Genomic DNA, 143,174 nt, shown 5'->3' with positions numbered 1-143,174 from the left:
GGGAAAAATGATGAAAACACTCACTGTTTTCTCTTCCAGTAACACCAGACTCCAACACAGCATAAGATGATGATAAGCTCCAAAGAAAGCAGGCCTGCCATTAACCCTAGCCAGGAGCGTGTTCCCTTACAGATACCCCTTCCAGCACCGTTCTGGGAATCAGGAACATGTGCTGTGGTTCCAGCTGCACCTGTGGAAGCAATGGGGAGCGTCAGCCCGTGCTGTGCTGGGTTGCTGAGCTGGCAGCACGTTGGATGCGGGCAGGACGTTCTCCGTTTCCCCCAGAGCTGGGGCCTGCAGGCACCTTGCCGCCCCTTGGCACAGGCTGTGCCACCCAACAAAGCCCAGCAGGCCGGGAGGAGAGCCCGGGGGCAGCGCAGCTGCTTGGGCAGTGGCTGCTTGGAGGGACACGGGCCAAAGCCATCCCTGAGCAGCCACTGCCAGCCCTGGCCCTCCCTGCCCCGTGACAGCTCCCCCAGCGCCAGGGCACAGAGTCAGGCCCTGTCAGGACCCAGTGCAGCCCCTGCCCAGTCGGGAGCCGAGGCTGCCTCTGGCCCTGGGCTCGTGCCAGGCCTCCTGCTTGGGACTGCTCCTGTGCCTTGGGCCTCTGGGCACTCAGGGCCAGCTCCGGAGCAGCTGCAGCAGGAGGGACGTTGGTGCACGAGTCCCCTTTCCCTGGGGCTGTGAACGAGCTCCAGAGGCCTCAAGGCGTCTGGAGGTGCCTCCAGCTTTGGATGCTGCCAGGCCATGCAAGGGCAGGCCCTGGGGGAAGAGCTGCTGCCACACAACCCTGTCTAGGGCTCAGCCTGGCAAAGCAAATACCTTCTGTGTCTGTGCCCGTATCTGGCATCTGCTCCTTTCCTGCGGCAGGGGCTGCCAATTGGCCCCTGCTTCCTTCAGGATATGCCTCCTTCTGTACAGATATTTGGTCCATCCCTTGATAAATGGAAATGGACAGCTGAATCAAATGGAAGTGTTCCTGATTTGGGTGCTGGCATCTTCAGGATGTCATGCTTGCCAAATATGGGGAAAGGATTCAGAAATTGTATGGGCTTTTGGGGCAGGGCCATGGCTCTCCCTGTTCCAAACAGCCACCAGGCCTGAGCCGCAGGAGCAGTGAGGGGATCGCGCAGTGCGAGGGCACACACGTGCATGGCTCTGTCCTGGCAACTGCAGCGATGCCCCCCTGGCCAAGCTTTGGGCTCGGAGCTGGCAGCTCTCCCAGGGGAGAGGCCTTGACCTACCCTCACCATCTCCCAGAGGCTCAGTCCTGGATGTGGGTTGGGAAGCCAGATCACCTTCACCAACAGGTTCAGCTGCAAAGAAAGGCAGGACAGAACAGCACCCGTGGCACTGTAGGAGATCCTCAGGCTGCAGGCAAGGCTCAGCGCCGGGGCACAGCCCTGGGCCCGGCCCCTTCCCTCTCTGCTCTTCTCTGTTGCTGCACAGAGCACACAGAGGGACACAGTGGCATTGCACATGGGAGGAGGATGGACAGCTAAATGCTCCTTCCTGCCTCTGACAGTGATCCTGTGGGATCCCTCAGGGCTCCAGAATGGAGCATGGCAATGTTTCCCTGAATCCATCAAGGTTGAGATGGTCTGAAGGGAAAGGGCAGATCTATGAGCTCTTGCCACCTGGTCTCTGCAAATGTTGTCAGGAAAGGTACATTGAGAACTTGCCTCCAGCCTTTCCTAAGAGATTCACGCCATACTCCAGCAGGGCTTGCAGATAATCCATGTCCTGATCCCAATCTAGAGATTAGCGGAAATAAGATTCATTTCCATTGTGTGTTGGAATCCCTGTCTGCCTCAGGGAACTGGGCACAGCAAGGGGTCAGGTAAGTCCCTAGGATCCAGATGTGAATGGACAATGCCAAAGCTGCACAGGGGCCTTGGGAGCTCTGGGGTGACTCCTGGCCACTCTCCACCCTCTCTGCAGACCCTGTGTAACATCCCTGGTATGGTAGCTGGACAACCAAGGCCCCTTTTGGTTCTGTCAGCTTCACAAAGGAAACCCTCCTTTGATCCCTGGGGAGAACTGCAGCCGGCGGTGTTGCAAACTCCCTCCCTCCTCTCCTCCCTACCTCCCCTCCTTCTGCTGGGACACCTGCCCTATACCAAGAGCACAGAGCCACGCCCGGTCAGGACCCAGTGGAGCCTTGCTCTCCCCCTCTGCCCTTTCCCCACCATGGGCACCCCGTGCAGCCGCTCCCAGGTTTCGGGACGTGTCTCCCACGGAGGGAGCCCAGCAGGACAGCTCAGTACCCGAGTGCCCTGAGCCTGGCTGAGCCTGCTCGGGACAATTCCTCTGGCTGTGCCCGTCTTGTCTGGGCTGTGCCCGCAGTGCCAAGCAGCAGAGAGGGCAGCTCAAGCCTCAGCAGGGCCTCAGGCCCAGAGGAATAGCAATTACCTCCTGTGGCTGTGCCTGGCATTGCCTCCCTTCCTGCAGGAGAGGCTGCCAATGAGTCACTGTTTCCTCTGGGAAATGCCGCCTTCTGCACAGCCTCTCCATCCACTTCTGGAGAAAGAAAGAAGCACTCCTGATATGGTGGGGCTGTTCCTCACTGGGAAGATGGCATCTTCAGCAGCCAGTTCTTGTGAAACATATGTTTAAGTATCAGGAAACGATACAAAATGTCTGGAGAGGCCAGGGCCCACTTTCATCAAAACACTCGCCCTTACTGATCAGCCTAGAAATGGAAAATCACAGGGGATCTCATGCTCTTGGTGCGTTTTGGGCTGCCTGTCAGCTGATGCCCAATGCCTTCCTGCAGAGGCTGGGGAGAAGCTGCAGCTTGGCCAGGCTGGCAAACAGCCCTGCAGGGCGTGGAAGCAGCAGCGGGGCAGCGAGGCTGCCATGGATCCCTTCCTGCTGTGCCGCGCACGGCGTGTCCAGATGTGCAGCCAAAGCCCCCGGCTGCAGAACCCCAGGACACGGCTGAGGGAAATGCACCCACCTCGTCCTGCCTGAAGCATTTCCTTCAGCATTTGCTGCATGACTTTGAGTGTCTCATGGGCTTTCTTGTCTCCTGTAGCTTTGTTATTTCCCCTTGGAGGACCTAGGAGCAACACGATTCCATTTCCCGGGAGTGGATGCCACAAGAGCAAGGCTCAGCCTGTGGGGTCAGCACGGACACATTACTCACCCCTGCGACGGGAGCTGGGCTTGTGTGCAGGAACCAGCAAAGGAGCTGCAGAAGTCCTCCCTGCAGACACACCTGCAACTCAACAGCCACAGAAGCTTCTGTCATCTCTGCTCAGCTGCACGGGCACCACTGAGCCGCAGGAGCGGTGAGGGGATCGCGCAGGGCGAGGGCACACACATGCATGGCTCTGTCCTGGCACCTACAGCGATGCCTGGATATTGGCACTGGTAGGAAAGGCACAAGGCAAACTTGCCTCTAGCATGCTCCAAGAGTTTCAAGCCATCATCCAGCAGGGCATCCAGAAAATGCAATTTGCGATCCCAGTCTGGAAGGCAGCACAGATCAGACCCATTTCCATGGTGTGCTGGAGTCCCCCTTTTGCCTCTAGGAAATGGGCACTGCAAGGGGGTTGGTGAGGGCCAGGGCAGCCAGATATGCATGGACATGGCCATAGCTGCAGTTGGGTCTGGGGAGCTCTGGGCTGGCTCCTGGTCCATCCCCATTCTCTTTGCAGGCCCTGTGCAACATCCCTGGAGAGGTGCCTGGAGCAGCGCAGGTTGCATTGGGGCTCTCTCACAGCCAAAGCTGAAACTCCTTCTAAAGCCCTGGTGCAAAAATGCAGCAGGCAGTGCCACAATTATCCCTGCCTCCGTCCTGCCCTCCCTTACTCCCTTCCTGACTCCCTCTCTCTCTTTATTCCTCTTTCCTTTGAAATTGCTCCCGCAACAGAAGCAGACATAGCCAGGCCCTGTCAGGACCCAGTGGAGCCTTGCTCTCCCCCTCTGCCCTTTCCCCACCATGGACACCCCGTGCAGCCGCTCCCAGGTTTCGGGACGTGTCTCCCACGGAGGGAGCCCAGCAGGACAGCTCAGTACCCGAGTGCCCTGAGCCTGCTCAGGACAATTCCTCTGGGCTGTGCCCGTCTTGTCCGGGCTGTGCCCGCAGTGCCAAGCAGCAGAGAGGGCAGCTGAAGCCTCAGCAGGGCTCAGGCCCAGAGGCACAGCAATTACCTCCTGTGGCTGTGCCTGGCATCGCCTCCCTTTCAGCAGAAGAGGCTGCCAATGAGCCCCTGCTACCACTGGGAAATGCTTCCTTCTCTGAAGCTTCTCCATCCATTTCTGCAGAAAGGCAAAGGGACAGGTGGATCAGGTAGGGCTGTTCCCCACTGGAAAGGTGGAATCCTCAGGAGGTAATTCTTGACAAAAACACAAACTTGCTGGGTAGGCCAGGGCCTACTTTCATCAAAACAGCTGCCTATACCGATCAGCCTAGATTACACTGGGAAATTGCAGGCGATCTCAGGGTGTGCATGGCCCATGGTGCTGTTCGGGCTCCCTGCCAGCTGATGCCCAGTGCTTTCCTGCAGAGGCTGGGGAGAAGCTGCAGCCAGGCCAGGCTGGCAGACAGCCCTGCAGGGCGTGGAAGCAGCAGCGGGGCAGCGAGGCTGCCATGGATCCCTTCCTGCTGTGCCGGACACGGCGTGTCCCGATGTGCAGAAAAAGCCCCCGGCTGCTGAGCCCCAGGACAAGGCTGAGGGAAATGCACCCACCACGGCGTCTCTCCAGATCACTCAGCATCTTGTCCATCTGTTTGGATGTCTCCAATGACTTACGGTCTCCTCTAAGTTTGTTGTTCATTCTTAGGGGACCTTAAGAGAGATGTTTCAATTTTCCATGAGTGGGTGCCGCAAAAGCAGGGCTCAGCCTGTGGGGTCAGCAGGGACACACTACTCACCCCTATGATGGGAGCTGGGCTTGTGTGCAGTAACAAGCAAGGAAGCTGGAGAAGTCCTCCCTGCAGACACATCTGTAACTCAACAGCCACAGAAGCTTCTGCCATCTCTGCTCAGCTGCACGGGCACCACTGAGCTGCAGGAGCAGTGAGGGGATCGCGCAGGGCGAGGGCACACACGTGCATGGCTCTGTCCTGGCACCTGCAGCGATGCCCCCCTGGCCGAGCTTTGGGCTCTGAGCTGGCAGCTCTCCCAGGGGAAAGGCCTTAACCTACCCTCACCATCTCCCAGAGGCTCAGTTGTGGAGTTGGGTTGGGAAGTCAGGTCACCTTCACCAATAGGCTCAGCTGCAAAGAAAGGCAGGACAGAACAGCTCCCGTGGCACTGTAGGAGATCCTCAGGCTGCAGAAAAGGCTCAGCCCCGGGGCACAGCCCTGGGCCCGGCCCATTCCCTCTCTGCTCTTCTCTGTTGCTGCACAGAGCACATGGAAGGACACAGTGCCATTGCACATGGGAGGAGGATGGACAGCTAAATGCTCCTTCCTCCCCCTGACAGTGATCCTGTGGCATCACTCAGGCCTCCAGAAAGGAATAGGGCAATGTTTTCAGAATTCTTCACTGCTGACTGATCGAAAATGGCAGATGAGTGAGCTCTTGCCACATGGAAACCTAGGGTTATTCTCCCAATAGAAAGGAAATTGAGAACTTGCCTCCAGTATTATCCAAGTTCTTTAAAGTGTCATTCACCAGAAGTTGCAAATAACTGATGTCACGATCCAGATCTAGAGGGAAGCAGAGATCAGAACCGTATGCAAGGTGTGCTGCGATCTCCTTCTACCTTGGGGTACTGGCTACTACGTGTGGGTCAGGTAAGACCATGGAAGCCAGATGTGAATGTACTGGAGCCTGGGAAGCTCTGGGCAGGCTCCTGGTCACTTTCCTCCCTCTTTCCTTATTCTGTGTAAGATCCCTGGAGAGGAATCAGGGGCTGCCCAGGGCCCATGGGGGCTCTCTACCTTTCCCAGAGGAAACCCTCCCTAAAGGCCTGGGGAAAACCATCCCCAGCGCTTCCCGGGGAGCAGGGAGCGCTGTCCCGGGAAAGGGGAGCCAGGCTGCCGGCTCACCTGCTCCCCACGCTTGCAGCGGAGCAGCCTGGGCAGCCCTGGCAGGCAGGGCCACGGCCAGGAGGAGCAGGAGGAAGAGGCGCAGAGCAAGGGCCATGCTGCCTTGCCCTCTGCCAGTCCCGCAGCTCTTGCTGCCACCGCTGTCTTGACACCGCTGTCCCAATGTCAGCACCACTGCTGCCACTGCCGCTGCTGCTGCCGCAACAGTTGTGGTCAAGCACTGACTGCTCGCTCCTTGTGCTGCTGTGCAACCACCGGGTCTGGGACATCTGTGACCTCAGAGCCTGCTGTGACCTCAGCCTGCTGTGACCCCTGAGCCTGCTGTGACCTCAGCCTGCTGTGACCCCTGAGCCTGCTGTGACCTCATGGCCTCAGCTGTACCCCCAGAGTGTGCCCCCATCTGTAGAAATTGACTGCCCTTATGGTAATTCTTTCAGTTCTTCAAAGAGCCATTGCTCAGCAAAGCCTTCAGGAACACAGGGTCTTGCTTGGTTGGTGGCAGCATCTGCACAGCAACAAGATGGTAAAGCAGCTGCCACAGGGACATCGGGCATGGGCATGGAGGTGGGAAATGTCTGGCAGGTGTGTCCCAGACTGAGGTATTTGGGTGTTTTTTCGGCAGAAGGGCAGCTGTTGAAAGAAGAGGTCGCTGAGGCCCCAGGTTCAGCTGGGATACTGTCCTGGGGAGACTTGATGATGTTTGTATCCCCATGTGTCAGTTTAGCCTCGAAATAAGTCCTGCACCTGTAGGACTGGTTCCAAGAGTGAAGGGGGGAGTGGCGGGGGAGGTGAGAAGAAGCAATGAGTTTGTTACGAGGAACTGCACTTGCTCCCCTGCATCCTTCTCCTGCGCTATGCGGTCTGCGGCAAGGACAGACAGAGGGACAGAGCTCTCCTTTGATTTTTAATTAGTTTCTAGCTAACTGAGGCAGAGAATTTCTCTGGACTGTCTTTTTTCATTTTTTGTGGAACTGTTTGAACCTGCTCTGGACTGAAAACCCAGAAGAGCACCAGCAGCTCACACCTGTGGCCCACTGGACTGGGCCAGGGTTGCAGCATTTCGAATGCAGGAGGGACTGATAACAGAATGAGTTAGCAGAGCTACAGCCCACTTTCTGAGTGTGCCACCTCTTCTAAGCGGCAAGAGGTGTTATTGTTCAGTATTGTTCCTTTTTTATTCTGCTGGTAAATGCTTAGCCTGTTAAATAAAGAATTCTTTTTCCACTTTCCTCCAAAACAATCATCTTCCCATACTAGCTGGGGGAGGGGCAGCCTGAATGTGTTTTCTACAGAAACCATTTGGAGGTTATGTCCCAAATTTGCCCTAAACCAAGATCAAAACACAGACCCTCCTGCACAGCAGGAGATTACCATTGTGCTCAAAGGTTGCCTCTGAAGGCTGAGAGGTGAACTTGTCAGAAATCCCGGAAAATACCAGGGTAAAAGTTTTACGTTAGTTTTTGTGGCTATGTAGAAATCTGCAGTGGGAAAAGAGCCTCTCCTGTATGCTGCGTGTCTTGGCTCGTCTTAGCTCTTCCCAGAGTATAGATGACCAATTAAATACAATTCTATATTTAATTCAAGAAGTGTAAAAATGTTCTAAGTTTTCCTGAATTCTAAATTTACTTTGAAAAATCCTAAATGTCAATGGAAAGAGGGAAGAAAATTTTGGGGATTTCTTTCTAAAAAAACAATAAAAACAAAATAAATTCTAAATATTTCAAAAACTTTCTAGAGTTCTGAAAATGAAAAACAAGTCCAAAACATGGTGTCTCGGGAGACACATGCCCAGCTGCTGCCTGCCCAGCTCTGGCTGTGCCCAGACACAAAGATCAGTGTGTGACAACACCAGGGCTGGTGCTACCACCCAGAGACCAGAGCTGAAGCCCGGAGGTGTTGCTCAAGCCCTTCCCTGGCAGGAGGGGCCCACCTTCGGTCCTGGCCAGACACCAGGGCCAGCACGTTTAGGGACAGAGGCTCCTGTTTTGGGTGGTGGCCGAAGGTCCACGGCAACAAGCTGATAATGCAGCACTGGCAGGGATGTTGGGCACTGCCTTGGGGATGGCTGATGACAGGTACAGGTCTCTCCAACCAAAGATTTTGGCCAGTATTGTGAATCTGCAGAGGCGCTCCTGTGGAGAGAGGAGGTGGCTGAGGCCCCAGCTGCCAATGGCACACAGGGAGCCTCCTGCACAGCAGGGCCCAGAGCTGGCAAGGTTCCCCAGCATGGCTGGAGCTGCTGGCACAGCTTGGCCCAGCTGCACAGCTGTCCCTCAAGGGCCCGGTGAGCAGGGCACGGCTCTGGGCAGGCTCCCTGGCCAGGAGCGGGCCCCAGAGTGCCTCTGCCTTTCAAGGGCAATCTTGACCCTGCTCTTTCTCCTCACCACTGTTCTTTTCCTCTGCCCTGTAGCCCCGGGTGCCTCCTGTGCCCATGTCCACGGCCATGGCTGTAAATTCCTTGGGCTGCAGTACAGGGCCAGGGCATAGCAAGGCTCTTGTTGTGCCTGTGGCGCTGCCCGACAGGCCCAGCCGAGCCCAGGGCTGTGGCCCTTCCCCGCCTGGGCCAGGGCTGGCCCGACAGGGGCACGGCAGCTCCAGAGGCCCTGCCCGGCCCCCAAGGATGGGCTCCGCCTGCCCGCCGGGCCCGCAGGCTGGGCCCGAGGCTTTGCAGGAAGCTTCCTGCTGACTTTGCACAGTGTCAGTGTCGACCGAGAGTGGCCTTTGCTGCGCTGAGAAGACTGAAAAACCCCGCTGCACACCTCATGAGGGGCTCCTGCAAGCCACTCCATAGAGATCATCATTAATCCCTTGTGCCTCATGAGGGAGCTCTGCACCCTGCAGCAGGGACCCACAAATATCCCTGTGTTCCTCACAAGGAATCCGTGCACATCAATGCAAAGACCCCAAGACGACCTTGTGTGCCTCACAAAAGAACCCAGCCTCCTGCCCACCTTAGCAAGGACTCAGCTCCTCCCCAGGCCTTGATAACAGGCACTAAACTGCCACGGTCATCACAGGAAGTCAAGCCCCTGCCAGCATTACAGATGTCTCCAGTCCCCTGTGCACCATAGAAAAGATCCCAAATCCCCATAGAAGCTCATGAGGAACCCCAGCCACATGCACCACTTCCAAAGGACCCAAAGCCCTGCAAGTCTTACAGCAAAACCCAATACGCACAAGACCAGCCCCTCCAGCTCGTGTGCCTCATGATGGACCCCGGTCATCTGCCAGGCTTACAGAGGTCCCCCCATCATCTGCATGCCAGAGAAAAGCCAGGCTTGACATTAACTCTAGCCTGCAGCATGTTCCCTGACAGAAACCAATTCCCTTCTGAGAATGGGGAACGCGTGTGGTGGGTCCGGCTGCACCTGTGGAAGCAATGGGGAGCGTCAGCTCGTGCTGTGCTGCACTGCTGAGGTGGCAGCACGGTGGATGTGGGCAGGACGTTCTCCGTTTCCCCCAGAGCTGGGGCCTGCAGGCACCTTGCTGTCCCTTGGCACAGGCTGTGCCACCCAACAAAGCCCAGCAGGCCAGGAGGAGAGCCCGGGGACAGCAGGAAGCTGAGAGAAGGCCCTGCTCTAGAACTGAGTGGGGTACCACCAGGATCAAACAAAGATGGTAATTGAAGAGATTCCCACTGTGCTCAAAGTTTGTCTGAGAAGACTAAGACGTGAGCTTGTCAAAAATCCCAGGAAGTATCTGGGAAAAGCTTTTATGTATGTTGGTTGTGACTAGGTACAAAGCTCCTGTGGGAGCACGCTGGCTGGCTGAGGAGGTGTTCCAGATTGGAAGGCAATATGTATTCTATTACCATCTGTATGGCAGCTGTCTTTTGTCAAGTGGGCAGTTTGCCTTATCTTTCTTTCTCAGTGATCACAATCACTCCTCCCTTGGGAGGGGACATCTGCTGATAATAGGCTATTGAATGTCACTGCACAACTGATAAGAACTATAACATCCCATGGTGAGATGCTCTGCCCAGAGGGAGGAGCCAAGCATTGCTACCCACATAGAATCTGGAGCTCCTGGAATAACTGCACGGCTTCTCCACTGGATTTCCCAGAGGAACAGCAGCTGCCTCTTTCTTCCATGGGATCTTCAGAGGATAGACTGAAATAAACAGGGCCAGGAGACTTCTTCTCCTTTTTAATGCCTTTATTAAAAGTGATCAGCTCAGGATTGGGTGGCTCGACGGGTCTGCAGCATCCCGTCGTCTCCCAGGGCAACTCAGAGGAGGAGGATATGCGCAGCTTTGTCCACCAGGGGCAGAGGCTTGGAATCAGGTCCTCGTGGGAGCCTTTAGGGCGTGGTGATCCTTTCCAGTTGTTGCCCCTCCCACCCACTCGGCCTGGTCTCACCGCCTGGGTCAACTCCCATGGTCAGGGCGAGAGGCTCCAAAGTTGTTCCGCATCTCTGCAGGCTCAGCACTCAGCTCCTCACGTCCAGACATCACTCCAGTCTCTCAACTCTTATTTGGCTCATTGTTTTAGGGGTTTCTCCGTGGATTTGGAGTTGGGGGTCCCACAAAGCATTCTGGTCTTGGGAGTCACTTTGCATAATCCCCCCCCACCTTCTCCGGTGTCTTCCCTATTGAGAGAAAGGTAGAATTTAGCCTCGGGCAAGGCTCTGCTAATAGAAAAGGAGCAATTAGCCACAACGACCCGTGATTACAATAACAAAACACGCAGAACTTGGGCAGGGCCAGTGATCTGGCTGCCTCTTTGTAACTTTTTCTCACAAAAAAGTATTAACTGAATTTTTGTTCATAACATAGACTACACCCTTCTCTACAGGACCCCCTTGCTCCAACAGAACCACACCTGACACTCCAGGAGGACTGCAGCCAAATTTCCAATTGGACTGCTACCAACACCCTGACCCACAGGGTTTCAGGTTGTGTTTTGACTCTTGATGCCGAATTTTGCCCCAAAAGGCGAGAATAACTGCTTAAGAGACTCAGCTTAAGTCAAGCAGGAGGTATTTTATTGCGATGCGTCGGAGAAATCACAAAATGGATTTCTGAGTTTCCCGTAACAAAGGCAGGCCTTTTATACAGTTTTTTGATATAAGATTACATCAGATCACATAGATAATCATATCTTTGCATGAATATTCATATGGGGTGTGGTGTAGGCGGAGCGTGGGTGGGGACACCTCTTTTGAGGATCATCTTGGTGGTCGTTCCGGTTGCCTTCATCATGGGCTGGGGTCTCCTGATGAGTCTTCCTCCTTAAACTTTTGAACTTCTTTCCTAATTTGGTCAATTCCCGGTGTACTTGGCTTGGTCCCTATGGCTTGGCAAAGCTCTTAGGGTCAGTTTGACATTGTTGGCTCTGAACATGCTTAGCCCATCAGTTCCCCTACACCTATCTCTCTTTCCTGTCATTGTGTTTCATACTTTAGCTGATTTATTGCTTTATGTGTTTCCTAATGCTATGCTTTCTTCAACTGCCTCACATTCTATATTTTAACTCATTATTTCTTGAAGGCTATCTGTTTTGGGGCTTCATTCCCCCCTTTTTCTTATAATTTTACGAATTCTTTCGTTAAATTCTAATCCTATAGGGCGCTGACACGCTCGTACCATAGCCCAAGTTCCAAACTCTTTAGCCATTCCTCGATTTTTAGCTTTTTTTCTTCCTTCAACTTGTGGACTCCTTTTCGAATGTCCCTAATCTTGCTGTGAATCAAAACAGAATGATCAGAGGAACTCATGCAACACATTTCCATGCAACACATTTTTTCGAACTCCTCACAATCATGGCCTTGCGCTAAAGCGAAAGTCTATAGCTGCTCTATTCTGTAATACGGCATGATTAACACTTTGTACACCTGTAATTTAATAAGCCTAAAACTTCTGTCGTTTTATTTGGCCCATCTTTGGCCCAACATCCCAATTGTTTAGCTCACTAGCAATAATACAACTGCAGCAATGAAATGCATCTTGTGTAGCTTTCACTTCTTTTCTCTCTTTTTTTCTTTTGAGTTTTGCTGTTCCCCACTTTCCTACCCTCAGTCTCTGAAGGTTCTCGATGCACTGATCCAATGCTTGGTCAGGATCCCCCTCAAAGGGCCCTACCACAGATGTTTGGGTCAGTGGGACTTGTTGTCTACACCGGGCAGCCACAATGTGAGAATTTCTCCTTATTTCTAGTCCCTTTAGTTCGTGGTTCAAACGCCACCTCACAAAAGCAGTAATTATTTGTTCTGCACTCTCATACAAATTAAGTCCCTCTCTTCCTGGCAAACCTGTAAATTTACTTAACGCTCTAATCCAGCTATGTTCTCTTGCCCATTGGCCACGACACCTCCAACACCAAATTTGCCACACAAGTGCCTGATCATACCAGTAAGTATACCCACACCCAGCACACTTTAGAGCAACCCAAGCACAGCAAAACAAATTACTACAAGCACAACAGGTTGTACTATTCAGTGGTTTGGATTCATCAAATTGCGTGGTAAGAACCCAGTTTATCCAATCCTGTGGTGGGTTCGTTAGGGCTCTGGCAGCTGGTTCACTATATTGCGCGAGACGCTGGAGGTCCTGCTGTACATTAAAGAAAAGCTTTCTCAGCAGTCGTCGTCCTTCATCTCCAGCTGTTATTCTACCCCACCACCCAACATCCCAGATACGTAAGGCTTCACCCATTTAGCAGGTATCCAGAGAGTCCCTCGAGAACTCAATGATCAGAGTTGTAAAGGTTTGAGGTGGAGTCAGAATTATGATGTCTGCTTCTCTTATTTGTTCTCCGGAGCTTTCTTGACCCGTGAGAGTGGATCCACGTGGGTCGCTCCTTGATCCGAACCGCAGTGAAGGTAGTCAGCAGCACTTGGAAAGGTTCCTCCCACTTTTCTTGTAGGGGTTCTCCTAAAAGATTCTTAACATACCCAATCACCGGGATTAAACGGATGTAATTTGCAATCAGGTTGTTTGGGCTGGTGCTCTATCTTCACAATAGCATTTTTATCAAACTGTTTCCCCACCGTAATTACATAATCGTAAATGTATTGAATACCGATTTGGTCTATGGCGTCTCCATTTACAACTTGCATAGCATAAGGTCTACCATACAAAATTTCAAATGGGCTTAACTTTTCTTTTGATCTTGGTTTGACTCTCAGCCTCAGCAGAGCAAAATTTTGGCAGTTTGCTGTTTGATAAGATGATTCATCTTTTCCACTTGCCCACTGGCCTGTGGACGGTAAGGCGTGTGTAATTGCCATTTGATTTGTAATGCTTTACTTATTGCTTTCACTACTTTTGCACAGAAATGTGTACCCCTATCCGAAGAAATGCTCTTCGGTATCTCAAACCGTGGAATAATTTCATTCAGCAGTATTTTAGTTACCTCTCTTTCCTTATTTGTCCTACAAGGGAATGCTTCAGGCCACCCAGAAAATGTATCAGTTAATACCAACAAATACCGAAACCCCCCTTTTCTTGGGAGTTCAGAAAAATCAATTTGCCATACTTCACCTGGGAATTTACCTCGATTTATGACTCCTTGGTGTACCTTGGTTCCCGTATTCGGGTTGTTTTTCAGACATCGCTCGCACTGGGACGTAACGTGTTTTATAGTAGTAAATAATTTTGGTCCTGCTATCTTGGTTTGCAAATATTGGTAAAGCGGATCTAGACCCCAGTGGGCCTCCTCATGTTCTGCTTTTACAAACTGCCACATCACATTTCCTGGTACTACTAACTGTCCCGTTTCCAATTGACCCCAACCATTTTCTAATATTTTGCCCTTATTTCTTTGAATCCATCTATGATCTGATTCCTGGTAATCTGGCTGGATATTGGTATTCAGCTCTCCTGGTATTAGGGCCACTATTTCCACTTCTCTAGTTCTTGTGGCAGCCAATTTAGCTTCTGTATCTGCCTTCCTGTTCCCTATTTCTGGAATAGTGTTACCTTTCAGATGTCCCTTACAATGCATTATGGCCACTTGTGCTGGGAGTTGGATGCCTCTAGCAATTGCAGAACCTCCTCTGCATGTTTGACTGTTTTTCCTTGTGTAGTCAACAGTCCTCTTTCTTTCCAGATGGCCCCATGAGCATGTACAATGGAAAAGGCATATTTAGAGTCTGTCCATATATTAATTTGCATGTTTTCCGCCAATTCCAAGGCTCGAGTCAGAGCTATCAGCTCTGCCTTTTGAGCTGAAGTCCCTGCAGGCAAGGGGTTCGACTCAATTACTCTTTCTGTAGTAGTGACTGCATAGCCAGCCATTCTTTCTCGCTGCTGCCATCCGAGAACCAGTTGTCCGCATCTTCGAGCGGCTCTTCTTTGAGATCTGGGCGACTGGAGTAGACGGCTTCAATTGTTTCCAGGCAGTCGTGTTTGATGGGTTCTGCTGGGGCTCTCCCTTCTAACGAGTATACTGGTACATCTATGGCCGACACCAACCTGTCATCCCCAGAAAGGCGCACAGATCTCTCACTGTCTCTGGTTTAGACATCTGGCAGATGGCCTCTTTCCTAGCTGTTCCCAGGGATCGCTGTCCTCTGGAGACTTCGTATCCCAGGTACACCACTTCTTTTGCACCAGCTGTGCTTTCTGTTGAGAGACTCGATATCCACTTAAACCAAGGAAATTTAACAAGGAAATAGTCCATTCAATGCATTCTTCCTCTGTCACTGTTGCTATTAGGAGTTCGTCTACGTACTGCAGAAGGGTGCCATCTCCCAGCGGCCTTTCCCACTGTTCTAAGGCAAAAATCTTTTGACTCTCGGGAGCTAAGGGAAGGCAGAAGAATGCATCTTTCAAATCTAATATGGTGAACCAGGCCAAGTTGTCCTTCAGTCTAGTTAAAAGCGTGTATGGATGTAATGTCTTGGTTATTTCGTTTACTGCTCTCAGATCCTGAACTAGTCTCTAAGCTCCATTAGGTTTCTTTACTGGCAGGATTGGTGTATTAAAATCCGATTCGCATTCTATCAATAACCCCAGTTTCAAAAATCTTTTGATTATGGGCTCAATCCCCTTCCTTTCTTCTATCCTCAGAGGGTATTGTTTTCTTACTACCGGTCTTGCCCCAATTTTAAGTTCAACAACAATTGGTGCTGCTTGTTTTGATTTCAGGGGGAATTGTGAAAGGGGCTAGCAGCGGGCCTGTTAGCTAAAGGAGTGAGAAGTAAGAAGAAGAAGAAGAAGCTGATAAGGAGCTTTCTCCAAGGCCTTGGCAGCTTTCTCAGAAGCCTTGGCACCCAGCCCAGAAGCTCTGGCAGCCTGCTAGGTAACTCCCATGGCATCCGAACTTTCTTCACCAAGTTCCCCATCAGAGCCCCCTTCTACCTCAGCCCCCCCCCGCCGTCATATCAGCCCCGACTCTTCGTCTGCATCTTGCTCCGTTTCTCTCTCTATTCTCCATTATTTTAAAGCCTCAAAGAGCGAGTTCTAGGTTACTGCTAAATCAGCAGCTGTTTTATCTCCCGCTCGAGCAGTAGCTCAGACTAATGGGTGAGTCTCGCTCAGGATTCGCTCGAAATTGTGATTTTCAGGTTAAGGTTCCACACAACTGATTGTTAGGCTTAGAGCTGTAATCAGTTGTTCTTCATTTACTTGAAATTCCAATTTGTCCTTGTTGAACTTTATTATGGCTCCCAAGTTCTCCAATAGGTTTCTTCTCAATAAGGGCTTTGGCGAATTTAGTAAATATAAGAACTGATGAATTCCCATTTGTTTCCCAATATTGTATTTAATGGGTTTCAAAAAGTAAGGCTTTTCTGGTTGGCCTGTTGCTCCCACAAATTGTACAAATTCATCACTTTTAGGTACCAATTCCTGATTTAAAACCGAAAAAGTTGCTCCCGCATTAATCAAAAGTACTGTTTGAACTGTGCTTTAACCCACTGAGTTAATTGATCTACTATAATTAACAAATATTTCCACCGACCTACTTTAAGCAAGTCTTCAAAATCAACCCGGATCTTTTGAAATAGCCGCTAGGCTGTTTTGCATCCTCCAGAGGGAGGGCTTTTAAACACCTTCTTATTTACCTTTTAACAGGTGAGACACCCCTGGGTAATTTGCTTTCTAATTTCAAATATCCTCATACACCCAAAGAAATTTTAAAAAGTGATCACAAAAGGCTCTTGTTTCCCAGTATGTCCGTCTATACAAGTTATCTAAGATCTAATGTGCTACTGGTTTTGGCATCATAATTCTATCATCAGGAAAAACTCACTTTTCCTCCTTAAATGTTGCTCCTAATTTCCTTATAGCTGCCAATTCTACTAGCGGAAGGGAAAGAGTCTCCTGCTGAATTTCTATTTTTTTTTTTTTGTACGGTCATGATTTCAGTATCTCCCTTTCTTAAGGTCGCTCTTTTTGCTTCTTTACCAGCCAAATTATTTCTCTGACTCTAATATCCCTCCCCCTCTGGTGTTCCTTTATATGAACTATCGCTATATTTTTTTTCTTTTTTTTTTTTTTTTTTTTTTTTTTTCCGAAATTGTCAATCCCCCATATATTAACCCCTGGGAGAGATGACGGACGCTACAGACCCGTCGGGCCGCCCAATCCTGAGCTGATCACTTTTAATAAAGGCATTAAAAAGGAGAAGAAGTCTCACGGCCCTGTTTATTTCAGAACTGCTATTTCCTGCTCCCATATTTTTGCCTGAGAGCCACTTAACTTAAAATTTATACTAATTTGGTGGGGTGGAGAGGGTTTACATTCTCCATTTCAGGGGAGGGTCCGGCCTTCCTTAGTAGACTCTGGGCTTTCTAAACCGAGACAGGGTGTCTTAGTTCTTCCTAGAGTAACGATTACCACTGAAATGCAATTTTATTTTTTATTGTATAAGTGGAAAAAATTTCAAGAATGTACAACTACTTCCAAAAATTCAGATGTATTGTGTGAAAAGGGTGGAAACATCTGGGGATTTCTCTTTACAAAAAATATTCCTAAATATTTCAAACAATGAAAAGTGAAGGCAAAATGGGGTCACTTTTTCTGGATTCTAATTCTACTTGTAAAAATCCTTAACTAATATAGAAATGGGGAAGTAATATTTTTGCATGTCTCTCTTCAGAAAATATATTTTGAAATATTTTGAAAAATTTCTAATTTATAAAAATGAAAAACTAAGACAAAATGGGGTTGCTTTTTCTCAGGAGCCCCATGCTGCTGCCTGCCCCTGGGCTCCCCCAGCCCTCGGGACCCCGCCGCTGGTCACAGCAGCCCCTGCCTGGCTCCTGCCTGCCCACACCGTGGGCATCCACGCCTGCTCCTGGACGTAGAGCTCAGCCAGGGCTGCTGCCGGCTGGGCTTTGCTGCTGCTGCCACCCGGACACTGGTGCTAGCAGCAGCAAAGCCTTCTTTATTGCAAAAGAAGAGCTGAATTTGGAAGCTCTAACTCAATATTGAGTTAAGCACTTCTACATCCTTTCTTGGGGCTTTCACCTTTGGACCTGGAGGTAGGAAGACTAAAAGCCCTGTAACGGATAGCCCTGTTCACTAAACCCCGATATAGAAAACCCTATGATTGTGATTAAGAAATACATGGTCAGCCTGGTCAGCCCCGTATGACTGTGATTAAGAGAGACATGGTCAACCATATGATTAAGAAATACATAACCGCATAACCTAAAAATAATATATATATCAAGTTACTAATGTTTGCTAAATTCAACCATGTATTGCGCAAATACTAACCATGCGAAAGGCTAAGGTTTTAGGAACTAAGAAGAGCTAGCCGAGAAATAGAAACTAGCCAAACATCACCCCATATAAGGAAGGCAAGAACTCCGAGGTCAAGAGTACAGGCCTGAGGAAGACTTCAAGCCTTCATCCAACAACCACCAGAGGGAAGAAGACGACCCCCTAGCAACAACTGGAGCATGCGCCAAGAGATGACCATGCCTACGGAAATGGACTATTATAAAAAGGGGACTTGTGAGACACTGGGTGCGGCAGTTGGTGGAGCGGAGACTCCCCTGTCGCCCAGCGCTGCTTTGCTTATTACCTATGTTTGTATTAATTAATAAATTCAAATTGGGCAACTTAACTCATTGCGGAGTTCCATTTATAACAATTTGGTGCCGTGACTCGGATGGTCATAGGTGAGGGAGCGACGGTGTTTGGGAGGCGCCCCACCCCATTTTCCGGTGGCCCAACATCCGACCTTCCTACCATACGTCCACTGATGAACCTAAAACTTTAGGTAATAAGCAAAGGGAGACACCGGTGAACCCCTTAATCTTCTGTGCACAGGGTCCGGACGAAGACGCAGGACACGTAAGTTTGGGTCCCGGAGTGCAAACGCACTCCGGAAAAAACGAGATCTGTCCGGTAAAAGGATGGACAAAAGAATGCTCCAGATGAGCCCGTGGAGGGTGGGATCCAGGAGTGCGAGCGAGTGAAGTGTGCATGAGAGGGGAACCGACTGTCGGATTCCCCAAGTGAGTGTGGACCCTCAGTAGTGCGGTTCCCATTAGTCCGCGAGGACGTGGGCCATGAACAAGGGGAAGCGAGTGGTGATTTGTGTGAAAAAGGCACTCCAAAGGATGGGACAGGGAGAGTAAGCCCCCTGCACAGGTTAGGCTTCCCCCTATTCCAAGAGATAGCCCCCTGGGATACTTGCTTAGTAACTGAAAACATTACCCAGGAATTGAGAATAAAGATAGGGCTAAAATGATTCACTATTGTGTTGAAGTTTGGGGAGAAAAGAAAAATTTTTAAAAGTGTATATTGGCCCATCAGAAAAAATCCCTTTAGTCAAGAAGAAAGTGATTAGCAATAGGGGTCAAGCAACCAGATACATTGGTGTTTAAATTGGCGGAACAAAAGAAACAGGAGAAGAAGATGAGGGACTCTGCTGAGGAGGACCCCCTAATATCTCTACCCCCCTCAGGCTCCCCCTCTCCCACTAGACCCAGATTCACAGCTTAGGCAGGCACTGCTGCGGATGCATTCTATAGCATAGGCATGGGAAGGATTTTATATTAGACAAAAGTTGAAGAAAGTAGACGAAGGTTGGAGAAGGGTAGATAATTGGCAAGATGGAGGATAAATTGCTGCGGGAGCTACAGCGCATGTTCGTATGGAGAGATAAGGGTGCCCAGAAGCAACAACTTAAAGGATGGTAGCAACCGTAAGGGAGATAAACAAGGAGTTAAGAAGGAATGAGTTTGGAAAGCGAAGACAGGGGAATAGTCAGGACACTGGGATGAAAGGGAATGGTCAGGACACTGAGACGAAGGAGCCTAAAGCCTGCTTTCACTGCGGAAGGAAGGGACATTTCAAACGAGTGTGTAGGGTCAGGATCCGGGATGAGAAAACTTCTCAGGAGAATCAGAGAGGGCGGGAGCTAATAAAGACGACCGAATTACACCCAGAAGAGGCCTTGATGATAAAGCTAAGAGTAGGTCCTCAGAGCGAAAAACTTGCATTTTTGATAAATACAGGAGTTTCTCAGTCGTCAGTGGCAAAATTACCCCAGGGATGTGAGATAAGTAGTGAGCGAGTTTCAATAATCGGAATTATGGGAGAGGCTTTCCCTGTTCCTGTAATAAAAGGAGTGCAAATTGAAACAGATAACAAATTTGAAGTAAATGATTTGTTGTTAATGCCAGAGGCCGGGAATATGTTAGGCAAAGATCTAATAATAGCCTTAAAATTACAGATAACACCCTGTGAAGGAAAACTTAAAATTCATTCTTTAACTGAAGAAGATAATCTAGAAATTAATGACACAGGTGGGCATTCAGGTGAAGTGGGAAAAGTTTAGGATAGAGGAGTCTGGCCCCCTTAGTCCCTCCTGGTCAGCACAAGCCTGTGAATTTTATATATTACTCTGTGCATTATTAATACTAAAAAGGCAAGAAGGGACTACTTATACAGACTCCAAATATGCTTTTAGTGTAGTACATACTTTTAGAAAAACTTGGAAGGGGACTTATAAACATTCAAAAAAAAAAAAAAGGATTAATACACGGGAGATTGATAATTCAGATACTTGAAGCTTTAAAAGGCTCCAAGAAAATAGCAGTAGCTCATGTAAAAGAGCACCAGAGAGGGAGGGATATTAGAGTTAGAGAAATCATTTGGCTGATAAAGAAGCAAAAAGAGCGACCTTAATTGGCGGCTATAAGGAAGTTAAGAGCAACATTTAAGGAGGGAAAGTGAGTTTTTCCTGATGGCAGGATTATGATGCCAAAAACCAGTGGCACATTAGATTTTAGATAACTTGTATAGACAGACACACTGGGAAACAAGGGCTTTTTGTGATCACTTTTTAAAATATTATGGGAATATAGGGATATTTGGAATTAGAAAATAAATTACCCAGGGGTGTCTTACCTGTTAAAAGGTAAATAAGAAAGTGTTAAGAAGCCCTCCCTTTGGAGGATGCAAAAAGCCTACTAGCTATTTGAAAAGATCCAGGTTGATATTATAGAATTGTTTAAAAAAGTAAACCGGTAAAAATATTTGTTAGTAATAATAGATCAATTAACTCAGTGAGTTAGAAGCCTTTCCAGCAGCTTGAGCTACAGTTCAAATAGTAGCTAAAATATTGTTAAAACACGATTTATTTTAACCCTGATTTATTAAGAGGGAACTAAGCACCCTGGAGTGGCTGTGACTTTCCAAATCGATGGAAACAGCCTAAAATGATCAAAAATTTCCTCCAGGGTCCCCCACCAGCAGCTGACTATAAAATTGCAATTCCAGAAACTGGAATTGATAACACCTGACACTTGTTGTTAAAACTCATGGCAGAGAATAACTAAGGGAGAAGAGAGAGACAATTGATTCACTTGCCTTGCTATGATTATGTATTTAGCCAGCTAATTATAGAACATATTGCTAAGATTTTTGGGGATACCTTTGAGATTGGGAGACAGGACCCTTCCGGCAGCAATTGAACTAATGGGGAACTTAGAGCAATTGATTCCTGCTATATTGGCAATAGCACAAATAAAATAAGGAGCAACTCATAGTAATAACATTAATAAAATTCAGGAGAGCCCTATGGGAAAAGGGAATGATTGCTCAAAGACCTCCTTTGGATCTTGCATTACATCAGGTAGAGCGTGGAGATTGTGTCCTAGTCCGCAGCTGGAAGGAGAGCCCCCTCACACCAAAGTGGGAGGGACCCTACCAAGCTTTACTAACAACGGACACTGCAATTAGAACCATAGAAAAAGGCTGGATCCATGCCAGCCAAATAAAAGGACCAATAGAACCACCCCAACCAGTGGGCCAAAACACAAAGAACTCTGAGTGGGAAGTGAGTGAAATACCAGGAGACCTCAAGGGCTAAGATGGATAGCACAGAGGAACCTCAGAAAAAAGTCTTTAAAGCACGAAAAACCATGAGAGTAAGTGATCGGCAACAACTTAAAGCTGTTTATAAGGTTAAAGAGGAGCTGTTAAGGATAACTGAAGTGAAACTGGTAAATGGAAAACATGAGAATGGAGACTCTGATATAAATTCCCCTTTAAGCAATACAGATTGTACAGAAGTCAAGAAAGACGATCCCTGTGATGAGAAGGAGGAATACCTGTAACAAATTCAAAAGTAATAAGTGACCTTGGGTGTATGTATGAATGTTGGGATTGGGTATATCGGACTTTTCTGTTGATAGATAGGAAGTCGGGAAAAATAATCGAAGAGGGGAAGGATCACCGAACTCAAAAATAAGGGTTCTATGTAATGCTCAAGGGTGTTGGGAAATTGTAATCCATTTGTCTGTATTGTTTGCATAATATGTAACGAAAGGTGGTGGACCCATTGTCACAGCGGCTATCCCCCTAGGGGAGCATGTTATAATTGTTATTATACACAGCAAAAATTAACTGAACAGACATTGGCACTTCGAGTAATATCTGAGACACTTAAAGTGGGCTCTAAAAATTGGTAGGGCATTTATGTTAAGGGAATAAACCCCCAGTATTATTGTTACCACTCAAACGAACCAACACCATTCGTAACGAGAATTGTTGCAGGGGTTTGCCAGAGGTGGATCCCTGATCTGAGCTGTCTAGCTCCTCAGGTGAAAGACACTAAGTGGTCTAGATACCTCCAACGAACTAGGAGAAAGGGGCACAAACCTCCTCCTGAAGACTACCCTTGCTGCCGAGAAGATGGATCACCCCATAGCTCGCAGCAACCGAGTTGATGGGCGAGGCAGAGGGGGAGAGGGCCCTAGAATAAGACCTGAACAAACTTGGGACCACTCTAAGCAAAAGCAACAATATCGGAAACGACAAAATTTGGAACAAGGAAATTATGGCAGCCGCTATGACAATTGGAAAAACTACCTTAGGATTTTTAGAATACTTTTAATAATGCTAATAATCGAGAACTGTAAATCTCAAACACACGAGCCCTTTAAATGGTCATTAATTATGTGGGAAGATCAGGTTGTGATCAGTAACATCACACTAACGGGACCCCCTTCATTTAAAGTAAACCTGACGCAATTAATCACCTCCTGGGGAACTAAGCTCCCAAGTGTCGGTTCCTACATTGGTTTTTACATGTGTCCAGCCTCTAACCCTAGAAAAGCCTATTGAAATTACCCAGGGTATAATTATTGCAGATATTGGGGCTGTGAAACAATAGCTCAGGGATTCACCCCAGGGGGAGGACCTGACAGATTTTTACAGGTTGGGAGAGGCCCTCCAGGGTGTACCCCTCCACAATATGCATATGACAGATCGCTTTTGGGAGGAGATACTCAGGATTGTGCAAGTTTATATATATATGAATGTCACTCAGCCAGATGACCCAGGCTGGCTAATAGGAAAAACCTGGGGAATCCAACTATGGCAACCAGGGAGAGATTAAGGAGGGATGATACTCATTAAAAAGGAAATTGTTCCCCATGACCCCGAACCTGTTGGATCCAACCATGTGATAGTAAACCCAGATAATAGCTTAAGAGGACCCAACCATGTGATGGGTAATAGCTTAAGAGGGGTGAAGAATAAAATAGAAAATAACAAGACGCAGGTAGAACAGGTAGAAGCGACTTCGGCTGATGAGGGAAGTGACATACTTTGGAAGATCTTACAAACCACCTTTGAGGTACTGAACAGTACCCATCCCAACTTAACAAAGGAATGTTGGTTATGCTACAGTGCCAAGCCTCCTTTCTATGAAGCCATAAGGAAGTGGTTAATTCCGGTAGCTAATACCAAATGGGTATGTGTATGTAATACCCTAGGCGTGACCCCTGCATCTCTATAACAGCCTTTAATGAGAATTTTGCATACAGGTAGTAATGGTTCCCTGGATTATCTGTCATCCCAGGGAATACGTATACTCCCAAAGCCATATTTCGAAACACCAGTTGCAAAAACGGGAACCCTTTACAGCCCTCATGGTTGCGGCATTACTAACCATCGGGGGAGCTGGGATAGGAAAAGGCACAGCGGCCCTTGTACATCAACAACAGGGGTTTAAGGCCTCAAGAGCCGCTATAGATGAGGATCTTAAGAAAATTGACAAATCTATCAATAAAAATTGGTAAACTCGCTCTGGTCACTTTCGGAAGTGGTTTTACAAAATCGAAGGGGATTAGACTTACTGTTTTTACAACAAGGTGGCCTTTGTGTAGCCCTTTGGGAGGAATGCTGCACATATGTAGATACTACTGGAATAGCAGTAGACACTATGGCCGAATTATGCAAACAAATAGAAAAAAGAGAGAGAGAGAAAATCCCAACAAAATTAGGTATGAATCTTTATTCAACTATTTTCCATGGCTTACCACCTTGTTGTCCACCATTGCCGGACCGGTGATCTTGCTATTGCTAGGGTCGACCTTTGGGCCATGTATATTCAATAAAATAGCTAACTTAGTGAACTCCCGATCTGAAAAGGCCCATTTGATGATGATGAAACAGAGTATGAATCTCTAGGTGCCGTAGAAGTAGAGGACTATTTGGACTTAAGTAGGAAAGAACTTCAAAGGTTTAGTGAACAGAATGATAAATAGAAAAGGGGGGGATTGTAACGGATAGCCCTGTTCACTAAACCCCGATATAGAAAACCCTATGACTGTGATTAAGAAATACATGGTCAGCCTGGTCAGCCCCGTATGACTGTGATTAAGAGAGACATGGTCAACCATATGATTAAGAAATACATAACCGCATAACCTAAAAATAATATATATATCAAGTTACTAATGTTTGCTAAATTCAACCATGTATTGCGCAAATACTAACCATGCGAAAGGCTAAGGTTTTAGGAACTAAGAAGAGCTAGCCGAGAAATAGAAACTAGCCAAACATCACCCCATATAAGGAAGGCCATAACTCCGAGGTCAAGAGTACAGGCCTGAGGAAGACTTCAAGCCTTCATCCAACGACCACCAGAGGGAAAAAGACGACCCCCTAGCAACAACTGGAGCATGTGCCAAGAGATGACCATGCCTACGGAAATGGACTATTATAAAAAGCGGACTTGTGAGACACTGGGTGCGGCAGTTGGTGGAGCAGAGACTCCCCTGTTGCCCAGCGCTGCTTTGCTTATTACCTATGCTTGTATTAATTAATAAATTCAAATTGGACAACTTAACTCATTGCGGAGTTCCATTTATAACAAGCCCCACAGAGCTTTGTTTTCATTGAGATGAAAATGAAAACAGGTCAGAATCAGAGCTGCTATTGCTCTTCCAGCAGAGGAGGTCTCGGGGCCAGCCAGCAGCTTTCAGTGTTTCTTCAAGGTGCTGCCTGTGAAGAGAGGAGGTGGCTGAGGCCCCAGCTGCCAGGGGCACACAGGGACCCTCCTGTACAGCAGGGCCCAGAGCTGGCAAGGCTCCCCAACACGGCTGGAGCTCCTGGCACAGCTTGGCCCAGCTGCACAGCTGCCCCTCAAGGCCCCGGCGAGCAGGGCACGGCTCTGGGCAGGCTCCCTGGCCAGGAGCGGGCCCCAGAGCGCCTCTGCCTTTCAAGGCCAATCTCGTCCCTGCTCTTTCTCCTCCACACCGTGCTTTGCCTCTGCCCTGTGCCCCTGGGGCTCCTCTCGGCCAGGCAGCCTCAGTGGGAGCCAGCACTGGCTGCAGCCGCAGCAGGCCCCCCAGGACAAGGCCCAGCAATGAGGAGGCCAATGAAAGCTCTGGGCAGCAGCAGAACCCTCAGCAGAGTTCCTTGGACAGCCATGGACTGGCCACAACTCCACTGCAACCTCTCTGGGAAGGTTTCCCTGACTATGAGCACCCTTCAAAGGAAGCTGATTGTGGTAAAGCTCTGCAAAGCACTCACCTTTTTTTCTTCCAGCAATACCAGATTGCTGTACAGCATATCATAAGGCCAAGTGCCGCACCAAACACAATGGCCATCACCTTATTCAAACAAGGTGTTCCCCAGCAGAAAACTCTTCTCCTGCCTTTCCAGATGTTGTCAACACTTGTTGCAGAGCTGGCTGCATCTGTGGGAGCAATGGGGAGCGTGAGCCCATGCTGTCCTGCACTGCTGAGCTGGCAGCACAGTGGATGCGGCCAGGATGTTTTCGCTCCCTGTTTTCCCCCAAGCTGGGGCCTGCAGGCACCTTGCTGCCCCTTGGCCCAGGAGTGCTCAGTACCCGAACCCCTGAGCCTGCATGCCAAAATTCCTCTGTGCTGTGCCCTTCTGCCCCAGGCAATACTTGTCAAAAACATGGAAAAGGACAAGGAAAATGCCCAGGGTATTGGAGCAGCTCCAGGGCCCTACACCCTGCAAACAGCTGCCTCTCTGCATCTACCCAGACACCGAAATTGCAGGGGATCGCAGGCCTGTGGTGCAGTTTGGTCTGCCTGTCAGCTGATGCCCAATGCCTTCCTGCAGAGGCTAGGGAGAAGCTGCAGCCAGGCCAGGCTGGCAAACAGCCCTGCAGGGCATGGAAGCAGCAGCGGGGCAGCGAGGCTGCCATGGATCCCTTCCCACTGTGCCGGGCACGGCGTGTCCAGATGTGCAGCCAAAGCCCCCGGCTGCTGAGCCCCAGGACAAGGCTGAGGGAAATGCACCCACCACGGCGTCTGTCCAGATCACTCAATATCTTGTCCATGTATTTGGATGCCTCCAGAGACTTACTGTCTCCTCTAGGCTTGTTGTTCCTTCTCGTGGGACCTTAAGAGAAAAATTTCCATTTCCCATGAATGGATGCAACAAAAGCAGGGCTCAGCCTGTGGGGTCAGCAGGGACACACCACTCACCCCTGTGTTTGGGCTTGTGTGCAACATCCACCAAAGGACCTTGGAATGTCCTCCCTGCAGACACCCCTGTAACTCAACGGCCACAGAAGCTTCTGCCATCTCTGCTCAGCTGCACGGGCACCACTGAGCCGCAGGAGCGGTGAGGGGACCGTGCAGGGCGAGGGCACACACGTGCATGGCTCTGTCCTGGCACCTGCAGCGATGCCCCCCTGGCCGAGCTTTGGGCTCTGAGCTGGCAGCTCTCCCAGGGGAAAGGCCCTGACCTACCTTCATCATTTTCCATAAGACCAGTAATGGGTATGGTTTGGGAAGACAGATGATCTTCGTCAAAAATATCATCTTCGTGAAAAATATCATCCTTGTCATCAGGTTCATCTGCAAAAACAGGACAGAACAACTCCTGTGACACTGCTGAACATACTCCTTCAGGCCCGAGTGGCAGTGAGGGCACCTGGGTGATTGGTGCCCTCCAAGGCACACCCTCAGCTCTGCCTTCCACTCAGGAGCAGGGCCAGGGGCACCTCGTGCCTGCAGTGGCCCCACACTGGGATGGAAGGAGCTCCTTGCGAGGCAGTCAGGGCAGAAAGGACTCCCTGGAGCTGCCAGCATCTCCAAACACAGCCCCAGGCAGGGCCAGGTCTTGGCAGTGGCAGCAGGAGCAGCTCAGGCTCCCTGGGGCTGGCAAAGGAGCTGAGAAAGGCTCAGCCCCATGGAACAGCCCTGTGCCCAGCCCCTTCCCTCTCTGCTCTTCTCTGTGGCTGCACAGAGCGCACAGAAGGACACACTGGCATTGCACACAGGAGGAGGATGGACAGCTAAATGCTCAGAAAGGCTCAGGCCAGAGGCACAGATACTACCTCCTCTGACTGTGCCTGGCATTGCCTCTCTTCCTGCAGCAAAGGCTGTCAATGAGCCACTGCTTCTGCTGGAAAATGCTTCCTTCTGCACACCCTCTCCATCTGCTTCTGGAGAAAGGATGAAGTAGAGCTGGATCAGGTGGGGCTGTTCCCCACTAGGGAGGTGACATCTTCAGCAGGCAAGGCTTCTCAAACTCATGGATAGGCTTCAGGAAATCAGATGGGTTTTGGGGTCTCTCCCTAACACCCTTCCTCCTCCAAACATCTGCCCCACAGGCTGGGGAGAAGCTGCAGCCAGGCCAGGCTGGCAAACAGCCCTGCAGGGCACGGAAGCAGCAGCGGGGCAGTGAGGCTGCCATGGATCCCTTCCTGCTGTGCCGGGCACGGCGTGTCCAGATGTGCAGCCAAAGCCCCCGGCTGCTGAGCCCCAGGACAATGCTCGGGGAATGCACTCACCTTGTCCTGCGTGCTGCATTTCCTTCAGCATTTGCCTCACGTGTTGAGATGGCTCATGGCCTTTCTTCTGTCCTGTAGCTTTGTACTTTCCCCTTGGAGGACCTTGGAGCAACAGGGTTCCATTTCCCATGAATGGATGCCACAAAAGCAGGGCTCAGCCTGCGGGGTCAGTAGGGACACACTACTCACTCCTGCGATGGGATCTGGGCTTGTGTGCAGGAATCAGCAAAGTTGCAGGAAAAGTCCTCCCTGCAGACACCCCTGTAACTCAACAGCCACAGAAGCTTCTGTCATCTCTATCCCCCTGGCTGAGCTTTGGGCTCTGAGCTGGCAGCTCTCCCAGGGAAAATGCCTTGACCTACCCTCACCATCTCCCAGAGGCTCAGTCCTGGATGTGAGTTGGGAAGCCAAATCACCTTCAGCAACAGGTTCAGCTGCAAAGAAAGACAGGACAGAACAGCTCCCATGACACTGTAGGAGATCCTCAGGCTGCAGGCAAGGCTCAGCCCCGGGGTGCAGCCCTGGGCCTGGCCCCTTCCCTCTCTGCTCTTCTCTGTGACTGCACAGAGCACACGGAAGGACACAGCGGCATTGCACATGGGAGGAGGAGGGACAGCTAAACGCTCCTTCCTCCCACCGACAGTGATCCTCTGGGATTCCTCAGGGCTCCAGAAGGGAGCACGTCAAGAATTCAAGATTCCTTAAACCGTGAGATTATGTTAAGGGAAATGGCTCATGTGTGAGCTCTTGCCACATAGACACATAGGGTTATACTCTTAGGAAATGCACATGGAGAACTTACCTCCAGCCTCCTCCAACATTTTCAAGCTCTCATCCAATACGGCATCTAGATAATGCAAGTTGCGGTCCCAGTCTGGAGGGAAGCAGAGATCAGAACAATTTCCATGGCCTGCTGAGATCTCCTGCCTCTGCAAATTGGGCCCTGCAAGGGTTTGGGTAAGGCTATGGGAGCCAGGTGTGAATGGACAAGGCCAAACTTCACAGGGGCCTGGGGAGCTCTGGGCAGGCTCCTGGTAACTCTGCACCCTCTTTGCAGGCCCTGTGACACATCCCTGGAGAGGAATCAGGGGCTGCCCAGGGCCCTGGTGTCTCTCTCCCTCCCCCAGAGGAAACCCTCCCTGAAGGCCTGGGGAAAACCATCCCCAGCGCTTCCCGGGGACCAGGGAGCGCTGTCCCAGGAAAGGGGAGCCAGGCTGCCGGCTCACCTGCTCGCCGCGCTTGCAGCGGAGCAGCCTGGGCAGCCCTGGCAGGCAGGGCCACGGCCAGGAGGAGCAGGAGGAAGGGATGCAGAGCAAGGGCCATGCTGCCTTGCCCTCTGCCAGTCCTGCAGCTCTTGCTGCCACCACTGTCCTGACACCGCTGTCCCAATGTCAGCACCACTGCTGCCACCGCCGCTGCTGCTGCCGCAACAGTTGTGCTCAAGGACTGACTGCTCGCTCCTTGTGCTGCTGTGCAACCACGGGGCTCTGGCACCTCTGTGACCTCAGAGCCTGCTGTGACCTCAGCCTGCTGTGACCCCTGAGCCTGCTGTGACCTCATGGCCTCAGCTGTACCCCCAGAGTGTGCCCCCATCTTTACAAATGGTCTGCCCTGTTTGTAAATATTTTGCTTCATCAAAGGGCCATTGCTCAGCAAAACCTTTGTTGTGCCTGACGACATTGCTGGTCAAGCTCTGTCACTGGGATGCTCCAAATTTTCAGAATTCGCAGAATGACCAAGTTTGAATAGATCTTGAAGATCATTGAGTCCAACCCATGTCCCAACACCTCAACTAAACCATTGCACCCAGTGTCACATCCAGTCTTCTTTTAACACATCCAGGAATGGTGACTCCACCATCTCCCTGGAAAGGCCATGCCAGAACCTTATCATTCTTTCTGTGAAAAACTTTTTCTTAATACCAACCTGTATTTCCCTTGGCATGGCTTGAGACTGTGTCCTCTCATTCTGCCAGTTGCTGCCTGGGGAAAGAGACAAACCCCACCTGACTATAGGTGGGGTTGTCCTGGGGGGCTCCATCTTTCAGGGAGTTGTAGAAGAAGTTCACCTCTGAGCCTCCTTTTCTCCAGGCTAAATACCCCCAGCTCCCTCAGACGTTCCTCACAGGGTTTCTTTTCCAAGCCCCTCTCGAGCCTCCTTGCCTCCTCTGGATGTGCTCAGCATCTCAATGTCCTTCCCAAACTGAGGGGCCAGAACTGAACGCAGCACTCGAGGTGAGGCCTCACCAGTGCCAAGCACAGGGGAAGAGCGACCTCCCTGCTCCTGCTGGCCACACTATTCCTTGTCCAGGCCAGGATGCCCTTGGCCTTCTTGGCCAGCAGGGCACACTGCTGGCTCACATTCGAGCAGCACTCCCAGGTCCCTTTCTGCCTGGGCACTGTCCAGCCACACCGTCCCCAGCCTGGAACGCTGCAGGGGGTTATTGTGGCCAAAATGCAGGACTGGGCACTTGGGCTTACAAAACTTCATCCTATTGGACTCTGCCCATCCCTGCAACCATTCCAGGTCTCCCTGCAGAACCCTCCTACCTTCCAACAGATGGACAGAGCTCGCAGCTCTGTGTCACCTGCAGATTTACTAATGAAAGACTCAACCCGCTCATCCATGGTGTCAATAAAAATATTGAACAGAGCTGGCCCCAGCACTGAGCCCTGAGGGACACCCCTGGTGACGGGTGCCAGCTGGATGCAGCACCGTTCACCACCACTCTCTGGGCCATCCAGTTCCTAAACCAGCAAAGAGTTCTCCTGTCCAAGCTGTGGGCTGCAGCTTTTCCGGGAGTGTGCTGTGGGACACTCCACAGTGCCAAAGGCCTTGCTGGAGTCCAAATAGACACATCCACAGCCTTTCCTGCACCCACCAGGAGGGTCACCTGGTCATAAAAGGAGATCAGGTTGGTCAGACACAACCTATGCCTGCTAAGCCCCTGTTGGCTGCCTCTGATAGCCTGGCCATCCTCTAAGTTCTCTGTGATGACACTCAGTATAAACTATTCCATCACCTCACCGGGTGGGTACTGAGGTCAGGCTAACTGGTCTGTAATTACCAGGATCCTCCTTCCCACCTATTTTGTGGATGGATGTCACATTGGCCAGCTTCCAGTCATCTGGAACCTCACCAGTGAGCCAGGGCTGCTGGTAAATCATGGAGAGCAGCTTGGCAAGTTCATCTGCCAGTTCTCTCATCACCCTGGGGTGGATCCCATCTGGCCCCATAGATTATGAGCATCCAAGTGGCTCAGCAGTTCTTTGACTACCTCCTCTTGGATAACAGGAGGCCCATTCTGCTCCCTGATACCATCTAGCAACCCAGGAAGACAGTTGTCTAGAGGACAAGTTGTCTTCCCACTGAAGACTGAGGCAAAGGCCTCTGCCTTCTCCTCAACTGCAGTTACTAAGTTCCCTCCCATATCTACTAAAGAACAAAGATTGGTCTTACCCTTCCTTTTACCACTGATATATTTGTAAAAACATTAATACTTTTTATTATCCTTTACAGAAGTCGCCATTTCAAGTTCAAACTGAGCTTTGGCCTCCCTAATTTTTTCCTACATGCTGCCGCTGGGTGGGCTTTGCTGGTGCTACCAGCCGGACACTGGGGCGACAGCACCTTCTGTTTACTGCAAGAGAAGAGCTGGGCCAAGCCCTGAACCTTCAGTAGGGGCCAGAGGGCAGGGCCAGTGCCTTCAGCTGGAGAGGACCTTGTTTGGGTGATGGCAGCATCTGCACAGCAACAAGCTGGTAAAGCAGCTGTGACAGGGACATCAGGTGTGGGTAGGGAGATGTGCAATTAAAGATCCAGTTCTCCCTTAGGTGTTCGGCAGGACCTATGAAGGGGGAAGGATATGACTGTGGAAAGAGGCCATGGCAAGAGACAGAGTAAAGAGTGGCAGTCCTGCAAGCAGAAAATCCTAAGGATTCATCAAGTGGATTTAGACCATGTATTCCTGTCTTGTTTTGAACCTCTACAGAATCCATGTGGAGCATCAGCCCGTGCTGTGCTGCACTGCTGAGCTGGCAGCACGGTGGATGCGGCAGGACGTTCTCCGTTTCCCCCAGAGCTGGGGCCTGCAGGCACCTTGCCGCCCCTTGGCACAGGCTGTGCCACCCAACAAAGCCCAGCAGGCCGGGAGGAGAGCCCGGGGGCAGCGCAGCTGCTTGGGCAGTTGCTGCTTGGAGGGACACGGGCCAAAGCCATCCCTGAGCAGCCACTGCCAGCCCTGGCCCTCCCTGCCCCGTGACAGCTCCCCCAGCGCCAGGGCACAGAGTCAGGCCCTGTCAGGACCCAGTGCAGCCCCTGCCCAGTCGGGAGCCGAGGCTGGCTCTGGCCCTGGGCTCGTGCCAGGGCTCCCGCTCGGGGCTGCTCCTGTGCCTTGGGCCTCTGGGCACTCAGGGCCAGCTCCGGAGCAGCTGCAGCAGGAGGGACGTTGGTGCACGAGTCCCCTTTCCCCAGGGCTGTGAATGAGCTCCAGAGGTGCCTCCAGCTTTGGATGCTGCCAGGCCATGCAAGGGCAGGCCCTGGGGGAAGAGCTGCTGCCACACAACCCTGTCTAGGGCTCAGCCTGGCAAAGCAAATACCTTCTGTGTCTGTGCCCGTATCTGGCATCTGCTCCTTTCCTGCGGCAGGGGCTGCCAATTGGCCCCTGCTTCCTTCAGGATATGCCTCCTTCTGTACAGATATTTGGTCTATCCCTTGATAAATGGAAATGGACAGCTGAATCAAATGGAAGTGTTCCTGATTTGGGTGCTGGCATCTTCAGGATGTCATGCTTGCCAAAAATGGGGAAAGGATTCAGAAAATGTGTGGGCTTTTGGGGCAGGGCCATGGCTCTCCCTGTTCCAAACAGCCACCAGGCCTGAGCCGCAGGAGGAGTGAGGGGATCGCGCAGGGCGAGGTCACACACGTGCATGGCTCTGTCCTGGCACCTGCAGCAATGCCCCCCTGGCCGAGCTTTGGGCTCTGAGCTGGCAGCTCTCCCAGGGGAAAGGCCTTGACCTACCCTCACCATCTCCCAGAGGCTCAATTGTGGATGTGGTTTGGGAAGATAGATCACCTTCAGCAACAGATTTAGCTGCAAAGAAAGGCAGGACGGAACAGCACCCTTCGCACTGTAGGAGATCCTCAGCCTGTGGCAAGGCTCAGCCCTGGGGCACAGCCCCTTCCCTCTCTGTTCTTCTCTGTGGCTGCACAGAGCACACGGAAGGACACAGTGGCATTGCACACAGGAGGAGGATGGACTGCTAAATGCTCCTTCCTCCCACTGACAGCGATTCTGTGGGATCCCTCAGTGCTCCAGAAAGGAGTGGGGCAAGGTTTACAGAATTCTTCAGCCCTGACCTAACATTAATGAAAATGGCAGATGGTTGAGCTCTTGCCACATGGACACTGGCTATTCTACCAGTAAAAAGGGAAATTCATAACTTGCCCCTAGCATTCGCCGTGAAATTCAATGTGTCATTCACCAGAACTTCCAAATCCTCCAAGTCGTTATCCAAATCCAGGGCAGCTGCCAGGTGGACATGCTGCTGCCACCTGGACATTGGGGTGGCAGCTCCATCTCTTTATTGCAACAGAAATGCTGGGCCAAGCTCTGCCCACCTTCAGTACGGGCCAGAGATCACAGCCAGTTCCTTCAGGGGGAGAAGACCTTGTTTGGGTGCTGGCAGGATCTGCATGGCAATAAGCTGGGAAAGCAACTGTGACAGGGGCATCGGGCATGGGCATGGCGATGGGGAATGTCTGGTACAGGTGTCCCAGACTGAGGCGTTTGGCCGCTCCTGTGAAGCTGCTGACGGACACCTGTTGAGACAGGACGATGCTGAGGTCCCAGTTGCAGCTGGCACACAGAGACCCTCCTGCACAGCAGGAGATTCCCAGTGTGCTCAAAGTTTGCCTCTGAAGACTGAGAGGTGAGCTTCTCAGAAATCCCAGAAAATATCAGGGAAAAGGTTTTAGGTTGGTTGTTGTCGCTCGGTAAGAATGTCCAGTGGGAAAAGAGGCTCTCCAGTATGCTGGGTGCCTTGTGATGCCTTAGTTCTTCTTAGAGTAATGATTAACAATTAAATGCAGTTTTATTTTTTATTCTGCAAGTATTTAAGTGTTCTACATTTTTCAGAATTCTACAATGATTTTGAAAAATCCTGAACTCCTGTGGGAAAAGGGAAGAAACATGTGGGGATTTTTGTCTACAAAAACTGCTTCTGAATATTTTGAACAATTTCTGCTATGTAAAAATGTAAAATGAAGACAAAATGGGGTTGCTTTTTCTCAGGAGCCCCAAATCTGGCTGCTGCCTGCCCAGCCCTGGCTGTGCCCAGACAAGCAGCTCCGCCAGCGCTGGTGGTAGCACACAGACACCTGAGCTGAAGCACAAAGATGCTGGTGGACTCAGGCCCTTCCCTGGCAGGAGGGCTGCACCTCCTGGCCTGGCTGGACACCAGAGCCAGCACCTTTGGGGACAGAGGATCCTGTTCTGGGTGATGGAGGCAACAGCATGTCCACAGCAATTAGCTGGTAATGCAGCTGTGGGGAAGGGACAATGGACAATGGCACGGAGATGCAAGATGACAAGTCCAGTTGATTCTAGAAGTGTAAAAATGTTCAAAGTTTAAGAAGTTGTTAAAGATTTTTCTAAATAGTTTTAGAATCCACAAAAAGTGACCTCATTTTGTCTTCACTTTTCATTTTTAGAAATATTTAGAAATATCTTTTATAGTTAGAAATCCCTAAATGTTTCGTTCCTGTTTCCACAACACATCTGTATTTTTGAAACTGGTTTTAGAGTTCTGGATAATATTTTCCCCTTATACAATAAAAATTAAAATTGCATTTCAGTGGTAATCTTTAGGAAGAAGTAAGACCCCCTCAGCCAGCCAGCCTGCTGCAGAGGCTCTTTTTCCGCAGGAGCTTTGTACCTAGTGACCACCAACATACGTAAAACCTTTTCCCAGATATTTCCTGGGATTTTTGACAAGCTCACGTCTTAGTCTTCTCAGACAAACTTTGAGCACAGTGGGAATCTCTTCAAGCTGACATCTTTGTTTGCTTCTGGTGGAACTCCCTCAGTTCTAGAGCAGGGCCTTCTCTCAGCTTTCTGCTGCCCCCGGGCTCTCCTCCCGGCCTACTGGGCTTTGTTGGGTAGCACAGCCTGTGCCAAGGGGCGGCAAGGTGCCTGCAGGCCCCAGCTCTGGGGGAAATGGAGAACGTCCTGCCCACATCCACCGTGCTGCCAGCTCAGCAGTGCAGCACAGCACGGGCTGACACTCCCCATTGCTCCCACAGGTGCAGCCGGCCCAACCACACGCGTTCCTCATTCCCAGAAGGGAACTGGTTTCTGTCAGGGAACACGGTGTTGGCAAGAGTTAAAGGCAAACCTGGCTTTTGTCTGGCATGCAGGTGATGGGGGGACCCCTGTAAGGCTGGCAGTTGACCACGGTTGACCTCCGTCATGAGGCACACGATCTGGAGACGGGGTCTTGTTCATGTTGAGTTTTGCAGGAAGACGTGCGGGGCTTTGGGTCCTTTGGAAGTGGTGCGTGTGGCTGGGGTTCCTCATGAGCTTCTATGGGGATTTGGGATATTTTCTATGGTGTACAGGGGACTGGAGATATCTGTGAGGCTGGAAGGGGTTTGAGTTGCTCGTGATTAATGTGGCAGTTTAGTGCTTGCTGAAATAAACAGGGCAGGAGACCTTTCTCCTTTTTTATGTTTATTAAAAATCAGGTCATGTGGGGAGAACCGACGCGTCGTGCTCACGCTGCAGCTGCTCCCAGGAATGGCACTGAGGAGAAGGAAGAGTGAAGTTGTGTCTGCTGGTCTGCAGGCAGTGATGAGTCTTTGGTCCTCACAAGAGCATCAGGAGATTTTCTAGTTTTTGAGTTTGACATTCAAAGTCCTCTTTCTAGCTGACATCTTTTTAGGTTAGGGTGAGAGGTAAAAAAGGTCTTAGCAGACACTGAAGTCTGTTCCTCACCTCTACACATCACTTAGATCTCTTAATTCCATGGTGGCTTGTTGTTTATAGGGGTTGTTCTTGCTAGATTTGGTGAGGGGTTTCCTCTTTTGCATGCCTACCCCGATGTCACCTCCTCCTCACAGTCCTGGGTACCATCTTCCAGGAAGCAGCAGGGTGATACTTGACAAAGAGAGATTTCTAACCATCAAGAGCAGGTAATTAAAGGAAAGCTATTAACCACAGGTGACTACAACATGAAATTATTAACAAGTAGTTAGAACTCCAACTTGGTAGCAATTGGTTTAACTTGTGAACTCTGCATCCTTTAAAATAATGAGCAACCTTTCTACTCATAACACGTGCCGTTAAGGCCTGAAGAGGAGCTGAGTCCTTCCTAAGGTGGGCAGGAAGCTGGGTTCTTTTGTGAGGCACACAGGAATATTTTTGGGTCTGTGCTGAGGGGTGGAGGGATCCCTCATGAGGAACACAGGTATATTTTTGGGTCCCTTCTCAGTGGTGCAAGGATCCCTTATGTTATAAATGAATATGAGTCGTGCTAACAATTGCAAGTCTATCGATATCTTAGAAAATATTTGTTAAAAAGTAGTAGAGGAAAAGGATATGTAATTAGTGTCATGGAACAGATGTTTTCAGATGTTCATGAGAGAATAGGATACAGGATAGAATATTGAGATAAGCCGTATCCTAAAACAGAATCGACCTTGGGATCAACAAAGTTAGGAAAACTCCCAAAGCAGAATTGGCATGGGGATGAACAAAGTTAAAATGACTCCCAAGGCAAGGGCAGCCTTGGGATGAATAAAGTGGTGACAATTCCAGATAGGGAATCTAAAATAGAAGTCTTATCTACAGTACAGCTTATTTGGAACATAATGCTTACTTATATAACACAAAGCTTAATGTACATGTGCAACTTGCCAGGTTATTCAGAAGAAGACAGCAAGGAAGACGGTGAGCCTTCCTCTGAAAAGACCACCACAGGGCCAAAAGACCGCTTAGCAGCAAGTGGAGCATGCACTATGCAGTATAGTGGCATAGATTGCAAGATGTGAAAAAAGATACTTATGGGAAAATATTGATGAATATGTATTAGCATAGAGTATATAAATTGTGGTTGTGTGCTTTTGCATTTTGTACATGAGGCAGGGTGGGAAGCCCTCCCCGTACCCCAATCAATTGGTTTTGCTTATGCTTTATCCAAACCACAGCCAAATTTCTTTTTGTACTTGCTTGATTATATTTAATTGTACTATTTTAAATAAAATTCCTTCTCAATTAAAATTGTTGCTCAATTTTAATTTAATGGTTTATTTAATTAGACACGTAGGACCTCATTCCTAACACTCATGAGGCACAAAGGACTATTGATGATCGCTACTGAGGCTTGCAGGAGTCCCTCATGAGGTGTGCAGTGGGGTTTTTCAGTCTTCTCAGTGCAGCAAAGGCCACTCTCGGACGACGATGTGCAAAGTCAGCAGGAAGCGTCCTGCAAAGCCTCGGGCCCAGCCTGCGGGCCCGGCGGGCGGGCGGAGCCCATCCCTGGGGGCCGTGCAGGGCCTCTGGAGCTGCCGCGCCCTCTCGGGCCAGCCCTGGCCCAGGTGGGGAAGGGCCACAGCCCCGGGCTCGGCTGGGCCTGCCGGGCAGCGCACAACAAGAGCCTTGCTATGCCCTGGCCCTGTGCTGCAGCCTAAGGCATTTACAGCCATGGCCGTGGACATGGGCACAGGAGGCACCCGGGGCTACAGGGCAGAGGAAAAGCACGGTGGGGAGGAGAAAGAGCAGGGACGAGATTGCCCTTGAAAGGCAGAGGCGCTCTGGGGCCCGCTCCTGGCCAGGGAGCCTGCCCAGAGCCGTGCCCTGCTCGCCGGGGCCTTGAGGGACAGCTGTGCAGCTGGGCCAAGCTGTGCCAGCAGCTCCAGCCGTGCTGGGGAGCCTTGCCAGCTCTGGGCCCTGCTGTGCAGGAGGCTCCCTGTGTGCCCCTGGCAGCTGGGGCCTCAGCCACCTCCTCTCTTCACAGGAGTGCCTCTGCAGATTCACAAGACCGGCCAAATAACTCAGGCAGGGAGAATTGGACCTGTGATCTCTCATCTCTGTACCAGTGTCCGTTGTCCCTTCCATGGCTGCATTACCCTCCTATTGCCTGGGGACATGCTGTTGCCACCACCACCCAGAGCAGGACCCTCTGTCCCCAAAGGTGCTGGCCCTGGTGTCCAGCCAGGCCAGGAGGTATAGCCCTGCAAGCCAGCGAAGGGCTTGAGTCCAGCAACATCTTTGGGCTTCAGCTCAGGTGTCTCTGTTCTACCAACAGAGCTGGTGGAGCTCCTTGTCTGGGCACTGCCAGGGCTGGGCAGGCAGCAGCCAGATTTGGGGCTCCTGGGAAAAAGCAAGCTCATTTTCTTCATTTTACATTTCTACATATTAGAAATTTTTAGAAATACTCAAAAACATCTTTAATAGAAAAAAATCCCCAAATATTTTTTCCCATTTCCCCCAAATGCTCTATATTTTTCAAAGTAGTATTAGAATTCTGAAAAATGAAGAACACGTTTACACTTGAAGAATAAAGAATAAAATATCATTTAATTGGTGATCTTTAAGAAGAACTAAGTCATCACAAGACACTCAGCATACTGGAGAGCCTCTTTTCCCACTGGACATTTTTATCTAGTGACAACAACCAACCTAAAACCTTTTCCCTGATATTTTCTGGGATTTCTGAGAAGCCCACTTCTCAGTCTTCAGAGGCAAACTTTGAGCACACTGGGAATCTCCTGCTGTGCAGGAGGGTCTCTGTGTGCCAGCTGCAACTGGGACCTCAGCATCGTCCTGTCTCAACAGGTGTCCGTCAGCAGCTTCACAGGAGCGGCCAAACGCCTCAGTCTGGGACACCTGTACCAGACATTCCCCATCGCCATGCCCATGCCCGATGCCCCTGTCACAGCTGCATTACCAGCTTATTGCTGTGCAGATGCTGCCACCACCCAAACAAGGTCCTCTCCCCCTGAAGGAACTGGCCCTGATCTCTGGCCTGTACTGAAGGTGGGCAGAGCTTGGCCCAGCATTTCTGTTGCAATAAAGAGATGGAGGTGTCACCCCAATGTCCAGGTGGCAGCAGCAGCAAAGCCCACGTGGCAGCCGCACTGGCTCAGTTCCGTGCCCAGGAGCAGCCGTGGATGCCCACAGTGTGGGCAGGCAGGAGCCAGGCAGGGGCTGCTGTGACCAGTGGCGGGGTCCCGAGGGCTGGGGGAGCCCATGCTGAGCGTCCCTGGGCTGAGGGCACATTTCCTTCCCCGGCATCATCTGGGCCTGCACCTCCTCTGTGGGAAATTGATTTGTAGAAAATTCTTAGGGCCTGATGGAAGGCTCACACTGTATGTACTTGTATGTAAATTTTGTGATAAGAAATGCTGACTTCGAAGTTTTATGGAATAAGAGAGATATTGCTAAGACAGAAATCGGGTTAGGAAAAAAAAAAAAGCAAACCTGGAAACAGTTCCTAAAATTTCCCAGTTTTTATCATTCATTAGAAGACTTCTAATTCTTAGAGATTACCCCATGACCTAAAAAAGATTAACAAGATCATAGAAAACATGAAGCCTCTACAACCTAGACTTCTCTCTCTTTCAGTGATTCCAAGAGACTATCCCCTTCTTATCACCCACTTAAAAATTGTTTTTTCAACATCCTACTACATCCAGAGGATACTCCTCAATTTACCATTTTGGTTCCAACCGTTAATAGAAAAGAACCACTACAAAGATTTCAGTAAGTTGTTTTGCTGCAAGGGATGAAAAATTCTCCTACTATTTGTCAATATTTTTGTAGCAAAAGCTTTGTCTCCAGCCTGACAAAAACAGCCATAGTCAAGAATTTTACACTACATGAATGACTTGCTCATCACAGTTCTTACTGAAAAAGAACCGGAACAGAGTTCAGACAGCATCATCACTGGAGTTCAGAACAGTGGACTGGAAATTTCAACATCAAAAATACAAGAAACCTCGCCCTGGAAACATCTGTGATGGAGGATGACAGAACAATCCATCAAGGCACAGAAAATACAGCTTCATAGCAAAGTAAGCACCTTGCAAGATTTACAACAGCTTCTAAGAGATATCAGTTGGGTCCGATCTGGTTTTAGGAATTACAAATAATGAACTTGCTCTACTTTTTAACCTACTAAGAGGAGACTGCAGCATCAAATCTTAGAGAACTTTGATCTTTGAAACTCATAAAGCAATTGAAAATGTTGGTCAGTGTTATGAACAAAAATTCGGTTAATATTTTTTTTTGTGAGAAAAAGTTACAAAAAGGCAGCCAGATCACTGTAGCTGCCAAAGTTCTGCGTTTTGTTATTGTAATCACAGGTCGTTGTGGCTAATCGCTCCTTTTGCATTAGCAGAGCCTTGCCCGAGGCTAAGGTGTACTTTTCCCAGAAGGGTGAAGAGACCTGAGAGGGTGGGGGGGGGCTATGCAAAGTGACTCCAAGGACCAGCATGCTGTGGGACCCCTACTCCAAACGTGCAGGAACCCCAAAAACAACGAGCCAAATAAGAGTTGAGAGACTGGAGTGATGTCTGGACCTGAGGAGACGAGTGCTGAGCCTGCAGAGATGCTGAACACCTTCAGAGTCCCTCTCACCCTGACCACGGGAGTTGTCCCCAGCGATGAGACCGAGCCGACTGGGCCGAGAGGGGTAACATCTGACGGGAACACCATGCCCTAAAAGCTCCCACGAGGACGTGATTCCCCAGCTCTGCCCCTGGTGGACAGAGCTGTGCTTATCCTCTTCTTCTGAGTTGCCCTGGGAGAGATGACGGGAGACTGCAGCCCCGCCGAGTCGCCCAATCCTGAGCTGATCACTTTTAATAAAGGCGTTAAAAAGGAGAAGAAGTCTCCTGGCCCTGTTTATTTCAGCTGGGGCGCTCGTCTGGAATAGCCACGCCAAGAGAGGACTCAGGACTGGCCATCTTGGACCCTCAGGACAGCTGGCTACCAGGACCAGAGGGATCGGCTCAGGACCAGCGACGCAGAGGAGCACCGGAGCACCGGACTGGTGAGAAATCTGGTGGCGGGAGTGGGAGCCTGATGTTGAATCCTGGTCCAGTGCCTGGGGGTGAGAGTGATGTGAGTCCAACCTTTTTCCTTTTGGTTTTCACAGTCGAATTAGTAATGAAGAGTACCTGAAACGGGCTTTCAAACACAGGCATTAATGGTCTGCTATTTATGATTCTATCAAAACTCAGTTTCTCTGTTTAATGTTATTGGTTAGTTTCTCTTTTTCCATAGCTTGCATGTTTCTCTCATCAACTTCTACATACTCTGTATTTTGCAAGGAGTTGTATTTCTCAGCTAATTTAACTCCCAAAGTACTTTTATTCTCCTATTTTTCTGTGTATTTAATTCACTGGTTTTCTGTTCTATTTTTCAAGATCTTATCTATTTATCTCTTGCTTCTGTTTCTTACTTTCACTTACAGCTTAAATACTACTTTTCTTTCAACCCCCTTACACTTTTTCTCACACTATTTTTCTACACAATACACTTCCCTCTAAGGAGATGTGGTAAAACTTATAATGCACAATCTACATTACTTCTATTCTAATTTGTCTATATTCACTCTCACACATTCCTTCACACCCTCAAGACACAAACTGGATCCTTATTGCTAGAAAATCACGGGTGTCTCTGGGCCTCTTGGAAGGGCCCTGACTCTGGTTGCCTCTGGTGCACATTTACCTGTGAGGCTGTCTGCGTTTCACTCACGCTCTTACTGCTACGGCTCCCTCACACATCTGGGGAGCCCTAGTCTGGTTTGCAGGTCACACACACTCTTTCGTCACAGCCCCCTTCCTACCTGCCCGGGAAGTTGAGGCTGACTTTGTGACTCACTCTCATACACACAACAAGACAATAAAAAGGTACCTTTTACTTTCACATCACTTATTACAAGTTTAGTCTTACTGGCCAGTTTTGGTGCTATTGGATATCCTTTCTACCTAGCTGTTTTTGTCTAACTTCAGATGTTACTTTGTTGAGACAGGACTTATCTGCCCCTGTATCAACCAAAAATTCAAATTCTTCATTTAGGGGTCCCACCTCAAAGTTTACCAAGGGCTCTTCTAGATGTTGCATCGGGTCCCCTAAAGTGTAAAGCCCCTGACCCTCTAATTGTCACCTCTAAGGATCTTCCCTAAATTATCTTGTTCCCTGGCTATTGCAGCATCGAGACTGAGCTTTCTACAAAACCTCCTGACGTGTCCTGCCTCTCCACAGTAATAGAGTAATAGCAATGTCGTTCTCTCAGAGGGACTTGAGGTCTTTCCATCCCTCTTGTACCTGACAGTACTGACCTATCCTTGCCTCCTCCTTGTGGTGGACCTGCCCACCCTGCACTTTCTCTAGCTACAGCAACCATGATCTTAGCCTTGGCCTTTGCTTTTTCTTCCTCCCTCCTTAAATACACCTTCAGTGCTTCTCTTAGCAACTCATTAATTTCCTTCTCTTGTCAATCTTCCATCTTTTCCAATTTTCTCCGTATATCAGGGCAAGATTTGGTAACAAATTGGACTTTTAGTAGCATTTGACCTTCTAGGGTGTCTGGGTCTGTTCTAGAGGACAACTGGAAGTTCCGCTTTAGGCGGTTAAGCCAGGCAGCAGGAGCTTCATCTTTCTCTTGTGTACCCTCAAATGCCAATTGGGTGTTAGTTCCTTTGGGAACTGACTCTTTGATCCCCCGTATTATCAAACATCTATATTCCATCATGGCCTTCCTCCCCTCCTCCTGGTTAGGGTTCCAGCTGGGATCCGTTAGTGGCAATTTATGTTCACCTGATGGCACCTGGGGTCCTGGATGGTTCTCTTTCTCCCATATTCTTATGCCAGCCACCCTAATCATCTGGACCTCTTCTGGGGAGAATAATATACTCAGGATGGAATTCATCTCCCCGCAAGTGTAGATATTTGGACCTAGAAATTGATCCACTTGGTTGGCTATGCCCACTGGGTCCTCAACTAAATGCCCCAACTCTTTCTTGAATCCTCTCACCTCAGAAGCAGTTAGGGGAGCATTCACAAAGCCAACACCTCCCGCTACTCCTCCCATAGGAACCTCTCTGAGGTGAAAGAGTTTCTCTGCCTTGGAGGTCTTGGATCTGGTACTACAGTACGGCCCATCTTCAGATGCCAAACTCCTTTGAGGGATATCTGGGTTACCCTGAACGTTCTGCCCACCAGCAGGTGTATTGGCTGATAGCTGTTTACCGGGCAAGGAGGCATTTGTGTCCCAATTAGGAGGAGGTAAAGGGACAGCAATAGGAGGGGGAGAAGAGCCTGAGTGGATATTAAGTGGAGCTGGAGAAGGGGTGGAGAATGCAGCAGGTGTGGCAGGCACTTGTGGTGATGCAGAAGGAACTGGAGGAGCTGAAGGTGGTGAGGGAGTGGTTACTGGAGGAGATACTGGGTTTATCATAGCAGAAGCAGAAGCATATCATGCTGAAGAGGTAGAAGGAGGAATTTGAGCAGGTGGTAATGAGATGGCAGGCAGGGGAGGAACCGGACCTGCCATTTGAGGTGCTTGAAGAAGAGGATTATAAGGTGGAGGGGCAGAAGGAGGCAAATAATCCAGGGAGTCCCATCTTTTACTAATTCCATCATCCCCTCCTTCATTTCCCTCTTTCTTCCTCTGTACCTTACAAATTCGCACCCCTTCATCCTCAACAGCGCTCTTTACCCAGCAAGCTACGTACAATAATTGCTCAGGATCAGCATCCCCTCAAGCTGTCAGATAATGGCTCAGTTGTTGGCATATCCACTTATCCTTTGTCCCACACCAAGGCCATCCTCCTTGGACCTCTAATTCCGGCCAGACTTCTACACAATAATGGATCGTTTTCACTTTATCTAATCCCTCCGTGGCCTCTATAGAATCCCATTTCTCTAACAGTTCTCCTAAGGGACTATTGGGAGGTATATTCCTCAGTCTCTTGCCGGTCTTTTTACTATTACACCCTCCCATTTTACAGGTCTCAACAGTAAAAAGTCCCTACGGTGCCTTTACTTACCGGTAATTTAAAAAAACACCTCCTTTGAGGAGCTTCAGCCTCCTCCACCGAACTTCAAATTTCTGCCTGATGCTCAGGACTTTATACTGAAACAACTGCCTGATCTCTTGATTGCCCAACTTTACAATGTCAGGTCTTACATCTATCAGGACTTGAACACACGAAACCTCGGCCAAGAATCCGGTTTGTGCCTGACTTCCTCAGTCAGGAAAAAAAACTGCCTGATTTTTAGTTTGCCTAACCTGCCGATTTTTAGGTTTCACCATATCAGGACTTAAAAGCAAACCGCAGCCTCCTTCGCTGGGGTTTGTGCCTGACTCCTTTGTCAGGACTTACTTTGCCTGCAGGGCTTGAGCTTACCCGAATCCTTCTCGGGACTTGAAATCTACCCTAATCGTTCTCAGGACTTAAAAATCTACCCGAATCCTTTGTCAGGACTTACAATCTGCCTGACTTCCCTCTGTCAGGACTTACTTTGGGTGCGTGCCACTCATACAACTATTCCCTCTGCATGCCCAGAGAGGGGGGGCCCCTTTTTTTTCCCCCTTAGGAACCGACTCACTCACACTAATTCCACTTGCTTTCCCCTGTTCCCGGCCGGTTTTCTCATGAAAGGCCGAAAACGCGGTATTGTGGGGTCCCTTTCACTTCAAAGGTCCGGCTGCTGGCCCTCGTCTCACTCACACACACATGTGCACGTCTCCCACTCCCGTCACCAGATTTCCCACCAGTCCGGTGCTCCGGTGCTCCTCTGCGTCGCTGGTCCTGAGCCGATCCCTCTAGTCCTGGTAGCCATCTGTCCTGGAGGTCCAAGATGGCCAGTCCTGAGTCCTCTCTTGGCGTGGCTATCCAGGACGAGTGCCCCAGCTGAAATAAACAGGGCCAGGAGACTTCTTCTCCTTTTTAACGCCTTTATTATAAGTGATCAGCCCAGGATTGGGCAGCTCAACAGGTCTACATCTTCCCATCATCTCTCCCAGGACAACTTAGAGGAGGAGGATAAGCGCAGCTTTGTCCACTAGGGGCAGAGCTGGGGATCAGGTCCTCGTGGGAGCCTTTAGGGCCTCGTGATCCCTTCCGATGTTACTTTTGCTGGCTGTCTTAGCTGGCCCTGGGCGCCGGGGACGACTCCTTGCTCAGGGTGAGAGAAACTCCAAAGGCGTTCCGCATCTCTGCAGGCCCAGCACTCCGCTCCTCTCGTCCAGACATCACTCCAATCTTTCAACTCTTAGGTGGCTCGTTGTTTTTGGGGTTTCTCACTATGTTTGGAGCAGGGGTTCCACACAGCATGCTGGTCCTTGGAGTATTTTGCATATCCCTCCCCTCCAAAGTCTCTTCTCCTCACTGTTCGGGAGGTCTCCACCCTTCACTGTCTCAGAGAAGGGCCATTGACTCACCCCAGCCAGGGCTTTTACTGATACAAAAACAACTATTAACAACAACAACCCGTAATTACCATAACACAAGCAGCAGCCCAGCAGCAACAGTGGTAACCTTTTTCTCACAGAAAAAATTGGCAAAATTTTTTGTTCATAACACGATGATCAGGGAAACAAATTCCCTCTCAACTCCTGTCAAAGAAGCTGAGGGCAAAGTTGGGTGTCTTAAAGCCACCTGCTACCTATAGGACATGGTTCCATTAGTCACTAAGAGGAGGATTGCACTTTTCCTCTTCAGAAAGGCTTTTTGAAACAGGCCTGGAATAAGAGATAGAAGTGTTTGGAAAATTCACAAAAAAATTATCAGACTCTGAATTGGGTTTGTGGTCGCTGCACTGTCAGACCAGTTGTAAGCATGACTCAGTCTTGGACAAATCCACATCTTTTCCTTCAACAGAGAAGTGAGGGGCAGTATTATCAGTGTTTCTGCTTTTGAGCTGTTTGACACTGTTTGGAATTGCAGAATCCTAGAAGGGTTTGGGTTGGAAGGACCTGAAAGCTCAGTGCCATGGGTAGGGACACCTTCCATTGTCCCATGGTGCTCCAAGCCCTGTCCAGCCTTGAAGTGCATGAGGTTCAGCATGTAATAAATACATCTTTCCAACCTCACATCACACAGAAACGTGGCAGGAAAAGGCCATTTTGGTTCTTGTTACCATGAAATGCATCTTGAGCTCTCTGTGTTGCACTAAACATAGAAATATCTGGGAAGAGCCTTTGACAGGACAAGGAGAATAGTGCAGAATCATCCCTGGGTGCAATCAGGCTTGAAATAAATACAGCTAAAGCAATAATTATCACTGCTGCCTTTATATCTCTTAAGCCTGAGGCAAGAAAGGTCTTTGGGTGCTGCTTGGGATGTTAAAAGTGTGAGGGGGATGCAAAGGGAATTTGTGGCCAGTGAGCTGCTCACAGTTGGAGCTTGTGGAGCAGTCAGTGGCTCTGCTCAGGATCACCATCTGCAGCACTGCAAACAGTGTTGGCCCAGAGGGAAGAGGCCTGCTGCCAGTGGCTGCCAGGAGTCAGCAGGACTGGTTTCAGACAGGTTTCCTCCTGGTTTGTCCGGTTTGATTTTGAATTAGGGAGAGTCAGTTATATCATGTTGAAGCAGATGTTCAATTTCCAGTGATCCACTTAAAACCTGCTCCCACCAAAGTGCTCCTTATTCCTCAGCTCTGTGGGGTGATCTGTGTGCTGAGAGTCAGAAATGTCCTTCTGTGGGCTATGACAGGAGCAGGCAGAAGTTTCTAAGGATGATCCTGTTAGGAATGTGCAGTCCTGGATCAGCACCACCTCATAACAGAGTGCAGGTTTATTGAACAGGTACAGTAATGTTGTAAGAGATGTGGTATTAAAATGAAGTTGTTTAAAATTGTATTGCATTTACAACAGATTAAGTGGTCTGCAATGAACAAGCCACAAGTGCTTAGTGTAACAAGTGGTAAGCTACTGTGTAAATCCTTTCATGAGCCCTTTCTTGGTCCATTTCATTATGAAACATAATTGTGTGGCCAGGCTTGTTTCCAGGAAATCTCCTCTCTGGTCCTGTGGCAATCTCACCATCATCAGGCTCTCCCGGCAGGGAAGAGTGAAAAAACATGGCAGTGGGAAAGATCACCAGTGTTTACAAGCAGCTGATGGGAATTCCAGCTGCTTTGGTGGGGTTGCAAACCTCGGAGTGGGAAATGCAGTGCCCTGAGCCTCTCCATGGGAATGCTGTCAGATGAAGTGCTGACATTGTGTGCGTGGTCACAGTTAAGCCCTCCAGTCTGTCCTTGCTGAGTTCCTTGCTTATGCAGAAGGGCCTAGTGGGTTTATGCTGTAATTGGAGTAAATGTCTCTTGAATGCATGTTGAATTTGGAAGTCTGATGTGGCTCAATTAAAAGTGATTAGGTTTTCTGTCTCCACTGTAGAGGCTGTAAGTGCTCTGGAGAACCATTTAACGTTGAAGGCTGGCCTGCTGCTTTTGGCTGAAATGCAGCTCCAAATAGGCAATACTCTGAGAAATTCCAGGACTCCCACTAGGTCAAAACATTTTCTCTCAACCCTAGCATTTAATCAAGTTTCCTAGTAACATGTCTCCATGTATCACAATCCTTATTGCTTGGAAAGCCACCAATTTTGCAATGAGCTGAGAGTTTTTGTTATGTGTACTGGATGCCATTCTCTAGCTATAGAGGTCTAATTAAAACAATTTCCATCCCTTCTGATTTCAGACAGCATTTGTGTTAGATGCTTCCGTTTTACTGTGTGTTACATGCTTTGGGTGAGATTAATTTAGTTACACTGAATATTTATCTAGTCTAATTCTATTAATTACAGTATTTTTAATCAACTTAACCTGGGATAGTATGTCCAGGATCCAGTCACTTAAATCTGGGCTGAAGCAGAAATGAGCTGTACTTTCAGAAGTGTACTTGGCATAAATCAAAACATTGTGGACAGGACAGGAGATCCCAAAAATCCCTGAGCTGGTCATATTGTGGTGACCATGCTGTCTGGGACTCACTCATGTCTCAGTTCAGTACTGCAAACCTTTGGGAGAATTGTGTCCAGCTGGTCTTATGGACTGTCAGTTTTGTGGGGAAAATACAGAAATGTTCACGTTACCCAAGGTAAGACCTGCAGGCCCCTGTGCTCTGGTCTGAAACTGGCTGACAGCAGGGCTGAAGTCTCACCCAGACCTTTCTTGGCTTTGGCACTTTTGATTAAGTTGTTCAGAGATAGTCCAATAAATTGTTTAATGCCTCATTTTCAGCTGAAAGAACAGTGTGATTTGCACATGAAACCAAAAAGCTCTTCCTTTGTTTACCTACCCAAAGACATTGATAATACAGTAGTTTTATAGTAAAAAAGGGCACTAATGTTCCATGGAGTACCAGTGTACTCAGTATTTGTGATGATTAGGGAAACAAAATCCCCCTCAACCCCTGTCAAAGAAGCTGAGGGCAAAGTTTATGATGTGCTGGATCCCCTAGACCCCACTTATTCTAGATGTGTTCAATTTGGGCTGATTCCAGCAGTCTTCACAGTGAGTGGCTTGATGTTCTTTTATTTCAAGAGAATCCTGGGGGGCAGAGTTAGAATATTCCATATTCTGGGCCTCCCAGCAGATTCTCCATGTGGTGAGGACTTGTCCATGCCTGTTCCCACAGCAGCACTGGGTTGACACTGGGAGGTGTCTCTGTGTCTTCATGGCTTCTTAAAGAAAGAAAAGGTTCTAACCTTGCAAGTGGGACGTCAGAATGTGCTGACTGGGACCCAAATTTCTGAAAATATTTGGCTTATTTTAGTGCATGTTGAGCACCTCAGTGGCTTCCTGGAGCACACCTGCCCTGAGCGGCCCAGGGCTGTGCAGGGGGTGCCTGGGGAGCTGCTCACTCCATGCCAGAGCTGTAACCACTGCAGGACAGTGCCTCGTTGTTGCTGGGGCAATGAATCACTGCAAGTGTGAAATGCAAATGATGGGGGTTGCCTTAACCGCATCTTGGATAAGATGGATATTTGTATTTTGCCCTGTCACTGTGACAGTGCTGCCATATGCTCAGGTTCTGCTTTGAGCTGAATTGGTGCCCAAAGGCAGCTGTGCTGCCCTGCCCCAGGTAACAGTGAGCACCTGAGCTCCTTGCTCAGCACCTCAAGGGCAGCAGAGCACCCCTGGGAGACCCTGCAAAATTCAGAGCTGAGCGGCAGCTGGTGGAGAGTCTGGATGGGAAGGCACACAAGGAACAGCTGAGGGCACTTGGTTTGCTCAGCTGGAGAAGGGAAGATTGAGGTCACAGCTTCAGAGGCTGCAGCCCCTCCCGAGGGGCAGCTCCAACCTCTGCTCCCTGGGACAGGGACAGCACCCAGGGAACAGCTGGAGCTGGCCCAGGGGAGGTCAGGTTCCAGAGAGTTTAAACTCTAACGATTAAATTCCAGGTTAAGATGAGTAAATGCATTGGGATCCTTTAGCAATAAATCACAGTGGCATTGTTTGGATGCTGAAAAGATAAACCAAAAATCGCTAATTGAGTCATATTTTAAAAATTATTTTAGGTGTCTGCCTTTTAATATCTTTTGACATATACTTTTTAAGTGCTTTATCCATGCATTTATAAATTTGTCTTTTGCTTTAAATGAAGCAGAACTAGGTATTTAATACTTGGAATCCTCATAATTGTTCTTGGAATTTTTATTTGGATGAGGATTTTGGCATGGATGATGCTTTATGAAACAGTCCCAGGTCTGGATCTCATTCATCGCAGATCTTGAAAAGAAATGTCCCTTGGCTTTCAGATAGGGCTATGGAATTTTTCAGAGGAACTGGATCTATAAAGTGTATGTACCTTTAAATATAGAGTTTATTTCATATGCAGAGCTTCCATAAGGATCAGGTTTGTGCACATTGCCTTAATTGTAAATGTAAATTTAAAATCTATTGTAGGCAATGCATTATAGATTAACAGAATCTCAGAATGGTTTGGGTTTGGAAGGGACCTTAAAGCCCATCCAGTCCCATCCCTTCCACCTTCCACTGTCCCAGGCTGCTCCAAGCCCCATCCAGCCTGGCCTTGGGCACTGCCAGGGATCCAGGGGCAGCCACAGCTGCTCTGGGCAACCTGTGCAGGGGCCTCACCTTTATATTATGCTGGTTTTAAATATGCCAGAATTTGCCAAATAAACTGGTTTCCTTATTAATTCTGTTGTGATCAGACATCAATTGAAACCAAATTTATTCCTGTATGTTTCTTTTTTGTAGCTGGCAGATGTTTGTCCTAGCAGAATTTGCAGCGGGGTACTCACCACAGACCTCCCCCATCTGGGGCTGGGGCTGGCCCTGAGCTGGGCTTTGGGCAAGGGGGGAGCAGACAGGCTCCTGGACTGCCCGGTGTGAGAGTTTTTGTGGGTGTCTGATCTCGATGACTCCAGTCCTGTGAAGGTGTTTATGAGCTCTGGGCTCTGTCCTGCTGCACCTCCGAGCTACTCCTGGTGAGCAGAGTGAAGCTCAGCCATACATCTTGTCATGTTCAGGGCTTGTCACTGGGCTGGAGCATGGTTAGTGCAGCCAGAGTTTGCTTTAGACGTGGTGCTGGGATTATAAAGTCTACTATTGGGTTGTAATAAAGTAACTGAGCTCATATTAGCAAAGCCTGACAGTTCTGACATGGAGCCTTTAGATTTACACCATCTTTTGCCTTGGGCCTGACCTAAATCCCAGGCACTTAGGGACAAGAAATGAATTAAGTCTTGTCTCTGTGCAGACCAAATTCCTGGCCTGTGCTGAGTGCACCATTAATGGAGCCAGCAGTGGTCATGTCTTTGCCTGAGACTGTAGTAAATTGCATTTATTAATGGCAGATTATATAAACTTCAGCCAAGTCTTTATCAGCACTGTTATGTTTGCCCACTTATCCCACCATAAAAAGGCCAAACAATATTAAAAGTAGTAACAATTTTAATTAAATAGTTTAGAAAATATATAAACAAGGGATAATTTGGTTCAAATAATAGCACATAAGCAAAAACAACCGCGGGGTATGGAGGGCAGGGTTCAATGACCCTTGCCACTTCACGTACAAGCTTGCCAAGTAAAAGTCACCCCTTATATGCCATGTGTCAATACCATCTCCTCCCATTTTTGGTTGGTCACTTTTCTGTCTCCGCCCTCCTCACCACCTTTATCACGCATGTGCCACTACTCGGTTTGGTGGTCGCACAAGTGTTTGGGGGTCGTCACTGATGAAGGCCCTGTAGTCTTCTTTGTTGTCCTTTAATTCACCTTTGGGTTACACATGTGCACCAAGCCAGTACAATGTAAGCCAACGCTAACGTATCACTGCATCTACATATCAAAGCAATAAGTCCCTTATAATTAGCATTTTCTTGGACCCAACCATGTTCTTGATCATTTTTAGCAACTGTATCTCCAGCTTCTTTCCTGTGGTCCTTGAAAACATCTGCTGGGAAGTGGGGGGGGTGGGTGGAGCCCCTCCTTTCCCTCTCCTCTTTGGCATTACAACTTTTAACAATTACCTGTTTTATTATTCTCAATTATTAATTACTGTATCAATATTGATTACTGTTTCAATTTTTATCAGGACAAATCATGCCTATTTATCACAGCACTTAGGCCAGACACCAGATAAACAGTTGTCTGCAAGTCTTTGCTCTAATAAAATTGCACATGAACCTTGAACTCATTGCTGTGGCTTAAACACTTTAAGAAATGAGCTGGCTGCTCAGCAGTGTAAAGTGGACATTCCTTGAAGCCCAAGCAAGGCTGCCGTGCCACATCTGCTGAGGATCCCACTCTTGGCTCTCTGTGGGATTCTCCTGGCTTGTGTCCCTGCAGGATGAGGACGAGCAGAGCTGGGGCTGCCCAGAGCCTACACATGATGGCGCTGCCCCATGTCCTTGGCTGTGCCTCATGCTTTATTCCTTGGGATGAGTTTCCCTTCACACCTGGCCGGCCATTCCCCCTTAGAAGAGCTGGCCCTTTGCTGCCCGTTGCACTCCAGGAAATTCCCTGCTGCTGGGAAGAGATTCCCTGCTCAGGACATGCCGGAGCTCCCAGGGACTGTGCTCCCAAATTAAAACAAAGTGACAACATGTTTACTAGGGGGAGCTGGAGCAGCTCTGGTAGTCAGGGAGAGCAGTGCAGTTTCCCAAAGATTTTTTTTTTTTTTTTACCAAGTCTTTGAAATCTTTTTGACATCTGCCTCTTATTACACAATAATATAACTATCCTTTAAGGAAAGGAGATGATTTTCGTTATTCATTTCTAAGTTAACAGAGATATTTCCAAGTGCAGTAACTGTGGGAGCTTTGCTTTCAGGTTATTTGGCCATACAGCTGAGTTGAACTCCAACACTATTTTCTGTTCCATGCCTGCATTTACCTTGGCCACAACTGAAAGGAGGTTTTTATCAGAGAGCCAGGGTTTGCTTTTTATTGAAGAAATAGGTTGACTCTGTCTGAATGAGGAACATGAAACTCTGGGAGGAAATCTGAATGTCCCAGCCACTCACATTCCACAATCATCAGCAGAAGCATCTTGTTTGTTCTTTGTAGGGACAACACCGTTGCTTTCCCCCTCTCCACCCCAGGGATCACACTGAGTTTTCTTCTTTTACATCCAAGTAAAAAAAAAAAAAAGTAAACTTTGAGTGTTTTAAATAAAAAGTAATATGTAAGGATGTAAAGGCAGAGGGATGGAGCACTGAGGAGCTGACATTTGTTTCCCCTTTCATGCTAGGCTGCATTCCCAGTATTTGTGTTTCTGGAACAGCAGCACTGAGCTGGGGCTGCTCTCTGGGAGAAGGATGCCGTGAAGGGGCCGTGGGAAAGTCTCCTGCCTTGAGTCTCAAATAATGCTGCAGCACCATCTGTATTTGCACACCACAGAAAATTATCCACGCACCTATTCTTGATTTCTGCTGTGCTTGACTCCAAATTATGTCTGCATCAACCTGATTTTAAGGACTGTAGCACATCTGCAGTTTCAAGGCATAGTAAAGCCAGTGCTGCAATCTGAGACTTAAGTCCACAGTAAGAGTTGTTGATGTAATTTAACTAATTTGCAGGTCATTCCAATTTGCAGCTCATTGTCTTGATGAGGATGATGATGATGATATCATAGAACACTTTCCTATGTTCTCCACCAAATAAAGTGGTGCCACTAAGCTTCTGGAGAAAAGAGCTGTCAAAGGTGCTGTTTGGCAGTCATCTAGGGAGAGGTGCGGGGCAGAAAGATATGCCCTGGAAGGATGCTCTGGTGGGCTCCAGCATTTAAACAAGCTTCTTTGATACACAGACTGGGCCATTTTCAAGATGAAATGGCTGCATTAAGTGGTTTCCTAGGCTGTATTCTGGGCAGAAAGCTTTGAAAGCCCGTTGGAGTTTAGCCTCCATGAGAAAGGCAGCATCAGGTTTTGTGCCAGGTGAAACCTAGCATTCAAAAGCTCAAGCTGTGTTTAGAGAAGCCACCAGGCTAAGGTAAGCAAGGCCAGAAAGCTTCTCCAGTCCTGCTGAGTGGGTGTGGCAGAGCTGCTGTGTTTTACAGCAGCTCCATGGCAGCGCAGCAGCTGCAGGAGAGGGCTCAGGACAGGCTTGGGGCAGAGCAGGGCGGCACAAAGCTGAGAGAAGCCTCTGCACTAGAACTGAGGCAGTTCTTGAAGAAGCAAACAAAGATGGTGCCTTGAAGAGATTCCCGCTGTGCTCAAAGTTTGCCTGTGAAGGCTGAGAGGTGAGCTTGTCAGAAATCCCGGGAAATATCAGGGAAAAGGTTTTACGTTCGTTTTTGTGGCTAGGTACAAATCTGCAGTGGGAAAAGAGCCTCTCCAGTATACTAGTTGTCATGGGTTGGCTTAGTTCTTCCTAGAATAAAGATTACCAATCAAATGCAATTCTGTTTTTTATTCTAGAAGTGTAAAATGTTCTAAGTTTTCCTGAATTCTACAACTACTCTGAATAATCCTAAATGTCTATGGAAAAAGGGAAGAAAATTTTGGGGATTTCTTTCTAAAAATACAAAAAAAAAAAATTCTGAATATTTTAAAAAATGAAAATGAAAAACAAATCCAAAATGTGGTGCCTCAGGAGCCCCATGCCCAGGGGCTGCCTGCCCAGCTCTGGCTGTGCCCAGACACTCAGACGAGCCAGTGCTGGTGCTACCACCCAGAGACCAGAGCTGAAGCCCAGAGGTGTTGCTCAAGCCCTTCCCTGGCAGGAGGGGCCCACCTCTAGTCCTGGCTAGACACCAGGGCAAGGAATTCAGGGGACAGAGGCTCCTGCACTGGGTGGTGGCTGAGCATCCACAGCAATAGGGTCATAATGCAGCGGTGGCAAACTCGTGTAGCAAAGGCTTGGAGATAGCTGACGACAGGTCCAGTTCCTCCTGCCTGAGTAACTTGGCCAGTCTTGTGAATCTGCAAAGGTGCTCCTGTGGAGAGAGGAGGTGGCTGATGCCCCAGCTGCCAGGGGCACACAGGGAGCCTCCTGCACAGCAGGGCCCAGAGCTGGCAAGGCTCCCCAGCATGGCTGGAGCTGCTGGCACAGCTTGGAACAGCTGCACAGGCCCCGTCAAGCAGGGCACGGCTCTGGGCAGGCTCCCTGGCCAGGAGCGGGCCCCAGAGCGCCTCTGCCTTTCAAGGCCAATCTCGTCCCTGCTCTTTCTCCTCCCCACCGTGCTTTGCCTCTGCCCTGTGCCCCTGGGGTTTGCCTTGGCCAGGCAGCCTCAGTGGGAGCCAGCACTGGCTGCAGCCCCAGTGGGTCCCCCAGGACAAGGCCCAGCAATGAGGAGGCCAACGAAAGCTCTGGGCAGCAGCAGAACCCTCAGCAGAGTTTTTTAGACAATCATGGAAAGGCCACAACTCCACTCCAGGAAAGTTTCCTGTCTACATTACGCTTTCAAAAGAAGCTCTTTAAGGGAAAAATGATTAAAGTACTCACTGTTTTCTCTTCCAGTAACACCAGACTCCAACACAGCATAAGATGATGATAAGCGCCAAAACAAGTAGGCCTGCCATTAACCCTAGCCAGGAGCTTGTTCCCTTACAGACACGCCTTCCAAGGCCCTTCTGGGAATCAGGAACATGTGCTGTGGTTCCAGCTGCACCTGTGGAAGCAATGGGGAGCGTCAGCCCGTGCTGTGCTGCACTGCTGAGCTGGCAGCACGGTAGATGCGGGCAGGACGTTCTCTGTTTCCCCCAGAGCTGGGGCCTGCAGGCACCTTGCCGCCCCTTGGCACAGGCTGTGCCACCCAACAAAGCCCAGCAGGCCGGGAGGAGAGCCCAGGGGCAGCGCAGCTGCTTGGGCAGTGGCTGCTTGGAGGGACACGGGCCAAAGCCATCCCTGAGCAGCCACTGCCAGCCCTGGCCCTCCCTGTCCCGTGACAGCTCCCCCAGCGCCAGGGCACAGAGTCAGGCCCTGTCAGGACCCAGTGCAGCCCCTGTCCAGTTGGGAGCCAAGGCTGGCTCTGGTCCTGGGCTCGCGGCAGGGCTCCCGCTCGGGGCTGCTCCTGTGCCTTGGGCCTCTGGGCACTCAGGGCCAGCTCCGGAGCAGCTGCAGTGGGAGGGACGTTGGTGCATGAGTCCCCTTTCCCCGGGGCTGTGAATGAGCTCCAGAGGCCTCCCAGCATCCAGAGGCACCTCCAGATTTGGCTGCTGCCAGGTCATGGAAGGGCAGGCCCTGGGGAAGAGCTGCTGCCACACAGCCCTGCCAAGGGCTGAGCCTGGCACAGCAATTACCTTCTGTACGGGTGCCCGTGTCTGGCATCTCCTCATTTCCTGAGGTAGAGACTGGCAATGGGTCTCTGCTTCCTCCGGGATGGGCCTCCTGCTGCACAGACGGTGTGTCGAACACTTGAGAAAGGAAGAGGCACAGCCGGATCAGATGGGATTATCCACTATTCATGGAGGTGGCATCTTCAGGTGGTAATGCTTTCCAAATTATGGATTAGGATCAGGAAAACATCTGGGAATTTTGGGCTGGGCCAGGCCCCTCCCACCTCCAAATAGCTGCCAGGCCTGAGCAGAAGGTGTGAGGGGATCGCGCAGGGTGAGGGCACACACATGCATGGCTCTGTCCTGGCACCTGCAGCGATGCCCCCCTGGCCGAGCTTTGGGCTCTGAGCTGGCAGCTCTCCCAGGGGAAAGGCCTTAACCTACCCTCACCATCTCCCAGAGGCTCAGTCATGGATGTAAGTTGGGAAGCCAAATCACCTTCACCAACAGGTTCAGCTGCAAAGAAAGGCAGAACAGAACAGCTCCCGTGGCACTGTAGGAGATCCTCAGGCTGTGGCAAGGCTCAGCCCTTGGGCACAGCCCTGGGCCCAGCCCCTTCCCTCTCTGCTCTTCTCTGTGGCTGCACAGAACACATAGAAGGATTTTGTGGCCAGTGCACACACAGTGCACTGGCACTGCACATGGGAGGAGGATGGACAGCTAAATGCTCCTTCCTCCCACTGACAGAAATCCTGTGGGATCCCTCAGGGCTCCAGAAAGGAGCTGGGCAAATTTTCCTGAATCCATCAACCTTGAGATGGTCTGAAGGGAAAGGGCACATCCGTGAGCTCTTGCCACCTGGTCTCTGCAAATGTTGTCAGGAAAGGTACATTGAGAACTTGCCTCCAGCATTTCCAAAGGTCTTCAAACTGTCATGTGCCAGGGCTCCCAGATAAACCATGTCAAGGTCCCAGTCTAGAGGAAAGCAGACATTAGAACCATTTCCATGGCCTGCTGCTGTCTCTCTCTGCCTTAGGGATTAGGCTCTGCAAGGGGGTCTCGGGTAAAGCCGTGAGGCCAAATGTAAATGGACGAGGCCAAACTGCTCAGGGGCCTGGGGAGCTCTGGCCTGGCTCCTGGTCACCCTCCACCCTCTTTTCAGGCCCTGTGACACATCCCTGGAAAGGTGGCTTGACCTGCCCAGGGCCCATGGTTATTCTTCTGCTCCCACAGAGGAAACCCTCCCTAAATCCCTGGGGTAAACTGCAGCAGGCAGTGCCACAACTATCCCTTCTTGCCTCTCTCTGCTGGGGCAGCTCAGACAGATGAAGGAAAAGTCAGAACCTCTCACAAAGCTCAGGCCCTGTGGGAAGAGCTTCTGGCACACAGCCTCACTGAGGGTTGAGCCCAGCACAGCAATTACCTCCTGTGGCTGAGCCCATGCCTGGGATTGCCTCCCTTCCTTCAGGAAATGCAGCCTTCCACAGAGCCTCTCTGTCCATCTCTTGAGAAAGAAAGAGGCAGAGCTGGATCAGATGGAATCATTGCACATCCAGGAGGTGGCCTCTTCAGGAGGCAATACTTGTCCAAGGCATGGATAAGGATCAGGATAAGGCCCGGGCTATTGGTGTTGTGACAGGGCACAAGCACCACCCCTCCTGATCCTCCTCGAGACCAGGAAATTGCAGGACATCTCATGCCCTTGCTGCAGTTTTGACTGCCTGTCAGCTGCTGCCCAATGCCTTCGTGCAGAGGCTGGGGAGAAGCTGCAGCCAGGCCAGGCTGGCAAACAGGCCTGCAGGGCGTGGAAGCAGCAGCGGGGCAGCGAGGCTGCCATGGATCCCTTCCTGCTGTGCTGGGCTTGGCGTGTCCAGATGAGCAGCCAAAGCCCCCGGCTGCTGAGCCCCAGGACAAGGCTGAGGGAAATGCACTCACCTTGTCCTGCCTGCTGCATGTCCATCAGCATTTGCCTCATGTGCTCAGAGGGCTCATGGGGTTTCTTCTGTCCTGTAGCTTTGTACTTTCCCCTCGGAGGACCTTGGAGAAACATGATTCCATTTCCCATGAATGGATGCCACAAAAGCAGGTCTCAGCCTGTGGGGTCAGAGGGGAAACACTACTCACCCCTGCGATGGAAGCTGGGCTTTTGTGAAAAATCCACCAAAGGGCCTGGGAATGTCCTCCCTGCAGACACCCCTGTAACTCAACAGCCACAGAAGCTTCTGCCATCTCTGCTCAGCTGCACGGGCACCACTGAGCCGCAGGAGCAGTGAGGGGATCACGCAGGGCGAGGGCACACACGTGCATGGCTCTGTCCTGGCACCTGCAGCGATGCCCCCCCGGCCAAGCTTTGGGCTCTGAGCTGGCAGCTCTCCCAGGGGAAAGGCCTTGACCTACCCTCACCATCTCCCAGAGGCTCAATCTTGAATGTGGGTTGGGAAGCCAGATCGCCTTCACCAACAGGTTCAGCTGCAAAGAAAGGCAGGACAGAACAGCTCCATTGGCACTGCTGAAGATTCTCCTTCAGGCCCAATGTCCGTGAGGGCACCTGGTTGACTGGTGCCCTCCAAGGCACTCCCTCGGCTCTGTCTTCCACTCAGGAGCAGGGCCAGGGGCACCTCGTGCCTGCAGTGGCCCCACACTGGGATGGAAGGAGCCCCTTGCGGGGCAGTCTGGGCAGAAAGGACTCCCTGGAGCTGCCAGCAGCTCCAAACACAGCCCCAGGCAGGGCCAGGTCTTGGCAGTGGCAGCAGGAGCAGCTCAGGCTACCTGGGGCCGGCAAAGGAGCTGAGAAAGGCTCAGCCCTGAGCCCAGCCCCTTCCCTCTCTGCTCTCCTCTGTGGCTGCACAGAGCACGCGGAAGGACACAGTGGCATTGCACATGGGAGGAGGATGGACAGCTAAATGCCCATTCTTCTCACTGACAGCAATCCTGTGGGATCACTCAGGGCTCCAGAAGGGGGCAGGGCCAGGCTTCTAGAATTCAACAACCTTTCTACTCTTAATGACAGTGGGACATGCATTAGGTTTTGCCTCACTGACACTGATTATCCTCTAATTGAAATGGAACTTTGAGATCTTGGCTCCAGCATGTGCCAAGGTCTTCAAACTGTCATCCAGAAGGATAAGCAGGGAATCCGTGTTACAATGCAAGACTAGAAGGGAACAGAAAACAGAACTGTTTCTGTGAGGTGCAGGGATCTAATTTTGGCTTTGGAATCTGGGTACTGCAAGGGTTTTGGGCAAGCCTGTGGAAGCTGGATGTCAATGGACGTGGCCAAAGCTGCAAATGGGCCTGGGAGGCTCTGGGCTGGCTCCTGGTCATGCTCCGCAATCCTTGCAGGCCCTGTGTAACATTTCTGGAGGGGCAGCAGGAGTCGCCCAGCGGCCCTGGGACACTCTCCCTGCCACAGCGGGAAACTTTCCTTAAGCCTTGGGGAAAATGGCAGCATGTAGTGCCAGAACAATTCTTACCTCCTTCCCTCCTGCCCCCCCTCTCTCCATCTTTCTGCTGGGACACCTTGCCCAAGCTTATGACACCAGGCCAGGCCCTCTCAGGACCCAGTGGAGCCTTGCTCTCCCCCTCTGCCCTTTCCCCACCATGGGCACCCCGTGCAGCCGCTCCCAGGTTTGGGGATGTGTCTCCCACGGAGGGAGCCCGGCAGGACAGCTCAGTACCCGAGTGCCCTGAGCCTGCTCGGGACAATTCCTCTGGGCTGTGCCCATCTTGTCCGGGCTGTGCCTGCAGTGCCAAGCAGCAGAGAGGGCAGCTCAAGCCTCAGCAGGGCTCAGGCCCAGAGGCACAGCAATTACCTCCTGTGGCTGTGCCTGGCATGGCCTCCCTTCCTGCAGCAGAGGCTGTCAATGAGCCCCTGCTTCCTCTGGGAACCTGAGCCTTCTGCACAGCCTCTCCATCAGCTTCTGGAGAAAAGAAAAGAGAGAGCTGGATCAGATTGGGCTGTTCCCCATTGGAAAGATGGCCTCTTCAGGAGACAATGCTTGTCACTGACATGGTTAAGAATCAGGAAATCCCTATCAACTTTTTGGGTAACGCAGGGACCTCTGTTCTCCAAACACCTGCCCCTTCTGCTTTGCCTGGATATGGGAAATTGCAGGGCATCTCATGCCCATTGTTCAGTTTGGGCTGCCTGTCAGCTGATGCCACATTCAATCCTGCAGAGGCTGGGGAGAAGCTGCAGCCAGGCCAGGCTGGCAAACAGCCCTGCAGGGCGTGGAAGCAGCAGCAGGGCAGCGAGGCTGCCATGGATCCCTTCCCGCTGTGCCGGGCACGGCGTGTCCAGATGTGCAGCCAAAGCCCCCGGCTGCTGAGCCCCAGGACAAGGCTGAGGGAAATGCACCCACCTGGTCCTGCCTGCTTCATTTCCTTCAGCATTTGCCCCATGTGCTTGGATGGCTCATGGGGATTTTTGTGTCCTATAGCTTCGTTCTTACCTATCAGAGAACCTTCAATAAACCAAAATACTTCAATTTCCCATGAATGGATGCCACAAAAGCAGGGCTCAGCCTGTGGGGTTAGCAGGGACACACCACTCACTCCTGCGTTTGGGCTTGTGTGCAACATCCACCAAATGACCTGGGAATGTCCTCCCTGCAGACACCCCTGTAACTCAACAGCCACAGAAGCTTCTGCCATCTCTGCTCAGCTGCACGGGCACCACTGAGCCGCAGGAGTTGTGAGTGGGCCGTGCAGGGCGAGGGCACACACATGCATGGCTCTGTCCTGGCACCTGCAGCGATGCCCCCCTGGCCGAGCTTTGGGCTCTGAGCTGGCAGCTCTCCCAGGGGAAAGGCCTTAACCTACCCTCACCATCTCCCAGAGGCTCAATCCTGAATGTGGTTTGGGAAACCAAATCACCTTCACCAACAGGTTCAGCTGCAAAGAAAGGCAGGACAGAACAGCTCTCATGGCACTGTAGGAGATCCTCAGGCTGCAGGCAAGGCTCAGCTCCCGGGCACAGCCCTGGGCCTGGCCCCTTCCCTCTCTGCTCTTCTCTGTGGCTGCACAAAGCACACGGAAGGACACAGTGGCATTGCACATGGGAGGAGGATGGATAGCTAAATGCTCCTTCCTTTGACTGACAGTGATCCTGTGGGATCCCTCAGGGCTCCAGAAGGAGAAGGTCAAGAATTCCAGATTTATTCAACCATGAGATTATGTTAAGGGAAATGGCTCATGATTGAGCTCTTGCCACATAGACACATAAGATTATTCTCTTAGGAAAGGCACACGGAGAACTTACCTCTAGCATCCTCCAATATTTTCAAGCTCTCATCCAACACGGCATCTAGATAATGCAAGTTGCGATTCCAATCTGGAGGGAAGCAGAGATCAGAACCATTTCTGTGATGTGCTGGGATCTCCTTCTGCCTCTGCAAATTGGGCACTGCAAGGGGGTTGGGTAAGGCTGTGGGAGCCAGGTGTGAATGGACAAGGCCAAACTGCACAGGGGCCTGGGGAGCTCTGGGCAGGCTCCTGATCACTCTCCCCCATCTTTGCAGGCCCTGTGAAACATACCCGGAGAGGAAACAGGGGCTGCCCAGGGTCCGTGGGGGCTCTCTCTCTCCCCAGAGGAAACCCTCCCTGAAGGCCTGGGGAAAACCATCCCCAGCGCTTCCCGGGGAGCAGGGAGCGCTGTCCCGGGAAAGGGGAGCCAGGCTGCCGGCTCACCTGCTCGCCGCGCTTGCAGCGGAGCAGCCTGGGCAGCCCTGGCAGGCAGGGCCACGGCCAGGAGGAGCAGGAGGAAGAGGCGCAGAGCAAGGGCCATGCTGCCTTGCCCTCTGCCAGTCCCGCAGCTCTTGCTGCCACCGCTGTCCTGACACCGCTGTCCCAATGTCAGCACCACTGCTGCCACCGCCGCTGCTGCTGCTGCAACAGTTGTGCTCAAGGACTGAGTGCTCGCTCCCTGTGCTGCTGTGCAACCACCGGGTCTGGGACATCTGTGACCTCAGAGCCTGCTGTGACCTCAGCCTGCTGTGACCCCTGAGCCTGCTGTGACCTCAGCCTGCTGTCACCCCTGAGCCTGCTATGACATCATTGCCTCAGCTGTACCCCCAGAGTGTGCCCCCATCTGTAGAAACAAAATGCCTTGATTGTTTTCCTGTATCACAGGTCCACTGCTCAGCAAAACATTATTTGTCACCTGCTGAAATTGTGGGTTAGACTGTGTCCCTGGTGATGATCCTGATGGCTTCCCTCTTTTCTTGGGCTTGCCACTGGAGGAGGTGCAGGCCCAGATGTTGCCAGGGAAGGAAATGTGCCCTCAGCCCAGGGACGCTCAGCATGGGCTCCCCCAGCCCTCGGGGCCCCACCGCTGGTCACAGCAGCCCCTGCCTGGCTCCTGCCTGCCCACACCGTGGGCATCCACGGCTGCTTCTGGGCACGTTGCTGAGCCAGTGCGACTGCCAGGTGGACATGCTGCTGCTGCCACCTGGACATTGGGGTTACAGCTCTATCTCTTTATTGCAACAGAAATGCTGGCCAAGCTCTGCCCACCTTCAGTAGGAAGCAAAGATCAGGGCCAGTGCCTTCAGGGGGAGAGGACCTTGTTTGGGTGGTGGCAGCATCTGCACAGCAATAAGCTGGTAATGCAGCTGTGACAGGGGCATCGGGCATGGGCATGGCGATGGGGAATGTCTGGTACAGGTGTCCCAGACTGAGGCGTTTGGCCATTCCTGTGAAGCTGCAGAGGGACGCCTGTTGAGGCAGGACGATGCTGAGGTCCCAGTTGCAGCTGGCACACAGAGAACCCCCTGCACAGGAGGATATTCACCCTGTCCTCAAAGTTTACGTCTGAAGTCTGAGAGTTGAGCCTCTCAGAAATCCCAGAAAATACCTAAAAAGGTTTTAAGTTGGTTGTTGCCACTAAGTAAAAATGTCCAGTGGGAAAAGAGCCTCTGCAGTGTGCTGGGTGCCTTGTGATGACTTAGTTCTTCTTAGAGTAAAGATTACCAAATAAATACAGTTTTATTTTTTATTCTGCAAGTGTAAAAGCATTCCACATTTTTCGGAATTCTACAACTACTTTGAAAAATCCTGAACTCCTTTGGGAAAAGGGAAGAAATATATGGGGATTTTTTTCTACAAAAATTGTTTGTGAATGTTTTGAACAATGTCTGCCGTGTAAAAATGTAAAATGCATACAAAATGGGGTCTCTTTTTCTCAGGAGCCCCAAGTCTGGCTGCTGCCTGCCCAGCCCTGGCTTTGCCCAGACAAGCAGCTCCGCCAGCGCTGGTGGTAGCACACAGACACATGAGCTGCAGCCCAGAGATGGTGGTGGAGTAAGGCCCTTCCCTGCCAGAAGGGCTGCACCTCCTGGCCTGGCAGGACACCAGGGGCAGCACCTTTGGGGACAGAGGGTCCTGTTCTAGGTGGTGGTGGCAACAGCATGTCCCAGCATATAAGATGGTAATGCAGCTGTAAAAGGGACAACAGACACTGGCACAGACTTGGGAGATGACAGGTCCAGTTCTCCCTGGCTGAGTTATTTGGCTGGTCTTGTGAATCTGCAGAGGCGCTTCTGTGAAAAGAGAAAGTGGATGAGGCCCCAGCTGCCAGTGGCACACAGGGAGCCTCCTGCACAGCCGGGCCCAGAGCTGGCAAGGCTCCCCAGCACGGCTGGGGCTGCTGGCACAGCTTGGCCCAGCTGCACAGCTGTCCCTCAAGGCCCCGGCGAGCAGGGCACGGCTCTGGGCAGGCTCCCTGGCCAGGGGCAGGCCCCAGAGCGCCTCTGCCTTTCAAGGGCAATCTCGTCCCTGCTGTTTCTCCTCCCCACCGTGCTTTTCCTCTGCCCTGTAGCCCCTGGTGCCTCCTGTGCCCATGGGCACGGCCATGGCTGTAAATGCCTTGGGCTGCAGCACAAGGCCAGGGCATAGTGAGCCTCCCGTTTTGCCTGCAGTGCTGTCCGGCAGCCCCAGCTGAGCCCGGGGCTGTGGCCCTTCCCTGCCTGGGCCCGGGCTGGCCCGACAGGGGCGCAGCGGCTCCAGAAGCCCCGTCCGGCCCCCAAGGATGGCTTCACCCGCCCGCTGGGCCTGCAGGCCAGGCCAAGGCGTTGCAGGAAGCTTCCTGCTGACTTTGCATATCGTCGTCCGAGAGTGGCCTTTGCTGCACTGACAAGACTGAAAAACACCACTGCACACCTCATAAGAGACTCCTGCAAGTGTCAGTAGCGATCAATAGTCCTTTGTGCCTCATGAGGGATCTCTGCACCCCTCAGCAGGGACCAAAAAATATCCCTGTGTGCCTCACAAGGAATCCGTTCACATCAATGCAGAGACCCCAAGACAACCTTGTGTGCCTCACAAAAGAACCCAGCCTCCTGCCAACTTTAGCAAGGACTCAGCTCCTCTCCAGGCCTTGATGGCAAGCACTAAACCACCATGGTCATCACGAGGAAGTCAAGCCCCTGCCAGCCTTACAGATGTCTCCAGTCCCCTGTACACGATAGAAAAGATCCCAAATCCCCATAGAAGCTCATGAGGAACCCCAGCCACATGCACCACTTCCAAAGGACCCAAAGCCCTGCAAGTCTTACTGCAAAACCCAACACGCACAAGACCACCTTCCCACTCGTGTGCCTCATGACGGACCCCGGTCATCTGCCAGGCTTACAGAGGTCCCCCCATTAACTGCATGCCAGAGAAAAGCCAGGCTTGCGATTAACCCTAGCCAGCAGCATGTTCCCTGACCGAAACCAATTCCCTTCTGGGAATGGGGAACGCGTGTGGTGGGTCCAGCTGCACCTGTGTGAGCAATGGGGAGTGTCAGCCCGTGCTGTGCTGCACTGCTGAGCTGGCAGCACGGTGGATGTGGGCAGGACGTTCTCCATTTCCCCCAGAGCTGGGGCCTGCAGGCACCTTGCCGCCCCTTGGCACAGGCTGTGCCACCCAACAAAGCCCAGCAGGCTGGGAGGAGAGCCTGGGAGCAGCAGAAAGCTGAGAGAAGGCCCTGCTCTAGAACTGAGGGAGTTCCACCAGAAGCAAACAAAGATGGTAACTTGTAGAAATTCCAAGTGTGCTCAAAGTTTGTCTGAGAAGATTAAGACGTGAGCTTGTCAAAAATCCCAGGAAGTATCTGGGAAAAGCTTTTATGTATGTTGGTTGTGACTAGGTACAAAGCTCCTGCGGGAAAAGAGCCTGTGCAGCAGGCTGGCTGGCTGAGGAGTCTTACTTCTTCCTGGAATAAAGATTACCACTGAAATGCAATTTTATTTTTTATTATATAGGGGAAATAATTTTCCAGAATGTATAACTATTTTCACAAATATAAATGTATTCTGGTAATGGGGAAGAAACATTTGGGGATTTCTCTCTACAAAAATATTTTTAAATATTTCTAAAAATGACAAACTAAGACAAAATGAGGTCACATTTTCTGGATTCTAAAACTACCTAGAAAAATCTTGAACAACTATAGTAATTGGGAAGAAATATTTGGGGATGTATGTCTACAAAAAATATTTTGAAATATTTCTACAAATTTCTAATTTCTAAAACTGAAAAACTAAGACAAAATGGGGTTGTTTTTTCTCAGGAGCCCCATGCTGCTGCCTGACCCCTGGGCTCCCCCAGCCCTCGGGACCCCGCCACTGGTCACAGCAGCCCCTGCCTGGCTCCTGCCTGCCCACACCGTGTGCATCCACGCCTGCTCCTGGCCATGGAGCTCAGCCAGTGCTGCTGCCGGCTGGGCTTTGCTGCTGCTGTCACCCAAGCACTGGCGTGACAGCACCTTCCCTTTAGTGCAACAAGAGAAAGTGCCATCACTTAGCCTGGCAGAGAGCAGGGTTAACTTCAGTGTTGTTTAGAGGGCAGGGCCACGGGGCTCAGGGGCAGAGGAAGGGACATGTTGGTCTCAAGAGGGGCTGGAGGGTGCTGGGCTGCTCCTGGGGTCTATAGAAGAACTTGGGAATAGGCTGAGACAGGAAACAGGAAGATATAGAAAGAGATAAAGGTAGCTTGGGGATACGCATGGGGAGAGGATGTGGCAGTGGGATCTACAGATGAGGAGGAGGTTTCCTCATAAATCACTGCTCCGGGGTCCTCTTCTCAGAGCTCTTGAGAGGGCTGCCCAGGCCCTTCTTACTACTGGAGGAGCTGCTCAACATGTTTGGGTGGGAAGTGCAGTTGCCACCTATCAACTCCTATCCAGAGGTGGAACTGTGGAAAGATGAGGTGGCTGAGGCCCCAGCTGCCAGGGGCACACAGGGAGCCTCCTGCACAGCAGGGCCCAGAGCTGGCAAGGCTCCCCAGCACGGCTGGGGCTGCTGGCACAGCTTGGCCCAGCTGCACAGCTGTTCCTCAAGGCCCGGGCGAGCAGGGCACAGCTCTGGGCAGGCTCCCTGGCCAGGACAAGGCCTGGGCACTTAAGAGGCCAATGAAAGCTCTGGGCAGCAGCAGAAACCTCAGCAGAGTTCTTTGGACAATCACGGACAGGCCACAACTCCTCTGCAACCTCGCTGGGAACATTCATCCCTCAACAACACCCTGGAGCCCCTGCCCAGTCGGGAGCCAAGGCTGCCTGTGGCCCTGGGCTCGCCACAGGGCTCCCGCTAGGGGCTGCTCCTGTGCCTTGGGCCTCTGGGCACTCAGGGCCAGCTCCGGAGCAGCTGCAAAGGGAGGGACATTGGTGCATGAGTCCCTTTTCCCCGGGGCCGTGAACGAGCTCCAGAGGCCTCCAAGCCTCCACAGGCGCCTCCAGCTTTGGCTGCTGCTGGGCCTGTGCAAGGTCAGGCCCTGGGGAGGAGCTGCTGCCACACAGCCCTGCCGAGGTCTGTGCCCGGCACAGCAATTCCCTCCTGTGCCTGTGTCAGTGTATGGCATTGCCTTCCTTCCTGCAGCAGTAGCTGCCAGGGTGCCATTCCTTCCCCTAGGAAAGCAGCAGCAGGGCAGTGAGGCTGCCATGGATCCCTTGCCACTGTGTGGGCCGGGCCTTTCCAGGTGTCACTGAAAGTGTGGGGAAAACAAAAGCCTATGTAAACATTTTGGTGTCAGAGAATCAAGGCATTTATTGTGGCCATGATGTTGTTCTGGTCAGGATGTGCAACAGAAATAATTTCATTCTCACATAGCTTGGGGCAGAGTTCTCCAGACAAATAACAGTGCCAGTGTAGGCCCAATCCCTAAAGCTCTCTCAGAGCCATGCTTGATTCAAATCACATCTGCATCCACCTGATTTTAAGGGCTGTAGCACATCTGCAGTTTCAAGGCATAGTAAAGCCAGTGCTGCACTCTGAGGAATAAGTCCACAGCAAGAGTTGTTGATGTAATTTAATTAATTTGCAGCTCATTGTCTTGATGAGGATGATAATGATAATATCATAGAACATTTCTCTTTTTTTTCTCCCCAAATAAAGTGGTGCCACTAAGCTTCTGGAGAAAAGAACTGTCAAAGGTGCTGTTTGGCAGTCATCTGGGGAGAGGTGTGCAGCAGAAAGATATGCCCTGGAAAGATGCGCTGGTGGGCTCCAGCATTTAAACAAGCTTCTTTGATACACAGACTGGGCCATTTTCAAGACGAAATGGCTGCATTAAGTGGTTTCCCAGGCCGTATGCTGGCCAGAAAGCTTTGAAAGCCCGTTGGAGTTTAGCCTCCATGAGAAAGGCAGCATCAGTTTTTGTGCCAGGTGAAACCCAGCATTCAAAAGCTCAAGCTGTGTTTAGAGAAGCCACCAGGCTAATGTAAGCAAGGCCAGAAAGCTTCTCCAGTCCTGCTGAGCAGGTGTGGCAGAGCTGCTATGTTTTACAGCACCTCCATGGCAGTGCAGCAGCTGCAGGAGAGGGCTCAGGACAGGCTTGGGGTGGAGCGGGGTGGCACAAAGCTGAGAGAAGCCTCTGCACTAGAACTGAGGCAGTTCTTGAAGAAGCAAACAAAGATGGTGCCTTGAAGAGATTCCCGCTGTGCTCAAAGTTTGCCTGTGAAGGCTGAGAGGTGAGCTTGTCAGAAATCCCGGGAAATATCAGGGAAAACGCTTTATGTTCGTTTTTGTGGCTAGGTACAAATCTGCAGGGGAAAAGAGCCTCTCCAGTATACTAGTTGTCATGGGTTGGCTTAGTTCTTCCTAGAATAAAGATTACCAATCAAATGCAATTCTGTTTTTTATTCTAGAAGTGTAAAATGTTCGAAGTTTTCCTGAATTCCACAACTACTCTGAATAATCCTAAACGTCTATGGAAGAAGGGGAGAATTTAGGTGGAATCTCTTTCTAAAAAGAAAAAAATTCTAAATATTCCTAAAAATTTCTGATTTCTGAAAATGAAAAACAAAAGCCAAAACGTGGTGCCTCAGGAGCCCCATGCCCAGGGGCTGCCTGCCCAGCTCTGGCTGTGCCCAGACACAAAGATCAGCCAGGGCTGGTGCTACCACCCAGAGACCAGAGCTGAAGCCCAGAGGTGTTGCTCAAGCCCTTCCCTGGCAGGAGGGGCCCACCTTCGGTCCTGGCCGCACACCAGAGCCAGCACGTTTAGGGACAGAGGCTCCTGTTCTGGGTGGTGGCCGAACGTCCACAGCAATAAGCTGATAATGCAGTGGTGGCACACACGTGTAGCAATGGCATGGGCATGCCTGAAGACAGGTCCAGCTCTCCCTGCCTGAGTTACTTGGCCGGTCTTGTGAAGCTGCAAAGGTGCTCCTGTGGAGAGAGGAGGTGGCTGAGGCCCCAGCTGCCAGTGGCACACAGGGAGCCTCCTGCACAGCAGGGCCCAGAGCTGGCAAGGCTCCCCAGCACGGCTGGAGCTGCTGGCACAGCTTGGCCCAGCTGCACAGCTGCCCCTCAAGGCCCTGGCGAGCAGGGCACGGCTCTGGGCAGGCTCCCTGGCCAGGAGCGGGCCCCAGAGCGCCTCTGCCTTTCAAGGGCAATCTCGTCCCTGCTCTTTCTGCTCCCCACCGTGCTTTGCCTCTGCCCTGTGCCCCTGGGGTTTCTCTAGGCCAGGCAGCCTCAGTGGGAGCCAGCACTGCCTGCGGCCCCAGCAGGCCCACCAGGAGAAGGTCCAGCAATGAGGAGGCCAATGAAAGCTCTGGGCAGCAGCAGAAACCTCAGCAGAGATATTTCACAATCATGGAAAGGCCACAACTCCACTGCAGCCTCTCCAGGAAGGTTTTCTTTCTACATTAGGCTTTCAAAAGAAGCTCTTTAAGGGAAAAATGATGAAAACACTCACTGTTTTCTCTTCCAGTAACACCAGACTCCAACACAGCATAAGATGATGATAAGCTCCAAAGAAAGCAGGCCTGCGATTAACCCTAGCCAGGAGCGTGTTCCCTTACAGACACCCCTTCCAGTGCCGTTCTGGGAATCAGGAACATGTGCTGTGGTTCCAGCTGCACCTGTGGGAGCAATGGGGAGCGTGAGCCCGTGCTGTGCTGTGCTGCACTGCTGAGCTGGCATCACGGTGGATGCGGGCAGGACGTTCTCCATTTCCCCCAGAGCTGGGGCCTGCAGGCACAGGCTGCCCCTTGGCACAGGCTGTGCCACCCAACAAAGCCCAGCAGGCTGGGAGGAGAGCCCGGGGGCAGCGCAGCTGCTTGGGCAGTCGCTGCTTGGAGGGACACGGGCCAAAGCCATCCCTGAGCAGCCACTGCCAGCCCTGGCCCTCCCTGCCCCGTGACAGCTCCCCCAGCCCCAGGGCACACAGTCAGGCCCTGTCAGGACCCAGTGCAGCCCCTGCCCAGTCGGGAGCCAAGGCTGGCTCTGGCCCTGGGCTCGTTCCAGGGCTCCCGCTCGGGGCTGTTCCTGTGCCTTGGGCCTCTGGGCACTCAGGGCCAGCTCCGGAGCACCTGCAGCGGGAGGGACGTTGGTGCATGAGTCCCCTTTCCCTGGGGCTGTGAACGAGCTCCAGAGTCTTCCAAGCCTCCAGAGGCGCCTCCAGCTTTGGCTGCTGCTGGGCCCAGCAAAGGGCATGCCCTGAGGGAAGAGCTGCTGCCACACAGCCCCACCAAGGGCTGAGCCTGGCACAGCAATTACCTTCTGTACGGGTGCCTGTGTCTGGCATCTCCTCCTTTGCTGCAGCAGGGACTGGCAATGGGTCTCTGCTTCCTCCGGGTTGGACCTCCTGCAGCAACGACGTTTTGTCCATCACTTGAGGAAGGAAGAGGCACACACAGCTGGATCAGATGGAACCATCCACTATTCATGGAGGTGGCATCTTCAGGTGGCAATGCTTTTCAAAGTAAAGGATAAGGATCAGGAAAACATCTGGGATTTTGGGGCTGGGACAGGGCCCTCCCACCTCCAAACAGCTGTCAGGCCTGAGCAGAAGCCGCGAGGGACTTCTGCTCATGCCGGGTGAGGGCACACACATGCATGGATGCATGGCTATGTCCTGGCACTGCAGCGATGCCCCCCTGCCCGAGCTTTGGGCTCTGAGCTGGCAGCTCTCCCAGGGGAAAGGCCTTGACCTACCCTCACCATCTCCCAGAGGCTCAATCCTGAACGTGGGTTGGGAAGCCAAATCACCTTCACCAACAGGTTCAGCTGCAAAGAAAGGCAGGACAGAACAGTTCCCGTGGCACTGTAGGAGATCCTCAGGCTGCAGGCAAGGCTCAGCCATAGGGCACAGCTCTGGGCCCAGCCCCTTCCCTCTCTGCTCTTCTCTGTGGCTGCACAGAGCACACGGAAGAACACAGTGGCATTGCACATGGGAGGAGGATGGACAGCTAAATGCTCCTTCATCCCACTGACAGCAGTCCTGTGGGATCCCTCAGGGCTCCAGAAAGGAGCAGGGCAAATTTTCCGGAATCCATCAACCTTGAGATGGTCTGAAGGGAAAGGGCACATCTGTGAGCTCTTGCCACCTGGTCTCTGCAGATGTTGTCAGGAAGGGTACATTGAGAACTTGCCTCCAGCATTTCCCAAGGTCTTCAAACTGTCATGTGCCAGGGCTCCCAGATAAACCATGTCAAGTTCCCAGTCTAGAGGAAAGCAGACATTAGAACCATTTCCATGGCCTGCTGCTGTCTCTCTCGGCCTTAGGGATTAGGCTCTGCAAGGGGGTCTCGGGTAAAGCCGTGAGGCCAAATGTAAATGGACAAGGCCAAACTGCTCAGGGGCCTGGGGAGCTCTGGCCTGGCTCCTGGTCACCCTCCACCCTCTTTTCAGGCCCTGTGACACATCCCTGGAAAGGTGGCATGACCCGCCCAGGGCCCCTGGTTATTCTCCTGCACCCACAGAGGAAACCCTCCCTAAATCCCTGGGGTAAACTGCAGCAGGCAGTGCCACAACTATCCCTTCTTGCCTCTCTCTGCTGGGGCAGCTCAGACAGATGAAGGAAAAGTCAGAACCTCTCACAAAGCTCAGGCCCTGTGGGAAGAGCTTCTGGCACACAGCCTCACTGAGGGTTGAGCCCAGCACAGCAATTACCTCCTGTGGCTGAGCCCATGCCTGGGATTGCCTCCCTTCCTTCAGGAAATGCAGCCTTCCACAGAGCCTCTCTGTCCATCTCTTGAGAAAGAAAGAGGCAGAGCTGGATCAGATGGAATCATTGCACATCTGGGAGGTGGCCTCTTCAGGAGGCAATACTTGTCCAAGACATGGATAAGGATCAGGATAAGGCCCGGGCTATTGGTGTTGTGACAGGGTTCTCTCTTGTCAAAAGCACCACCCCTCCTGATCCTCCTTGAGACCAGGAAATTGCAGGACATCTCATGCCCTTGCTGCAGTTTTGACTGCCTGTCAGCTGCTGCCCAATACCTTCGTGCAGAGGCTGGGGAGAAGCTGCAGCCAGGCCAGGCTGGCCAACAGCCCTGCAGGGCGTGGAAGCAGCAGCGGGGCAGCGAGGCTGCCATGGATCCCTTTCTGCTGTGCCGGGCACGGCGTGTCCAGATGTGCAGCCAAAGCCCCCGGCTGCTGAGCCCCAGGACAAGGCTGAGGGAATGCACTCACCTTGTCCTGCCTGAAGCATTTCCACCAATATTTGCCTCATTTTTTCAGATGGCTCATGGGGTTTCTTCTGTCCTGTAGCTTTGTACTTTCCCCTTGGAGGACCTTGGAGCAACATGGTTCCATTTCCCATGAAAGGATGCCACAAAAGCAGGGTTCAGCCTGTGGGGTCAGTAGGGACACACCACTCACCCCTGCGATGGAAGCTGGGCTTTCGTGCAAAATCCACCAAAGGGCCTGGGAAAGTCCTCTCTGCAGACACCCCTGTAACTCAACAGCCACAGAAGCTTCTGCCATCTCTGCTCAGCTGCACGGGCACCACTGAGCCGCAGGAGCAGTGAGGGGATCGCGCAGGGCGAGGGCACACATGTGCATGGCTCTGTCCTGGCACCTGCAGCGATGCCCCCCTGGCCGAGCTTTGGGCTCTGAGCTGGCAGCTCTCCCAGGGGAAAGGCCTTGACCTACCCTCACCATCTCCCAGAGGCTCAATCCTGAACGTGGGTTGGGAAGCCAGATCACCTTCACCAACAGGCTCAGCTGCAAAGAAAGGCAGGACAGAACAGCTCCAATGGCACTGCTGAAGATTCTCCTTCAGGCCCAAGTGTCCGTGAGGGCACCTGGTTGACTGGTGGCCTCCAAGGCACTCCCTCAGCTCTGCCTTCCACTCAGGAGCAGGGCCAGGGGCACCTCGTGCCTGCAGTGGCCCCACACTGGGATAGGAGGAGCCCCCTGTGGGGCAGTCTGGGCAGAAAGGACTCCCTGGAGCTGCCAGCAACTCTAAACCCAGCCCCAGGCAGGGCCAGGGCTTGGCAGTGGCAGCAGGAGCAGTTCAGGCTCCCTGGGGCCAGCAAAGGAGCTGAGAAAGGCTCAGCCCCGGGGCACAGCCCTGGGCCCAGCCCCTTCCCTCTCTGCTCTCATCTGTGGCTGCACAGAACACACAGAAGGACACACTGGCATTGCACATGTGAGACAGATGGACAGATAAATGCTCCTTCCTTGCACTGACAGTGATCCTATGGGATCACTCTGGGCTCCAGAAAGGGGCAGGGCAAGGTTTTCAGAACTGATCAACCTTCAGTGAAATTTAAGGGAAATGGCACAAGTGAGATCTTGCCACACTGCCACAGATTATTCTGTCAGGAAAGCTACATTCAGAACTTGCCATCAAGGTCTGGCAATGTCTTCAAAGTACCATTCACCAGCATTTCCAAATAATCCAAGTCACGTGCCAGTTGAGAAGGGAGCACAGATCCCACAGAACAATTTCCATGGTGTGCTGGGATCCCCTTCTGCCTTGGGGAATTGAGCACTGCAAGGGGGTGGGTAAGGCTGCGGGAGCCTGTGGCTCCTGGTCACTCTCCACCCTCTTTGCAGGTCCTGTGCAACATGCCTGGAGGGGCAGCTGGAGCAGCCCAGGGCCCTGGGGCTCTCTCACTCCCACACGGGAAATCCTCACTAAATGCTTGGGGAAATCTGCAGTGCCACAGCTGCCGCTCTCAACCTCCATCTCTCCTTCCTGCTAGCCCACCGGGCCATGGAACAGCTCCCAAAGCCCACGGGAACGTGGCCAGGCCCTCTCAGGACCCAGTGGAGCCTTGCTCTCCCCCTCTGCCCTTTCCCCACCGTGGGCACCCCGTGCAGCCGCTCCCAGGTTTCGGGACGTGTCTCCCACGGAGGGAGCCCAGCAGGACAGCTCAGTACCCGAGTGCCCTGAGCCAGCTTGGGACAATTCCTCTGGGCTGTGCCCGTCTTGTCCAGGCTGTGCCCGCAGTGCCAAGCAGCAGAGAGGGCAGCTCAAGCCTCAGCAGGGCTCAGGCCCAGAGGCACAGCAATTACCTCTTCTGAGTGTGCCTGGCATCGCCTCCCTTTCAGCAGAAGAGGCTGCCAATGAGCCCCTGCTTCCACTGGGAAATGCTTCCTTCTCTAGAGCTTCTCCATCCATTTCTGCAGAAAGGAAAAGGGATAGCTGGATCAGGTAGGGCTGTTCCCCACTGGAAAGGTGGAATCCTCAGGAGGTAATGCTTGAGAAAAATATAAACTTGCTGGGCAGGCCAGGGCCTACTTTCATCAAAACACCCGCCCATAGCGATCAGCCTAGATAGACACTGGGAAATTGCAGGGGATCTCAGGGTGTCCATGGCCCATGGTGCTGTTCAGCTTTCTGTCAGCTGATGCCCAGTTCTTTCGTGCAGAGGCTGGGGAGAAGCTGCAGCCAGGCCAGGCTGGCAAACAGCCCTGCAGGGCGTGGAACAGCAGCGGGGCAGCGAGGCTGCCATGGATCCCTTCCTGCTGTGCCAGGCACGGTGTGTCCAGATGTGCAGCCAAAGCCCCCGGCTGCTGAGCCCCAGGACAAGGCTGAGGGAAATGCACCCACCACGGCGTCTCTCCAGATCACTCGGCATCTTGTCCATGTGTTTGGATGCCTCCAATGACTTACGGTCTCCTCTAGGTTTGTTACTCATTCTCAGGGGACCTTAAGAGAAATGTTTCAATTTCCCATGAATGGATGCCCAAAAAGCAGGGCTCAGCCTGTGGGGTCCAGCAGGGACACACTACTCACCTCTGCGATGGAAGCTGGGCTTGTGTGCAGTAACAAGCAAGGAAGCTGGAGAAGTCCTCCCTGCAGACACCCCTGTAACTCAACAGCCACAGAAGCTTCTGCCATCTCTGCTCAGCTGCACGGGCACCACTGAGCTGCAGGAGCAGTGAGGGGATCGCGCAGGGCGAGGGCACACACGTGCATGGCTCTGTGCTGGCACCTGCAGCGATGCCCCCCTGGCCGAGCTTTGGGCTCTGAGCTGGCAGCTCTCCCAGGGGAAAGGCCTTGACCTACCCTCACCATCTCCCAGAGGCTCAATCCCGGATGTGGGTTGGGAAGCTGCACCACCTTCACCAACAGGTTCAGCTGCAAAGAAAGGCAGGACAGAACAGCTCCCGTGGCACTGTAGATCCTCAGGCTGCAGGCAAGGCTCAGCCCTGGGGCACAGCCCTGGGCCTGGCCCCTGCCCTCTCTGCTCTTCTCTGTGGCTGCACAGAGCACACAGAAGGACACAGTGGCATTGCACATGGGAGGAGGAGGGACAGCTAAATGCTCCTTCCTCTGACTGAAAGCAATCCTGTGGGATCACTCAGGGCTCCAGAAGGCAGTTGGGAAATGTTTTCAGAATTCTTCACCGCTGACTGATTGAATATGGCAGATTAGTGAGCTCTTGCCACATGGACACAATATTCTCCCAATAGAAAGGGAAATTGAGAACTTGCCTCCAGTATTATCCAAGTTCTTTAAAGTGTCATTCACCAGAAGTTGCAAATAACTGATGTCACGATCCAGATCTAGAGGGAAGCAGAGATCAGAACCGTTTCCATGGTGTGCTGGGATCTCCTTCTCTCTTAGGGAACTGGCTACTACTTGTGGGTCAGGTAAGACCATGGAAGACAGATGTGAATGTCCTGCAGCCTGGGAAGCTCTGGGCTGGTCCTGGACACTCTCCCTCCTCTTTGCAGGCCCTGTGACACATCCCTGGAGAGGAAACTGGGGCTGCCCAGGGCCCGTGGGGGCTCTCTCCCTCCCCAGAGGAAACCCTCCCTAAAGGCCTGGGGAAAACCATCCCCAGCGCTTCCCGGGGAGCAGGGAGCGCTGTCCCAGGAAAGGGGAGCCAGGCTGCCGGCTCACCTGCTCCCCACGCTTGCAGTGGAGCAGCCTGGGCAGCCCTGGCAGGCAGGGCCACGGCCAGGAGGAGCAGGAGGAAGAGGCGCAGAGCAAGGGCCATGCTGCCTTGCCCTCTGCCAGTCCCGCAGCTCTTGCTGCCACCGCTGTCCTGACACCGCTGTCCCAATGTCAGCACCACTGCTGCCACCGCCGCTGCTGCTGCCGCAACAGTTGTGCTCAAGCACTGACTGCTCGCTCCTTGTGCTGCTGTGCAACCACTGGGTCTGGGACATCTGTGACCTCAGAGCCTGCTGTGACCTCAGCCTGCTGTGACCCCTGAGCCTGCTGTGACCTCAGCCTGCTGTGACCCCTGAGCCTGCTGTGACCTCAGCCTGCTGTGACCTCAGCCTGCTGTGACCCCTGAGCCTGCTGTGACCTCATGGCCTCAGCTGTACTCCAGAGCATGCCCCCATCTGTACAAATAGGCTGCCCTGATTGTAAATATTTTGCTTCCTCATAGGGCCATTGTTCAGCAGAACCTTTTTTTTTTCGCCTGCTGACATTGCTGTTCAGTTTTATAAATGGGAACAAAATCCTGTAACAAAAGTGATTTCAGTTTTTATTATAAGGCCTAAAGCTTAGAGGGCCCTGTTGTGGAGCAGGAGGGTTCCCAACCAGTGAGGATGCTGCTGCGGTGGCTCTGGATTTTCTTCCTTTCTTGAGCAGCGATGTTCCCGCTGTTCCAGGTTGAGTGGCAGAGTTTCACCGACTCAGATGCCCGCTTTTTATGCTCCATTTTATTCCTTTGGATTGATTTGTGTTGGGATCCTTCATTTGCGTGAAGGTTAAGGTGCTTGATTGTCCCTTATGGTTCTGTCTAGTGTGGCTCAGTTGTGCTTGGGGTGGGGGTGAACTTTAGTTACGTGAAATACTTATGTTGAATACCGTATTTCTCATAACTACCCTTTTAAACTGTTTTGCAATATAATAATCAAAGCTTTTAATAGTACATGCTTAACAAATATCAACTACTTTACAACCATTTCTAACCTATTTTTGACCATTTCCCCCTCTATTTGATCAGGCTTCCAGCCTGCATCAACCTTTTAAAATTCAACTTCTACATTTCTCAGTTTCTCATACTGTTTAAGAATATCTCTGGCATTCTGATTGCTCTGTTCTTTTATTAACATTCCTTTTTTGCCATTTCCCCCTTCTACGTTACTGTTACCTTGCAACATGATCCTGCTTTGGACAAGGCTGGTTACTATCCCAACTAGACATGGAATTGCACATGGTAGAAATATTACACTTGCTAGTGCACACACCACAAAGAAGACCAATTTCTTCTACCATTTACCGTTCCAGGTGAACAAGTTCTCCCACCAGTCAGAGTCCCCAAACAATGGAGTCCATTTTTGTGCTCCAGCATAGGTTAGTTTTCTAATATTTTGAGTAATGGTTTTAATTACATGACTGTAGTCATCGATCTCTAGGCAGCATTCTGCAGTATTAAATTTCCCACAGATCCCTTTTTCCTCTGCAAGGAGGTAGTCCACTGCCAATCGGATCTGGCAAATTACTGATCGTGTTTGTTTTTGCTGCTGGTTTAAGAGATCAATGGTCAGAGTTGTTTGATTTGACTTGAAAGTACTGCTTGTAAACAGATGATTTGATTGAGCACATATACAGGGCTTCTGTACCCCCAGGATCCATCTTGGGCCCAGGTAGCTGGCCCATAAGTACCGATAATCTTTTGTGGAGTCCAAATTTCATTGTTGCAATTTTGGGTTCTGACAATTGAATTCTTTTTCTTTCTGGCCAGATCATCATAAACTGGAACTCCCAAGTTTGATTTCACATCCTTAGGCAGTAAGAAAAAGGATGGTTTCATTGCTCCAATTGTGCAACTCCCAGTCCATCCTCCCGGAATCTTCACATATGCCATGGGTACCACAGTTCCAAAATAAATTTTTAGGTGCCTCCCAGAAATTAGAATCTCAACTCGTTATATGGTTCCAATATTTGGATAGGGTTTCTATTGCCCAGAATGGGTTACTATAATCTCCTAAGCATTCAAACATTTTTTCTTTTTCACTGTATACACATCTACTTTCGGTTTTTTCTATTGACCAATATGAATGGGGGGTTTCTGGGATTCACCTGGTATGTGTGTCATTTGCTGCTAGATATTTTTTACATGGCTTTTCTCCTACTTCTATAGTATACATTTTCCCTTTTCTTGATAAACACTCTTCCCCTATTATTGATGATTTAAGCTTCCACTCTCCTTCCCTTCTTTTGGGTACTACCATGCTTTTTCTTGATGTAATCCAGTTAAAAATGTCTAGGCAATCTAACCTGATACTGTCCCATGGCCGAATTTCCCTTAAGTGTGCCCCCTGCACACCCAACAATCAGTCAAATTAAGTTCTTTCGTAATCTTTTCCACCGTATCAATAAAAAGATTCTTTCCGTGTATTCGTCCCTCTCTATCCCTTTGTGTTTTCAGTTTCACTTCTTTCTCTTTGAATGTGTCCTCTAGGTTGGTTTCACTTTCTTGTTCAAAACATACCCATCTTTCTTTCACAGGGCACTCTCCTGACATCCTCTGGCTTGGGTTTGCAATAATTTTAGCCAGCCAATATATTTTATTATCTTCTTTACAGGTTGTGAACTGTAGTGATGGAGTGATGGATACACTTTGGATTCATGTTTGTGTGTACTCTGATTAATATGCTTACTGTTTCTCCATTATACAAGGGATAGTAACACTTCTCACAAGTGTTTCCTCCACAGCATTTCTACAAATGGGAGTCTGGTATGAGCTGGCCTCTTCATCTCTTGATCCACAGGGGTTTTCTCAGTGCTGAGAGAGGATTTCCCGGAGGGAGTTCCCCATCCAGTCTTGCCTCCCCTTTCTGGTTTTCCCTTCTTCTGGTGACATTCTGCCATGACCCTTATCGTACCGAATCGCTTTGCTCAATTTGGTCCCAATTAGGGTTGCAAGGAGAGTGCTCTATGGAACAGTACTGGAAGCTGAGATGTTATTTTGATTGTCAATTCTTAGCTGAACAAAACTTGAACTTATACTATACCATTAATAAATATTAATAGACTTATGGATATACGGATAACAACATAGATGTTTCCCATGGGGAGTTGTGTTTGGGGTTGTGTTTCTTTTGGTGTTTCCCTCAGGACCAGTTTAAAGTCTTTATGGTCTCTGCTGGCTATAGTCCATTTGCTTGCCTCAGCTGGGGATGGTACTGGACCCTTCACTCGACTTGCATGAGTCCAGCCCCGCTCCTTTGTTCTTACTGCAGTGTTGGTTTGTTGTAAGCAGCACCTGGAAGGGGCCTTCAAAGTGAGCAGTTAGTGGAGGCCTTTTCCATGATTTAATCAACTCCCAGTCTCCCAGGTTAATAGCATGTATTTCACAGTTCAGAAGTTTGGGGAAGGTAGCCCTTTTTGGGTTGTTGTTGTTACTGTTTCTATATATTTTTGCATTGCTGTCCCCCTCTCTAGATGTTCCCCAGTACTGTATGGGGTTAGCAAGAAAGGCAGCCCAAACAACATTTCATAGGGAGAGACCCCTAGATCTGTTCTGGGTCTTGTTCTTATTGGTAATATAGCCCTTTTGACTCAATTCCATTTGGTTTCTAAGACCAATTTTGTTAAGATATTCTTTAATGTTTGATTCACCCTCTCGACCCTCCCAGAACTCTGAGGGTGCCAAGGGGTGTGCAAGTCCCACTTTATTCCCAGGGCCCTTATGACTTGTTGCAGAATACTGGAGGTATAGTGGGGGCCACAGTCCAAAGTAATATCCATATCTCAGAATAATTTCTTCCAAGAGAACTTTTGTCACAGGTTGGGCTGTCTCCCTTCTCATGGGGAGCGTTTCAACCCAGTGGGTTAAGTGGTCAACTATGACCAATAGGTGTTTATACCCTTGGGCTGGAGTTAATTCAGTAAAATCAATCTGAATGCTCCAGAAAGGTCTTATGGCTAACTGCCTCCGTCCCAGAGTGGTTTTTTGCATTGCCTTTTTGTTGACTTTTTGGCAGGTTAGAGATTCTCCTGTGATGGATCTGGCTATTTCATATATTCTCATCCCTATGTAATATTTCAGGAAATAATCACATATTCCTTGTGTTCCCTAGTGAGTTAATTGATGTATCTCTTCCATCACTTTCCTGGTTATTATTTGGTGGAATGTTTGTCATCCATCTGGGGTCAACCACTTTCCATCCTCTGTTTTTACCCCTCCCATTTTCTCTATTTCTTTTAGCTCCTTGTCTTGAAAATTGGTACCCCCTCTTCCCTTATTTTTCCCTGGTCTTCTTTTACCCTTAGGACTATGACTGGGTCCCCCATTTCTAAGGCTGCTTCTTTGGCCGCCAGGTCTGCTAATTTGTTTCCTTGGATTTCAGGGGAATCCCCTTTTTGGTGGCCTTTAATATGGACTATGTCAGTTTCTTTTGGTCCTCTGAGGGATTCGAGTACTTTCCTGATCAGACTTTCATGTGCCAGATTTTTCCCTTTGAGTTAAGGTATTCCTTTCTTGGCAGATTTTTCCAAAAGTATGAGCTATCCCAAAGGCATATCGAGAATCCGTGTAGATTGCCCCAATATCTTCTACTAATAAATCTAAATCTCTCTTTCGGGCATATACCTTGCAACTTTGTACAGACCAATTCAAGGGTAATTTCCTTTTTACTTTGATTTCCCCTGCTTCAATAATGGCATATCCTGATGCCCTTTTCCCCATTACAATTCAAGAGGATCCATCAATATACAGGACCCTTCCATATGGTAAGGGGTCTTCCTCTAGGTCTTCTCTTACTTTTGTTTGTATCTCAATTTGCTCTACGCAATTATGCTCTCAATTTCCCATTGATTCCCTGGTTAAGAATTAAGCAGGATTTAAACATTTTGAGGTGAGAATCTCTAGAATCAAGATATTTATCAGGGTTGTTTCATGCCTCAGGATTCGGCTGTCTGTTTGCCACTCAGGAGCTTTTTGGCTTAACCTTGTCCTCAGGTTGTGGGGTGTGTGTACTCAAATCCTCCCACTGAATGTAAGCTTTTGAGTGTCTTTTAATAAGGTAGCTGTGGCTGCCACAGCTTGAATACAGGCTGGCCACCTTCTTGCAACCGGATCCAATAATTTTGACCGCTAAGCCACCGGTTTCCTGCATCCCCGCAGTCTTGGGTTATTACTCCATATGCTATCCTTGCATTAACATTAACAAACAGATAAATGGTTTTCTTAAAGTAGGCAGACTCAAAACTGGGGCTTTCATCAATCGAGCCTTTAAGTCTTGGAACCGTTTGGTATCCTCCAGCGTCCAGCCTACAGGTTCTGTGTTTATTAATGTTTCAAAATTAATAATAATTATATAATAATTATATGATATATAGTTTCAATACAATAATATTAATAAAAATATAAATTAAATATTGCATTGATGTATTAATATTAATATACAATCGTTAAATATTTATTAATATTAATTAATTAAAATGTTACAGTTTTGAGTATACTGATCAATCCATTAGACCTAATACCTTTCTTACATCTCTTTCAGTCTTGGGTGGTGGAATTGACAGGATCCTCACAACTCTTTCAGGACTGAGCTTTTTGTACCCTTTTCCAATTAGATGCTCCAGTTACTTTACCTCTTCTTGCACAAATTGGAGTTTTTTCTTTGATACTTGTAATCCTTTTTCTCCCAGAAAATTTAGTAAACTTATGCTGGCCTGTTGGAGTTGTTCTTGATCTTTGCCTGATATTAGGACGTCATCCACATATTGTAGAATTTGTATTTCTTCCCCAGCTACAAAGGATTTTATAAGATCCTCTAAGGCTCGTCCAAATAGGTTAGGGGACTCTGTGAATCCCTGTGGAGGACAAGTCCACCTAAGTTCTTGTTTACGTTTGCAGTCTGGCTCTTCCCATTTGAAGGCAAACCAATTCCTGCTCCCCACCTCTAACGGACAGGTCCAGAAGGCATCTTTCAAATCTATTACTGAGAACCATGCACGTTCTTGTGGAATTTGACTGAGAAGAGTATATGTGTTTGATACTATCAGATACCTGGAAATAGTTCATTTGTTTATTTCCCTCAAATCCTCCACCAATCGATAGGTTCCATCAGCCTTCTTGACACTAGGATTGGTGCATTATGTGGTGACAGGCCTGGTTCTAGTATGCCTTCTTCCACGAGTCCCTGCATCACAGGTGTTAGTCCTCTCTGGCCTTCAGGGGAGATGAGATATTGTTTTATCCAAACAGGGGGAATTCCTGACTACATTTCTATCTCAATTGGTGGGATATTTAACAACCCTTGCCCTCCTGCTTCCGTCCAGACTGTTGGGTTAAGCTCTCCTATATCCTGTTCAGTTAATACCATTATTTGGGGTACCATCCTCCCCTCCTTTGGCACTACTCCAATTCCCATCTTTACTTGCAGGTCCCACTCCAATAAGTTACAATCTAGTTTTTGGATGTAAAGGAAATCAGCTCTGCATTCCTTTGAATTGCCTTATTTAATTCTGCTCTCTATAACCTGGGCTCCAAGTGGTTCCCCTTTTGCTCCCTGCACTTGGCAGATCCTTTTGGTTAGCTGAGCCCCTCTGGGGAGCTTCATCACATCGGGTCGATCAGCACCTATGTCCACTAAAAACTCATATTCTTCACTCTGGGGCCAATGTCTAAGTTTACCAGGGGCTCTATCTGGTGTGCGATCTCATCCCCCGAAGCGTAGAGCCCCTGACACCCCTAATCATCATCTCCTCTCAAAATCTTCTCTAGGGAGTCCTGTTCTTTCTCAATTGCTTCATCTATTTGTAATTTTTTACAGGAACGCTTAACGTTCCCTTTTTCGCCACAGTAATAGCAATACACATCATCTAATGGTGTTTTTTTTCCATTTAGTCAGCTTCCCTTTATTTTCTGCTCCCCCTTTTGGCTCCCCTCTTCCCACTCCTATGCTTTCTCTTGCTACTGCCACCATGATTTTTGCTTTTCTTCTGTTGTTCTCCTATCTCTCCTTAAATAAATTTTCAGAGCTTCCCAGATCATGAATTCCCTTTTCTTGCCAGTCTTGGAATTTTTCTAATTTCTGTCTAATGTCAGGCCAAGCTTTGGTAACAAACTGTACTTTTAATATTACTTGGCCCTCTGGTCCATCAGGATCAATGATGGTATGTAAGTGAAAATTTCATTTTAAGCAATTTAGCCATGCCCCTGGGGACTCATCCTTTTCCTGACTCCCATCAAATGCCAACTTGGTATTGCTGCTTTTGGGTACAGGTTCTTTTATGCCTCTTATAACATCCTGGTGCATGTTTCTCCGGCCCTCTTCCTGGTTGGGATTCCAATTTGTGTCTTCTACAGGGAGTTTTTGTTCACCTGGGGGTCTCATACGATTTTCCTTCTCCCAGATCATTATTCCTGCTGTGACCTTATGAGGCGTATCTCCTCTGGGGAGAAGAGGATGTTCATAATAGAATGCAGCTCCCCCCAGGTATATGTATTGGGACCCAGGAACTGATCTATTTGCTGTGCTGTCCCAACTGGATCTTCTACCAGGCTGCCCAGATCCTTTTGAAATGTTCTTACTTCACAAGCTGTCAGAGGTGCATTTACAAAGCCTATTCCTCCTACCCCCCTTCTAATGGAACTTTCCTCAGGGGAAACAGCCTCTTTGGATTTACCTCTGCCCTTACACCACTTTTTGATCTGGTATGACACTAAGGGCGAGTATCTAAAGGGTCATTTGATTGGCTCACTAATTGTTTGTTATCATTTGGGGAGGGTTCATTTGTTAGATTGGAGGATATATCCAGAGGTTTTTTCTCAGGGAAAGGTCCTATATTGTGACTTACAGGTTGAGCAAGCTGCAGATTAGTGGGTGTAGGGGGCAGCAAGGGAAAAGCATCAAGGAGTGGATATATATGGGGCAGTGGGGTTGTTGGAGTGGGTAAAAATGACATGGAGATTCCCTGAGGAGATAGAGGTGGAGATCATTGGAGGGGGTAAAGGTTGACTTTGAGAAGCAGGAGGCTGGGTGTTAAGTGGGGGGGGAGTGGCTTGATAGTTTGGAGGGAGAGCTGGTGGGGCTACATAATCAAGGGGATCCCACCTCCTTTGAATAACTCCCTCATTTTCTTTATCCTTTTCCTCTGATTTCTGCTCTTTATATTTTTTTACTTTGTATGCCTTAGAATCTCCTTCTAAGAATTTGACCCAGCAAGTAACATACTCCTTCTGAATTAGGGTTTTCTTGGTTACATATTTGCTGCTATAATAAATTACATAACCACATACCTCTACTTCCAAACCAGGGCCACTTTAGAGATTTTTGTTGTAATTTCGTTTTTGGCCAATATTCCACACAATAATAAATCATCCTCACTTGATCTAACTTTTTAATTTATTCACACTTATTCCAGTCATCCAGTATATCATCAAGGGGGCTACCAGGAGGAATATTCTTATTCTTTTTCTTTGGTTGCTCTCCTCTTCTTCTGTGGCCCTGAGCCATGGTGACTTTCAGTTACTCTACGTTTTCAGGCCGCTAAATAAAACTGCTTAATGTTATCGACTCTTTTTTAAAAGTTCAGTCTTACTCTTTTCTTAACTTAAGAGAGAGAAGTTCTCCTTCTCTGAATTTAAATTAGCTCCTTTTAATCTCTTTCTGTTTATGCAATAGGTCTCCTCAGCCTTAACAATTGATTTTGGCGCCTCTGGGCACTCTTATCTGGCGGTCTTATCTAAGGAGCACTTACTCTTTTTCACACACACACACATTCATTCACACCCTCAGGCCTGTTCATTCATACTTCTCTACTTGTGCTTAGCCAAATTTTTGGCTCTTGGTGCCTCACCCACTCAGACTATGTAGGTACTTTTTTTCCAACTCTTCAGAGCCTTGAGTACTGACACCCGAAGTTTCCCCACTGACCTAGGTTCAGCACCTCCATAAATTTTCTTTTAATGGACAGAGGAAAGGAAACGTTAGCAAACCTCTTAGACTTACACGAAGCGGACCCCTGTTGCCAGAGAATCACTGGTCCGTGTAGAGCCCCACCCTGACCCCTTCTGCCTCCCCTGAGGTTTAGCTGTCCCTCTTCCCTAGACATAGCCTCAGAGTCAGGGGTTTGGACCTCCGCACCTTGCTCAAGCTGGATTTCCCACCCCCCGTACCCTTAAGGGAATGGGCCACACGACCACCTCTTGCAGCCACGGAGCTATACATGTCCTACGATACTATAGCCCCCACCCTTGCCTTGGGGTCAGCCTCTCCGGGCTCCAGTACCACTGGGCCTTTGGAAGGACCCTGAATCTGGGCGCCTCCGGTGCTGTGAGGCTGATTCGTGTGTGATTCACTTTCTCTTACCACAGCTCCCTACATGCCCAGAAACAATGGCTTGCCAGGCTTTAAACCGGCCTGCCCAGGTACCTGACTTAAGGAACAAGGAGGGGTGGGCAGGAGGAGCACCTCACCTGTTCTTCCCTCTTTCGCTTCCCCCCATTCCCAGCCTATCTCCTTGCAGAAAATCGGAACTGTGCTAATAGGAGGTCCTCACCCACTCCGGGTCCCAAGGTGCTGAGCTGCCTGCCCCCTCTCAAGCACTCTGCACACATTCGCCCCTGCTGTCCCCCTGGCTCTTCCCCCTGCCTGTAGATGGGTGATACTCAACCGGCTAGCATCTCGCTCCTGCGCCTCACGTGCCTCAGGCCTTTTCCCTGCATACCAACGCAAGGTCCCTCTGTGAATCTGGGGGGGACAGGTGGCCGTCCCATCCTCCAGTCTCAGTTGGGCGAGGTCATATCCCGGCAAAGACCCCAGGTGTGTTCCAGGAACACACTCCTGGAATTAAACAATTGATTTCAGTTTTTAATATAAGGCCTTAGGCATAGAGAGTTCAGGGGTAGAGCAGGAGCTTCCCGACGAGCGAGGTTGCTGCAGAGCCGGCGCTGGATCTTCTTCCTTTCCAGCAGGGATGTTTCCGCTGTTTCAGGTGGAGCAGCAATGTCTCACTGACTTGGATGCACACTTTTATACAGTTTTTCGCTCCTTTCAATTGATTTCTGTTGGGATGCTTCATCTGCATAAAGGCTAAGGCATTGAGTGGTCATTACAGTTCCGTCCAGGCTGGCTCATTTGTGCTTGGAAGGGTGTGCTTTCCTTAGGCGTAATAGAGTGAGTACTGTATTTCTTAATAACTACCCTTTTAACCTCTTTTACAACATAATAACCAAACATTTTAACAGTATATTAGTAAGTATTTTACAACAGTATCTAACCAATTTTTGACAGAGGTGGTACCCCACAAACACCTGAGCTGAAGCCCAAAGGTGTCGCTAGACTCAGGCCCTTCCCTGTCTGGAGAGCTGCACATCCTGGCCTGGCTGTAGAGCAGAGCCAGCCCCACTGGGGACAGAGGGTCCTGGTCTGCGTGGTGGTGGGAACAGCATGTCCCAGGCAATAGGATGGTAATGCAGCCGTGGAAGGGACAACAGACAATGGCACGGAGATGAGAGATGACAGGTCCAATTCTCCCTGGCTGAGTTATTTGGCTGGTCTTGTGAAGCTGCAGAGGCGCTCTTGTGAAGAGAGGAGGTGGCTGAGGCCCCAGCTGCCAGTGGCACACAGGGAGCCTCCTGCACAGCAGGGCCCAGAGCTGGCAAGGCTCCCCAGCACGGCTGGAGCTGCTGGCACAGCTTGGCCCAGCTGCACAGCTGCCCCTCAAGGCCCCGGCGAGCAGGGCACGGCTCTGGGCAGGCTCCCTGGCCAGGAGCGGGCCCCAGAGCGCCTCTGCCTTTCAAGGGCAATCTCGTCCCTGCTCTTTCTCCTCCCCACCGTGCTTTGCCTCTGCCCTGTGCCCCTGGGGTTTGCCTTGGCCAGGCAGCCTCAGTGGGAGCCAGCACTGGCTGCAGCCGCAGCGGGCCCCCCAGGACAAGGCTCAGCAATGAGGAGGCCAATGAAAGCTCTGGGCAGCAGCAGAACCCTCAGCAGAGATATTTGGACAATCATGGACTGCCCAGAATTCCACTGCAACCTCACTGGGAATGTTTCCTGTCTGCAGTAGACTTTCAAAAGAAGCTCTTTGAGGGGAAGTGCTACAAAACACTCACCAATTTCTCATCCAGGCATAGCAGTTTCCAATGCAGCAAAACCAAACAATAAGCTCCAAAAAGCAGGGCTCCTATTAACCCTATCCAGTAGGTTGTTTCCTCAAAGCTAGCCTTTCTCATGCCCTTCTGAGAATCTGGAACTTGTGCTGTGGTTCCTGCTGCACCTGTGGGAGCAATGGGGAGCATTATCCCGTGCTGTGCCAAACTGCTGAGCTGGCAGCATGATCGATGCGGGCAGGACGTTCTCCTTTTCCCCCAGAGCTGGGGCCTGCAGGCACCTTGCCGCCCCTTGGCACAGGCTGTTCCACCCAACAAAGCCGAGAGAAGAGCCCTGGGGCAGCGCAGCTGCTTGGGCAGTCGTTGCTTGGAGGGACACGGGCCAAAGCCATCCCTGAGCAGCCGCTGCCAGCCCTGGCATTCCCTGTCGCGTGACAGCTCCCCCAGCCCCAGGGCACAGAGTCAGGCCCTGTCAGGACCCAGTGCAGCCCCTGCCCAGTCGGGAGCCGAGGCTGGCTCTGGCCCTGGGCTCGCGGCAGGGCTCCCGCTCGGGGCTGCTCCTGTGCCTTGGGCCTCTGGGCACTCAGGGCCAGCTCCGGAGCAGCTGCAGCAGGAGGGACGTTGGTGCACGGGTCCCCTTTCCCTGGGGCTGTGAACGAGCCCTCAAGGCCTCCAGAGGCACCTCCAGCTTTGGGTGCTGCTGGGCCTGTGCAAGGGCAGGCACTGGGTGAGGAGCTGCTGCCACACAGCCCCACCAAGGGCTGAGCCTGGCTGAGACTGGTACAAGAATTACCTTCTTTGCTTTCACCTGTGCTTGGCGTCACATTTGTTCCTGCAGGGCGTAACACTGGCTCACTGCTTTCTCTGGGTTTGGCCTCCTTCTGCACAGAATTTCGGTCCATCACTTTAAAAAGAAAGAGACACAGCTGGATCAGATGGCAACATTCCCCATTGGGGAGGTGGAATCCTCAGGAAGCAATGCTTGAAAAAGTCAGTGGAAAATGCCCATGCTGTTGGGGCTGGGCATGAACACTCCCACCTCCAAAAAGCTGTGCCTCCGAATCTGCTCAGAGACTGGCAAGTTGCAGGGGAGTACAGGCCCATGGTGCACTTAGAGCTTCCTGTCAGCTAATACCAAATGCCTTCCTGCAGAGGCTGGGGAGAAGCTGCAGGCAGGCCAGGCTGGCAAACAGCCCTGCAGGGCGTGGAAGCAGCAGCGGGGCAGCGAGGCTGCCTTGGATCCCTTCCCGCTGTGCCGGGCACAGTGTGTCCAGATGTGCAGCCAAAGCCCCCGGCTGCTGAGCCCCAGGACAAGGCTGAGGGAAATGCACCCACCTTGTCCAGCCTGTGCTTCCTTCTGTGTTTGTCTCAGGAATTCATTTGAGTTAAGAGACTTTTTGGCTCCAGTATCTTGAGACGTTCCTTTTGACCGACCTTAAGAGAGAGTAGTTCCGTTTCCCATGACTGGATGCCCCAAAAGCAGGGCTCAGCCTGTGGGGTCAGCAGGGACACACTACTCACCCCTGCGATGGGAGGTGGGTTGGTGCCAAACATCCAAACCTGGTACTGGAGATATCCTCTCAGCAGACACCCCTGTAACTCAACAGCCACAGAAGCTTCTGCCATCTCTGCTCAGATGCACGGGCACCACTGAGCCACAGGTGTGGCGCAGGGCGAGGGCACACACGTGCATGGCTCTGTCCTGGCACCTGCAGCGATGCCCCCCTGGCCGAGCATTGGGCTCTGAGCTGGCAACTCTCCCAGGGGAAAGGCCTTGACCTACCCTCACCATCTCCCAGAGGCTCAATCCTGAATGTGGGCTGGGAAGCCAGATCACCTTTACCAACAGGTTCAGCTGCAAAGAAAGGCAGGACAGAACAGCTCCCGTGGCACTGTAGGAGATCCTCAGGCTGCAGGCAAGGCTCAGCCCCGGGGCACAGCCCTGGGCCCGGCCCCTAACCGCTCTGCTCTTCTCTGCTGCTGCACAAAGCACACGGAAGGACACAGCGGCATTGCACACAGGAGGAGGATGGACAGCTAAATGCTCCTTTCTCCCACTGACAGCAATCTATTGGAAAAAAATGGCTCCCAATATTACCAGTTAGATTGTGCCTGGGCCAGTCTGACCCTCGCTGCTGCGCCAAAGGCAGCAACTGCGGTGTGTCACCCCAGAGATACCTTGGCTTGCTGGTGGTTGCAGCTGGGCACTGAACAAGTCCAGGCTTGTTAGGACCCCGTTTACCTCAGGAGGAGAGCTTCAGGCGATGGTGAAGAGAAAAAGGAGATGGATTCTGCTGGAGGGTTTAATGTCCAGAGGTTTATTCCACGGTTACAGAGGTCTGAATGTGAGCAACTGCTCCAACAGAATACGGACAGCATGCTCTGATCACCTTTTTAAGCTCAAGGACAGGGGGAGGGGAGGTACAGGTGAGCCACCAACCAGGTGAGAGGGGCAGGATCTCCGGGGAAGATGACACCCAGACAGGCCAATGACCTCTGGGCATAGGGGCATCCTTTAAACTTGACCAACCACACGACGCCTTGCTGGAACGTTAAGTCTGAGTTACAGGACTCACTCAGCATGGGGGTAAGGGGGAAGGGAGAAAGTATAGGCACACCTGGGAAAGTGACCTGGAAGGCCAAAATGGGACAATACAGCACACCACAACAGCAATCCTGTGGGATCACTCAGGGCTCCAGAAGGAGCAGGGCAAGGTTTTCAGAATTGTCCTGGTTTAGGACAAATTAGGGGAAATCTCCAAAAGGGAGCCCCCCAAAAAACAAACCTCCAACCACCCCTCCCCCAATACCGGGTTTGGGAAGGAATTCCTCGGAGGAGCAAAGTGGAAAACAAAACCTATTTATTAACAAGTAACAAAAGAACACTCCCCAACACAAGAAAAGAAAAGAAACCCGGCAGTGTTGTGGAGGGCGCTGAGCTTCTCTCGCAGACTCCGGGGGGGGGCGGTCCTGGATGTCTCAGGTCAGGTCCGGAGCTGGTCCGGTATCTTCAGGGGAGGGTAAGAAAGAGGGAACAAAAGAAAAGAAAAAAACAGCGCAGAAAGCAAAAGCAGCAAAAAAACTATCAGGTAGGGGCCGAGGCAGCGAGGCAGGAGCAAGCAAGCAGCAGCAAGCCAAGCCAAGCAGCCAGAAGCCAAAAGCGAAAGTGCCCGGTCACACTCCCTCCCCGCCATGGCAAGACGGCCAGGGGGGCGGGGGGGGGGGGAGGGAAGAGAGAAAAGGCACAGCTGCCAGACACAACACACGATATTGGGATAAAGGCTGTCACCCCACGACACTCCACCCCTTATCCCGTATCGTGAACATACAATAAAAAAACTTTCATTTCACTTACTTACACCTTTGACACTTACGCATTCCTCTCATCTTACTTGCTCAGACCTTTAACACTTACAGTTTCCTTCTGTCTCACATTCAACAAACAATGACATTCATATATGAGTCTCATCCCACAATCAGGTCTCCCTGAGGTACACTCCGTGTTGTTCCATCTTCCTGCATTATCCACCATGTATAACCTGGTCCTTGAGCAAAGACAATCCCACGGATGGGTTTGTCTGTACTCCAGGCAGGGTTGATCCATACTGTCTTTCCCAACAAACCTCTGACATGGGCCACTGGGGCTTTATCCCCATCTACTATATTAAGGAGCTCAGACTGAGCAGGACCCGCTCGGTTGGTGGAACCTCGAGTGTTAACTAACCAGGTAGCCTTTGCCAAATGCTGCTCCCAGTTTTTTAAAGACCCCCACCCAATGCTTTTAAGGTGGTTTTTAACAATCCATTGTACCTTTCCACTTTCCCTGCAGCTGGTGCATGATAGGGGATATGGCATACCCACTCGATGCCATGTTCCCTAGCCCAAGTATTAATAAGATTGTTTTTAAAATGAGTTCCATTATCCGACTCAATTCTCTCAGGAGTACCCTGCCTCCAAAGGACCTGCTTTTCAAGGCCCAAGATAGTGTTACGGGCTGTAGCATGAGACACAGGGTAGGTTTCCAACCATCCCGTGGTGGCTTCTACCATGGTTAGTACATAGCGCTTGCCTTGGCGGGTTTGAGGCAGGGTGATGTAATCAATCTGCCAGGCCTCCCCGTATTTGTACTTAGATCACTGCCCCCCATACCAGAGAGGCTTCACCCGCTTGGCCTGCATAATGGCAGCGCACGTCTCACAGTCACGAATAACCTGAGAGATACTGTCTATGGTTAGATCCACCCCTCGGTCTCGTGCCCACCCATAGGTGGCATCTCTACCCTGGTGGCCTGAGGCATCATGGGCCCATCGTGCTAAGAATAACTCTCCCTTATGCTCCCAGTTGAGATCTATCTTCAACTCCCCTATCTTTGCAGCCTGATCTACTTGCTGGTTGTTTTGCTGCTCTTCATTAGCTCTACTTCTGGGGACATGGGCATCTACATGGCGAACCTTCACAGGTAACTTCTCTAACCGAGTAGCGCTATCTTTCCACTCTTCCGCAGCCCAAATTGGTTTTCCTCTGCGCTGCCAGCTGGCCTCTTTCCATCTCTTCAGCCTTCCCCATAGAGCGTTGGCTACCATCCAAGAATCGGTATACAAATAGAGCCTTGGCCACTTCTCTCTCTCTGCAATACCTAGGGCCAGTTGAATAGCTTTGATTTCAGCAAATTGACTAGATTCACCCTCTCTTTCAGTAGCCTCTGCAACCCGTCGAGTGGGACTCCATACAGCTGCTTTCCACCTCCGTTTCATCCCTATGACGCGACAAGAACCATCGGTGAATAGAGCATAAGGTGTTTCTTCTGCTGGTAACTGATGGTATGGCGGAACTTCCTCAACCCGGGTCACTGGCTCTTGTTCCTCATCCGCGGCACTAAAGCTTTCACCTTCGGGCCAATTTGTAATTATTTCCAGAATCCCAGGGCGATTTAACTTCCCAATTCGAGCGCGCTGCATAATGAGGGCAATCCACTTACTCCAAGTAGCACTGGTGGCATGGTGGGTAGAGGGAACCTTTCCTCTGAACATCCATCCCAGCATCGGTAGTCGGGGTGCCAGAAGGAGTTGTGCCTCTGTACCAATCACCTCCGAGGCGGCTTGGACTCCTTCATAGGCGGCCAAGATTTCCTTTTCTGTTGGAGTATAGTTATCTTCAGACCCCCTGTAGCTCCGACTCCAAAATCCCAATGGTCGGCCTCGGGTCTCGCCAGGCAGCTTTTGCCAAAGGCTCCAGGACAGACCATGGCTCCCGGCTGCAGAGTAGAGCATGTTCTTCACATCTGGTCCTGTCCTGACTGGACCAAGGGCTACAGCATGAGCGATCTCCTGCTTGATCTGGACGAAAGATTGCTGCTGCTCAGGGCCCCAATGGAAGTCATTCTTCTTGCGGGTAACCAGATAAAGGGGTCTCACAATCTGACTATACTCAGGGATGTGCATCCTCCAGAAACCTATAGCACCTAAGAAAGCTTGTGTTTCCTTCTTATCAGTTGGTGGGGACATAGCAGTGATTTTGTTAATAACATCCGCAGGAATCTGACGCTGTCCGTCTTGCCACTTCACCCCCAAAAACTGAATTTCTCAAGCAGGTCCCTTGACTTTGCTCTTCTTAATGGCAAATCCGGCTTTCAGGAGAATATGAATGATCTTCTCTCCTTTCTTGAACACTTCTATTGCCATGTTCCCCCAAACAATGATATCATCAATATATTGTAAATGTTCTGGAGCCTCACCCTCTTCTAGTGCAGCCTGGATCAGTCCATGACAGATGGTAGGACTGTGTTTCCACCCCTGGGGCAGTCGGTTCCAGGTATACTTCACTCCCCTCCATGTAAAAGCAAACTGAGGCCTGCATTCTGCTGCCAGAGGGATGGAGAAAAACGCGTTAGCAATGTCGATGGTCGCATACCACTTGGCTGCCTTGGACTCCAGCTCGTACTGCAGTTCCAGTATGTCCAGTACAGATGCACTCAGTGGTGGAGTCACTTCATTCAAGGCACGGTAGTCCACAGTCAATCTCCATTCTCCGTCAGATTTTCGCACGGGCCAGATAGGGCTGTTAAAGGGTGAGTGGGTTTTACTGACCACCCCTTGGCTCTCCAGCTCTCGGATCATCTTGTGGATGGGGATCACGGCATCTCGATTTGTCCGCTACTGCCTGCGGTGCACTGTTGAGGTGGCAATTGGCACCCGTTGCTCCTCTACCTTCAAGAGTCCTACTGCAGACGGGTTGTCTGATAGTCCAGACAAGGTATTCAGTTGTTTAATACCCTCTATCTCCACTGCAGCTATTCCAAAAGCCCACCTGAATCCCTTAGGATCTTTGTAATAGCCATTCTGGAGGAAGTCTATGCCCAAAATACACAGAGCCTCTGGACCAGTCACAATCGGATGTTCCTGCCACTCCTTCCCAGTCAAGCTCACCTCAGCTTCCAACAAAGTCAACTGTTGTGATCCCCCCGTCACTCCAGCAATGGAAACAGGTTCTGTCCCCACGTGTTCCGATGGTATTAAGGTACACTGTGATCCAGTGTCAACCAATGCTTCATAGTCTTGTGGCTCTGATGTGCCAGGCCATCTGATCCACACCTTCCAAAAAACCCGGTTTTCCCGTGCCTCTTCCTGGCTGGAGGCAGGGCCCCTCTAAGCCAGATTGTCCTTCTTTCCTCGGGGGTATGCCTTAGAAGTTCCTTCAAGGGGATCAGACATGTCATCGTCATCATCATACTTAACATCTTGGCTACAAGCGACCGGAGCTGCTCTCTTTTTGGTGATACTTCCTCTTGCCTTCAAATCATGCACCCGTTGTGCCAAAGCAGCGGTGGGTTTTCCATCCCATCTCTTCATGTCTTCTCCAGACTCACGCAGAAAAACCCATAACTCAGCCCGTGGGATGTACCTTCTCCCCCCATCAAAGGAGCGCCAGCGTTGGATACCAGGGCCTCTAATTTGTACAGCTGAGATTTAAATATGGTCCTCCTTAATCTCTTCCCGGAGTTTCTTATGATTCTCCTCTATTTTGTCCTCCAGTTTCTGCAGTCGGGTTTCCACTGCTGCAATTCTGGCATGAGTTGGGCCATGCACAGCATCTGCATACGCTCGAAGCTTCTTTGCCATATCGAGCACAGTCTCATATGTATCATCCCGCTTCATTATTGCTAGCGCAGAAGCGTATTCAGGTGGCCCAAGTTGCACAAGTTTCCTCCACATTACAGGTGTGCATGGTACCAGGTCCGGATTCCTAGTTGTTATATCATCTGAGAAAATGAGCTCTGCCCCCGCCATCTCTCTCAGGCATTGGACCCCCTGTTCTGTGGTCTTCCACCGTGTCTGTTGTATATAGAGATCATCTGCACATAAGTATCTTTGTGCTACACTACCCAGGACCCGTTTCCAGAGGCTGTGAGGGTTAGCCCCCCTCATCATACCTTGATCAATGACAGGATCATGTGACAGGGATCCCAAATGCCTCGCTTCAGTACCATCTAAAATCGTAACCTCCCCTGCAGCATCCCAAAGGCGGACTAACCAACTAATTATAGATTCGTCAGGTTGTCGTCTGTAATCCTTTCTTAGGCCTCTGAGGTCCTTCAGAGAAAAGGAGTCAATATTAGCTCCAGAATCTGTGCCCCTTGATGTGGCCTCTGATTTTGGTGAGGGTCCTTCTCCTGCATCATCATCATCATCCTCCACCTTTCCATCGGTCGCATCATCATCATCATCCTCCACCTTTCGATCGGTCTTGCCTTTACACTTTCCACCTCTTGTATTAGCTGCAACAGCCATGGGTTGAGGCCTATTGTCTGATTCAGCTGCTAGCCTGGAGCCTGGGATGTTAGCTGCAGCCTGGGTCACTGGGATAGTAACTAACTTATCTCCCTGTTCCCTTTCTGCTATCTGCTGCTCCACAGTATCTAGCAGAGTACGGTAAACAAACGCCAAGGCCCAGCTCACTGCAGTAATCCTTTCTTCCTTAGTATTACCATGGCACTTCTCCCTCAAATACTTTGCCACCTCGACTGGGTTCTGAATTTGATCAGATGGAAAGTCCCAGTCTATAGGATCAGAAAATTCCTTTAAAGTCTGGCCCATATCCTCCCATTTCCCATTCCAGTCAAGATTTTTCCTGCTTTGTTTTACTCCTAAATCAGGAGTCTCTCTAACCCCTCTAGAAATCTCAGCTTTCATTTTATATACACTCCAGACAGTATAGAAAAGGCTTAATAAATTAAATGCCAGAAAGATGGTTTCTTTTAAACTCAGGGGAAATTCAGTATTTTCTAATAGAGATGTCAACAATTTGGAGGAGAAGAAGGAAGACAAAGGCTGAAAAGTCCCTTCCCTTTCTTCTCCCCACACAAACTGAGCCATAACAACAATCCATACGTTCCTGAAACAAAGTCCAGCATTTTTATAAACCTCCGACAAATCATCACACATAAGACCAGCCCAATGACTATTCTGGTTAGTGCCCCCCGCTTACAAAAGCTACTTATTAGGGACAACACCAGAAGTATTTCTGGGTAAGGAAATAACCCTAGGGACCACAAAGGTATTAAAACTTCAACAACCCCTAGGGACCAGAAATACCGGCAAGCTTCCACCCCAAATGACATTATGAATTACCAATATGCCCACAAAACAACCAAAACCAAAATATTATTGTTATAGGGGTTTTTTTCCACTGTCGTTGGCTTCCGCTTCCCGGCCAACGCACCAAATAATATACTGTCCTGGTTTAGGACAAATTAGGGGAAATCTCCAAAAGGGAGCCCCCCAAAAAACAAACCTCCAACCACCCCTCCCCCAATACCGGGTTCGGGAAGGAATTCCTCGGAGGAGCAAAGTGGAAAACAAAACCTATTTATTAACAAGTAACAAAAGAACACTCCCCAACACAAGAAAAGAAAAGAAACCCGGCAGTGTTGTGGAGGGCGCTGAGCTTCTCTCGCTGACTCCGGGGTGGGGGGCCGTCCTAGACGTCCCAGGTCAGGTCCGGAGCCGGTCCAGTATCTTCAGGGGAGGGTAAGAAAGAGGGAACAAAAGAAAAGAAAAAAACAGTGCAGAAAGCAAAAGCAGCAAAAAAACTATCAGCTAGGGGCCGAGGAAGGAGCAAGCAAGCAGCGGCAAGCCAAGCCAAGCAGCCAGAAGCCAAAAGCGAAAGTGCCCGGTCACACTCCCTCCTCTCTTCCCCGCCCCGCTGCGGCAATACGGCCGGGGGGCGGGGGGGGGGGGAAGAGAGAAAAGGCACAGCTGCCAGACACAACACACGGTATTGGGATAAAGGCTGTCACCCCACGACAAGAATCCTTCAATCCGGGTTAATGTTAAGGAGAAATCCCAGATCAGTGAGCTCTTGTCACATGGACACTGCTTATTCTCTCAGGAAAGGCACACTGAGAACTTGCCTCTAGCATCTTCCAGGAATTTATATCCATTTTCAAGCAGGGTTTCCAAATCATGCAAGTCATGATCCCAATCTAGAAGGGAGCACAGATTAGAACCATTTTCATGTTGTGCTGGGATCCCCTTCTGCCTCTGGCAATTGGGCACTGCAAGGGGGTGGGGTAAGGCCGTGGGAGCCAGTGTGAATGGACAAGGCCGAACTTCACAGGGGCCTGAGGACCTCTGGGCAGGCTCCTGGTCACTCTCCACAATCTTTCCAGGCCCTTTGCAACATCCCTGGAGGGGAGATTGGAACAGCCCATGGCTAGATGAGTCTCTTACTCCAACACAGAGGAAATGCTCAGTAAAGCCCTGGGAAAACTGCAGCAGGCTGAGCCACAGCTATCCTTGCCTCCATTTGTCCCTCCTGCCCTCCTTCTGCTGGGACACTGCCCAGCTCTCAATGGCACATGGCCAGGCCCTGTCAGGACCCAGTGGAGCCTTGCTCTCCCCCTCTGCCCTTTCCCCACCATGGGCACCCCGTGCAGCCGCTCCCAGGTTTCGGGACGTGTCTCCCATGGAGGGAGCCCAGCAGGACAGCTCAGTACCCGAGTGCCCTGAGCTTGCTCGGGACAATTCCTCTGGGCTGTGCCCGTCTTTTCCGGGCTGTGCCCGCAGTGCCAAGTATTGGAATATGGATCCCAATATTACCCGTTAGATTGTGCCTGGGCCAGTCTGACCCTCGCTGCTGCGCCAAAGGCAGCAACTGCGGTGTGTCACCCCAGAGATACCTTGGCTTGCTGGTGGTTGCAGCTGGGCACTGAACAAGTCCAGGCTTGTTAGGACCCCGTTTACCTCAGGAGGAGAGCTTCAGGCGATGGTGAAGAGAAAAAGGAGATGGATTCTGCTGGAGGGTTTAATGTCCAGAGGTTTATTCCACGGTTACAGAGGTCTGAATGTGAGCAACTGCTCCAACAGAATACGGACAGCATGCTCTGATCACCTTTTTAAGCTCAAGGACAGGGGGAGGGGAGGTACAGGTGAGCCACCAACCAGGTGAGAGGGGCAGGATCTCAGGGGAAGATGACACCCAGACAGGCCAATGACCTCTGGGCATAGGGGCATCCTTTAAACTTGACCAACCACACGACGCCTTGCTGGAACGTTAAGTCTGAGTTACAGGACTCACTCAGCATGGGGGTAAGGGGGAAGGGAGAAAGTATAGGCACACCTGGGAAAGTGACCTGGAAGGCCAAAATGGGACATTACAGCACACCACAACACAGAGTACGCAGAAGTTGATCAGAGAAACATGCAAGCTATGGAAAAAGAGAAATTAAACAATAACATTAAACAGAGAAACTGAGTTTTGATAGAATCATAACACTGCAGACCATTAATGCCTGTGTTTGAAAGCCTGTTTCAGGTACTCTTCATTAGTATTTCAACTGTGCAGACCAAAAGAAAAAGGTTGGACTCACATCACTCTCACCCCGTGGCATTGGACCAGGATTCAACACCAGTTTTTTTTACCCCTGGCATTCTGGCATTGGACCGGACTCCACCCCATTCTCCCTCTGGCATTGGACCGGGCTCCACCCCCATTTTCCTTCTGGCATTGGGCCAGAGTCCACACCACTCTCACCTCCGGGAACTGGATAACGATTCATCTGCTTCCCAAGTTAATTGACCTGAGTATACTGTGATTTAAAGTTGACTCTCAGAAGGAAGAGTCAAAAAGACTGAACTGTATGGGAAAAAATTAGTATCAGAGTTCTAACGTTGCTTAAAATGTTTCAAGACTGTTCTATGTAAACTATGTTGGTAAAGAGTTTAAGACTGTAAATGATTAATTCTGGTTAAAGTTCCCCAATTTAATTCTAAACACTCAAGGTTAATCCTCTACAGAGCACTCACCTAGGAGAAACCAAAATTGGTAGGGAACTGACCAAGAGAGGTTTAAACAGAGAAAGCAGGTAGAAGGGACTCTAAAGAGCTTGGAAGCTTCTTCTCAGTAAAATTCCACAAGAGGCAAGGCCGGGTGGGCATGCTGTGCAAAATGACCCATACCGGACTCTTGGGAAGGGTAGTAATGATGGCTCTGATTGCTGGTGGTGCTTGGGGGAGCCCAGCTGAGCCGTGCAGTGAGTGCTACCAACCCCGCTATGAGGAGGAAGTGAGCTCCTTGTTGAGAGTCCACATCAATTCTAACCTTAATTGTGTTAACCTCTCCTAATTGGTCCTTTATCATTAAAATAAGAGAATGTATTGGATAGTACACAATATTGCCACTTTTAGGCAGCCACTCTTAGGAGAGTGCCCTATAGGGAAAGCCTGGTTGTGTTTTGAATATGATGCTGCTGAAACAAGCTCAGTAGATCTAGTAAAAAGAAAGGAAATGGTGAAAATGGTAAGAAGAATTGTTTGTAACAAGTATTTAGCAGTGGAGTATTCAGCTACCCAGTGGATCCCAAGAGATCCAAACAAATTAGAGTCTGTTGAAAAAAAAAGAGACAAGTGTACTCACCAAGAACTTTATAAATGTTATGAGTGTACTGAAAAAGAGATAAACCCCTTTTGGAACACATTTCAGGGGAGCCCTAAACCCCTAGGTTTGATCTCTGATACCACAGCACACACCAAGTTGTCAGGAGACTAGTCTGGCAGCTGCATTGCTAGAGTGATAAAACCAATTTAGTTCTTATAACTCAAAGAAACTGGATCAAGTTTGGGAGATCCTATATATAATGATTTAGGAGAAATTAAACAAAACAGGTAAAGTGAAATAGAAAAAGAGAAAATCCAAAATTGTAAAAGCCTAGATCAGATCCCAGTATCTATGTTAAACAAAGTCATCCGGCTCCAGGCAGTATTAAAAATAAAGAATTCAATTATTAGGAACATTTCAAACGAAATAAAAAGATTAGCATGGGTAAATAATCAAGAACAAACTCCTACACTTGATCGCAGTGGGTGGGAAAACCTGGAGATTTTCAAAAAGGATGTATGGGAAAAGGGAGTTTTTCTCACTGTGTGTGTACTTGGAGGATTGCTCTTTTTAATATGCTTATTTATCTGTTTCAGTAAAATAATATTTCCCGTGCAGACCAATCTGAAGAAACCAAGGAAGGTAACAAAGTTAGGTAATCGTGAATACCAAAGTGCACAAGAAATTTATAGTCAATTCAAAACAAAAAAATTGTAAGTTGATGCGAGCTTTAAAATTAAAGCTCAATCAAAGAAAAACAGGGAGGAATGTTATAAATAAAAATTCAGTTGATTTTTTTCTGTGAGAAAAAGATCAACACCTAATACCAGGCTGCTGCCTGTGTTATGGTAATTACAGGTTCTTGTTGTTAATAGTTGTTATTGTATTACTAAATCCCCTAGCTGGGGGGAGTTAATGGCTCTTCTCTCAGACAGTAAGGAGTGGGGATCTTCACGACAAGTGAGGATAAAATAGATTGGAGGGGAGGGATATGCAGGGGCATAGCTGTGGCACTGCCTGCTGCAGTTTTGCCCAGGGATGTAGCAAGAGTTGCAGCTGTGGGAGCGAGAGCACCCAGGGGCCTGAGCTGCTTCAGCCGCCCCACCAGGGATGTTACACAGGGCATGGAAAGAGGGTGCAGAGTGACCAGGAGCCTGCCCAGAGCTCCCCAGGCCCCTGTGCAGCTTTGGCCATGTCCATTCACGTCTGCCTCCCACAGCCTTACCCGAGCCCCTTGCAGTGCCCATTTCCCAGGGGCAGACGGGGATGCCAACACATCCTGAAAAATGTTCTCATCTGTGCTCCCTTCGAGATGAGGTTGCTGCAAAGGCTTCTCCATTAGATTGGCTGAATAAAGTTTTGAAGCCACTGGAGCCTTCTGCAGGGCTGTTCTCACGGTCCAACACAGTAATAATTGTTGACAACCTGCCAGAAACCTGGTAAAAGAAGCTTCTGTGGCTGTTGTCTTACAGATGTGCCTGCATGGAAGCCTCTTCCCGACCCTGTGCTGATTCCTACACAGAAGCCTGGCTCCCATCACTGGGGTGAGTAGTGTGTCCCGGCTGAACCCACAGGCTGAGCCCGGCTTTTGTGGCATCCATTCCTCGGAAATGGAACCACTTTCTCTTAAGGTTCTCTGAGTGGAAAAAAAAAAGCCACAGGACACCAGAAAACCCATGAGCCAAACAACATCCCGAACCGCATGGTGACAGAACTGCTCAAAGGGAATGGTGAGTGCATTCCCTCAGCCTTGTCCTGGGGCTCAGCAGCCGGGGGCTGTGGCTGCACATCTGGATACGCCGTGCCCGGCACAGCAGATAGGGATCCATGGCAGCCTTGCTGCCCCGCTGCTGCTTCCACGCCCTGCAGGGCTGTTTGCCAGCCTGGCCTGGCTGCAGCTTCTCCCCAGCCTCTGCAGGAAGGCATTGGGCATCAGCTGACAGGCAGACCAAACCGCACCACAGGCATGAGATGCCCTGCAATTTCCCATCTCAACTCCAGGCAAAAGGGGCACCTATATAGAGAAGGGAGAGCCCTGCCGGACCCAACAAGTCGAGAGGGATTTACTGAATCTTAACCATGTCTTTGAAAGGCATTGCCTCCTGAAGATGCCACCTCTCTAATGGGGAAAAGCCCAGTCTGATCCAGCTCTCTCTTTTCTCCAGAAGCAGATGGAGAGGCTGTGCAGAAGGAAGCATTTCCCAGAGGAAGCAGTGGCTCATTGGCAGCCTCTTCTGCAGGAAGGGAGGCCATGCCAGGCACAGCCACAGGAGGTAATTGCTGTGCCTCTGGGCCTGAGCACTGCTGAGGCTTGAGCTGCCCTCTCTGCTGCTTGGCACTGCGGGCACAGCCCGGACAAGACGGGCACAGCCCAGAGGAATTGTCCCGAGCAGGCTCAGGGCACTCGGGTACTGAGCTGTCCTGCTGGGCTCCCTCCGTGGGAGACACATCCCCAAACCTGGGAGGGGCTGCACAGGGTGCCCATGGTGGGGAAAGGGCAGAGGGGGAGAGCAAGGCTCCACTGGGTCCTGACAGGGCCTGGCCATGTGCCCCTGTGCTGGGGGATTTGTCCCAGGGGACAGAGGCACGCAGAAACAGAAGGAGGTAGGAAGGGAGGGAGGAAGGGCAGGAGGGACCGAGGGGGACAGGGGGATAGCTGTGGCACTGCCTGCTGCAGTTTTGCCCAGGGATTTAGCAAGAGTTGCAGCTGTGGGAGCGAGAGCACTCAGGGGCCTGAGCTGCTTCAGCCGCCCCACCAGGGATGTTGCACAGGGCATGGAAAGAGGGTGCAGAGTGACCAGGAGCCTGCCCAGAGCTCCCCAGGCCCCTGTGCAGCTTTGGCCATGTCCATTCACGTCTGCCTCCCACAGCCTTACCCGAGCCCCTTGCAGTGCCCATTTCCCAGGGACAGACGGGGATGCCAACACATCCTGAAAAATGTTCTCATCTGTGCTCCCTTCGAGATGAGGTTGCTGCAAAGGCTTCTCCATTAGATTGGCTGAATAAAGTTTTGAAGCCACTGGAGCCTTCTGCAGGGCTGTTCTCACGGTCCTACACAGTAATAATTGTTGACAACCTGCCAGAAACCTGGTAAAAGAAGCTTCTGTGGCTGTTGTCTTACAGATGTGCCTGCATGGAAGACTTTTCCCGACCCTGTGCTGATTCCTACACAGAAGCCTGGCTCCCATCACTGGGGTGAGTAGTGTGTCCCGGCTGAACCCACAGGCTGAGCCCGGCATTTGTGGCATCCGTTACTGGGGAACAGCCCAGTCTGATCCAGCTCTCTCTTTTCTTCAGAAGCAGATGGAGAGGCTGTCCATTAGGAAGCATTTCCCAGAGGAAGCAGTGGCTCATTGGCAGCCTCTTCTGCAGGAAGGGTGGCCATGCCAGGCACAGCCACAGGAGGTAATTGCTGTGCCTCTGGGCCTGAGCCCTGCTGAGGCGTGAACTGCTCTGCTCTTATATGGGGAACCCTGGCTCACTCTAGGATATCTCCCATGTCTCCTTCCAGAGCGTCATCCCACAGCTCAGCCCTAAGGGTCAGACAGGTATTAAGAATTTGACAACGTACCATTGCTGACTCCTAGTCAGAATGCACAGGAAAACTCTAGCTGCGTTTATAAATACCACACGCTGTGTTGTTTCCTTCCCACTGCAGATTTTCCATTGCCCCAGCCTCAGCCCCTGGCAGCCTGCCTGGATGTTCTCCCCGCGCCGCTTCTGCAATCCCACTCGTCCAGGTCCTCCTGGTTCTGTGGGCAGCTCTTTGGGCCACTGAGGCCCTGTTCCTCCTTTGTTTGTCAGCATGTCCGAGTGAGAGATGATTCAGGGGCTCAGCACCCAGGCCTCCAGCAGCAGTGGTCAGTTCCTGAGCGCGCTCGGGGGCCACAGGCAGCTGCCCATGGCTCTGGCAGGGATGTGAAGGGGAGGCCGTGCAGGGGAGCAGCCCCCACGCCCCAGCCCTGCCCGTGGGGGCCTGCAGCCCGTGGGGATGGAGCTGCAGTTTCTGCTGGGACAGAGCCAGCAGCTGGGCAGTGCAACACACACTGCACACATCTACTGCAGCAATATGTTAGCAATCTTGTGTATACATACACTCCAAATTGAAAAAGTTCAGGCTAAGTCTAGCTTAGTTTCAGAGGCATTAGGGTAGAATTATTACTGCTGTTTTCCTGGCTAAGATTTGGAACATTATACTTTTTTTTTAATACTTTATAAAAACAATCTCTGAGTCTGGAAAGGGAGTTTTTCAATCACAAGGGCTCTTGCTTCACTCCAGGAAAAGTGTAATTCAGTGTACCAGCGAGATTTTCTCTTAACATATTGCTGAGTTCTCATGCTGCCACTCATTAGTAAAGATGAAATAATTTCTCACTGTTTGTGTTTGATTTTTGTTTGGAAACAGCAGGGAAAAAATGTACACACTGTGAAGATTTGTTTCATGTGGATCAGGTATTATTTCAGCTGCATAAGTTGAGAGAGATTCACAGAGGTTATCCCAGGCAGAATCTGGTGCTGATGCTTGTGCCATTGGAGTCTGGAGTGGGCTCTTTGCTAGCACAACTCACCACACTGAGCTGCTGGGCATATCTCGTTTGTTTTCTGGTTTTTTACTTCTAAGAGCAGCCAGCATCATTTAATAGTTCCTTAAACAGATTTGTTGGTTCCTCTGAATCAACTCAAACTGTGAGTTTGAGTTCCTCCAGGTTTCAGCCCAGAGGAAAGGAGGCTGAGGGGGAGCCTCGTGGCTCTCCACAAGTCCCTGACACGAGGGTGGAGCCAGGTGGGGCTCTGCTCCCATGGGAACAGGGACAGGACAAGAGGAAAAGGTCTCCACTTGCACCAGGAGAGGTTTAGATTGGAAATCAGGGAACATTTCTTCTTGGAAAAGGTTGTAAAGCATTGGAACACGTTGCCCAGGGCACTGGTAGAATCACCATCCTTGGAAGAGCTCAGAAGACATGTTGATGCAGGACTTGGCATGTGGTTTAGTGGTGAACATTGTGATGGTGGTGCTTGATGGTTGGAATTGATTATTGTGAAGGTCTTTCCCAACTTTAAGGATTCTCTGATTCCATGATTCTGAACAACCCAGGGATAACATAATCCAATCTCTCTTGGTGTAAATGACTTGGTTCACTCTCTGATGTTTTCTCCACATCCATCTGCCAATGCATCTTCCAGCACATGGAAGGAACAAAGCAGGTGTGAAGACTGGAGAAGGAAAATGAGCCCACATCACTTCCTTGGGAGGAGAAGAGAAAATCTGGCAACTTCCAGAGGGAAGGAGAAACAGAAAAAAAGGTTTGAGAAGCTGAAGTAGTGGCAGAGATACCAGGGAGAAGAAATAAGAGGTGAGAGAAATGGTGGCCATGAATTGCAGGGCAGGCAGAGGACACCAGTGACCCCAGCAGTTTGGCACCTCCTGGCCATTAGGCAGCTGACCCCAAAAGTTCATCTCTGCTCAAAGGGCATGCACAGCCTTGCCCACCCAGTACAGGTGCAGGAACCGCATGAGGAAATGGGAGGTGAGTGTCATAAACAACCTAAATACTGTCGTGCATTCCCAGCAGGTTTTGCAGCCTGTACTGAGCATCTCAGTCCTGGCTGCACTGTTCCCAGACACCAACACCATTAGATCAGAGAGAGCTGATTTAACCCCTTGTTAAAATAAGCAAATCATTTCAATTTGAAGTCAAGTCATTTGAATGATAGGGACCATTTAAATCTTGCTGCTCAGAAGGCACAAGATTGGGCTAAGGCCAGAGCTTTGAGGAGCAGCCAGATAGGGACAGGTAGAGCCAGGGAATGGTAACATGGCACCCACCTCAGTTTGGGAAGAATCATTTGCCCAGCAGGAGCCCAGCTCCACAGCAACATCCCTGGAAACTCTGCATCATAAATACCAGGGAGTTCATTCATACAGCAAAAGATTTCCTGGCCTTATTTACCCTTCCACATTTGCTGCGGCTCTTCATTCCAAAAGCCATGTGAGTACCCTGTGCTGGAAGGCTTGTCCTTCCCCTGCTCCTGCCTCTGCACCAAGATGTTCCGTTCTGCTGCTGACCAATGCATCTCCTGGCTCCCTACCACTGAAGGAAAAGAAATCTATTTACAAGACACAAACAGCTTTGTGTAAATCACAGCCATGGGCTGCCAATTGTGTGCTCTCCCAGCCCAGCAGTGCCTCCTTCGTGCAGCACAGAGTGCTGCACTAGTGCAGCTCCAGGGATGTGTTGCTATTAGGTCATGTCACCAGGGACTGGAAGGCACCAGACTATGCTCTGTGTCTCAAAAATCCAGATGTGTGATGATTATCTCATGATAGCCATCATACATCCTGTGGTAATGCTATTTCTAATAATTTAGCCTTCAGGAGTTCTTAGGCTGGAATGAGCCCACGCTCTGAGCTGGAGCAAACTGTGTGCTCAGGTCTTCTGTGTGAAACAATCACTGTGGTCCTAGTGCTGCCTCCTCCCTGAAAAGATGGAGCTGTTACATTCTTCTGAGGCCACATGGCGAAAGCAGGTAATTTCTAGTAGGAAGGATGTACAGCAATGCTCAAACCACTAATATCACTAAATACAGTTGCATGAAATTAAATAACAATACCCTTACTTTCAATCACACTCCCCTTTTTTACCACCTGATTACATGATAAGATGTAGTTATCATTCTTTCCCTAGATTTCTGCTTTCTATACCTTGACCATCTCAGGGCTGCAGCAGGAGTGGAAGCACCCGGGCAAATGACTCATCTCCCTCAGGCCATACGTGGGTTTTGACCCAGCAAACCAGAGCAACACTGACATAAAGGTGGAGTTTTGTGTTATTCAGGGAACAAAACATTGCAGCAAATGACTGCCTGGAGTTTGGTGTGTTTCCTAGAAGACTTGCAAACTAAGTATGAAGGAAATGTCTTTATTGTTTATCACAAAAGGTCAAGTCTACAAACACCTGCAGCTGCAGACATCACAAGGATGCTGTGTTTACAGCAGGCACTGCCCCATTCTCCTTCTGGGAGCCTCCAGTCCCAAAGAGAGCTTGTTCAGGCTGGGGGAGATTTCAAGAGACAGCAGGAGACTCCCTTTGTCTCTATGCTCCCCTTTTCTTTATGCTTCCTAAAAATCCCTCCTCTCTTCCCACTAACTCTGCAAGCACTGTTGGATGCAGCTTCCAGAGGCACATTTCTTCTTCCTGTGATAGTGCCAAGCTCGCAGGGCCCCGCACGAGGGACCTCTGTGAGCAGTGCGATTTACACTCTTTAACAGCGGCCATGTCCCGGTCAAGCGGTCAAGCTGGGCAAGGACTGTCCTTCTCGGACGGCCCCGCCAGCGATCCAGCAGCGCCAGCAGCAGGGCAGCACTGTCCCGGTCTCCGCGGCTCGGGACAGCGCCTGAGGCAAACGCCCTGTGCTGGGACAGCAGCCCCACCTTGCGCTAGGACGTGGCACGGCTTATGGCTGCAGCCAGCAGAAAGCAGAGAGCGCTGTCCAGCTGCGGGCACCCGACAGCCGGACAGGGAACGAGGGAGACACTTGCAACAGCTTCCAAGCAGGGAGGGAGACAGGGGAGGAGTCGACCCTCTGGCGAATGGAGTTTTAGAGGGGAGGGGGATACAAAAGATTGACTTAGGGAGAACCCCAATGGGGATAACTTGAGGGTGGGGCCCTGGTCCCTGAACCAATCACTCAACGCTTCCACTGGAAGTTTCTAGAGAGAAGGGTGGGAGCGCCGAGTGACGGACAGGGCACCGGGGAGGGATTTGAGAAAGGGTACATTAGTCTCCAAGGCAACTGGGAAGGAGTTGGGATAACTGGCAGCACCAGGGAAGAAGAAGATAACCAGGGCAGAGCCATTACATGATGGGGGGAACAGAAAAGTCCAACTTCTACAGAAACAACACAACATCCCAGGACAGTCCTGGCACTGCAAACATGTTTTCCCTCTGCAGTTTGCAGGAACAGTCAAGGAGCATCCAAACTCTTGCAAAGCAAAGCTTGTTTAAAGGATGGGTTTAGTGCCGGTGAGCTTCCAAGGACTCTTCCTTTGAAGCAGCCTATGCAGGGGGCTCTGAAGTGTCCCTGTAGCCTCCGAGTTTCAGACAGAGCTGGGAAAACATGTAACCCTCCGCTAACCATCCCCAAGAGCAGACAAGATGCCCTCCCCCTTGCCCGGAGCTGGGGGATGGAAAGGAGGCTGGAATGGCAGTGATGGGTGGGTTTGTGGCCGTCCCATTTCCAGCCATCTCTGCCTTCCCCCACTGGCCTCGTGGGTGCTCTGCAGCTTCTCCCCGTGAGAATACCCTCTGCCTCTGTGCAGAATTCAGGAGTAATGCACAGTCTCTCCCCTTCCCAGAAATCAGGCTGTGTGAGTGTGTTTGCATATGTGGACATGCCAAGTTTTAGCCCAAAGAGAGTTTTATACCTGACTTACAACCCACTGAAATAATTTAGGTGTGTGTGCAGGAGGTGACATCCCCAGCACACGCAGAGCTGGCAGTACCTGGCTGGAACCCTTCCAGCGAGGGGCTGGTGGCCCCAGGGTGTCTGGCAGCACTGTGGAGGTGGCTCCTCACACAGCAGACCTGGGAAAGGGACAAGGACATGAGTTCAAATAGCTGACGGCAATGGTTGGCAGAGGGTGCTGAGAAATTCTTCTCCTTAGTTCTGATGGGCAGCAACAAAACAAATTTGGTGGGTGCAGCTATTGATCATCTTCAGGTGAGCTCAAAGCAGAACTCTTCCTCCAACCCCTGCTGGAGATTATCTGCTCTGTAGTGCGGCCCACTGGCTCAGAGCCTTGTAGCAGTGCGTTTCTGCTGCCGTGGGCCATGAAATGAGATGTCCTGGCTGGTGCAGTTGTGTTTGAGGGAGCTGGGACACCTCTGAACAGCCAGGACACTCAGGAGCATCACTGGGGACCAAGTATTAATTAGAATGTAAAATTTCATCTGCAGTCATCTTGCATTACTGCTGTTAAGAGGACAAATCTTCCATTGCCCTGTGATTTCTGAGTGTGCAGAGTCATGGCTAAAGCTGGGCTGGAGACAAGAAAGAGAAGTTTTGGCCAATTGGCCACTAATTCATGCGTGAGTGGTATTCAGCACCCAATTTGCTTTGCGGAACCAGTAAAGGTGAGAGGCTATTGTAATCCTGAAAAAACATGTTTGTGCTACAGCACTTAATTCCAAAATTGTCCTAGAAAAGAACAAATACAGCTTTGTAAAAAAAAAAAATTCTGGTTTCTATTGCTTATCCCTCTACTGTGTGAGAAGCTGCCTGGAGAGCAATACGGATGTTCTGAAGGGATGTTCTGAAGGGATTGATTCCGAAGCTGTGACAAAAATGCAGTGTGAGCAAAACGCCAGCTTCAGTTTATAGAGTCAGGCATCGCAAAAGCTGGAAAGGATCTCCAAGGTAAGTGGAGAGTCCAGTCTTTGACCTGATATCTGCACTTAGCTGATCTGCAGGGATCTCTGTGATGCCATTTTTAGTCAGTTCACCTATGGAGTTTATGGGGTGAGCACAGGAAACAGAGCCCAGATTTGGCACATGAACAAAATACGTGGGATTTCAAACTGCCCACAGCCCTCGGGTCACCTGTGCAGCTGCTCACCTCTTGCCTGGGACCAGCTGCTGTGAGCACCCCAGAGACACAGGATTTTAGCCTCCAAAGACCTCTGTGGTTTGACTGCCTCATCTGTGTGTCACAGGGCCCAGAAGATCAGCTCTCTGCTGCAGGGAGCTGGCAATTCATCTATTTAGCACTTTCCTGGCAGTGCAGGAGGTAAGAATGGGAGTGGTGGACAGCAAAGTCCAGCTTTTCATCATTTCTGGTAAGATCAGATGAAAATACTGAGGAGTTATTTTAACGTGAGAATAGGGAATAGTTTTAATATTTAATATGATTAATTTACAACAAATTCTACGTAGATTAACTATACATACACCACGTTTCTTTCCCCAGATGATCATTTATCCACATAACTTTGCAAGCCAACAGTTAGAGCAGCATTCCCTGTGCTCTGATAATACTCTCTGGTGTTCCCAGGCTCAGGCTGCTCAAGTGAACGATGGATGGGCTGTGCAGCAGCTGAGCGTGGCTGTAAAAGCATCGTGGAGTCACGAAGCATCATGCAGGAAAGCCAGGGGCTCCTATGCCAATGGAGTTTCAGGGCAAAACTTGTAGTAAGCTGGTGTTTTCTTGCTTCCAGTCTTTTCCTCCTGGCTCTTAAATAGTGGCCAGAGGATGAGGTTGGTTGTGGCCTGGTTTATCTGCAGTTCCAAAGCAATGCATCACTCTGCAGTCCGGTGAGGTAAGCCTTTGGTATCTTTCCAGTCTTTAATTTTTCTCAATTATTCATCTGAGGGTTGCTTAATTGCTAAGTCTCCTACTTTTAGATAATATGGGGAGGTGTGAAGGAATGCTGTTCAGACACAAACTGGTCCCTTCTCAGCTTCAAAGGGCAAATAGAAATTCTCTCCCTGTCCTGTCTCTCTGGCTGCGGTGACACCGATGTCTCTTGCTGAGCTCTTGCCAAGGCTGTAGCCAGGGCACAGCCCTTTCCCATCTCCTCCTGGGCAGCAGGAGCACTCTGGGACTGGTTTTGAGAGCTGTGTCCTGAGAGGAGTGCAGGCAATGCGTGCAGGAGGAACCTGTGGTGCATTCTGTGCGTCATATTTCAGCAGACATTCACTGCAGCCTGCTGCAGAGTGAGACAGTTCCTGGTGTCTGTGTAACCAGGTACTTGGTCAGATGTTAAGAAGAAATTCCTCCCTGTGAGGGTGGGCAGAGCAGCTGTGGCTGCCCCTGGATCCCTGGCGGTGCCCAAGGCCAGGCTGGACACTGGGGCTTGGAGCAGCCTGGGACAGTGGGAGGTGTCCCTGCCATGGCACGGGTGGCACTGGAGGGACTTTGAGGTCCCTTCCTACCCAAACCAGTCTGGGATTCTATGGTTATTCTGTCTTTATTTTCACTTGTGAATTGATTCCAAGTCTGCAGTGGTTTCAATGCCTGAAACCACTCACTGGGGCTGCTCCATCCCTGTGTGCACCTGGAGGAGGAGATGGTGAGCACGCAGCTTACAGTCCTGCTGCCCTTTCTCCCGAAACTATAAACACCAGGCTTTTCTCAAGTCTTCTATTTTCATTCCACTCTCACCCCTCAAAATCTTGCCTATTTGTCAGTCCTTGAATAAGCCCCATTTCTCTCTGGCATGGTGGGAATGTGCAGGATTTCTTCTGGGTGCCTTGATGCCTATAGGTTTTGGAGTCAATGAGCTTATGCAGAGCTGTGCTCATGCTGGAAGTTAAACCTTGTCTTTAAAGAGTCTGGAAGAGCAGTAAGGAGGTTTTTAAGTTCCTCACAGCAGAAGCTGTGTCCACTTGGCACCTACAGCCATTCCAAGGCAGACTGTGAAGTCTCCAGAACAGTTTGATGATGCAGTGTTAAAACAACTTTCTGCAAGTGCTGGTAAACTGCCATGGCTTGGCTGAACTACCTATAGCTAAAGAACCACAAATGAATTTGCATTTTCAGAGGGAATTTCCCGTGAAGTTTGAATGCGCTGCTTTAGTGACAGCAGCCTATTCAACACTGCCTTGGCTCACCTGCAGCACTCTTGGCTTTCACGGAGTGTCCACGTTCACACTGTGGCTGTTGAATTACCAGAGAAGCTGTTCCTTGCTTTCCAATAAACTGTTCTGAATTCTCCGCTAAATGCTAAGCAGAGCTCAGTTGTGCTGCCATTTTTGGTGAGGTTTCAAATGGTTTATTTTTGTGCTATGATGAATTTTAATAATTGCTGTAAGTATGCTATTAGTCAAAATGAGGGAGAAAGAAACCCAATTATTAAACTAGACTGCTGGGACTGGAATCTACAGCTGATATATTAAAGCCCAACTGTCATGCTTAATAATTAACTCAACCCGCTGACAATACTGGAAGAGAAAATGAACATTATTAATGAGATAACTGGTCATTATTTCTTTTCCCTCCTACCATTAGAACAATATGTTGCAGTATATCAATTAAACAATAATTTCACATCACATACACTGCGTGCTTTCAGCAGTGCTTTGCTATCTCCTGCTTTCCCAACACCGCTTTTATGGAATTAAGTCTTTTTTCCAAGTCTACTTTTGCTGCCTTGGGCTGTGTAAGGCCTGAGGGAGCCAGTACAGGCTGCAAATGTTACTCAAAATGCCCAGTTTGCACCAGAACCCAAGAGGAATGATCCACATCCCCACTGACAGGTACCTATTTGTGAGGAATTTCTGAGCACTCTGAAGCTTCTGATTCAGCTTCTCACTCAGCACAGCTTCTCCTCCTGCTGCAGCCAAAATCTTGGCATTGTTGTAGAGTAAATGCCCTTCAGGCCCAGTGGGTTGGGAGACAGTTCTCTGCACAGAAAGGCATCAGCCCACCCTGAAAAGTGTGCTGATATCACCTGGAAAGCCCCACTTTTGGTGGAGAAGCTTCATGACCAAGATTTTCCCCAAATTTTTTAAGAAACCTGGTGTCTTTCAGTGATGAATGTTTTTGCAGAGAGGATGGATAGCTTCTGCTTAAGGAGTGCCCTCAGTCACATGTGGGAGCAACCTCACAGGCTGTGCCACCCAACAAAGCCCAGCAGGCCGGGAGGAGAGCCCGGGGGCAGCAGGCAGCTGAGAGAAGGCCCTGCTCTAGAACTGAGGGAGTTCCACCAGAAGCAAACAAAGATGTCAACTTGAAGAGCTTCCCACTCTGCTCAAAGTTTGTCTGGGAAGACTAAGACATGAACTTGTCAAAAATCCAAGGAAATATCTGGGAAAAGGTTTTATGTATGTTGGTTGTGACGAGGTAGAAAGCTCCTGCAGGAATGAACCTCTGCAGCAGGCTGGCTGAGGGGGACTTACTTCTTCCTAGAATCAAGATTACCACTGAAATGCAATTTTATTTTTTATTGTATAACGGGAAAATATATTTTCCAGAACCCTAAAACTAGTTTCAAAAATACAGATGTGTTTTGGAAACAAGAATGAAATATTTGGGGATTTCTCTCTACAAAAGATATTTCTAAATATTTTCAAAAATGAAAAGTGAAGACAAAATGAGGTGACTTTTTCTGGATTCTAAAACTACTTTAAAATATCTTTAACCACTATAGAAACTGGGAAGAAATATTTGGGGATGTCTCTCTACAGAAAAAACATTTCTACATATTTCTACAAATTTCTAATTTCTAAAACTGAAAAACTAAGAAAATGGGGTTGCTTTTTCTCAGGAGATCCATGCTGCTGCCTGCCCCCTGGGGTCCCCCAGCCCTCGCGACCCCGCCACTGGTCACAGCAGCCCCTGCCTGGCTCCTGCCTGCCCACACCGTGTGCATCCATGGCTGCTCCTGGCCATGGAGCTCAGCCAGGGCTGCTGCCGGCTGGGCTTTGCTGCTGCTGCCACCCAAACACTGGCATGATGGCACCTTCCCTTTAGTGCAACAGGAGAATGGGCCATCACTTAGCCTGGCAGAGAGCAGGGTTAACTTCAGTGTTGTTTAGAGGGCAGGGCCAGGAGGCTCAGGGGCAGAGGAAGGGACATGTTGGTTTCAGGAGGGGCTGGAGGGTGCTGGGCTGCTCCTGGGGTCTATAGAAGAAGTTGGGACAGAAGAGAGGAGGATCAATAGACATGAAAGTAGCTTGGGTGTACACATGGGGAGAGGATGTGGCAGTGGGATCTACAGGAGAATAAGAGGTTTCCTTGTAGATGACTGTTCTGGAGCCTTCGTCTCAGAACTCTTGAGAGGGCTGCCCAGGCCCTTCTTACTGTTGGAGGAGCTGCTGCAGCTTTTTGGATGTGACGTGCAGCCACCGTCTTACAATTCTTGTCCAGAGGTGGAACTGTGGAAGAGGAGGTGGCTGAGGCCCCGGCTGTCAGTGGCACACAGGGAGCCTCCTGCACAGCAGGGCCCAGAGCTGGCAAGGCTCCCCAGCAGGGCTGGAGCTGCTGGCACAGCTTGGCCCAGCTGCACAGCTGCCCCTCAAGGCCCCGGCGAGCAGGGCACGGCTCTGGGCAGGCTCCCTGGCCAGGAGCGGGCCCCAGAGCGCCTCTGCCTTTCAAGGGCAATCTCGTCCCTGCTCTTTCTCCTCCCCACCCTGCTTTGCCTCTGCCCTGTGCCCCTGGGGTTTCCCTTGGCCAGGCAGCCTCAGTGGGAGCCAGCACTGGCTGCAGCCCCAGCGGGCCCCCCAGGACAAGGCCCAGCAATGAGGAGGCCAATGAAAGCTCTGGGCAGCAGCAGAACCCTCAGCAGAGTTCTTTTGACTATCATGGACTGGCCACACCTCCCCTGCAGCCTCACTGGGAATGTTTCCTGTCTGCAGTAGACTTCCAAAAGAAGCTGTTTGAGGGGAAGTGCTACAAAACACTCACCAATTTCTCATCCAGGCATAGCAGATTCCAATGCAACAAAACAAAACAATAAGCTCCAAACAAAGCAGGGCTCCTATTAACACTATACAGTAGGTTGCTTCCTCAAAGCTAGCCTTTCTCATGCCCTTCTGAGAATCTGGAACTTGTGCTGTGGTTCCAGCTGCACCTGTGGGAGCAATGGGGAGCGTCAGCCCGTGCTGTGCTGCACTGCTGAGCTGGCAGCATGGTGGAGGCGGGCAGGACGTTCTCCGTTTCCCCCAGAGCTGGGGCCTGCAGGCACCTTGCCGCCCCTTGGCACAGGCTGTGCCACCCAACAAAGCCCAGCAGGCTGGGAGGAGAGCCCGGGGCCAGCAGGCAGCTGCTTGGGCAGTCGCTGCTTGGAGGGACACAGGCCAAAGCCATCCCTGAGCAGCCACTGCCAGCCCTGGCCCTCCCTGCCCCGTGACAGCTCCCCCAGCCCCAGGGCACAGAGTCAGGCCCTGTCAGGACCCAGTGCAGCCCCTGCCCAGTCGGGAGCCGAGGCTGGCTCTGGCCCTGGGCTCGTGCCAGGCCTCCTGCTTGGGACTGCTCCTGTGCCTTGGGCCTCTGGGCACTCAGGGCCAGCTCTGGAGCAGCTGCAGCAGGAGGGACGTTGGTGCACGAGTCCCCTTTCCCTGGGGCTGTGAACGAGCTCCAGAGGCCTCAAGGCCTCCAGAGGCGCCTCCAGCTTTGGCTGCTGCCTGGCCGGGCAAGCGCATGCCCTGCGGGAGGAGCTGCTGCCACACAGCCCTTCCAAGGGCTGAGCCTGGCACAGCAATTACCTCCTGTGCCTGTGCCTGTGCCTGTGCCTGTGCCTGTGCCTGTGCCTGTGCCTGTGCCTGTGCCTGTGTGTGGATTGGCCTTCCTTCCTGCAGTAGGGGCTGCCGATCGGCCTCTGCTTCCTTGGGGAACCACCTCCTTCTGTGCTGCCATTTGGCCCATCACTTGAGAAACAAAAAAGTACACCTTATCAGCTGGAACAATTGTCCATTACTTTGGTAGCATGTTCACGACGTCATGCTTATGCAAAATCGGGTGTAATCAACAAATCATCTGGTCTTTTTCAGCTGGGCCAGGGCCCACCCTCCTCCAAACAGCTACCAGTGCTGAGCACAAGTTGTGAGTGGACCATGCAGGGCGAGGCCGCACACATGCATGCCTCTGTCCTGGCACCTGCAGCAATGCCCCCCTGGCCGAGCTTTGGGCTCTGAGCTGGCAGCTCTCCCAGGGGAAAGGCCTTGACCTACCCTCACCATCTCCCAGAGGCTCAATCCTGAATGTGGGTTGGGAAGCCAGATCACCTTTACCAACCGGCTCAGCTGCAAAGAAAGGCAGGACAGAACAGCTCCAATGGCACTGCTGAGGATTCTCCTTCAGGCCTACGTGGCAGTGAGGGCACCTGGGTGATTGGTGCCCTCCCAGGCACTCCCTCAGCTCTGCCTTCCATTCAGGAGCAGGGCCAGGGGCACCTCGTGCCTGCAGTGGCCCCACACTGGGATGGAAGGAGCCCCCTGTGGGGCAGTCTGGGCAGAAAGGACTCCCTGGAGCTGCCAGCAGCTCCAAACACAGCCCCAGGCAGGGCCAGGGCTTGGCAGTGGCAGCAGGAGCAGTTCAGGCTCCCTGGGGCCAACAAAGGAGCTGAGAAAGGCTCAGCCCCGAAGAACAGCCCTGGGCCCAGCCCGTTCCCTCTCTGCTCTCCTCTGTGGCTGCACACTGCCAAGAAAGAAACATTGGCGTTGCACATGGGAGGCAGATGGACAGATAAATGGCCCTTCCTCACACTGACAGTGATCCTGTGGGATCACTCAGGGCTCCAGAAGGGAGCAGGGCAAGGTTTTCAGAACTGATCAACCTTCAGTGAAATTTAAGGGAAATGGCACGAGTGAGATCTTGCCACACTGCCACAGATTATTCTGTCAGGAAAGGTACATTGAGAACTTGCCATCAAGATCTGGCAATGTCTTCAAAGTACCATTCACCAGCATTTCCAAATAATCCAAGTCACGTGCCAGTTGAGAAGGGAGCACAGATCCTCCAGAACCATTTCCATGGTGTGCTGGGATCGCCTTCCCCCTTCGGGAATTGAGCACTGCAAGGGGGTGGGTAAGGCTGCGGGAGCCTGTGGCTCCTGGTCACTCTCCACCCTCTTTGCAGGTCCTGTGCAACATGCCTGGAGGGGCAGCTGGAGCAGCCCAGGGCCCTGGGGCTCTCTCACTCCCACACGGGAAATCCTCACTAAATGCTTGGGGAAATCTGCAGTGCCACAGCTGACGCTCTCAACCTCCATTCCTCCCTCCTGCTAGCCCACCGGGCCATGGAACAGCTCCCAAAGCCCACGGGCACGTGGCCAGTGCCTCTCAGGACCCAGTGGAGCTCTGCTCTCCCCCTCTGCCCTTTCCCCACCGTGGGCACCCCGTGCAGCCGCTCCCAGGTTTGGGGACGTGTCTCCCACGGAGGGAGCCCAGCAGGACAGCTCAGTACCCGAGTGCCCTGAGCCTGCTTGGGACAATTCCTCTGGGCTGTGCCCATCTTGTCCGGGCTGTGCCCGCAGTGCCAGGCAGCATAGAGGGCAGCTCAAGCCTCAGCAGGGCTCAGGCCCAGAGGCACAGCAATTACCTCCTGTGGCTGTGCCTGGCATCACCTCCCTTCGTGCAGGAAATGCCGCCTTCCACAGAGCCCCTCGATCCATCCCTTGAGAAAGGAAGAGACACAGCTGGATCAGATGGAATCATTGCACCTCCAGGTGGTGGCCTCTTCAGGAAGCAATACTTTCCCAAGACATGGATAAGGATCAAGAAAATCCTGATCCCCCCAGGCATATGGGGCTGGCTATGGCCCTCCCTCCCCCAAGCAGCCACACCTGAGGATATGCCTGGGGACCAGGAAAATGCAGGGGATCATTGGTGAGTTTGGGCTGCCTGTCAGCTGATGCCCAATGCCTTCCTGCAGAGGCTCAGGGGAAGCTGCAGCCAGGCTAGGCTGGCAAACAGCCCTGCAGGGCATGGAAGCAGCAGCAGGGCAGCGAGGCTGCCATGGATGCCTTCCCGCTGTTCCGGGCACGGTGTGTCCAGATGTGCAGCCAAAGCCCCCGGCTGCTGAGCCCCTTGACAAGGCTGAGGGAAATGCTCTCACCATTTCCTTTGAGCAGTTCTGTCACCATTCGTTTCAGGATGTTGTTTGGCTCATAAGGTTGGTTGTGTCCTGGGGCTTTGTTCTTCCCTCTCAAAGGACCTTAACAGAAAGTGGTTCCATTTCCTAGGAATGGATGCCACAGAAGCAGGGCTCAGCCTGTGGGGTCAGCAGGGACAACACTACTCACCCCTGTGATGGGAGCCAGGCTTCTGTCTAGGTATCAGCAAAGGGACAGGAAAGGTCCTCCCTGCAGACACATCTGTAACACAACAGCCACAGTTGCTTGTCTTACCTGGTTGCTGCAAAGTTGTCAACAATTATTCCTGTGTAGGACAGTGAGAACATACCTGAAGGAGGCTCCAAAGGCTTCAAAACTGTGTTAAGCCAATCCAATGGAGAAGCCTTTGCAGGAACGTCATCTAGAAAAAGCAGAGATGAGAACATTTTTCAGGATGTGTTGGCATCCCCGTCTGCCCCTGGTAAACGGGCACTGCAAGGGGCTCGGGTAAGGCTGTGGGAGGCAGACGTGAATGGACATGGCCAAAGCTGCGCAGGGGCCTGGGGAGCTCTGGGCAGGCTCCTGGTCACTCTGCACCCTCTTTCCATGCCCTGTGCAACATCCCTGGTGGGGCAGCTGAAGCAACCCAGGGTCCTGGGTGCTATCACTTCCACAGCTGCAACTCTTGCTAAATCCCCAGGGAAAATTGCAGCAGGCAGTGCCACAGCTATCCCACTCTCCTCCTCCGACCCTCCTGCCCTTCCTCCCTCCCTTCCTACCTTCTTCTATCTCTGCGTGCCTCTGTCCCCTGGGACAAATCCCCCAGCACAGGGGCACGTGGCCAGGCCCTGTCAGGACCCAGTGCAGCCTTGCTCTCCCCCTCTGCCCTTTCCCCACCGTGGGCACCCCGTGCAGCCGCTCCCAGATTTTGGGACGTGTCTCCCACGGAGGGAGCCCAGCAGGACAGCTCAGTACCCGAGTGCCCTGAGCCTGCTCGGGACAATTCCTCTGGGCTGTGCCCGTCTTGTCCGGGCTGTGCCCGCAGTGCCAAGCAGCAGAGAGGGCAGCTCAAGCCTCAGCAGGGCTCAGGCCCAGAGGCACAGCAATTACCTCCTGTGGCTGTGCCTGGCATGGCCTCCCTTCCTGCAGAAGGAGCTGCCAATGAGCCACTGCTTCCTCCAGGAAATGCTTCCTTTCGCACAGCCTCTCCATCTGCTTCTGGAGAAAAGAAAAGAGAGAGCTGCATCAGACTGGGCTGTTCACCTCTGGAGAGGTGGCATCTTCAGGAGGCAATGCCTCTCAAAGACATGGTTAAGATTCAGGAAATCCCTTTCAACATTTTCTGTACAACAGGGTTCTCCCTTCTCCATATAGGTGCCCGTTCTGATTTGCCTGTAGATTGGAAATTGCAGGGCATCTCATGCCTGTGGTGTGGTTTGGTCTGCCTGTCAGCTGATGCCCAATGCCTTCCTGCAGAGGCTGGGGAGAAGCTGCTGCAGGCCAGGCTGGCAAACAGCCCTGCAGGGCGTGGAAGCAGCAGCAGGGCAGCGAGGCTGCCATGGATCCCTTCCTGCTGTGCCAGGCACGGCGTGTCCAGATGTGCAGCCAAAGCCCCCGGCTGCTGAGCCTCAGGACAAGGCTGAGGGAAATGCACCCACCTTGTCCTGCCTGCTGCATTTCCTTCACAATTTCCCTTATGTTTGCAGATGGCTCATGGGGTTTCTTCTGTCCTGTAGCTTTGTTCTTTCCCCTTGGAGGACCTTAGAGCAACACGATTCCATTTCCCATGAATGGATGCCACAAAAGCCGCGCTCAGCCTGCGGGGGCAGCAGGGACACACTACTCACCCCTGCGATGGGAGCCAGGCTTCTCTGTAGGAATCATCACAGGGACTGGAAAAGCCCTCCCTGCAGACACATCTGTAACACATCAGCCACTGAAATTTCTGCCATCTCTGCTCAGCTGCACGGGCACCACTGAGCCGCAGGAGCGGTGAGGGGATCGCGGAAGGCAAGGACACACACATGCATGGCTCTGTCCTGGCACCTGCAGCGATGCCCCCCTGGCCGAGCTTTGGGCTCTGAGCTGGCAGCTCTCCCAGGGGAAAGGCCTTAACCTACCCTCATCATCTCCCAGAGGCTCAATCCTGAACGTGGGTTGGGAAGCCAGATCACCTTCAGCAACAGGTTCAGCTGCAAAGGCAGGACAGAACAGCACCCGTGGCACTGTAGGAGATCCTCAGGCTGCAGGCAAGGCTCAGCCCCGGGGCATAGCCCTGGACCTGGCCCCTGCCCGTTCTCCTCTTCTCTGTGACTGCACAGAGCACACGGAAGGACACAACGGCATTGCACATGGGAGGAGGATGGACTGCTAAATGCTCCTTCCTCCCACTGACAGCGATCCTGTGGGATCCTTCAGTGCACTAGAAAGGACCTGGGCAAGGTTTACAGAATTCTTCAGCCCTGACTTAACGTTAACGAAAATAGCCAATGGGTGAGCTCTTGCCACATGGACACTGATTATTTTGCCAGTAAAAAGGGAAATTCAGAACTTGCCTCTGGCATTCTCCAAGACATTCAAAATGTCATTCACCCGGATTTCCAAATCCTCCAAGTTGTGATCCAAATCTAGAATGGAGCAAAGACATGAGCCATTTCCTTTGTGTGCTGGGATCCACTTCTGCCTTTGGGAGCAGCGCACTGCAAGGGGGTTGGTTAAGGCTATGGGAGCAAGGTGTGAATGGACAAGGCCAAACTGCACAGGGGCCTGGGAAGCTCTGGGCAGGCTCCTGGTAACTCTGCACCCTCTTTGCAGGCCCTGGGACACATCCCTGGAGAGGAACCTGGGGCTGCCCAGAGCCCTGGGGGCTCTCTACCTTTCCCAGAGGAAACCCTCCCTCAAGGCCTGGGGAAAACCATCCCCAGCGCTTCCCGGGGAGCAGGGAGCGCTGTCCCGGGAAAGGGGAGCCAGGCTGCCGGCTCACCTGCTTGCCACGCTTGCAGTGGAGCAGCCTGGGCAGCCCTGGCAGGCAGGGCCACGGCCAGGAGGAGCAGGAGGAAGAGGCGCAGAGCAAGGGCCATGCTGCCTTGCCCTCTGCCAGTCCCGCAGCTCTTGCTGCCACCACTGTCCTGACACCACTGTCCCAATGTCAGCACCACTGCTGCCACCGCCGCTGCTGCTGCCGCAACAGTTGTGCTCAAGCACTGACTGCTCGCTCCTTGTGCTGCTGTGCAACCACCGGGTCTGGGACATCTGTGACCTCAGAGCCAACTGTGACCTCAGCCTGCTGTGACCCATGAGCCTGCTGTGACCTCAGCCTGCTGTGACCCCTGAGCCTGCTGTGACCTCATCCTGCTGTGACCTCAGCCTGCTGTGACCCCTGAGCCTGCTGTGACCTCATGGCCTCAGCTGTACCCCTAGGGTGTGCCCCCATCTGTAGAAACAAAATGCCTTGATTGTTTTCCTGTATCCCAGGTCCACTGCTCAGCAAAATCTTATTTTTCACCTGCTGACATTGTGGGGTAGACTGTGTCCATGGAGATGCTCTTGATGGCTTCCCTCTTTTCCTGGGCTTGCCACTGGTGGAAGTCTAGGCCCAGATGATGCCGGGGAAGGAAATGTGCCCTCAGCCCAGGGACACTCAGCATGGGCTCCCCCAGCCCTCGGGACCCTGCCACTGGTCACAGCAGCCCCTGCCTGGCTCCTGCCTGCCCACACCATGGGCATCCATGGCTGCTCCTGGGCCCAGAGCTGAGCCAGTGCGGCTGCCACGTGGGCTTTGCTGCTGCTGCCACCCGGACATTGGGGTGGCAGCTCCATCTCTTTATTGCAACAGAAATGCTGGGCCAAGCTCTGCCCACCTTCAGTACGGGCCAGAGATCACGGCCAGTGCCTTCAGGGGGAGAGGACCTTGTTTGGGTGCTGGCAGGATCTGCACAGCAACAAGTTGGGAAAGCAACTGTGACAGGGGCATCGGGCATGGGCATGGCGATGGGGAATGTCTGGTACAGGTGTCCCAGACTGAGGCGTTTGGCCGCTCCTGTGAAGCTGCAGACGGACACCTGTTGAGACAGGACGATGCTGAGGTCCCAGTTGCAGCTGGCACACAGAGACCCTCCTGCACAGCAGGAGATTCCCAGTGTGCTCAAAGTTTGCCTCTGAAGACTGAGAGGTGGGCTTCTCAGAAATCCCAGAAAATATCAGGGAAAAGGTTTTAAGGTTGGTCGTTGTCACTCGGTAAGAATGTCCAGTGGGAAAAGAGGCTCTCCAGTATGCTGGGTGCCTTGTGATGACTTAGTTCTTCTTAGAGTAAAGATTACCAATTAAATGCAGTTTTATTTTTTATTTTGCAAGTATTTAAGTGTTCTACGTTTTTCAGAATTCTACAACTATTTTGAAAAATCCTGAACTCCTGTGGGGAAAAGGGAAGAAATATATGGGGATTTTTGTCTAAAAAAACTGCTTCTGAATATTTTGAACAATTTCTGCTAAGTAAAAATGTAAAATGAAGACAAAATGGGGTTGCTTTTTCTCAGGAGCCCCATGCCCAGCTGCTGCCTGACCAGCCCTGGCTGTGCCCAGACAAGCAGCTCCGCCAGTGCTGGTGGTAGCACACAGACACCTGAGCTGAAGCACAAAGATGCTGGTGGACTCAGGCCCTTCCCTGGCAGGAGGGTTGCACCTCCTGGCCTGGCTGGACACCAGGGCCAACACCTTTGGGGACAGAGGATCCTGTTCTGAGTGGTGGAGGCAACAGGATGTCCGCAGCAATAAGCTAGTAATGCAGCTGTGGGGAAGGGACAATGGACAATGGCACGGAGATGCAAGATGACAAGTCCAGTTGATTCTAGAAGTGTAAAAATGTTAAAAGCTATTCTGAATTCTAAAACTACTTTGAAAAATCCTTAACTACTATGGAAATAGGGGACAAATTTTTGGCGAATTCTTTATTTGGAAAAAAATAAACCCTACCTATTTCTAAAAGTTTCTAATTAATAAAATGAAGAACTAAGCCAAAATATGGTGTCTCAGGAGCCCCATGCTCGGCCACTGCCTGCCCACCCATGGCTGTGCCTAGACAAGCAGCTCAGCCTGTGCTGGTGGTAGCTCACAGACACATGAGCTGAAGCCCAAAGACGTTGCTGTACTCAGGCCCTTCCCTGTCTGGAGAGCTGCACATCCTGGCCTGGCTGTAGAGCAGAGCCAGCCCCACTGGGGACAGAGGGTCCTGTTCTGGGTGGTGGTGGCTACAGCATGTCCCCAGCAACAAACTGGTATTGCAGCCATGGCAGGGACAACGGACACTGGCACGGAAATGAGAGATGAGAGGTCCAGTTCTCCCTTGCTGAGTTATTTGGCTGGTCTTGTGAAGCTGCAGAGGCGCTCTTGTGAAGAGAGGAGGTGGCTGAGGCCCCAGCTGCCAGTGGCACACAGGGAGCCTCCTGCACAGCAGGGCCCAGAGCTGGCAAGGCTCCCCAGCACGGCTGGAGCTGCTGGCACAGCTTGGCCCAGCTGCACAGCTGTCCCTCAAGGCCCCTGCGAGCAGGGCACGGCTCTGGGCAGGCTCCCTGGCCAGGAGCGGGCCCCAGAGCGCCTCTGCCTTTCAAGGGCAATCTTGTCCCTGCTCTTTCTCCTCCCCACCGTGCTTTGCCTCTGCCCTGTGCCCCTGGGGTTTGCCTTGGCCAGGCAGCCTCAGTGGGAGCCAGCACTGGCTGCAGCCCCAGCGGGCCCCCCAGGACAAGGCCCAGCAATGAGGAGGCCAATGAAAGCTCTGGGCAGCAGCAAAACCCTCAGCAGAGTTCTTTGGACAATCATGGACTGGCCACACCCACACCGCAGCCTCACTGGGAACATTCATCCCTCAAGAACACCCTGGAGCCCCTGCCCAGTTGGGGGCTAAGGCTGGCTCTGGCCCTGGGCTCGTTCCAGGGCTCCCGCTTGGGGCTGCTCCTGTGCCTTGGGCCTCTGGGCACTCAGGGCCAGCTCCGGAGCAGCTGCAAAGGGAGGGACATTGGTGCATGAGTCCCTTTTCCCCGGGGCCATGAATGAGCTCCAGAGGCCTCCAAGCCTCCAGAGGCGCCTCCAGCTTTGGCTGCTGCTGGGCCTGTGCAAGGTCAGGCCCTGGGGAGGAGTTGCTGCCACACAGCCCTGCCGTGGTCTGTGCCCGGCACAGGTATTCTCTCCTGTGCCTGTGTCAGTGTATGGCATTGCCTTCCTTCCTGCAGCAGTAGCTGCCAGGGTGCCATTCCTTCCCCTAGGAAAGCAGCAGTGGGGCAATGTGGCTGCCATGGATCCCTTGCCACTGTGTGGGCCGGGCCTTTCCAGGTGTCACTGAAAGTGTGGGGAAAACAAAAGCCCTATGTAAACATTTTGGTGTCAGAGAATCAAGGCATTTATTGTGGCCATGATGTTGTTCTGGTCAGGATGTGCAACAGAAATAATTTCATTCTCACAGAGCTTGGGGCAGGTTATCCAGACACATAACAGTGCCAGTGTAGGCCCAATCCCTAAAGCTCTCTCAGAGCCATGCTTGATTCAAATCACATCTGCATCCACCTGATTTTAAGGGCTGTAGCACATCTGCAGTTTAAAGGCATAGTAAAGCCAGTGCTGCACTCTGAGGAATAAGTCCACAGCAAGAGGTGTTGATGTAATTTAATTAATTTGCAGCTCATTGTCTTGATGAGGATGATAATGATAATATCATAGAACATTTCTCTTTTTTTTCTCCCCAAATAAAGAGGTGCCACTAAGCTTCTGGAGAAAAGAACTGTCACAGGTGCTGTTTGGCAGTCATTTGGGGAGAGGTGTGCAGCAGAAAGATATGCCCTGGAAAGATGCGCTGGTGGGCTCCAGCATTTAAACAAGCTTCTTTGATACACAGACTGGGCCATTTTCAAGACGAAATGGCTGCATTAAGTGGTTTCCTAGGCTGTATGCTGGCCAGAAAGCTTTGAAAGCCCGTTGGAGTGTAGCCTCCATGAGAAAGGCAGCATCAGTTTGTGTGCCGGGTGAAACCCGGCATTCAGAAGCTCAAGCTGTGTAAGCCACCAGGGTAATGTAAGCAAGGCCAGAAAGCTTCTCCAGTCCTGCTGAGCAGGTGTGGCAGAGCTGCTGTGTTTTACAGCAGCTCCATGGCAGCGCAGCAGCTGCAGGAGAGGGCTCAGGACAGGCTTGGGGCGGAGTGGGGTGGCACAAAGCTGAGAGAAGCCTCTGCACTAGAACTGAGGCAGTTCTTGAAGAAGCAAACAAAGATGGTGCCTTGAAGAGATTCCCGCTGTGCTCAAAGTTTGCCTGTGAAGGCTGAGAAGTGAGCTTGTCAGAAATCCCAGGAAATATCAGGGAAAAGGCTTTACGTTCGTTTTTGTGGCTAGGTACAAATCTGCAGTGGGAAAAGAGCCTCTCCAGTATACTAGTTGTCATGGGTTGGCTTAGTTCTTCCTAGAATAAAGATTACCAATCAAATGCAATTCTGTTTTTTATTCTAGAAGTGTAAAATGTTCTAAGTTTTCCTGAATTCCACAACTACTCTGAATAATCCTAAACGTCTATGGAAAAAGGGGAGAATTTAGGTGGAATCTCTTTCTAAAAAGAAAAAAATTCTAAATATTCCTAAAAATTTCTGATTTCTGAAAATGAAAAACAAAGCCAAAACGTGGTGCCTCAGGAGCCCCATGCCCAGGGGCTGCCTGCCCAGCTCTGGCTGTGCCCAGACACTCAGATCAGCCAGTGCTGGTGCTACCACCCAGAGACCAGAGCTGAAGCCCAGAGGTGTTGCTCAAGCCCTTCCCTGCCAGGAGGGGCCCATCTTCGGTCCTGGCCTCACACCAGAGCCAGCACGTTTAGGGACAGAGGCTCCTGTTCTGGGTGGTGGCCGAACGTCCACAGCAATAAGCTGATAATGCAGTGCTGGCACACACGTGTAGCAATGGCATGGGCATGCCTGAAGACAGGTCCAGCTCTCCCTGCCTGAGTTACTTGGCCGGTCTTGTGAAGCTGCAAAGGTGCTCCTGTGGAGAGAGGAGGTGGCTGAGGCTCCAGCTGCCAGTGGCACACAGGGAGCCTCCTGCACAGCAGGGCCCAGAGCTGGCAAGGCTCCCCAGCACGGCTGGAGCTGCTGGCACAGCTTGGCCCAGCTGCACAGCTGCCCCTCAAGGCCCCGGCGAGCAGGGCACGGCTCTGGGCAGGCTCCCTGGCCAGGAGCGGGCCCCAGAGCGCCTCTGCCTTTCAAGGGCAATCTCGTCCCTGCTCTTTCTCCTCCCTACCGTACTTTGCCTCTGCCCTGTGCCCCTGGGGCTCCTCTTGGCCAGGCAGCCTCAGTGGGAGCCAGCACTGCCTGCGGCCCCAGCAGGCCGGCCAGGAGAAGATCCAGCAATGAGGAGGCCAATGAAAGCTCTGGGCAGCAGCAGAACCCTCAGCAGAGATATTTGGACAATCATGGAAAGGCCACAACTCCACTGCAGCCTCTCCAAGAAGGTTTACTTTCTACATTAGGCTTTCAAAAGAAGCTCTTTCAGGGAAAAATGATGAAAACACTCACTGTTTTCTCTTCCAGTAACACCAGACTCCAACACAGCATAAGATGATGATAAGCTCCAAAGAAAGCAGGCCTGCGATTAACCCTAGCCAGCAGTCTGTTCCCTTACAGACACCCCTTCCAGTGCCGTTCTGGGAATCAGGAACATGTGCTGTGGTTCCAGCTGCACCTGTGGGAGCAATGGGGAGCGTCAGCCCGTGCTGTGCTGCACTGCTGAGCTGGCAGCACGGTGGATGCGGCAGGACGTTCTCCGTTTCCCCCAGAGCTGGGGCCTGCAGGCACCTTGCCGCCCCTTGGCACAGGCTGTGCCACCCAACAAAGCCCAGCAGGCCGGGAGGAGAGCCTGGGGGCAGCGCAGCTGCTTGGGCAGTCGCTGCTTGGAGGGACACGGGCCAAAGCCATCCCTGAGCAGCCACTGCCAGCCCTGGCCCTCCCTGCCCCGTGACAGCTCCCCCAGCGCCAGGGCACAGAGTCAGGCCCTGTCAGGACCCAGTGCAGCCCCTGCCCAGTCGGGAGCCAAGGCTGGCTCTGGCCCTGGGCTCGCGGCAGGGCTCCCGCTCGGGGCTGCTCCTGTGCCTTGGGCCTCTGGGCACTCAGGGCCAGCTCCGGAGCAGCTGCAGTGGGAGGGATGGTGGTGCATGAGTCCCCTTTCCCTGGGGCTGTGAATGAGCTCCAGAGTCCTCCAAGCCTCCAGAGGCGCCTCCAGCTTTGGCTGCTGCTGGGCCCAGCAAAGGGCATGCCCTGAGGGAAGAGCTGCTGCCACACAGCCCTGCCAAGGGCTGAGCCTGGCACAGCAATTACCTTCTGTACGGGTGCCCGTGTCTGGCATCTCCTCCTTTGCTGCAGCAGGGACTGGCAATGGGTCTCTGCTTCCTCCGGGTTGGGCCTCGTGCAGCACCGACGTTTTGTCCATCACTTGAGGAAGGAAGAGGCACAGCTGGATCAGATGGAACCATCCACTATTCATGGAGGTGGCATCTTCAGGTGGCAATGCTTTTCAAAGTAAAGGATAAGGATCAGGAAAACATCTGGGATTTTGGGGCTGGGCCAGGGCCCTCCCACCTCCAAACAGCTGTCAGGCCTGAGCAGAAGCCGCGAGGGACTTCTGCTCATGCCGGGCGAGGGCACACACATGCATGGATGCATGGCTATGCCCTGGCACTGCAGCGATGCCCCCCTGGCCGAGCTTTGGGCTCTGAGCTGGCAGTTCTCCCAGGGGAAAGGCCTTGACCTACCCTCACCATCACCCAGAGGCTCAATCCTGAACGTGGGTTGGGAAGCCAGACCACCTTGACCAACAGGTTCAGCTGCAAGGAAAGGCAGGACAGAACAGTTCCCGTGGCACTGTAGGAGATCCTCAGGCTGCAGGCAAGGCTCAGCCATGGGGCATAGCTCTGGGCCCAGCCCCTTCCCTCTGTGCTCTTCTCTGTGGCTGCACAGAACACACAGAAGGATTTTGTGGCCAGTGCACACACAGTGCACTGGCACTGCACATGGGAGGAGGATGGACAGCTAAATGCTCCTTCATCCCACTGACAGCAGTCCTGTGGGATCCCTCAGGGCTCCAGAAAGGAGCAGGGCAAATTTTCCTGAATCCGTCAACCTTGAGATGGTCTGAAGGGAAAGGGCACATCTGTGAGCTCTTGCCACCTGGTCTCTGCAAATGTTGTCAGGAAAGGTACATTGAGAACTTGCCTCCAGCATTTCCCAAGGTCTTCAAACTGTCATGTGCAAGGGCTCCCAGATAAACCATGTCAAGGTCCCAGTGTAGAGGGAAGCAGAGATCAGAACCATTTCCATGGCCTGCTGCTGTCTCTCTCTGCCTTAGGGAAATGGGCTCTGCAAGGGGGTCTCGGGTAAAGCCGTGAGGCCAAATGTAAATGGACAAGGCCAAACTGCTCAGGGGCCTGGGGAGCTCTGGCCTGGCTCCTGGTCAACCTCCACCCTCTTTTCAGGCCCTGTGACACATCCCTGGAAAGGTGGCTTGACCTGCCCAGGGCCCATGGTTATTTTTCTGCTCCCACAGAGGAAACCCTTCCTAGATCCCTGGGGTAATCTGCAGCAGGCAGTGCCACAACTATCCCTTCTTGTCTCTCTCTGCTGGGGCAGCTCAGACAGATGAAGGAAAAGTCAGAACCTCTCACAAAGCTCAGGCCCTGTGGGAAGAGCTTCTGGCACACAGCCTCACTGAAGGTTGAGCCCAGCACAGCAATTACCTCCTGTGGCTGAGCCCATGCCTGGGATTGCCTCCCTTCCTTCAGGAAATGCAGCCTTCCACAGAGCCTTTCTGTCCATCTCTTGAGAAAGAAAGAGGCAGAGCTGGATCAGATGGAATCATTGCACATCCGGGAGGTGGCCTCTTCAGGAGGCAATACTTGTCCAAGACATGGATAAGGATCAGGATAAGGCCCGGGCTATTGGTGTTGTGACAGGGTTCTCTCTTGTCAAAAGCACCACCCCTCCTGATCCTCCTTGAGACCAGGAAATTGCAGGGCATCTCATGCCCTTGCTGCAGTTTGGTCTGCCTGTCAGCTGATGGCCAATGCCTTCCTGCAGAGGCTGGGGAGAAGCTGCAGCCAGGCCAGGCTGGCAAACAGCCCTGCAGGGCGTGGAAGCAGCAGCGGGGCAGCGAGGCTGCCATGGATCCCTTCCCTGCTGTGCCGGGCACGGCGTGTCCAGATGTGCAGCCAAAGCCCCCGGCTGCTAAACCCCAGGACAAGGCTGAGGGAAATTCACCCACCTTGTCCTGCCTGAAGCATTTCCACCAGTATTTGCCTCATTTTTTCAGATGGCTCATGAGGTTTCTTCTGTCCTGTAGCTTTGTACTTTCCCCTCGGAGGACCTTGGAGCAACACGGTTCCATTTCCCATGAATGGATGCCACAAAAGCAGGGTTCAGCCTGTGGGGTCAGTAGGGACACAGTACTCACCCCTGCGATGGAAGCTGGGCTTTCGTGCAAAATCCACCAAAGGGCCTGGGAAAGTCCTCCCTGCAGACACCCCTGTAACTCAACAGCCACAGAAGCTTCTGCCATCTCTACTCAGCGGCACGGGCACCACTGAGCCGCAGGAGCACCGAGGGGATCGCGCAGGGCGAGGGCACACACGTGCATGGCTCTGTCCTGGCACCTGCAGCGATGCCCCCCTGGCCGAGCTTTGGGCTCTGAGCTGGCAGCTCTCCCAGGGGAAAGGCCTTGACCTACCCTCACCATCTCCCAGAGGCTCAATCCTGAATGTGGGTTGGGAAGCCAGATCACCTTTACCAACAGGCTCAGCTGCAAAGAAAGGCAGGACAGAACAGCTCCAATGGCACTGCTGAAAATTCTCCTTCAGGCCCAAGTGTCCGTAAGGGCACCTGGTTTACTGGTGCCCTCCAAGGCACTCCCTCGGCTCTGCCTTCCACTCAGGAACAGGGCCAGGGGCACCTCGTGCCTGCAGTGGCCCCACACTGTGATAGGAGGAGCCCCATGGGGGGCAGTCTGGGCAGAAAGGACTCCCTGGAGCTGCTGCAGCTCCAAACACAGCCCCAGGCAGGGCCAGGGCTTGGCAGTGGCAGCAGGAGTAGCTCAGGCTCCCTGGGGCCGGCAAAGGGGCTGATAAAGGCTCAGCCCCGGGGCACAGCCCTGGGCCCAGCCCCTTCCCTCTCTGCTCTTCTCTGTGGCTGCACAGAGCACACAGAAAGACACACTGGCATTGCACATGGGAGGCAGATGGACAGATAAATGCTCCTTCCTTGCGCTGACAGTGATCCTATGGGATCACTCTGGCCTCCAGAAAGGGGCAGGGCAAGGTTTTCAGAACTGATCAACCTTCGGTGAAATTTAAGGGAAATGGCACAAGTGAGATCTTGCCACACTGCCACAGATTATTCTGTCAGGAAAGGTACATTGAGAACTTGCCATCAAGATCTAGCAATGTCTTCAATGTACCATTCACCAGCATTTCCAAATAATCCAAGTCACGTGCCAGTTGAGAAGGGAGCACAGATCCCACAGAACTATTTCCATGGTGTGCTGGGATCGCCTTCCCCCTTCGGGAATTGAGCACTGCAAGGGGGTGGGTAAGGCTGCGGGAGCCTGTGGCTCCTGGTCACTCTCCACCCTCTTTGCAGGTCCTGTGCAACACGCCTGGAGGGGCAGCTGGAGCAGCCCAGGGCCCTGGGGCTCTCTCACTCCCACACGGGAAATCCTCACTAAATGCTTGGGGAAATCTGCAGTGCCACAGCTGTCGCTCTCAACCTCCATCTCTCCCTCCTGCTAGCCCACCGGGCCATGGAACAGCTCCCAAAGCCCACGGGCACATGTCCAGGCCCTGTCAGGACCCAGTGGAGCTCTGCTCTCCCACTCTGCCCTTTCCCCACCGTGGGCACCCCGTGCAGCCGCTCCCAGGTTTCGGGACGTGTCTCCCACGGAGGGAGCCCAGCAGGACAGCTCAGTACCCGAGTGCCCTGAGCCTGCTTGGGACAATTCCTCTGGGCTGTGCCCGTCTTGTCCGGGCTGTGCCCGCAGTGCCAAGCAGCATAGAGGGCAGCTCAAGCCTCAGCAGGGCTCAGGCCCAGAGGCACAGCAATTACCTCCTGTGGCTGTGCCTGGCATCGCCTCCCTTTCAGCAGAAGAGGCTGCCAATGAGCCCCTGCTTCCACTGGGAAATGCTTCCTTCTCTAGAGCTTCTCCATCCATTTCTGCAGAAAGGAAAAGGGATAGCTGGATCAGGTAGGGCTGTTCCCCACTGGAAAGTTGGAATCCTCAGGAGGTAATGCTTGAAAAAACATAAACTTGCTGGGCAGGCCAGGGCCTACTTTCATCAAAACACCCGCCCATAGCGATCACCCTAGATAGACACTGGGAAATTGCAGGGGATCTCAGGGTGTGCATGGCCCATGGTGCTGTTCGGCTTTCTGACAGCTGATGCCCAATGCTTTCGTGCAGAGGCTGGGGAGAAGCTGCAGCCAGGCCAGGCTGGCAAACAGCCCTGCAGGGCGTGGAAGCAGCAGTGGGGTAGTGAGGCTGCCATGGATCCCTTCCTGCTGTGCAGCCAAAGCCTCAGGCTGCTGAGCCCCAGGACAAGGCTGAGGGAAATGCACCCACCACGGCGTCTCTCCAGATCACTCGACATCTTGTCCATGTGTTTGGATGCCTCCAATGACTTACTGTCTCCTCTAGGTTTGTTGTTCATTCTCAGGGGACCTTAAGAGAAATGTTTCAATTTCCCATGAATGGATGCCCAAAAAGCAGGGCTCAGCCTCTGGGGTCAGCAGGGACACACTCCTCACCTCTGCGATGGAAGCTGGGCTTGTGTGCAGTAACAAGCAAGGAAGCTGGAGAAGTTCTCCCTGCAGACTCCCCTGTAACTCAACAGCCACAGAAGCTTCTGCCATCTCTGCTCAGCTGCACGGGCACCACTGAGCCGCAGGAGCAGTGAGGGGATCGCGCAGGGCGAGGGCACACACGTGCATGGCTCTGTCCTGGCACCTGCAGCGATGCTCCCCTGGCCGAGCTTTGGGCTCTGAGCTGGCAGCTCTCCCAGGGGAAAGGCCTTGACCTACCCTCACCATCTCCCAGAGGCTCAGTCCTGGACATGGGTGGGGAAGCCAGATCACCTTCAGCAACAGGTTCAGCTGCAAAGAAAGGCAGGACAGAACAGGTCCCATGGCACTGTAGGAGATCCTCAGCCTGTGGCAAGGCTCAGCCCCGGGGCACAACCCTTGGCCCAGCCCCTTCCCTCTCTGCTCTTCTCTGTGGCTGCACAGAGCACACAGAAGGACACAGTGGCATTGCACATGGGAGGAGGAGGGACATCTAAATGCTCCTTCCTCTGACTGAAAGCGATCCTGTGGGATCACTCAGGGCTCTAGAATGCAGTTGGGAAATGTTTTCAGAATTCTTCACCGCTGACTGATTGAATATGGTAGATGAGTGAGCTCTTGCCACATGGACACATAGGGTTATTCTCCCAATAGAAGGCCAATTGAGAACTTGCCTCCAGTATTATCCAAGTTCTTTAAAGTGTCATTCACCAGAACTTGCAAATAACTGATGTCACGATCCAGATCTAGAGGGAAGCAGAGATCAGAACCGTTTCCATGGTGTGCTGGGATCTCCTTCTCTCTTAGGGAACTGGCTACTACTTGTGGGTCAGGTAAGACCATGGAAGACAGATGTGAATGTCCTGCAGCCTGGGAAGCTCTGGGCTGGTCCTGGGCACTCTCCCTCCTCTTTGCAGGCCCTGTGACACATCCCTGGAGAGGAAACTGGGGCTGCCCAGGGCCCGTGAGGGCTCTCTCCCTCCCCCAGAGGAAACCCTCCCTCAAGGCCTGGGGAAAACCATCCCCAGTGCTTCCCGGGGAGCAGGGAGCGCTGTCCCGGGAAAGGGGAGCCAGGCTGTCGGCTCACCTGCTCCCCACGCTTGCAGCGGAGCAGCCTGGGCAGCCCTGGCAGGCAGGGCCACGGCCAGGAAGAGCAGGAGGAAGAGGCGCAGAGCAAGGGCCATGCTGCCTTGCCCTCTGCCAGTCCCGCAGCTCTTGCTGCCACCGTTGTCCTGACACCGCTGTCCCAATGTCAGCACCACTGCTGCCACTGCCGCTGCTGCTGCCGCAACAGTTGTGCTCAAGCACTGACTGCTCGCTCCTTGTGCTGCTGTGCAACCACCGGGTCTGGGACATCTGTGACCTCAGAGCCAACTGTGACCTCAGCCTGCTGTGACCCCTGAGCCTGCTGTGACCTCAGCCTGCTGTGACCCCTGAGCCTGCTGTGACCCCTGAGCCTGCTGTGACCTCAGCCTGCTGTGACCTCAGCCTGCTGTGACCCCTGAGCCTGCTGTGACCTCATGGCCTCAGCTGTACTCCAGAGCATGCCCCCATCTGTACAAATAGGCTGCCCTGATTGTAAATATTTTGCTTCCTCATAGGGCCATTGTTCAGCAGAACCTCTTTTTTTTTCGCCTGCTGACATTGCTGTTCAGTTTTATAAATGGGAACAAAGTCCTGTAACAAAAGTGATTTCAGTTTTTATTATAAGGCCTAAAGCTTAGAGGGCCCTGTTTTGGAGCAGGAGGGTTCCCAACCAGTGAGGATGCTGCTGAGGTGGCTCTGGATTTTCTTCCTTTCTTGAGCAGAGATGTTCCCGCTGTTCCAGGTTGAGTGGCAGAGTTTCACCGACTCAGATGCCTGCTTTTTTTATGCTGTATTTCATTCCTTTGGATTGATTTGTGTTGGGATCCTTCATTTGCATGAAGGTTAAGGTGCTTGATTGTCCCTTATGGTTCTGTCTAGTGTGGCTCAGTTGTGCTTGGGGTGGGGGTGAACTTTAGTTACGTGAAATACTTATGTTGAATACTGTATTTCTCATAACTACCCTTTTAAACTGTTTTGCAATATAATAATCAAAGCTTTTAATAGTACATGCTTAACAATTATCAACTACTTTACAACCGTTTCTAACCTATTTTTGACCATTTCCCCCTCTATTTGATCAGGCTTCCAGCCTGCATCAACCTTTAAACTTTCAACTTCTACATTTCTCAGTTTCTCATACTGTTTAAGAATATCTCTGGCATTCTAATTGCTCTGTTCTTTTATTAACATTCCTTTTTTGCCATTTCCCCCTTCTACGTTACCGTTACCTTGCAACATGATCCTGCTTTGGACAAGGCTGGTTACTATCCCAACTAGACGTGGAATTGCACATGGTAGAAATATTACACTTGCTAGTGCACACACCACAAAGAAGACCAATTTCTTCTACCATTTACCGTTCCAGGTGAACAAGTTCTCCCACCAGTCAGAGTCCCCAAACAATGGAGTCCATTTTTGTGCTCCAGCATAGGTTAGTTTTCTAATATTTTGAGTAATGGTTTTAATTACATGACTGTAGTCATCGATCTCTAGGCAGCATTCTGCAGTATTAAATTTCCCACAGATCCCTTTTTCCTCTGCAAGGAGGTAGTCCACTGCCAATCGGATCTGGCAAATTACTGATCGTGTTTGTTTTTGCTGCTGGTTTAAGAGATCAATGGTCAGAGTTGTTTGATTTGACTTGAAAGTACTGCTTGTAAACAGATGATTTGATTGAGCACATATACAGGGCTTCTGTACCCCCAGGATCCATCTTGGGCCCAGGTAGCTGGCCCATAAGTACCGATAATCTTTTGTGGGGTCCAAATTTCATTGTTGCAATTTTGGGTTCTGACAATTAAATTCTTTTTCTTTCTGGCCAGATCATCATAAACTGGAACTCCCAAGTTTGATTTCACATCCTTAGGCAGTAAGAAAAAGGATGGTTTCATTGCTCCAATTGTGCAACTCCCAGTCCATCCTCCCGGAATCTTCACATATGCCATGGGTACCACAGTTCCAAAATAAATTTTTAGGTGCCTCCCAGAAATTAGAATCTCAACTTGTTATACGTTTCCAATATTTGGATAGGGTTTCTATTGCCCAGAATGGGTTACTATAATCTCCTAAGCATTCAAACATTTTTTTCTTTTTCACTGTATACACATCTACTTTCGGTTTTTTCTATTGACCAATATGAATGGGGGGTTTCTGGGATTCACCTGGTATGTGTGTCATTTGCTGCTAGATATTTTTTACATGGCTTTTCTCCTACTTCTATAGTATACATTTTCCCTTTTCTTGATAAACACTCTTCCCCTATTATTGATGATTTAAGCTTCCACTCTCCTTCCCTTCTTTTGGGTACTACCATGCTTTTTCTTGATGTAATCCAGTTAAAAATATCTAGGCAATCTAACCTGATACTGTCCCATGGCCGAATTTCCCTTAAGTGTGCCCCCTGCACACCCAACAATCAGTCAAATTAAGTTCTTTCATAATCTTTTCCACCGTATTGATAGATTCTTTCCGTGTATTCGTCCCTCTCTATCCCTTTGTGTTTTCAGTTTCACTTCTTTCTCTTTGAATGTGTCCTCTAGGTTGGTTTCACTTTCTTGTTCAAAACATACCCACCTTTCTTTCACAGGGCACTCTCCTGACATCCTCTGGCTTGGGTTTGCAATAATTTTAGCCAGCCAATATATTTTATTATCTTCTTTACAGGTTGTGAACTGTAGTGATGGAGTGATGGATACACTTTGGATTCATGTTTGTGTGTACTCTGATTAATATGCTTACTGTTTCTCCATTATACAAGGGATAGTAACACTTCTCACAAGTGTTTCCTCCACAGCATTGCTGCAAATGGGAGTCTGGTATGGGCTGGCCTCTTCACCTCTTGATCCACAGGGGTTTTCTCAGTCCTGAGAGAGGATTTCCCGGAGGGAGTTCCCCATCCAGTCTTGCCTCCTCCTTCTGGTTTTCCCTTCTTCTGGTGACATTCTGCCATGACCCTTACCGTACCGACTCGCTTCGCTCAATTTGGTCCCAATTAGGGTTGCAAGGAGAGTGCTCTATGGAACAGTACTGGAAGCTGAGATGTTATTTTGATTGTCAATTCTTTGCTGAACAAAACTTGAACTTATACTATACCCATAACAAATATTAATAGACTTATGGATATACGGATAACAACATAGATGTTTCCCATGGGGAGTTGTGTTTGGGGTTGTGTTTCTTTTGGTGTTTCCCTCAGGACCAGTTTAAAATCTTTATGGTCTCTGCTGGCTATAGTCCATTTGCTTGCCTCAGCTGGGGATGGTACTGGACCCTTCACTGAACTTGCATGAGTCCAGCCCCGCTCCTTTGTTCTTACTGCAGTGTTGGTTTGTTCTAGGCAGCACCTGGAAGGGGCCTTCAAAGTGAGCAGTTAGTGGAGGCCTTTTCCATGATTTAATCAATTCCCAGTCTCCCGGGTTAATAGCATGTATTTTACAGTTCAGAAGTTTGGGGAAGGTAGCCCTTTTTGGGTTGTTGTTGTTACTGTTTCTATATATTTTTGCATTGCTGTCCCCCTCTCTAGATGTTCCCCAATACTGTATGGGGTTAGCAAGAAAGGCAGCCCAAACAACATTTCATAAGGAGAGACCCCTAGATCTGTTCTGGGTCTTGTTCTTATTGGTAATATAGCCCTTTTGACTCAATTCCATTTGGTTTCTAAGACCAATTTTGTTAAGATATTCTTTAATGTTTGATTCACCCTCTCGACCCTCCCAGAACTCTGAGGGTGCCAAGGGGTGTGCAAGTCCCACTTTATTCCCAGGGCCCTTATGACTTGTTGCATTATACTGGAGGTATAGTGGGGGCCACAGTCCAAAGTAATATCCATATCTCAGAATAATTTCTTCCAAGAGAACTTTTGTCACAGGTTGGGCTGTCTCCCTTCTCATGGGGAGCGTTTCAACCCAGTGGGTTAAGTGGTCAACTATGACCAATAGGTGTTTATACCCTTGGGCTGGAGTTAATTCAGTAAAATCAATCTGAATGCTCCAGAAAGGTCTTATGGCTAACTGCCTCCGTCCCAGAGTGGTTTTTTGCATTGCCTTTTTGTTGACTTTTTGGCAGGTTAGAGATTCTCCTGTGATGGATCTGGCTATTTCATATATTCTCATCCCTATGTAATATTTCAGGAAATAATCACATATTCCTTGTGTTCCCTAGTGAGTTAATTGATGTATCTCTTCCATCACTTTCCTGGTTATTATTTGGTGGAATATTTGTCATCCATCTGGGGTCAACCACTTTCCATCCTCTGTTTTTACCCCTCCCATTTTCTCTATTTCTTTTAGCTCCTTGTCTTGAAAATTGGTACCCCCTCTTCCCTTATTTTTCCCTGGTCTTCTTTTACCCTTAGGACTATGACTGGGTCCCCCATTTCTAAGGCTGCTTCTTTGGCCGCCAGGTCTGCTAATTTGTTTCCTTGGATTTCAGGGGAATCCCCTTTTTGGTGGCCTTTAATATGGACTATGTCAGTTTCTTTTGGTCCTCTGAGGGATTCGAGTACTTTCCTGATCAGACTTTCATGTGCCAGATTTTTCCCTTTGAGTTAAGGTATTCCTTTCTTGGCAGATTTTTCCAAAAGTATGAGCTATCCCAAAGGCATATCGAGAATCCGTGTAGATTGCCCCAATATCTTCTACTAATAAATCTAAATCTCTCTTTTGGGCATATACCTTGCAACTTTGTACAGACCAATTCAAGGGTAATTTCCCTTTTTCTTTGATTTCCCCTGCTTCAATAATGGCATATCCTGATGCCCTTTTCCCCATTACAATTCAAGAGGATCCATCAATATACAGGACCCTTCCATATGGTAAGGGGTCTTCCTCTAGGTCTTCTCTTACTTTTGTTTGTATCTCAATTTGCTCTACGCAATTATGCTCTCAATTTCCCATTGATTCCCTGGTTAAGAATTAAGCAGGATTTAAACATTTTGAGGTGAGAATCTCTAGAATCAAGATATTTATCAGGGTTGTTTCATGCCTCAGGATTCGGCTGTCTGTTTGCCACTCAGGAGCTTTTTGGCTTAACCTTGTCCTCAGGTTGTGGGGTGTGTGTACTCAAATCCTCCCACTGAATGTAAGCTTTTGAGTGTCTTTTAATAAGGTAGCTGTGGCTGCCACAGCTTGAATACAGGCTGGCCACCTTCTTGCAACCGGATCCAATAATTTTGACCGCTAAGCCACCGGTTTCCTGCATCCCCGCAGTCTTGGGTTATTACTCCATATGCTATCCTTGCATTAACATTAACAAACAGATAAATGGTTTTCTTAAAGTAGGCAGACTCAAAACTGGGGCTTTCATCAATCGAGCCTTTAAGTCTTGGAACCGTTTGGTATCCTCCAGCGTCCAGCCTACAGGTTCTGTGTTTATTAATGTTTCAAAATTAATAATAATTATATAATAATTATATGATATATAGTTTCAATACAATAATATTAATAAAAATATAAATTAAATATTGCATTGATGTATTAATATTAATATACAATTGTTAAATATTTATTAATATTAATTAATTAAAATGTTACAGTTTTGAGTATACTGATCAATCCATTAGACCTAATACCTTTCTTACATCTCTTTCAGTCTTGGGTGGTGGAATTGACAGGATCCTCACAACTCTTTCAGGACTGAGCTTTTTGTACCCTTTTCCAATTAGATGCTCCAGTTACTTTACCTCTTCTTGCACAAATTGGAGTTTTTTCTTTGATACTTGTAATCCTTTTTCTCCCAGAAAATTTAGTAAACTTATGCTGGCCCGTTGGAGTTGTTCTTGATCTTTGCCTGATATTAGGACGTCATCCACATATTGTAGAATTTGTATTTCTTCCCCAGCTACAAAGGATTTTATAAGATCCTCTAAGGCTCGTCCAAATAGGTTAGGGGACTCTGTGAATCCCTGTGGGGGACAAGTCCACCTAAGTTCTTGTTTACGTTTGCAGTCTGGCTCTTCCCATTTGAAGGCAAACCAATTCCTGCTCCCCACCTCTAACGGACAGGTCCAGAAGGCATCTTTCAAGTCTATTACTGAGAACCATGCACGTTCTTGTGGAATTTGACTGAGAAGAGTATATGTGTTTGATACTATCAGATACCTGGAAATAGTTCATTTGTTTATTTCCCTCAAATCCTCCACCAATCGATAGGTTCCATCAGCCTTCTTGACACTAGGATTGGTGCATTATGTGGTGACAGGCCTGGTTCTAGTATGCCTTCTTCCACGAGTCCCTGCATCACAGGTGTTAGTCCTCTCTGGCCTTCAGGGGAGATGAGATATTGTTTTATCCAAACAGGGGGAATTCCTGACTACATTTCTATCTCAATTGGTGGGATATTTAACAACCCTTGCCCTCCTGCTTCCGTCCAGACTGTTGGGTTAAGCTCTCCTATATCCTGTTCAGTTAATGCCATTATTTGGGGTACCATCCTCCCCTCCTTTGGCACTACTCCAATTCCCATCTTTACTTGCAGGTCCCACTCCAATAAGTTACAATCTAGTTTTTGGATGTAAAGGAAATCAGCTCTGCATTCCTTTGAATTGCCTTATTTGTTTCTGCTCTCTATAACCTGGGCTCCAAGTGGTTCCCCTTTTGCTCCCTGCACTTGGCAGATCCTTTTGGTTAGCTGAGCCCCTCTGGGGAGCTTCATCACATCGGGTCGATCAGCACCTATGTCCACTAAAAACTCATATTCTTCACTCTGGGGCCAATGTCTAAGTTTACCAGGGGCTCTATCTGGTGTGCGATCTCATCCCCCGAAGCGTAGAGCCCCTGACACCCCTAATCATCATCTCCTCTCAAAATCTTCTCTAGGGAGTCCTGTTCTTTCTCAATTGCTTCATCTATTTGTAATTTTTTACAGGACCGCTTAACGTTCCCTTTTTCGCCACAGTAATAGCAATACACATCATCTAATGGTGTTTTTTTCCATTTAGTCAGCTTCCCTTTATTTTCTGCTCCCCCTTTTGGCTCCCCTCTTCCCACTCCTATGCTTTCTCTTGCTACTGCCACCATGATTTTTGCTTTTCTTCTGTTGTTCTCCTATCTCTCCTTAAATAAATTTTCAGAGCTTCCCAGATCATGAATTCCCTTTTCTTGCCAGTCTTGGAATTTTTCTAATTTCTGTCTAATGTCAGGCCAAGCTTTGGTAACAAACTGTACTTTTAATATTACTTGGCCCTCTGGTCCATCAGGATCAATGATGGAATGTAAGTGAAAATTTCATTTTAAGCAATTTAGCCATGCCCCTGGGGACTCATCCTTTTCCTGACTCCCATCAAATGCCAACTTGGTATTGCTGCTTTTGGGTACAGGTTCTTTTATGCCTCTTATAACATCCTGGTGCATGTTTCTCCGGCCCTCTTCCTGGTTGGGATTCCAATTTGTGTCTTCTACAGGGAGTTTTTGTTCACCTGGGGGTCTCATACGATTTTCCTTCTCCCAGATCATTATTCCTGCTGTGGCCTTATGAGGCGTATCTCCTCTGGGGAGAAGAGGATGTTCATAATAGAATGCAGCTCCCCCCAGGTATATGTATTGGGACCCAGGAACTGATCTATTTGCTGTGCTGTCCCAACTGGATCTTCTACCAGGCTGCCCAGATCCTTTTGAAATGTTCTTACTTCACAAGCTGTCAGAGGTGCATTTACAAAGCCTATTCCTCCTACCCCCCTTCTAATGGAACTTCCCTCAGGGGAAACAGCCTCTTTGGATTTACCTCTGCCCTTACACCACTTTTTGATCTGGTATGACACTAAGGGCGAGTATCTAAAGGGTCATTTGATTGGCTCACTAATTGTTTGTTATCATTTGGGGAGGGTTCATTTGTTAGATTGGAGGATATATCCAGAGGTTTTTTCTCAGGGAAAGGTCCTATATTGTGACTTACAGGTTGAGCAAGCTGCAGATTAGTGGGTGTAGGGGGCAGCAAGGGAAAAGCATCAAGGAGTGGATATATATGGGGCAGTGGGGTTGTTGGAGTGGGTAAAAATGACATGGAGATTCCCTGAGGAGATAGAGGTGGAGATCATTGGAGGGGGTAAAGGTTGACTTTGAGAAGCAGGAGGCTGGGTGTTAAGTGGGGGGGGAGTGGCTTGATAGTTTGGAGGGAGAGCTGGTGGGGCTACATAATCAAGGGGATCCCATCTCCTTTGAATAACTCCCTCATTTTCTTTATCCTTTTCCTCTGATTTCTGCTCTTTATATTTTTTTACTTTGTATGCCTTAGAATCTCCTTCTAAGAATTTGACCCAGCAAGTAACATACTCCTTCTGAATTAGGGTTTTCTTGGTTACATATTTGCTGCTATAATAAATTACATAACCACTTACCTCTACTTCCAAACCAGGGCCACTTTAGAGATTTTTGTTGTAATTTCGTTTTTGGCCAATATTCCACACAATAATAAATCATCCTCACTTGATCTAACTTTTTAATTTATTCACACTTATTCCAGTCATCCAGTATATCATCAAGGGGGCTACCAGGAGGAATATTCTTATTCTTTTTCTTTGGTTGCTCTCCTCTTCTTCTGTGGCTCTGAGCCATGGTGACTTTCAGTTACTCTACGTTTTCAGGCCGCTAAATAAAACTGCTTAATGTTATCGACTCTTTTTTAAAAGTTCAGTCTTACTCTTTTCTTAACTTAAGAGAGAGAAGTTCTCCTTCTCTGAATTTAAATTAGCTCCTTTTAATCTCTTTCTGTTTATGCAATAGGTCTCCTCAGCCTTAACAATTGATTTTGGCGCCTCTGGGCACTCTTATCTGGCGGTCTTATCTAAGGAGCACTTACTCTTTTTCACACACACACACATTCATTCACACCCTCAGGCCTGTTCATTCATACTTCTCTACTTGTGCTTAGCCAAATTTTTGGCTCTTGGTGCCTCACCCACTCAGACTATGTAGGTACTTTTTTTCCAACTCTTCAGAGCCTTGAGTACTGACACCCGAAGTTTCCCCACTGACCTAGGTTCAGCACCTCCATAAATTTTCTTTTAATGGACAGAGGAAAGGAAACGTTAGCAAACCTCTTAGACTTACACGAAGCGGACCCCTGTTGCCAGAGAATCACTGGTCCGTGTAGAGCCCCACCCTGACCCCTTCTGCCTCCCCTGAGGTTTAGCTGTCCCTCTTCCCTAGACATAGCCTCAGAGTCAGGGGTTTGGACCTCCGCACCTTGCTCAAGCTGGATTTCCCACCCCCCGTACCCTTAAGGGAATGGGCCACACGACCACCTCTTGCAGCCACGGAGCTATACATGTCCTACGACACTATAGCCCCCACCCTTGCCTTGGGGTCAGCCTCTCCGGGCTCCAGTACCACTGGGCCTTTGGAAGGACCCTGAATCTGGGCGCCTCCGGTGCTAATGCATTCACCATTCACCTGGTGAGGCTGATTCGTGTGTGATTCACTTTCTCTTACCACAGCTCCCTACATGCCCAGAAACAATGGCTTGCCAGGCTTTAAACCGGCCTGCCCAGGTACCTGACTTAAGGAACAAGGAGGGGGTGGGCAGGAGGGGCACCTCACCTGTTCTTCCCTCTTTTGCTTCCCTCCATTCCCAGCCTATCTCCTTGCAGAAAATCGGAACTGTGCTAATAGGAGGTCCTCACCCACTCCGGGTCCCAAGGTGCTGAGCTGCCTGCCCCCTCTCAAGCACTCTGCACACATTCGCCCCTGCTGTCCCCCTGGCTCTTCCCCCTGCCTGTAGATGGGTGATACTCAACCAGCTAGCATCTCGCTCCTGCGCCTCACGTGCCTCAGGCCTTTTCCCTGCATACCAACGCAAGGTCCCTCTGTGGATCTGGGGGGGACAGGTGGCCGTCCCATCCTCCAGTCTCAGTTGGGCGAGGTCATATCCCAGCAAAGACCCCAGGTGTGTTCCAGGAACACACTCCTGGAATTAAACAATTGATTTCAGTTTTTAATATAAGGCCTTAGGCATAGAGAGTTCAGGGGTAGAGCAGGAGCTTCCCGACGAGCGAGGCTGCTGCAGAGCCGGCGCTGGATCTTCTTCCTTTCCAGCAGGGATTTTTCCGCTGTTTCAGGTGGAGCAGCAATGTCTCACTGACTTGGATGCACACTTTTATACAGTTTTTTGCTCCTTTCAATTGATTTCTGTTGGGATGCTTCATCTGCATAAAGGCTAAGGCATATATTGGCCATTACAGTTCCGTCCAGGCTGGCTCGTTTGTGCTTGGAAAGGTGTGCTTTCCTTAGGCATAATAAAATGAGTACTGTATTTCTTAATAACTACCCTTTTAACCTCTTTTACAACATAATAACTAAACATTTTAACAGTATATTAGTAAGTATTTTACAACAGTATCTAACCAATTTTTGACAGAGGTGGTACCACACAAACACCTGAGCTGAAGCCCAAAGGTGTTGCTAGACTCAGGCCCTTCCCTGTCTGGAGAGCTGCACATCCTGGCCTGGCTGTAGAGCAGAGCCAGCCCCACTGGGGACAGAGGGTCCTGTTCTGTGTGGTGGTGGCAACAGCATGTCCCAGGCAATAAGATGGTAATGCAGCCGTGGAAGGGACAACAGACAATGGCACGGAGACGAGAGATGACAGGTCCAATTCTCCCTTGCTGAGTTATTTGGCCGGTCTTGTGAAGCTGCAGAGGTGCTCCTGTGGAGAGAGGAGGTGGCTGAGGCCCCAGCTGCCAGGGGCACACAGGGAGCCTCCTGCACAGCAGGGCCCAGAGCTGGCAAGGCTTCCCAGCACGGCTGGAGCTGCTGGCACAGCTTGGCCCAGCTGCACAGCTGCCCCTCAAGGCCCCGGCGAGCAGGGCACGGCTCTGGGCAGGCTCCCTGGCCAGGAGCGGGCCCCAGAGTGCCTCTGCCTTTCAAGGGCAATCTCGTCCCTGCTCTTTCTCCTCCCCATCGTGCTTTACCTCTGCCATGTATCTCCAGGCAGCCTCCTATTGCCCAGGGCATGGCCGTGACTGTAAATGCCTTGGGCTGCAGCACGGGGCCAGGGCATAACAAGGCTCTTGTTGTGCCTGTGGCGCTGTCCTGCAGCCCCAGCCGAGCCCGGGGCTGTGGCCCTTCCCCGCCGGGGCTGGGGCTGGCCCGACAGGGGCACGGCGGCTCCAGAGGCCCTGCACGGCCCCCAAGGATGGGCTCCGCCTGCCCGCCGGGCCCGCAGGCTGGGCCCGAGGCTTAGCAGGAAGCTTCCTGCTGACTTCGCACAGTGTCAGTGTCGACCGAGAGTGGCCTTTGCTGCGCTGAGAAGACTGAAAAACCCCGCTGCAGACCTCATGAGGGACTCCTGCAAGCCTCAGTAGAGACCATAATTACTCCCTTGTGCCTCATGAGGGATCTCTGCACCCCTCAGCAGGAACCCGAAAATATCCCTGTGTGCCTCACAAGGAATCCATGAACGCCAATGTAGAGACCCCAAGACAGCCATGTGTGCCTCACAAAATAACCCAGCCTCCTGCCCACCTTAGCAAGGACTCAGCTCCTCTCCAGGCCTTGACAGCAAGCACTAAACCGCCACGGTCATCGCGAGGAAGTCAAGCCCCTGCCAGACTTACAGATGTCTCCAGGCACTTGAACAACGTAGAAAAGATCCCAAATCCCCATAGAAGCTCACAAGGAACCCCAGCCACACACACCACTTCCAAAGGACCCAAAGCCCCGCACGTCTTACTGCAAAACTCAACATGAACAACACCCCCTCTCCAGCGCGTGTGCCTCATGATGGAACCCGGTCATCTGCCAGCCTTACAGGGGTTCCCCCATCACCTGCATGCCAGAGAAAAGCCAGGCTTGCCATTAACTCTTGCCAACAGCGTGTTCCCTGACAGAAACCAGTTCCCTTCTGGGAATGAGGAACGCGTGTGGTGGGGCTGGCTGCACCTGTGGGAGCAATGGGGAGTGCCAGCCCATGCTGTGCTGCACTGCTGAGGTGGCAGCACGGTGGATGTGGGCAGGACGTTCTCTGTTTCCCCCAGAGCTGGGGCCTGCAGGCACCTTGCCGCCCCTTGGCACAGGCTGTGCCACCCAACAAAGCCCAGCAGGCCGGGAGGAGAGCCCGGGGGCAGCAGGAAGCTGAGAGAAGGCCCTGCTCTAGAAGTCAGGGAGTTCCACCAGAAGCAAACAAAGATTGTAACTTGCAGAGATTCCAACTGTGTTCACAGTTTGTCTGAGAAGACTAAGACATGAGCTTGTAAAAAATCCTAGGAAATATCTGGGAAAAGGTTTTACGTATGTTGGTTGTGACTAGGTACAAAGCTCCTGCGGGAAAAGAGCCTATGCAGCAGGCTGGCTGGCTGAGGGGGTCTTACTTCTTCATTAAAGAAAGTTTATCACTGAAACGCAACTTTACTTTTTATTGTATAAGGGGAAACAATTTTCCAGAATGTATAACTACTTTCAAAAACATGAACGTATTCCGGTAATGGGGAAGAAACATTTGGGGATTTCTGTCTACAAAAAATATTTCTAAAGATTTCTAAAAATCAAAAGTGAAGACAAAATGGGGTCAATTTTTCAGGATTCTAAAATTACCTAGAAAAATCTTGAACTAGTATAGTAGTTTGGAAGAAATATTTGGGGTTGTCTCTCTACAGAAAAACTATTTTGAAATATTTCTACAAATTTCTAGTTTCTAAAACTGAAAAACTACGAAAATGGGGTTGCTTTTTCTCAGGAGCCCCATGCTGCTGCCTGCCCCCTGGGCTTTCCCAGCCCTCGGGACCCCGCCACTGGTCACAGCAGCCCCTGCCTGGCTCCTGCCTGCCCACACCATGGGCATCCACGCCTGCTCCTGGCCATGGAGCTCAGCCAGTGCTGCTGCCAGCTGGGCTTTGCTGCTGCTGCCAACCAAACACTGGCGTGATGGCACCTTCCCTTTAGTGCAACAAGAGAAAGGGCCATCATCTAGCCTGGCAGAGAGCAGGGTTAACTTCAGTTGAGAGGGCAGGGTCAGGGGCCTCCGGG

Source organism: Melospiza melodia, chromosome 10 (assembly GCF_035770615.1).
Source record: "Melospiza melodia melodia isolate bMelMel2 chromosome 10, bMelMel2.pri, whole genome shotgun sequence".
In the NCBI taxonomy this organism is placed as follows: Eukaryota; Metazoa; Chordata; class Aves; order Passeriformes; family Passerellidae; genus Melospiza; species Melospiza melodia.
This window is presented reverse-complemented; position numbering follows the sequence as displayed.